The following is a 138,094-nucleotide window of genomic DNA, read 5'->3' on the forward strand; positions in this document are numbered from 1 at the left end:
CGATGACCCTGGAGGTCCTTCCAACTCTACCATTCTAGGATTCTATGATTCTACGGACGATTCCAGCCAGACGCTGCCGGTCGTGAACGTTAGGCACCTGACGGTGGCCGCTGCGCTGTCCGCTGTGGGTGGTAAGGCCTTCTATGATGTATTACTGGAACACATGTGACACTGCAGTTCGAGTAAGGTTAAATGCCCGCAACAAATTTTGAAATGGCATGTCCCAATGGCACCCACTATCATTCCCCGTTACAACTCCCATAATTCACGCCGCCTCTCCAAGAGCCCGCTGGCCGGTGTTCAGCCTCACTCACAAGATAAGACCTCCCAACTTATACAGGTGTGGGCGATCCCAAGTATCACCTGAGGTAACCCCATTTCATCATCAATTTATATACTACTATCCCATGACTTTTGGCACATCAGTGTATAGTCTCTACATTGTAGCAACATGTGACAAGTAAGTTCCACCCAAGGAGGGAAATGGTGCATCATGGGAGATAACTAAGGTAAAAAAAACAAGAGCGTTATATGTTCCCCATCATCAGGTGTCTCCTCTAGGGGGCATTGTGTGATGTTGTGTGATAAGTGGAGGGCTCCTTTAAATACCCACCAGGTTCTCCTGGATTATGGGGGGCAGCAGGGCTGAGGGAGGGGTGATTCCAGATGTGTAATCCCAATCCTTAAACTTGCCGATGACAGACACTTAATTTCTAAGCTCACAGCTGAAATACTGGAGATTAACCAGAGGATGAAAGCGTAACACAAAGAAGCCGCATCAATCCCTGCAGCAGATTGTGCCCGATCCTGCCCCCCGCAGCCCTGGCAGAGCACCCCCCCCACATCTGATATAAGCCCTAATAAAAACTCCCATCCATGGCTGCACATTTAGTATCATATACTTCAGGAAGGGGGAGAGGGGAGACTATGTGAGAAAGGGAGAAGGTGAGAGGAAGATCAGACAAAGGGGAGGAAAGGAAGAGATGGGAGAAAGAATGAGGGGGAGGGGTGGAGAAATAGAGAATGAAGAGAGGGGGATTGAGGGATAATTAAAGAGAGGGGATATGGAGGGAAAGAGAAATCACAGAAACGGGAAAGAAGGAAGAAGAAAATGGAGTGAGAGAAAAAGAGTGAAGAGTCCAAGAGAGAAGAGACTGAGCTAGACTGTAACCTGGAGAGATGACACACAGAAGAGAGAGAGAGACAGAGAAGAGGGAGAAAAGAGACATATAAAAGAGATACAGAAGAGAGGAATAAGAGAGACAGAAGGGAGAGATACATAGAGGGGAAGAGACAGAGAAAGAGAGATACATAAGAAGGGAAGAGACAGAGAAAGAGGGAGATACATAAGAAGGGAAGAGACAGAGAAAGAGGGAGATACATAGAAGGGAAGAGACAGAGAAAGAGGGAGATACATAGAAGGGAAGAGACAGAGAAAGAGAGAGATACATAGAGGGGAAGAGACAGAGAAAGAGAGAGATACATAGAAGGGAAGAGACAGAGAAAGAGAGAGATACATAAGAAGGGATGAAAAGAAACAGAAGAGAGGAACAAGAGAGACACACAAGAGACGAGAGACATAAAAGAGAGAGACTGAGGAGAGAGATACATAGAAGAAAGAGACAGAGAAAGAGAGAGATACATAGAAGGGAAGAGACAGAGAAAGAGAGAGATACATAGAAGGGAAGAGACAGAAAGAGAGAGATACATAGAAGGGAAGAGACAGAGAAAGAGAGAGATACATAAGAAAGGATGAAAAGAAACAGAAGAGAGGAACAAGAGAGACACACAAGAGAAGAGAGACATAAAAGAGAGAGACTGAGGAGAGAGATACATAGAAGAAAGAGACGTGGAAGAGAAGAGATAGAAGAGAGAAAAACATGGAAGAGAAGAAAGACAGCGGAAAGAGAGATACATAGAAGAGAGACAGAAAAGATAAAGACATAGAAAAGAGATACATAGAAAAGAGAGAGATACACAGATAAGAGACATAGAAGATAAATGTTGAACAGCAGAAGAGAAAGACAAGACATCGAAGAGAGAACCACAGAAGTGAATAAAGAGACACAGACATATGGAAGAAAGAGGCATAGAAAAGAGAGATACAAAGAAGAGAGAGTCATTATTATTACTAGTATTAAAGGGGTTTTCTGAGACCAACATATTGATGACTTCTCCTCGCTGAGGTCATCAATATCTAATCAGTGGGGGTTCACCACTGAGGACCCCTGCCAATCAGTTGTTTGAAGTGGCCGCTGTCACTTCACGACATACCAGGCACAGCGCCATATATTTCATAGCGGCTGTGTGTGGTATTGCAGCTGAGTTCCATTCACTTCAACGGGACTGAGCTGTTCTTAGGCCATATGACTGATGAACGTAACGTTACAGCACTGAGGGGAGGCCACAATGCAAACCTGAGTGCCCCTGGCCTCTTCAATCAGTTGATCAGTGAGGTCCCAAGAGCCGGACCCCACCGACATGATTCTGATGACCATACATACATACTGAATTAACTTAAGGAGACTGTCAAGCAATGCTCCCTGGGAAATATATGTAAATACAGTGATGGGGGGAGGTCAAAAGAACCTAAAGATAAGAGATATGGGAAGAAAGGGAATGACTGTAGGATCTGGAGGTGAGTGAGGAATAGGGGGTATGGGGTAACCTATAGAGGTATAGGAAGGGATGGAATAAATGAGATTTCGGGAGGTCTGTAGGACATAGAGATGAATGGAGGGAGGCTGAGAGCTTGAGATAAACAGAGAAGGAGCGGGGGGGCTGGGGTCTTTTTGGATTTTATGCTTCTCTCTGGTTTCATAACCCAGCTCCTGGCGGAGAGTGAAATGGGGTCACACTGTGAGTGGGTAAAACTCGCAGCTTCCAGCAGCCGTCTGCTGGGTTTATATTTAGTCTGGAAGAGTCTCCTCTCCGATTCTGCTTTCTAAAGCCAGAGCCACATGGAGCTGCTGAAATATTTATTGGGCAGAACTTCTGAAATTCTTCATCCACCGGGGCTAGAAAAGTTTCCTCTGTGCCACGAGCCACAGGCGTCCTCTCTAGCTACAGGTGTGTAGCAGAAGAGATAAGTAATGACAGCCACAGAGCCCAGGAGCTGAAACAGGAGACAGCGCTTACCTGGAGGAGGCTGGAGAGCGCCGCACACATATAATGAGCTCAGAGGGGAGCAAGAGAAGGGAAGACAGCAAATCTGATCAATTGCTGAGCTGGAGCGAGAAAAATGGTTAAATAGGGGTTAATATAATAGAAGGGGTTAGTACTGAAGAGCTGCACTTGGAGTTTCAAAGCTGAAATCTCCCAGTAACCCCTGCTTGTTCAGGGTCTGCACAGAACTGGTGATTTGCATTCAGAGCAATGTTATCATTACACCGGACCTGGTACTAGCTGCGCTTGGTATTACTAGCCTCCTGCGCAGATCCGGCATGAAGTCCTTTGCTATTTCATCTTGGAAGCCAGACAGACCCTATTGTAGTCAACAGTGCCATCCAATTTGGTGCCATCCGGGTGCAGCATATGCCTGAACTGGCACTTCTGTTTTTTCTGCTGTTCGGCCCCGAGGATGCAGTCGAACAGTAAAAAACAGTTGTAATTGTTATGGGGGAACCCGTCTACAAGCTTGCTGACTGTTACCAGTAGAATAGTAGGTGTATATAGAAAAGTGTGAGTCCCATAGCAAGATCAAAATGGGCTGCTCATTGTGGCGCTGGGTTTTGCCCCCATGGTAGGCGCGTCTTTGCCCTTTCATACCCCTTTCATGACTTTTGGGACTATTAGCCGACCCCCTTCAGGGAGAGGGGTACTGCACAGGTTCTTCTCACCCAAGTCTAGAGGATAGAAGACCCATCGGGGCTAGATCTCCTTTGTACAACAGCCGATTTGGAGTGGCTTTATGGTACATAGGTCCCTTGAGTGCAGCTCTGGAGTATAATAAAGGCTGCAATGAAGAATATATTTGACTACTTGTTATGTAGCGTGCTCTAAATAATAAAATGGGGTATAGAGGTGGACGTCCCCTTTAAAGTTGGACATTGGAGGCTCTGAAGCTACACATAGGGCAGTGTGTGGGGTATGAGGTCCGTCCTCGGGTTTGTGCAGGCAGTGAAGAGGTTATCTTTGTGTGAATGGCACGGTTAGCGCTGTGGGAGTCAATGAGGCTGCGGGCAGAAAGCACTCGAGTAGATCCAGATCAATGACAACTGATCGATAGCATCAATCCGGCCGACGGGGATCCCTCCATGTTCACATGTTCCCGCACGTTATGCAGCGTTACCATTTGCCTCTTTTCTGCTTTTTCTTCGCCTCCATCTGTTTTTCTCGGCATTGAGGATTTATCTCGGTGCCCATGTCTCTGCATCGTGCGCTCCCCTCCTCCCTCCTCCTCTGGAATCCCCATATTCCCCAAGGCTCTCGCTTTCCCCGGATAAAGATCCCTTCAGCTGCGATTCACAGCGCACAATTAATTCACAACAGCAACCAACATCCCCTGAACCAGCTGAGGTCACATGTAGCAGAACAGCAGCGGGGAGAGAGGGGATGCACATATTGGGGTCTGAGCACTGGGGTGATGGACCTGGGGGGCTTTGGGAGATCATTGTAAAGGTTCCGACATACAAAGGATGCTTAAGCCTTCATGCACCAGTATGTGACCGCACCATGATGCTGCGGCAGAGGGGGACGAGGGGCTTCAGAATGGCTTCTGTTTAACTCTCCATTGAAGTAAATGCAGTGATAGAACACAAATATCTCCTCTCTTGTATCATCCCACTATTTATGCAGCATGTGAATGGGGACGGGTAACACTGTACATCGGTGTTGAGCTTTACCCCAGAGATGGACTGATCACTCAGCAATGCCAATGGAGATTTGCTAAGGGACCCATGACTATTAATACCCAGGGGCCCTCAGCTGGACAATTCCTTAGCAGAACTCTTGATAAGGGCTCTGTTACAAAGGCCGATTAATCGGGATGCGGGAATCTTATCGATTATCCTTCAGTGTGAATTCATGCGCCTACTGAATGATGAACGAGAATTCGTTCAGTGCCTGCATGCAAACAACTGAATGATGGATCAGCCTTGTGAACAGGCAGTCTTTCATTTATAGATGACTGCCTGTTTACTGTGAATGGAGGCAGGAGGGCTGGAGCGATCTCAATTTACTAAGCGATGATTGATCTTGTGTAAAAGCATAGGGACTAGAGATGAGCGAGTGTACTCGCTAAGGCAAACTACTCGAGCGAGTAGTGGGTTATGCGAGTACCTGCCCGCTCGTCTCAAAAGATTCGGGTGCCAGCGGGGGAGAGCGAGGAGTTGCGGGAGTGAGCAGGGAAGAGAGAGTGAGAGAGAGAGATCTCCTCCCCGTTCCTCCCCGCTCTCCCCCGCCGCCCCCCGCCGGCACCCAAATCTTTTGAGACGAGCGGCCAGGTACTCGCATAAGGCACTATTCGCTCTAGTAGTTTGCCTTAGCGAGTACGCTCGCTCATCTCTAATAGGGACGGTCATTGCTGGGACGACCTGTTGGGCGCTCTACAGATCGCCCCGTGTAAAAGGGCCCTAATCGAGAAAATAAGCAAACACTCCATTTAAGGACCTCTATAAGTGAAGGATACACAATGTCTGGTGTCAGGAAGGAGCAGAATAATAGGGTCAGGTAGATGCATGATTATCAAGCATGGACTACAAAACAATACGTAGGAGCCAAATATCAATCAATCTTCATGGACCATCTAAAAGATTGTACAGGACACCGAAAGGTCAAGAAACCAGTGAAGGGGACTCAAAAAGACTGGGGCAATAGAACTGTAAGACCAGAGGAGGTTGATCCAAAGCCTTTTTTAAGGACAACTTTGAAAATTGTTGGAGGTTGGTGAAGGTAGACATCAATATGATTGAGAATGTGACTCTATAGGTCAACTAGAAGAGTAGAGGAGAGTCAATGAGGGGCAAAGTGCCCCATGCCTGTAGATTCTTCCTATGGTGGTGTGAGTGGTTGGTTACTATACAGTCTTGGTTTCATACATAACCTCCCATTTTGCAATCCCATAAGTAGTCTAGATTTTCACATCTTCACTTGAATACACCTTTGGTGTGACTTCCCAACTTCTGATAGGTGGTCAGAACATAGCGGCTGGCTTGTCACATTTCGGCCATGAAAAGCCAAGAAGGGAATACCCCTTTAAGGATAAGGGTACTTTTACACAGGACGACAAGTGAAGTGCTTAAGCAACTGACAGCCGTCCCAATGACTATCACTCCAGTGAATGAAAAATTTCGCTCACTGAATGAAAAAAAGAGCAGGCCAGACATTTCTTTCACCCACATCCATTCAGAGTCAACAGGCAGATGTTCATAGATGAATGACTGCCTGTTTACACGGGATGACAGCCGCTTGATTTTTAGGTGAACTGAAAACCAAGCAACAGCGACTAGTGGGCGATTCTAAATCCCGTGCCACCGGGTCCTATATTTACACGGGTCAACATTTACCCATAATTGATCTTTTGAGCGATTACTTGGGCAACTGTCAACCCGTGTAAGAGTACATGTCTTCTTCCCCATGAGTAAACAAGAAGTCATTGTGTTTATGCAAGGCAAACCATCCCCCCTCCCCTGTAGGTTGTTCAGTCTTTCAAAGACTGAACAAATGCCATTTAAATGAAGCGAAAAGCAAATGAACTAACAACCATTTTTATGTAGGCTGAAACTCAGCGATAAACGATAAATGAATAGTGCATGATAACTTCGCATTTACACGTAACGATTATTGCGCCAATGTTCACTTGAACGGATTTTGATCGATAATCATTGCGCGTAAATGGGCCTTTAGATGGATCCTGAAACTAAAGTTCAGCTTCCAGCCATAATACCAGTTAATCGTTGTCGATGGAGAACTGACCAGTGGTTGGCTGCGGACACCTTCACCGATGCTCAGAACCCATTGTCTTAAGTGCGAAAGTATTCTGTGTTCCACTTGTTATTCGAGGGGTTAATACAGCTTATGCCCCTTCAAGACGAGACGATTCTCCTTTGAATGAGTGACGTCACCGCTGACTTGTTTGCGCTCCTGCAGCCTGTGTAGACAGGCAGATCATTGTTGAGAACCGCTCACTTCTCGTTGACTTCTCGTTCCGTATTTCACATTCCCATGTACAACGCTGAGCCCGGAGTGTTTAGACTTAACGAGAATCAACGAGCCAACGAGGATCTTTAGTCCTGTTGAAACTGAACGACGAACGAAGATGGAATAAGCCCCGAAGCTCCTGAAAGCAGTGTGTCCTCTTTGTGGAGCTTTGAATGTTTCCCATATTTATCCTTGTATCCACATTCTTTCACTCTTATCAGTGTATAAGTAAATGTCCCATTATGTAGGTATTCGTCCGCACTAATGGTCGTTTTAGACGGGACAGGCTATTGGGCAAACTATTCCTGACAGCTCATCCCAGTAATGCAAGCTCCCTGGAATGAGGTGGAGCGGACCAGGAAGCGTTCTCACCCCCACCACCTCCATTTACAGAAAGTGAACAACTGCTGTTTACACTGAACAATTCTCATTTAGTCATTCGGTCCTTGCATGCATTTACATGGGACAATTATCGCTCAAATTCCCACAGGAATCTGAACGATGGTGAACATTAATCGTCCCGTGTAAAAGGCCCATAAGACTTTGTCATTATTTGTTACTTCTGGGGAGTTGTGCACCGTGATTACACATTGTACCTTTGTTTGTTCTATTCTGTGCTGCTAATAACACTAACACTGGGCTGGTCCTTTCAGAAAGAGCACAGTGGTGACTTCACACAATTGATGGCTCTTGTTTTTTCTTCGCTGATAATCGTCAATTAATTTGGACACATGAAAGAACTCAGATCCTGGTAGATTCTAAATTTAAAGGACTCCAACATAAGTATTAGGTCTGGTGGATGTATAATTGAAGCTGCTGGGCCCAAGTGCAAAATCTGTAGCAAGCCTACTTCGCTCCCGATTATAATGCTTCACTTATAGTACTGGTCTTATACAGGGAAGATAGACCTTATGGGCCCCTAAAACTCCAAGGTCTGGTTGCAACCACACCCTCTGCCCTCACTGTAGTTGCTGGTTGGCAGCATTGATAAGCAGCACCGCTGTTCTTTAGTAGGTTGTTAGAGGCGCCTGCACAGAGTTATCGTGTCCCTGCTCTTCTGTAAACCACCAGATCACAACCAGGGGGCTTTAAGAGAAGAACGTTCATTCCTTCAGCTTGGAATGTGATTCACTATAGAGAAGGCACTGTGATAATAGCAAACAATTCAGAGCAGATGCTCCTATGGACCACTATGGTGGGCAGGGCAACAACCTACGTCCTTCCTAGGTACATGGACAGGCATCATGCAGTCAATATCTGTATGGCAATGGGCCTGTTGCTGGAACGTGGTGCGAATATTAAGATTTGGGTTGATAGCTTTCAACGGGTTACAATATGAGTGCCAGGGTCATCTGATGGGCACACATACCATGGAGGCAGAACATGCGACTACTATGACTGACCTCCTCCCAACTGTAATCGGCACCAACTCCTTCAAGATCCGGCACATGGCTCTCTTCTCTGCCCTGATTGCAATGTTAGCAAACAAGGGAGTGAGGAATCGCCAAAAATGGTCATGGAAAGTGGATGGGGGATTCATTTGGATCTTTCCTATGGACCCTCTCTCTTCTATGTATTACCAGTCCTAATCCACAAGCCCAATAGTTATATCCATGACGGCTGCCACATGACATCGATGATTATAATCTCTGCAATCCAGGAGAACAAGGGTTAAGGCCGAGATGTAGATCTCTTAGGCTCTCTGAGGATAACAGAGGATTATTTCCAGGCGGAGAGATTAATGATCCGATATTCTGTATATGGGGGGGGGGGGGGACATGTTCTCTCGCCATTGAGCAAGAAGGAAGAGAAGCTGAACATGAAAACTTATATCTCAGAATTCTCTTCAGAGAGTTTAAAGGTCTTGTCCCAAGACGTAGATGTATCTCCTACACACAGAATAGGGGATAAGTGCCAGATTGTTGGGGTCTGTCCTCTGGGACTGCCAGATATCCTATGAATGAGGGTCCCATGTCTCCATATGACCAGAGCGGCATTGGAGCCGGAGATGGATGAGTACAAGCACTGGTCTATCTCTGTCAGTCCCGTAGAGATGAAGTGAGTTGAAGCAGACATACTCAGTCATCACTCATACGAAGGGGTGCACAGGACCCCTATTCTCAGGACCTGCGGTGGTCCCAGTGGTGGACCCCAACCGATCAGACACATCCTATGTCCTGTGGATAGGGGATACGTTTAAATCTTGGGATAATCCCTTTAATGTAACAAGCAGATCTCGGTCTTGTGTCACCCATTTACATTTTGTAGAATTTCACAATTTCATGAAGATACATTGTGGTTGATTTTCTTAGGGCCTCCATTAAAGGGAACGTCTGCACTAAAGGACCTTGTAAATGGCCAGATCATCAGTCAGGAGTCTTCACTATATGCTCATTGTTGATGAGGGCTTGTTTGCATCGGTGTAGTAGCCTAGAGTTAGGGACTGCACATTGCTTGTTTGTCTTCCCCTTGTATGTGTTTATGGGTGTAGGTCTGGTGTTTGTGTTACCAAACTCAAGTGTGTCCGTGCTTTTGTCTCACTATTTTGTTTGGGTTTACGTGCGTTTAAGGTGGGCATGGCAGAAGAAGGGTGGAGTCAGTAGATGGAGAGAGAGTAAGTTGGAGAGATGTAGTCGGCATAGAAAGATGTGTGGAGTTGGTTTAGGCTCCGACGAGGCCATCCAGGCTAAGCTCAATTCCTGCCCCACTTGATCATGGAAGGCGACTCCTTGGGGGAATGTATATAGAAAGTGAGAGAGAGAGAAGCAGCATAGTAAAGAGCTGCCACCACAAAGAGAGGGGTATCGGAGGTCGGGGGGTGAAGGACGGTGTCGGATGCAAGTCAGTATGTGAGACGTGTGTTAGCAGAACAGAGACTTTCTAAACATGAGTGAAACTTGCCTGCATCCGATCCATCTTCCCTTCGTAAATAACCATCCGGAGCAACTTCACTAAGATAACGGAGACGGGCGGGTGTATCGTATTTAAGTGGGAGAGAGTAGAAACAAGTAGAAGTGTTTCTGGATTGAATTAAGAGAACTGTTAAAGTACATGTGTCTTAAGATTTGCAAAGTATGAACAGTTTATGGAAGTTGGTTGCGAGAATTGAGTAAACTGTGTACCTTCGGTTTACTTTATCCAATCTGGTCTGGACTCTGGACTTTTATTTCACTGCTCTCAGAACATTTCAGTAAAAGGTACTGGCGTCACATGAACATTCAAATTACTGCATTCCTAGTTGCTGAAAGAACTTATACCACTGCGCATACCTGAGCCAGGCAGTGTCATGACCCTCCGGGTAGGGACAGTAGTTGTTACCATGCAGGGCGGCACGGGGTCCCCCGGTCGGCGCGCGTCGCTACGGTGTCGGCTCCGGCGGCCTGGAGCTCTGTGTCGGGGTTCTCCCAGCGGCTTGGGGCGGCCGGTGGGCGGCGGCGTGGGCGTGTCTGCCCGTAGGGTGCCGCCCGCACTCCTCCGCTCTTCTTATACAGCAGTGGGTGGAGTTGCCTCCTCCCACTCTCCGCCCCTGGGTGGAGTCTTGTGGTTAAAAGACTGGCAGTGAATTGAGCTCACTGCCAGTTATTGGTTCTACTTGCATCTAGTCAGTCTGTCTGCAGTTACCCTCAGCCAGTCCCTAGTTGGCTGTCAGCTCCTTCTAGTTACCTATTGCCCAGTCCTTGTCTTGTTGGTTCTGTTAGCCTCTAGTGTAGTCTGTCTCAGTCAGCACTAGTTGGTATTCAGTTTCCTTTCAGGTTGCCTGTGAGCTCCATCTCCAGCCTTACTCTGCTTTGTAGTTCTGTTGGTCTGTTCCACCTGCCTCTTCTGTCGGCACTCTGTCCCCCTTTAGGTAAGTTCCATCTAGGTCCCTAGCCAGAGCAGGGACCGCCGCCTAGTTGTCCGCCTGGGGTTAGCCAGGGCCGAGGCAAGTAGGCAGGGACAGTGGGGTGCGGGAAGTTCAGGGCACCCCACCTGGCGCTTGGGGGGCAGAGTGCCGTAACAGTAGTGCCTTCTTGACAACCTACTTCTTCCCTGCTGTCTCCACACAAAGAGTCTGTTCATGTAAAAGGGACCCAAACATCAATTTGTTTTGCTAATCGGATTCAGTCAGTCCGCCATCCTGTGCTACTTAGTTTCAATATAGATATGTTTATAGCGGTCGGAGCCCCATTTTTCCTGATTCAGAGGTCCAAAACCCCCTGCATAGCCATAGAGGTACATGATGAAATTCTGTCTGCCTGCAGCACCACTAGGGGGAGCTCACTGTATACAGATATATACAGCCACCACTAGGGGAATTACTGTATACTGTCTATACAATGGGGGAAATTTAAGGAAGTTGTACCAGAATCACAAGTAATCCCTTATTCGCAGGATAGCCTCCTGATCTAATCCTGAGAATGGGACCCCCCGTCTTCCTTACTGCAGGGTTACTGGGGTTATTCAAACACTAAGAAGGGAGAGGGGCCGCACCGAAGGCAGCGGCGGACCGCTTATCGATGGTGCTAATTTACATATGGCGCGGATAGCATAAAGGCAAATATCTGTACGGTGGAGTCACGCAAAACAGGAATAAAGGTCTCTATGGATTCCACGTAACATCGCACATTGTACCGGACATTCCGTTTGTGGAACAAAAGATAAAGGAATTCCTTTGGTGTAAAATAAGTGGCAAATTTGCAAAAATTTGTAACTTTTGGGCATTTTAACGCTGTACTCAACAGTTTTCTAAAAGTGGCTGAGGTTTAACAAAAAAAGGAGGCAAGGGATCGTCGCGTTTACTATAATTTATGTCAAAAGCTGGATTTTAGTTTTGGAGCACGAACCGCCCAGACATGCGCCAAATGTCTTAAGGCCGGGCTCACACGGCTGTAAGCAGAAACCCTGCGTACGCCCACGTATAGCGGTGAAATTGTACTGCCTCACGCAGGCGGTCATGCGCAGTACACCTGTTTTTGTTGTTGTTTATATTTTCCACACCGTCGCTTAGCGATGAGGCGGATACTCGCAGCCCGTACACAATGTAATTACATATCGGCTGCGGGTATACATGTGACCATACAGAACAATGGGCCCTATATCTGCGGTAAAATATAACATGCCGCATTCTATTTTCCGCTCGCGGATTAAACAATTCCAGCACGCTAATGTGAGCGGAACTGCATAAAGCAATGTAGCTGATTGCCTGTGAGCTACCATGTATCACACGTGTGGACAGACCCAGCGGAATCCGCTATTCAAATCCGGTCAGGTGAGACCGCCCTATACAGGGTAATTCACAAAGAATGGCGCAAAAGTAAAGCTCATTTCTTCACACACAAATTGACAAAAAAGAGTCGGAATGACATGAAAAGAGAGAAGATTCTAATGTATCTGAAGGCGAGTGCCCTGAGGGAGAGGGGGCGTCTTACCTCGGGGCCGGCGGCAGTCGCTCAGAGTCGGCCACTTGCTCCCCACCAAGGCGGCCGTCGGACGCCAATCCCACGAGTCCTGACATAACGTGGGTCACAGGCCTGTAATAACGCTGCCATGGGACGCAGGCCGTAGCTGCCAGAGCATGGAAGATATTAAACCAGTCAGTCAATGTCTGAATAACAGAACCAGAGTCTCTGGAGCGCCGCTGAGTGAGGAGACGGTCTGTAGAACGAGGAACGCTGCTCAACTTAATCACAGTGATTTCCGCGGTGCGGGGGTCGGTTACATTACCAGTATACACAATATTATCTTCACCCGCTTAGTAGGTGGTGTTTACCCCAGTTTAGCGTATAGGTCTTCAGGCGCTCGGTCTGACCGCGAGACAATTGGATTAAATACCATGTTTCCCTGAAAATAAGACCTATCCTGAATTTTGGTGTGCTTGAAATATAAGTCCTACCCTAAAAATAAGCCCTAGCTACACTACATGAGAAAAAAGCAATACATTACCTAGTAGGCGCCATCCGGCTCTGCGGAGAATTGGCGGCTTGCTTGCAGTCCTTAGCAGGCAACAGAATATCGCTTCCTGGCAACGGAGTTTGTAAACCCTTCAGTAAGCGATGGCTCTGATTGGTTCTCGAGCACCGTGGCTCAGCCAATCAGAGCCATCGCTTCCTGGAGGTGAGGTTTACGAACTCCGTTATCAGGAAGCAGTGCACCGTCCGCGGCTGCAAGCAAGCTGCCGATACAACGCTCCCATTCATTTCAATGGAAGCCTTGCACACGTGCGCTCAAACACGATTTTCGAGCGCTGTCTGTCTTATTTTTTGCGTCTAGCGCACCTCAGCAATGATGGGGTGTGCGAAAGCCATTGTCGGAGGCAGGAACACCAACTCCGAAAGCAAAAGTAAAATCGTGTTCAAGTATCGGCCACAACTCCTCCGCGCCCCCCGCCGCGGCCGCGACCGAGCACATCGCTGCATTCGTTCTGTGGACTTTACAATAAGGCTATAGGCAGCGGCTCACGATGACCTACATGTCAGATGTGGTGACCGTCACTGTCCCCCAGATGGACGGCAGCGGGACGTATAGCTGAGCGCTATCACCTCCCGGCTGCAGGAACAATGCATCAGGACTCGTCGCCATTAGGATTTACACAGGCCAATTTCTTGTGTGAGTTTTGCGCAATATACTAAAATAGAACCCATTATTGTCACTAGGTGCATTTACAGGTGCGAGTTTTCTCTTGCAGTGACGCAAGATAGCAAAATGGTATTTTTCGGCATTTCTGCAGAGAATTTGCTCATTATTTAATATGGGCGAGTTATAAATGACATCGCGCTCACATGTACCGGCAAGGATCAGGCGAGGGCGATGCAATGTTTACATTATCCTATTGAAACTTGCGTTTTTCATAAAAAAGTAGAAGCATTGTTTGAATTACAAGCATCCTAGGCGGAAACACCCAACTTTCTGCCACCTTCCCTCTGGAAGATGGTGCAGTTGTGGAATTCCACACCAAATTCTACAGGTCTAACTGCGGAACTGCAGGCGGGCTGTAAGCCATTTTCAATTCTGCATCAAAATCCACAGCCTACGTATTTTGGCACGGAACTTTCCATGGCTTGCGGAGTGTCGTGCGGCCCATTCCATGTGAAAAGTCCCTAAAGGTCCCTAATTTCTTGTGTGTGCCAAAAAATAGGACCTACTTTATTGTGTGTGCATTTGCGTACCAAGAGTCCCTGTAGAGGTCTATAGGAGGTGCACAAGCACACGCACAGAAACGCAGCGTGCTGCGCAATTCTATGAAAAAAGAACACATCTGGAACTCATTAGCCATTTAATTCATGGTGTGTTTGTCTGCGGGCGCAAATGAACATGCGCAACAAATACCTTAAAATGCGCCAATATGAAAAGCCTCATTCATAGCGCAAATACGTTGCACTGAGTCATGTGCAAAAACGCATCTGCCCATGTGAAGGTGACCTAAGGGCTTCGACTGACAAGTGTATAACATAATACTCTTACTCCTGCACCCTTTTTTGGGCATCTGCATATTTGTGCACGCAACACTCATACACACAGGCAGAGGAATCACCCCCCCTGATTTAAAGGGCTAATTTGCTTAACAAGGTGCCTGTGATAGCGGGCATGCGCAGTGTTTAGCGCATACCCACGCAGGCAGATGTGCGGGTTACTGTACCTCCCATAGACCTCTATGGAGGTCCTTGGCCCGCAAAACGCAGAAAGATAAATCAGCTCCTATTTTTTTGTGCCCACGAAAACAAGAGACGAAAAAATAAAGTGAAATCAATGGGTTCCATTCTATGTTTTTCACGCCCATCCGTTTAGGCCCTTAATATGTAAACTGCCAGTCAGCAAACAAGCAAACGCTCGTTCATCAGCTGATCTGCTTGTCTATATGAGCATAACCATTCTTACTGCTTGTTTATATGAGCATAGCCATTCTTACTGCTTGTCTATATGAGCATAACAATTCCTACTGCTTGTCTATGTGAGCATAACCATTCTTACTGCTTGCCTATGTGAGCATAACCATTCTTACTGCTTGTCTATGTGAGCATAACCATTCTTACTGCTTGTCTATGTGAGCATAACCATTCTTACTGCTTGTCTATGTGAGCATAACCATTCTTACTGCTTGTCTATGTGAGCATAACCATTCTTACTGCTTGTCTATGTGAGCATAACCATTCTTACTGCTTGTCTATATGAGCATAACCATTCTTACTGCTTGTCTATGTGAGCATAACCATTCTTACTGCTTGTCTATGTGAGCATAACCATTCTTACTGCTTGTCTATATGAGCATAACCATTCTTACTGCTTGCCTATATGAGCATAACCATTGTCACTGCTTGTCTATGTGAGCATAACCATTGTTACTGCTTGTCTATGTGAGCATAACCATTTTTGCTGATCAGGTATCTGTCCCCCGTGTGAACAGGAAGATGTGCCAGTGACCAGGAGCCAATCCATAGAGGCAATCATATTAATCATCGATCATCACCATAAAGCTGATCCTGTACCGCGCCTGAATGGCAGTGAGCGAGCACCGATCAACACTTTAGGTGGCGCTTGTTCCAGAGAGACGATTTTTGGGTTAAAACAGTAGGAACATTGATAAGAACAATTTGGCAATGGATAGTGGCCAATAGGAACAGTAGCCATTGATGTATTACACCCCCTGTTCACAATGAGGTTACTCTCCAGTAATCCAGACTTTTTGATAATCTGGCACCTATGAGGTCTCCCTGTCGCCAGATTAAAGGAATGTGACTATATTATACAATCTGGTAATCCAGGGGTATACCATATAATCACAGATAGTATATATATACATGTCATACTGCATTACAACATAAATCCATGCCAGGAGGCCTCCTCTAAGCTGCGGCTAATATGTAATATCACCAGTAATTCTGCTTTTTGAAGGATGAGTAGAGGAAATTGTATCCAGATAAAAGGCGGAATAAGAGATTTACGGAAGGACGGGTTTCAGTCTCTGAACAATAAAAGGATGTGACAGTCTGACATGAGCGCCCGCCGACTGTAAATATTTTATACCAGAATGTAATAGCTGGATTGTTACATGGAAGTGAGTGAAGCAAACAGCGAGGGGGGGGGGGGTTCAAAATAAGGAAATCACAAGGAGGAGAAAGAAAACCAAAGCAATTGTAAGCACATAGTTAAACATCTATATTTAACTAGTTATGTACACCTCTGAGTCCTGTTATATATACATATGTATTCTACATACGCAGTGAGGTCTCTCACTGTGTGCATTACAATACTGATCCTGCATTATACTCCAGAGCTGCACTCACTATTCTGCTTGTGGAGTCACTGTGTACATACATTACTTATCCTGTACTGATCCCGAGTTACATCCTGTATTATACTCCAGAGCTGCACTCACTATTCTGCTGGTGGAGTCACTGTGTACATACATTACTTATCCTGTACTGACCCTGAGTTACATCCTGTATTATACTCCAGAGCTGCACTCACTATTCTGCTGGTGGAGTCACTGTGTACATGCATTACTTATCCTGTACTGATCCTGAGTTACATCCTGTATTATACTCCAGAGCTGCACTCACTATTCTGCTGGTGGAGTCACTGTGTACATACATTACTTATCCTGTACTGATCCCGAGTTACATCCTGTATTATACTCCAGAGCTGCACTCACTATTCTGCTGGTGGAGTCACTGTGTACATACATTACTTATCCTGTACTGATCCTGAGTTATATCCTGTATTATACTGCAGAGCTGCACTCACTATTCTGCTGGTGGAGTCACTGTGTACATACATTACTTATCCTGTACTGATCCTGAGTTACATCCTGTATTATACTCCAGAGCTGCACTCACTATTCTGCTGTTAGCTATTCTGCTCACTAGCTCTCTCTAGTGGTGGCTACAGGCACACAGACGTTTATCATGTGACTCTATGTCTATGCAGGGGGTTTGAAGTTCTGTAACAAAAGAACAGCTCTCAGACTTCCTGTCCTTTTAGATGTGGTAAGAGTTATCTCAGGCTTTCCTCTCCCCACCTTCAGCCTCCTACACATGGCCTCAGAGCCCCTTTAACCCATTAGATAGAATGAGGTCAGTGTTTAGGTCACACCAGGGATTCATATATGCGCTGCACTCTGTTTAGATTTATAGACTGTTGGGGAGGGGGGGCGCTACAAATTAAAAACAATGACTCTATAATTCTATAACCCTTTACTTCACCTACAACAATAATTAGTGATCCACTTAATGACCTCATAAAGAACTCTTTAAATGAGTAATTAAGTCCTCCTCATTACATTCTGAGGTCTTATTACACCCCAGCTCCAGAGTCTGAGGCTCCTCAAAGCTTTCCTATCTGGTGCTATCCATTCCTGCAGATGAAAATGAAACTCTATTCCATAGGCACACCAGATCCTACACAGCTCTTCAGTGTGAGGACGCACAGGCAGCAGCCCCCAACTTCTTGGACCCTTGTGAGCATAACTTGAAAGGAAATTTGGGATTGTGCTTCACCAAGACATATCCATTCTACTTTAGTTCCCAGATCTGTAATGCTCTTACTGTAGAAAATCCTTTCTATTTCTTAAGATGACATTTCTGGGACAGGTTATCACTGACCATACTTGTTTCTGGCAGTGGGGTACCCTTTTCAGGGTGGGTGTTCAGCTTAGTTGAGGGTCCAGTTGAGGCAGGTCAGGAAGAACTTTACAGCACTACTCTTTTCCATTTACCACTCTGGGTTTTTGTCTCCTATGTCTGGCCTTATTCTTCCTCATTGCTCAGACTGTCGCAGTTTCTATCTTCCTAACCTTTGCCATCTTTTGCACCAACAGGCTGGAGCAGGCATGACACTGGGTTTGTCCTTGTAAACACCAAGTATAATCTGCTTTTACTGTGAAAACCCCCTTCTAAAGTCGAATTTTTTGCCCCTACGAGGGCAACCTTGGTGAGTCGTGTGAACCTCAGTCAGAGCTCGTTCACATCATTTACGGCATCTCCATCCCCGAAACCTGTTTAAAAACAGGAGAAAATAGTGCAGCATACGGTGCTACTTTGTCCTGTAAAAAGCTGAAAACCGGACCAAATGCTTTATAGTTGATGGGGTCCATTTGGCACCATTCGGTTCCATCATAAAACGGATTCGTTCGGCCAGGCCCTGCCCTTTTTCTGCCCCCCAAATGGAGCAAGTAAACGGAACCCGCACACTGCAAGAGTTAATTGCTCCAAGTTAGTTTATATGGGACGGCTGTCAGATACTCAGCCGTCCCAATGATTATCAGTCCTGTGCTTACACACCAGACTGATGATCGCTCAATGAGTGGAGGTGGAGCGGCTGGAGATCTCTTCTGTCCGCCTCCATTCAGAGTAAACGGGCAGTCGTTCATACATGAACAGCTGACGACTTTAAACGGGCCGACAGTCACATGGATTTTAGGTGAGCTTAAAACCAAGCGATTCCAACGAGTAAGTCGTTCTCGCTCACTTGTCTTGTCTGATCCTGTGTTTACACAGAACAGTTGCCCATAATTGCTCTTTTGAGTGATTACTCGGGCAACTATAGGCCCATGTGAAAGTACCTTAACTGTGAAGAATTCCTTTCTGTAGCCTCATGCACTTAGCCTTTCCCGAGATAATAGAATGGGTTCTGCTCTCGTCATTGGCACTAAATGGCTGCAACTTTTGCTCTTACTGTAAAGAATCCTTTTCATTGCTAGATATTAAGCTTCTGAAATCACTCTTCCAAGCTATAAAGGTAATCTGGAGCTTTCTGTAGGTCCCTAGTCTATACAAGTTGTCCTATATCTATACATATGGGCCATTGGATATTTGTAAGAGGTTTACATATCCCCCATAAGGGGCCATTTTCTGCTCATAAGTAAGATTTTACCCCTAATTCTATTAATGGACTCTGCAGACCTTTCAGTGCCTGGGCTAGTTGCTGTGACAGTGTAATCTAATTTTTCTGCTGCTCTTACTGTAGAGAATCTCTTCCATTGCCCATTATATTAATTTTTTCAAAACTCAAGATAAAATTGAGCATTTTCTAGTGAGGGGATGGGGGGGGGGCTTTTTTATGGTAGCCTATTCTAAAATGTACTTGCTCTTACTACTGCAAGGGGAGTGTAGTTCTTTCCATTGTGTTATCATTGTTTCGGATTATGTCCTGATGAGTAAGGGTGTTGTGTCTTGCCGTAATTTTAAAAGGGGGCGGAAGTGAGAATTGGTGCTCTGAGTCGGGAAAACTCAGACCGGAAAGTGGAAGAGTGCTGGTAAGAGGACGGGTGTTGGTTGGAGTCTCTCCTGTTGTACTGTGCGGTTGCTGTATTTTTAGCCCTAGTTGTGGAAGAGAAACCTTGGAGCCTGCCACTGTCTCGCTCTCCCCTCCACCCGACCACAGCAGATGCACTGCAGGATTATAAACCCCGGTTACCGAGTAAGGACTTAGTGGAGCCCAATACTCAGGTATATACATTGAAGAGCCTTTTGAGAAACCTGTTGCACGGGGAAAGAGGGCTTAAAGAACACTAGTGAGGTGTAATCTCTCTGACTACTGACCCATTGAGCTGTCTACAGTTGATTAACGTTCATTGTTAAAAAGCAGAGCTGTCCGCTCCAGGATTGTATGTGAGCTACCCACGGAGGCTTCAGGCTGTTGCCAAGAGCCATGCCTATTTCCAGACTGGCCCTCTCTCAAACTGGTCTGGCTGGAACCGGTACACGAGTCTCTACTGGCACCCCTGCCTGAATATGTGGACGGGGCACCATGGTGACGCTGAAGGAAGTAGGTCTGGCCCTCCCGATCCTGGAGCCAGAACGACCCTCTACCTAGGTTGTATCATCGGGACCTTTAGAGCAAAAGGACGATCCAAAGCCCAACCCCTGTGCCCTCCCACACTATAAAGAATATTTCACATTTTTATGTCCGACTGGCAGCACTTTATCACCACACTGACTAAATCTAGATCTGATAACCTCTCCCCATGATTAAATCCACGACTATGACCTCAGAAATCCGGCTGATTTAATAACATTTCACGGGTCGAGCTTGCCCTTGAAGGGAATCTGTCGCCATGTTTTGCACCCCTCACTGAGAGCACCATAAAGTAGTGCCTGTCACACTGATTGTGGTGATATGTCTGCTGAGTAGATCTGTGCAGGAGTTTTGGAGAAACTTGCATTATCTTAGTAGCAGCCAGACACAGAACTAGTCCGCCATATTCATGAGCTGCAGCCACACACACCCAGCCCTCCAGCCAATGATTGGCAGCTCTCTCTATGCACAGTAATAGGCAGACAGCAGTCAGTAAGTGCCCGTAGCTCGTGAATATCCAGGACTACCTTAAGTAGTCCTCTATGCATGTGCTGCTATTGATAACATCCTAAAAGGAGCTACAAGGACGAACAAAACATAAATCTTCAAGCAAAGAATTGCCACCCCTATACTTAATCCTAATCGACTTGTACTCTCCAAGGGTGGGGATATGAATTGTGTGCTCCCTCTCCCTTAGGAAGTATATGGGCACCTGAGCAATCATATGGGTGACTACAGTAAGGATTCTGGGTAGAGGACTCACGGATATAGCAAAACGGCGTAGTCCTGATCCGACCCAGACTAAACCAAGTGAGGGTATTCGTTAATTCAGCACCATTGTACAGAGTACAAGTCAATTAGTATTAAGGATAGGGGTGGCGATTCTTTGCTTGAAGCTTTATGTTTTGTTTGTCCTTGTGGCCTTCTCATTTTAGGATGATGGAAATAACTGTTATGTTTTCGGAGTCAGTGCGGTGAAGGCATACTTCGAATTGATACTTGATTCCTCTGCTACGGTGAAATACTGCTACTGATAAAATGCAAGTTTCTCCAAAACCCCTGCACAGATCCACACAGCAGACATATCGCCACAATCAGTGTGACTGTCACAACCTTGTGCTGCCCTCCGAGGGGTGCAAAAAGATTTTAACTGCTCCTACTATAAAGAACTCGTGCCGCTGCTCAGGATGACATTTCTGTACTTGCAATGTCCACAGTTGACCACGTGTCTGTTGATAGGACCGCAGCTGGAATAGCGCCTTGTGACTTCTATAACTCAATTATGCTTAAAGTAATGCTCTTACTGCAAAGAACCCTTTCCTTTACTGCAGATGATATTTCTGTCATTGCAACCTCATTGGATGATGTAAAGTATGATTCTTTTTACTAGTGTTGGCCATGTTTGAAGGGTTGTATGTACCATAGAGACAGCTGATGTAGCTGCTGGGGGGATCCTGCAGAGAGGGTGATCTGCTCAGGAGGGATCTTGACAGGGGCAGCAATGTGATCCAAAAAAGCAGAAAACATATGTGACCTGATCTGCCTCCTGTTAGGGATGTCTGGCAGCTCCTGGAAGGGGCCTGATCTTTATCTAGAACTGAGCCCCTACGTATCCGGCGGCTCATCTCCATTACAAAACTGTCCTCCCCATAAATTGGCGCCCAAAAACTGGGCTGCACGTTCACGATAAAGCCTTAGCGATAATATCAGCCGCATTATTACCCGTGGATGATTACTCTACGCCGCTCACATACGGAGATTTGTCTTCCTCATTAAATGAACGGCGCATTGCATGTGATTAACGATCTGCGTGCACGAGGCTCTGCGACAACAAATACTCAAATATTGACGTGAAATCCTGCAATTAGGAAATTAATGAGAGGGAAATTCCCATCGAGACAAAGCTAGGGGCATCTCTGGTGGCATCTTTGAAGGCATCTCGGGTGGCATCCCTGAGGGCACCTCTAAGCAGCTCCAGACCTTTGCCAGTAATGTCCAGGCTGATGGATGCGTCTGACTGAACCGGTTGAGGCTGGGATGATGAGCATAGCATCAAGTGGCTGAGGCAGCGGTGGCAGCAGCGTCTCCTGTGATTGTTTTCCTTCACCTCTGTCTACACTCTTTTCTTTTTTGCTCTCTATTCATTTGCTCTCTGTCTCTTTGTCTCCTCCTCTCCCTGCTCGCCCTCCCTCTTTCTCCTGCTGTGAAACACAGCAGTAAGGGAGAAAGCGACAGCAGCAGAGGCGATCCAGCCCTTCTCCTCCACCACATCTCCTCACATCTCTCCTCAGACCTGCTGCTCTCTCTCTGCCCCCTGTTGTCCTCGGACCACCCGAGGCCAGAGGTAAGTTCGACGACTGGCAGCCAAAGGGGTTAATAAACCAGGGTCATGGGCGATATTCCTCAGGTCGCACTAATGTGGCGCGTCGCTGGCGAGGATGGGGTTGGAGTTGCATGGTTGTGCAAGGGCTGCTGGCATGGAAGGGGTAAATGGTGTAACGCTCTTCCTAAGTGTTTTTGCAGCTTTCTTTCAAGTTCAGGGGGTAATGTTCTGCAGAACAGGTAGGTGCGGCGGTGCAGTGACTGGAACGTGCAGACTGAAGTTCATGGTTAGGTGCTTTGCAGACTATCAGGTTCATGTGCGGGTTACAGCAGACCGTCCCACCAGTGATGACCAATGTCTTCTATATCTAAGAGACCCCAAAATGTACTCATAGCCCCCAACCATTCTATATGGACCAACCACACTTCTCTGCCAGACCCCCTGAACCTGCACATGAACCACCTACAACAACTGAATGTGTTCCTCCACTTCACCTCCATGATGGTCTGCAATAGCCTTCACAACCGGACGGTCCAACTATCTGCTCCGGTCCACGTCTTCTACTATCCCCTGCACTCCACGCACCTGACCCTCTGCTGTCTCCTGCACTCTATCTACCTGGCTCTCTACTATCTCCTACACTCTACCCATCTAATCCACCTCTGTCTCCAGCACTCTACCTACGTACCTAATCCACTGCTATCTCCGGCACTCTACCTACTTATTCCATGGCTACGTCCTGCACTCTACCTACCTAATCCACGACTATCTCCAGCACTCTACCTACCTAATCCATCGCTATCTCCAGCACTCTACCTAACTAATCCACCGCTATTTCCTGCACTCTACCTACCTAATCCACCGCTATCTCCAACACTCTACCTAATACACCGCTATGTCCTGCACTCTACCTACCTAATCCACCGCTATTTCCTGCACTCTACCTACCTAATCCACCGCTATTTCCTGCACTCTGCCTACCTAATCGACTGCTATCTCCTGCACTCTACCTACCTATTCCACCGCTATCTCCAACACTCTACCTAATATACTGCTATGTCCTGCACTCTACCTACCTATTCCACCGCTATCTCCTGCACTCTACCTACCTGTCACTCTACCTACTTAATCCACCGCTATCTTCTGCATTCTACCTACCTAATCCACCGCTATCTCCGGCACTCTACCTACCTATTCCACCGCTATCTCCTGCACTCTACCTACCTCTCTCTTTACCTACTCAATCAACCGCTATCTCCAACACTCTAGCTAATACACCGCTATGTCCTGCACTCTACCTACCTAATCCACCACTATTTCCTGCACTCTACCTACCTAATCCACCGCTATTTCCTGCACTCTGCCTACCTAATCGACTGCTATCTCCTGCACTCTACCTACCTATTCCACCGCTATCTCCAACACTTTACCTAATACACTGCTATGTCCTGCACTCTACCTACCTATTCCACCGCTATCTCCTGCACTCTACCTACCTGTCTCTCTACCTACTTAATCCACCGCTATCTTCTGCATTCTACCTACCTAATCCACCGCTATCTCCTGCACTCTACCTACCTCTCTCTTTACCTACTCAATCAACCGCTATCTCCAACACTCTAGCTAATACACCGCTATGTCCTGCACTCTACCTACCTAATCCACCACTATCTCCTGCACTCTACCTACCTAATCCACTGCTATTTCTGTCACTCTACTTAACTAATCCACTGCTATCTCTGGCACTCTACCTACCTAATCCACCGCTATCTTCTGCACTCTACCTACCTGTCTCTCTACCAACTTAATCCACTGTTATCTCCTGCACTCCACTTACCTAATCCACTGCTATCTCTGGCACTCTACCTACCTAATCCACGGCTATCTCCTGCACTCTACCTACCTGTCTCTCTACCTACTTAATCCACTGTTATCTCCTGCATTCTACCTACCTAATCCACTGCTATCTCCTGCACTGTACCTGATATCTTCTGCTATCTCCAGGCCTTTACCTGACTGATCCTTCACTTATCTCCTGCACTCTACCTACATGACCCTCTACTATCTCCTGCAGTGAACCTACCTGGCCCTCTTCTATCTTCTGCTTTCTACCTGTCTGACCCTCCACTATCTCCAGCACTCTGCCTATCTGACTCTCTATAATCTCCTGCACTCTACCTACCTGACTGTCATCTCCTGCACTCTACCTACCTGACTGTCATCTACTGCACTTGACCTGACTGTCATCCATCTGCACACTATCTACCTGACTGTCATCTCCTGCACTCTACCTACCTGACTGTTATCTTCTAAACTCTACCTACATGACTGTTATCTCCTGCACTCTACCTACCTGTCTGTCTGTTCTCCCCTTCACTCTACCTACCTGACTGTTATCTCCTGCATTCTACCTACCTGACTGTTATCTCCTGCATTCTACCTACCTGACTGTTATCTCCTGCACTTTACCTACCTGACTGTTATCTGCTGCACTCTACCTACCTGACTGTTCTCCCCTGCACTCTACCTACATGACTGTTATCTCCTGTACTCTACCTACCTGTTATCTCCTGTACTCTACCTACCTGGCTGTTATCTCCTGCACTCTACCTACCTGTTATCTCCTGCATTCTACCTACCTGACTGTTATCTCCTGCACTTTACCTACCTGACTGTTATCTGCTGCACTCTACCTACCTGACTGTTCTCCCCTGCACTCTACCTACCTGACTGCTATCTCCTGCACTCTACCAACCTGACTGTTATTTCCTGCACTCTACCTACCTGACTGTTATCTGCTGAACTCTACCTACCTGACTGTTATCTCCTGCACTCTACCTACCTGACTGTTATTTCCTGCACTCTACCTACCTGACTGTTATCTGCTGCACTCTACCTACCTGACTGTTATCTCCTGCACTCTACCTACCTGACTGTCATCTACTGCACTTGACCTGACTGTCATCCATCTGCACACTATCTACCTGACTGTCATCTCCTGCACTCTACCTACCTGACTGTTATCTTCTAAACTCTACCTACATGACTGTTATCTCCTGCACTCTACCTACCTGTCTGTCTGTTCTCCCCTTCACTCTACCTACCTGACTGTTATCTCCTGCATTCTACCTACCTGACTGTTATCTCCTGCACTTTACCTACCTGACTGTTATCTGCTGCACTCTACCTACCTGACTGTTCTCCCCTGCACTCTACCTACCTGACTGTTATCTCCTGTACTCTACCTACCTGTTATCTCCTGTACTCTACCTACCTACCTGTTATCTCCTGCACTCTACCTACCTGTTATCTCCTGCATTCTACCTACCTGACTGTTATCTCCTGCACTTTACCTACCTGACTGTTATCTGCTGCACTCTACCTACCTGACTGTTCTCCCCTGCACTCTACCTACCTGACTGCTATCTCCTGCACTGTACCAACCTGACTGTTATTTCCTGCACTCTACCTACCTGACTGTTATCTGCTGAACTCTACCTACCTGACTGCTATGTCCTGCACTCTACCAACCTGACTGTTATTTTCTGCACTCTACCTACCTGACTGTTATCTGCTGAACTCTACCTACCTGACTGTTATCTCCTGCACTCTACCTACCTGACTGTTATTTCCTGCACTCTACCTACCTGACTGTTATCTGCTGCACTCTACCTACCTGACTGTTATCTCCTGCACTCTACCTACCTGACTGTTATCTCCTGCAATTTACCTACCTGACTGTTATCTCCTGCAATTTACCTACCTGACTGTTATCTCCTGCAATTTACCTACCTGACTGTTATCTCCTGCACTCATCCTACCTGACTGTTATCTTCTGCACTCTACCTACCTGACTGTTATCTCCTGCACTCTACCTACCTTACTGATATCTCCTGCACTCTACCTACCTGACTGTTATCTGCTGCACTCTACCTACCTGACTGTTATCTGCTGCACTCTACCTACCTGACTGTTATCTGCTGCACTCTACCTACCTGACTGCTATCTGCTGCACTCTACCTACCTGACTGTTATCTCCTGCACTCTACCTACCTGACTGTTATCTCCTGCACTCATCCTATCTGACTGTTATCTCCTGCACTCATCCTACCTGACTGTTATCTGCTGCACTCTACCTACCTGACTGTTATCTCCTGCACTCTACCTACCTGACTGTTATCTGCTGCACTCTACCTACCTGACTGTTATCTGCTGCACTCTACCTACATGACTGTTATCTGCTGCACTCTACCTACCTGACTTATCTGCTGCACTCTACCTACCTGACTGTTATCTCCTGCACTCTACCTACATGACTGTTATCTGCTGCACTCTACCTACCTGACTGTTATCTCCTGCACTCTACCTACCTGACTGTTATCTCCTGCACTCTACCTACCTGACTGTTATCTGCTGCACTCTACCTACATGACTGTTATCTGCTGCACTCTACCTACCTGACTGTTATCTGCTGCACTCTACCTACCTGACTGTTATCTGCTGCACTCTACCTACCTGACTTATCTCCTGCACTCATCCTACCTGACTCTCTCTTACCTCCTGCACTCACATAGTATTATACCAGCTATTACAATCACTCTTGCAGAACCTGCCAAATCTTATCTGCCGCTCTTCCTTCTGCTCTCCTCATGATCTTCTGTATCTTCCTACATCTCATCATTCAGTATCTCCTGGTATCCGCATCCCCCCCCCCCCCCCCCGCCCCCTCCATGTACATTCCTTCTTCTCCTGATACTTGTTAATCCTCTCTTTATTGCACTGATACCCAATAACAGCCCCCATGTATAAAGCCCCCAGCCCTGCAAGCTCCCGCTATATCCCGGCTTTACTTCCCTCATCTGCTGCCCGTATCCTCCAATATCCGCATCAGGCCACATTGCTCTATGCCTTGTATCTAACCTCACTGACTCTATGACTTGTATCTAACCTCACTGACTCTATGACTTGTATCTAACCTCACTGACTCTATGACTTGTATCTAACCTCCCTGACTCTATGACTTGTATCTAACCTCACTGACTCTATGACTTGTATCTAACCTCACTGACTTCTCTATGACGTATCTAACCTCACTGACTCTATGACTTGTATCTAACCTTACTGACTTCTCTGACTTGTATCTAACCTAACTGACTTCTCAGACTTGTATCTAACCTCACTGACTTCTCTATGACGTATCTAACCTTACTGACTTCTCTGACTTGTATCTAACCTCACCGACTTCTCTATGATGTATCTAACCTTACTGACTTCTCTGACTTGTATCTAACCTTACTGACTTCTCTGACTTGTATCTAACCTAACTGACTTCTCTGACTTGTATCTAACCTCACCGACTTCTCTATGATGTATCTAACCTTACTGACTTCTCTGACTTGTATCTAACCTTACTGACTTCTCTGACTTGTATCTAACCTCACTGACTTCTCTATGACGTATCTAACCTCACTGACTTCTCTATGACGTATCTAACCTCACTGACTCTATGACTTGTATCTAACCTTACTGACTTCTCTGACTTGTATCTAACCTAACTGACTTCTCAGACTTGTATCTAACCTCACTGACTTCTCTATGACGTATCTAACCTTACTGACTTCTCTGACTTGTATCTAACCTCACCGACTTCTCTATGATGTATCTAACCTTACTGACTTCTCTGACTTGTATCTAACCTTACTGACTTCTCTGACTTGTATCTAACCTAACTGACTTCTCTGACTTGTATCTAACCTCACCGACTTCTCTATGATGTATCTAACCTTACTGACTTCTCTGACTTGTATCTAACCTTACTGACTTCTCTGACTTGTATCTAACCTCACTGACTTCTCTATGACGTATCTAACCTCACTGACTTCTCTATGATGTATCTAACCTTACTGACTTCTCTGACTTGTATCTAACCTTACTGACTTCTCTGACTTGTATCTAACCTCACTGACTTCTCAATGACGTATCTAACCTCACTGACTTCTCTATGACGTATCTAACCTAACTGACTTCTCTATGACGTATCTAACCTTACTGACTTCTCTGACTTGTATCTAACCTCACCGACTTCTCTATGACGTATCTAACCTCACTGACTTCTCTATGACGTATCTAACCTAACTGACTTCTCTATGACGTATCTAACCTTACTGACTTCTCTGACTTGTATCTAACCTCACCGACTTCTCTATGACGTATCTAACCTCACTGACTTCTCTATGACGTATCTAACCTAACTGACTTCTCTATGACGTATCTAACCTAACTGACTTCTCTGACTTGTATCTAACCTTACTGACTTCTCTGACTTGTATCTAACCTCACCGACTTCTCTATGACGTATCTAACCTCACTGACTTCTCTATGACGTATCTAACCTCACTGACTTCTCTGACTTGTATCTCACCTCACCGACTTTTCTATGACTTGTATCTAACCTTACTGACTTCTCTATGACGTATCTAACCTTACTGACTTCTCTATGACGTATCTAACCTCACTGACTTCTCTATGACGTATCTAACCTCACTGACTTCTCTATGACGTATCTAACCTCACTGACTTCTCTATGACGTATCTATCCTCACTGACTTCTCTATGACGTATCTAACCTCACTGACTTCTCTATGACGTATCTAACCTCACTGACTTCTCTATGATGTATCTAACCTCACTGACTTCTCTATGACGTATCTAACCTCACTGACTTCTCTATGACGTATCTAACCTCACTGACTTCTCTGACTTGTATCTAACCTCACTGACTTCTCTGACTTGTATCTAACCTCACTGACTTCTCAATGACGTATCTAACCTAACTGACTTCTCTATGACGTATCTAACCTCACTGACTTCTCTGACTTGTATCTAACCTCACCGACTTCTCTATGACGTATCTAACCTCACTGACTTCTCTATGACATATCTAACCTAACTGACTTCTCTGACTTGTATCTCACCTCACCGACTTTTCTATGACTTGTATCTAACCTTACTGACTTCTCTATGACGTATCTAACCTTACTGACTTCTCTATGACGTATCTAACCTCACTGACTTCTCTGACTTGTATCTATCCTCACTGACTTCTCTATGACGTATCTAACCTCACTGACTTCTCTATGATGTATCTAACCTTACTGACTTCTCTGACTTGTATCTAACCTTACTGACTTCTCTGACTTGTATCTAACCTCACTGACTTCTCTATGACGTATCTAACCTTACTGACTTCTCTATGACGTATCTATCCTCACTGACTTCTCTATGATGTATCTAACCTCAATGACTTCTCTGACTTGTATCTCACCTCACTGACTTCTCTATGATGTATCTAACCTAACTGACTTCTCTGACTTGTATCTAACCTAACTGACTTCTCTGACTTGTATCTAACCTCACTGACTTCTCTATGACGTATCTAACCTCACTGACTTCTCTATGACGTATCTATCCTCACTGACTTCTCTATGACGTATCTAACCTCACCGACTTCTCTATGACGTATCTAACCTCACTGACTTCTCTATGACGTATCTAACCTCACTGTCTTCTCTACAACATGTAGCTAACATAACTGACTTCCCTATGACTTGTATCTAACCTCACTGGCCCCACTGTCAGGTATCTAAGCTGGTGCATGTATCTAAGCTGCTGTATCATTAGTCACCTGGTCTCCCCCTTCTTTCTTGCCCGCAGACAAGCTGATGACCGTCCGGCGAGGAGACAAGGTTCCCATCAGCATCCAGGAGCACATGGCCATCAATGTGTGTCCCGGACCCATCCGACCCATCCAGCAAATCTCCGACTACTTCCCCAGATACACCCCGTGGCCAGAGGGGGCCCCATCTCCTACAGGACACCCCAACAATCTGTCACCACTGAACATACCGCAACCGCCGGCGGAACAAGTGGACGACACTGATGACCTGGACAACTATGACTCCGATGATGGCAGTACGTACAATCTACTATTCTCTGTTATCTGCCATTTCATGCTGGGAAGAGCTAACAAATTTGTTACGTGTAAATGCAAAGAAAACCATTGCTGGATTACGAGCTTCTCGTTACGTGTAAACGCCGCCGCTCAGCGCCTCTCATAGGAGGTCACACGCTGAGCGAGAAACCCGCCATCCAGCGATAATCCTTTCACTGAAAACGCTCTGTACAAGCGCTAACGACCTTAGCGGTGACGTCACAGTCGCTCGTACAGTCGTTTACATGGCTGTCGGCGCGAGTAAAGGGGCCATAACTGCATGGCAAGTGAATACAAACTATTGTTCTCTGTTATCAAGCATTTCAGGCTGACTGTAGTGTTGTTCAATGAAGTGAGCAACAGGAAGTGTAAAAACCTCCCGGACCCCATAATCACTGCTTTATATCACATATCTCCAGTGATGAGACTTTTCTTTATGTGACTGATAGCTGCTACTCTTATAACGTTCCAGCACTGATATATCCTCCAGAGACATTTACATCATATATGTGATATCAGCCGCCCCTCTAATAACGCTCCAGTACTGGTATATCCTCCAGAGACATATACATCATATATGTGACTGATGTCAGCTGCTCCTCTTCTAACGCTCCAGTACTGATATAACCTACAGAGACATTTACACCATATATGTGATATCAGCCGCCCCGCTAATAGCATTCCAGTACTGGTATATCCTCCAGAGACATATACATCACATATGTGACTGATATCAGCTGCCCCTCTTATAACGCTCCAGTACTGGTATATCCTCCAGAGACATATGCATCATATATGTGACTGATGTCAGCTGCTCCTCTTATAATGTTCCAGTACTGATATATCCTCCAGACTTATACATCATATATGTGACTGATATCAGCTGCTTGTCTTATAACGTTCCAGCACTGATATATCCTCCAGAGACATTTACATCATATATGTGACTGATATCAGCTGCTCCTCTTAAAACACTCCAGTACTGATATAACCCCCAGACATTTACATCATATGTGACTGATATCAGCTGCTCCTAATATAACGCTCCAGTACTGATATAACCTCTAGAGACATTTACATCATATAAGACCAATATTAGTAGCTCCTCTTATAACGCTCTAGTACTGATATAACCTCCGGAGACATATACATCATATATGTGATATGTTGCTCCTCTTATAACGCTCCAGTACTGATATAACCTCCAGATACATTTACATCATATATGTGATATCAGCTGCTCCTCTTATAACACTCCAGTACTCAAATATCCTCCAGACATTTACACCATATGTGATTGATACCAGCCGCTCCTCATATAATATTCCAATGTCAGTATATTCTCCAGAGACATTTACATCATATGTGATGTAATATCAGCTGCTCCTCTTATCGAACTCCGCAGTACTGATATAACCTCCAGATATTTTTTCATCTTATACCAATATTAGCCGGTCTTATAACGCTTCATTACTGATATAACCTCCAGAGACATTTACAACTTATAACTGATATTAGCTGCTCCAATAACGCTCCAGTACTGATATATCCTCCAGACATTTACATCATATGTGACTGTTATCAGTCGCTCCTCTTATAACGCTCCAGTACTGATATATCTTCCAGACATTTACATCATATGTGACTAATATCAGTTGCTCCTCTTATCGAACGCTGTAGTACTGGTATAACCTCCAGAAATTTTTGCATCTTATACCAATATTAGCCGCTCTTATAACGCTCCAGTACTGATATAACCTCCAGAGACATTTACATCATATATGTGACTGATATCAGCTGCTCCTCTTATCACGCTCCAGTACTGATATATCCTCCAGACATTTACATCATATGTGACTGATATCAGCCACTAGAGATGAGCGAACGTACTCGTTTCGAGTAATTACTCGATCGAGCACCGCGATTTTCGAGTACTTCCGTACTCGGGTGAAAAGATTCGGGGGGTGTCGGGGGGCGGGGGAGGCGTGGCGGAGCGGGGGGTAGCAGCAGGGAACAGGGGGGAGCCCTCTCTCTCTCCCTCTCCCCCCCCCCCACTCCCCGCTGCAACCCCCCACTCACCCACGGCGCCCCCCGAATCTTTTCGCCCGAGTACGGAAATACTCGAAAATCGCGGCGCTCGGGCAAAAAAGGGGAGTGGCAGAGTAGGTTCGCTCATCTCTATCAGCCACCCCTCTTATAACGCTCCAGTACTGATATAACGTACAGAGACATTTGTATCACACATATGACTGATATCACGCTGTAAGGCGGTCTCACATGAATGGGTCGGATTTCGCATGCAGATTCCCACAGCGGAAAACCTGCGATCATTCGCAGAAAGTAATTGTGAATGATCGCAGAAGATGGCAGATGTGAGTGTTTTTCCGTGAAGATGTACAGCGTATCGCCCGCTTGAGCCTGCCCTAAAGCTCCACACTTTAGGTGTAGTGGCCCTTTAAGAAGAAGAGCACCTCTTGAAGCGAGTAGACTGTTGCCATTTCCTGTGCTGTCTCTTTTTTCTCGGTGTGATGCTGCTGTCTCTCCACCTCTTGTGTCTCTTTGGATAAGAGAGCTTGTGTATATACTTATGGTGCCGTGCTATCATCATGTGGCCTCCCCTCATTGGGGGGATCACATCGCAGAGGATGATGAAGTCTATAATCCCCATTACATCAGCTGTATGGCGGTCCATTGTGACCGCAGGATATTACATGTGACCCCTCCTACCCCGTATCTGCTGCTTATATGGGGATATGTGATGGGGAAGATGTAACTGCTCTCCAGCTATCAATATTCCTATTCTTACACTTATTGGAACTGCAGTTTGTACTCCAGAGCTGCTCTTCCTGCCTTAACTGCAGAAAGGAAGTTGTAACCAGACCCTTTAAAGGGCCAGTGTCCAATAAAGCTTCATCATTATAAAATGCGTTAAGACTGGTGTATAAAATGCTGGTTTAAGTTAATTTTCTCGTCATTTTTAAGATCTCTTCTTGCTGTCAATGAATGGAAAAATTCTTGTACATATCCAGAGGCTGAATCCACCATCCTGACCTGATAGTCTCAGAACTAAGGGTGCTTTTACATGGGACGATCTTTTGGGCAACAGATGGCAGACCGCTCCTTCCAGCGATAATCGTTTACACATGAAACCCAATGACGAATGAGAAGTAAAAGCCTTCGTCGCTCAGCCGGTGATTTACGTGGAGCGATATCGTCAGATTCTCGCTGGATCCTGTGAATCCGAACAATAATCGTTCCGTGTAAAAGCAGCTTGGTACAATTATATCATGTCTAGACAATCCACTGTGGGATAAACACATGAGCAGCACAAAGTCTCTCCTGTCCTGATAGTTTGTTACAGTGTATCGGTGCAGGTAACACGTATCATCTAGGCTGCATACAATTGGATACAGCCATGGAGATTTATTTCCTCCTGCTCCCCTGACTCTTCCGCCTCCTCTGCTTCCTCCAGGTCTCCGTTGTCACAGTCCTATGCATCTTTTTGGGAGGCAGGCACTCCTAAACTGAAGGTACAATGGCCACATGACAGCCCACATACACCCTGGGAACTACATTCACAAGAAAAAGTAAATGAACCCTTTTGAAGTCTCTTCATTTGTTTAATGTGGTCTGATTGTATCACAAGTCACAATTATACCCAAGCACAATGTAAATAATAACAGAGATGGTTGTGCCGCTCATGTGTTTTATTGTAATCATCTACAGTGCAGGAAGACAAAAGTAAGTGAACCCTTGAACTTAATTACCTGTAGATTCTCCTTTAGCAAAATCACCTCCACCGAACGTTTCCTGTAGCTGAAAATAAGACCTGCACAACATTGAAGATGAATTTTGGACCATTTCTCTCTGCAAATGTGTTTCAGTTCATCAGTATTTCTGGGATGCCTTGTGTGCACATCTCTCTTCAGATCATGTCACAGCATTTCCATAGGGTTAAGGTCAGGACTCTGACTTGCCCAATCCAAAACACAAATTTTATTCTTTTCCTGGCATTCTTTAGTTTATTATTTAGGTGCTTATATTGATTATCTAGTTATATCTCCCAGTGACTCTTCAGGTTGAGGTCATGGACGGCGGCCCTTACATCCTCCTGTAGGATGTTCTGATTCACCTTAGAATTAATTGTTCCCTCTATGATCACAAGACGTCCAGGCCCTGAGGAGCAAAGTAGCCCCAGACCATGATGTCCCTCCACCATAGCCGCCAACCATAATCCCTCCTCCACCATAACCTCCGACAATGATGCTCTCTTCACCAAAGCCCCAAACCATGATGCTTCTCTATCATAGGCCCCAACCATAATGCCCCCTCCACCATAACTCCGAACCATGATGCCCCCTTCACCATAACTCCAAACCATGATGCCCACTCTACCATAACTCCAACTTCATGTGTTGTCCCTCCATGATCACTATTCTTGGTGTTTCTCTATTAGTGGATACATGACCGGAGGTTTCTGTAGTCTGTATGGTCTTCTGTAGGTCTTTTGCTGGTCCCCTTCGGTTCTTCCTCATTTCTTTCAGTATTGTCTGTTGTGCTCTTGGAGTTATATAACAGGACACTTCAAGAAAGAGTAGTGAAGTCCTGAATGTTCTCCATCTGTAGATAATAACTGGGGATTGGTGTACACCCAGGTCTATAGCTTCTGTAGCCTCTTCCACTTTCATGTGTCTCTATAACATATCTTCTAAAAGTTGCTAACATCGAGGCACTAACTAGTCTTTCCTGAGAAGAGCAGGACTATCAGCAACCACGCTTTGTGTGCCTTTACTTAATGAAAAAGCACCTGTGAAACTCACACTGCAAACCCTCTGAATAGAAATACTGTTTGCCTATTAACTCTTGGGGAAGTAAATAACTCAGGGGTTTGAGACTATAGTGAAGAGGACATCATAGTTTAGAGCTATGGTGAAGGGGACATCATAGTTTGGAGGTATGGTGAAGGGGACATCATAGTTTGGAGGTATGGTGAAGGGGACATCATAGTTTGGAGGTATGGTGAATGGACATCATAGTTTGGAGGTATGGTGAAGGGGACATCATAGTTTGGAGGTATGGTGAAGTGGACATCATAGTTTGGAGCTATGGTGAAGGGGCATCATGGTTTGAAGGAATGGTGAAGTGGACATCATAGTTTGGAGGTATGGTGAAGTGGACATCATAGTTTGGAGCTATGGTGAAAGGGACATCATAATTTAGAGCTATGGTGAAGGGGACATCATGCTTTGGGGCTATGATGGATTGGACATCATAGTTTAGAGCTATGGTGGAGGGGGCATCACGGTTTGGGGCATTTTGCGATCATAAAGAGAACAATGAATTCTAAAGTATATCAGAACAACTTACAGGAGGATGTAGGGGTGGCCGTCCATGACCTCAAGCTGAAGAGATGTAACAAGACAATGAACCAAAGCACATAAGTAATCACCTAAAGGAAGGTATAAAAAGATTTGTGTTCTGCAATGACCAAGCCAGAGTCCTGACCTTAATTGAGATGCTGTGAGCTGAAGAGGGCTGTGTATGCAAGGCATCCCAGAAATACTGATGAACTGAAACACATTTGCATAAAGGAAGGGTCCAAAATTCACCCTCAGTGTTGTGTATATCTTATTTCCAGCTAATGGAGATGTTTGGTGGAGTTGATCACTGCTAAAGGGGTATATCCAGGTTAGCATTTTTTCATCCTGCACAGTGGGTGGTTACAAAAAAAGACATGATGTATGACTGTCTGTTATTAGTTACATTGTATTTGTCTATAATTGGGACTTAGATACAATCAGACCACATTTTATTAGTGATCAATGCACAAATTCAGAGAATTCCAAAGGGTTCACTTACTTTTTCTTGCAACTGTGTTAACGCAATATTTACATTCATCCCAATGGGAGGTGCGGCCTATTAGTTATTATTATGATGAAGTACCAGCAGCCTGAGGTCATGCTCTATGGGGAAATACTGGGAGGGAAGAGAACGTACCCCCCACTCTTGTAGTTCCAAGACGAAGTCTTCAGATGGGAGATGTGCACGCTGCTCTGCAGTAAATGAGCCGCAGCCGCTCATCCTGTTACATCTTGACTAATGCTGTTAAGGTCAAGTCGTACCTGAGACGACACCTGCCATCACCTGGCGGAGACACAATGCCTTCATCAAATCCTGACATGAGACATGGACTATTACTCCGAACACCCAGCAGAGCGCTCTGTGTCTGCAGAACACAACTCTCCAATCAGCGGGTGTCGGACGCTCATTTCATCACTGCATTTACTAATCACATCTTGTCTTCTACTCTAGTCAGATCCAAAGCTGCACTTACAAGCCTACTAATTTCCTGCTAGCTCTCAGGCAGCAGGACCTCATGTTACCAAGCTGGTTCATTGTTTATGGGAGAAAGCTCTGCCGAGGTGCATTGTGTGAGCTGCTATAGAGCTAAACAGCAACTCCCACAATGCAATGGCTCTTGCTGCAATTCATCATGGGGTCCTAGATTTACTATGCTGACAAGACCTACGTAGCATCCAGAATAATGGTGATCGCAGTTTTGGATGTGAATGGAGTAGAGCCCATAATATACACTCATTGTCAAAAAATCCATCCCCTAGAAGTTGTTGGATGGGTGAAACTTTCTCTGTGTGATTGTAACATTGATATAAGCGATTACACATCAGAGCAAAAGGAGCATTTATTGTGGAGAACCGACCCCTTGTAGGGAGGCTTTATTACCCTGTTGTACCGCCTCTAGCTTGGTTACAATATGTGATACGAGTGGGCATGGAGGCTCTAGTACCCTGTTGTACCGCCTCTAGCTTGGATACAAGATGTGATACGGGCGGGCATGGAGGCTCTAGTACCCTGCAGTACCGCCTCTAGCGTGGATATGAGATGTGATACGGCGGGGCATGGAGGCTCCAATACCCTGTTGTACCACCTCTAGCTTGGATACAACATGGGATACGAGCGGGCATTGAGGCTCTAGTACCCTGTTGTACTACCTCTAGCTTGGATACAAGATGTGATACAGGCAGGCATGGAGGCTCTAATACCCTGTTGTATAGCCTCTAGCTTGGATACAAGATGTGATACGGCCGGGCATAAAGGCTCTAGCACCCTATTGGACCACCTGTAGCTTGGATACAATATGTAATACAGGTGGGCATGGAGGCTCTAGAACCCTGTAGTACCGCCTCCAGCTTGGATACAAGATATGATACAGGCGGGCATAGAGGCTCTATTACCCTGTTGTACCACCTCTAGCTTGGATACAAGATGTGATACAGGCAGCATGGAGGCTCTAGTATCCTGTTGTACCACCTCTAAGTTGGATGAAAGATGTGATACGGGTGGGCATGGAGGCTCTAGTACCCTGTTGTACCGCCTCTAGCTTGGATACAAGATGTGATACGGGTGGGCATGGAGGCTCTAGTACCCAGTTTTTCTGCTTCTAGCTTGGATATGAGATGTGATACGAGGGGTATGGAGGCTCTTGTACCCTGTTGTACCACCTCTAGCTTGGATACAAGATGTGATACAGGCGGGCATGGAGGCTCTTGTACCCTGTTGTACCACCTCTAGCTTGGATACAAGATGTGATACAGGTGGGCATGGAGGCTCTAGTACCCTGTTGCACTGCCTCTAGCTTATACAAGATGTGATACGGCGGGCATGGAGGCTCTAGTACCCTGTTGTACCGCCTCTAGCTTGGATACAAGATGTGATACGGTGGGCATTGAGGCATACAGGTTGTGTCTGGTATCCTCCACATATCGCTCCACATTTGCTGTAACTGAACCTCTAGATCGTGCAATTTATAGGCTGTTGAAGTTAACGTCTCAGATGGTTCCATATATTGACAGTAAACCTGGCAACCGGGCAGGCCACGGAAGTGTGGTAATGTTGTGGTACAGCCCGGTGGGGACAATTCATCGATACGACCATCCAGCTTCTCACATCCCAATAATGCGCCCCCCTCTGGTAACGGGGTGACATCTTTTCTCTGCATCCTAGAGGCGTCTAGTGGCCAACAAGCTCTACAGAAGTGGAAGAAGAGGTCACTACACACAAGGAGCCTCCGAGAGCCTCTTATAGGCCAAGAAGGAACCACTTGTAGGACCTCCGGTGACAAGACCGTCCATCTAATCACCACAACTCAAACCATTACAGATCTGCCTGAGATGGAACTGCAGGACGGGTTATACGGCAGAGCGACAACTTCTACTGGGGCGGGGGTGTTTTTAACAATGAGTGTATAACAGCAGAATTTTGAATGCAGCTCTGGATGTGACTGAAGTAGAAGTCATGATATAATAGCAGAATTTAGCAATACAGCTTTGGATGTGAATGGAGTAGAACACATGATATACAAGGGGACGCTGATAAGTCCTCGGTTTTGACGAGAAAAAATTGAGATAGAACAATGACATTTCAGAGTTATTTTTCGTGACCTCCTCGGGTATCAGCGCCCTTCTGACTGCGGTGCTGAAACTTCTTCATCCCTTATAGTTAGAATTCCGTTTAGTTGGGCGGAAAACCAGGCGACAGCCTCTGCAATAGCATCAAAAATTAAGGAAAATTTGGCTCTTTTGAGGTTTCTTCAAATCAGTAAAAAGATCATAGCCTGAAGATGCCAGAACAAGTGAGAAAGGAGGATGATCCACAGGCTGAACTAGATGGACATTGTCTCCCTTCAGCCTAACACACCATGCTACTATGACCCAGCACCTTGAGGCCCAGGTCAGCCAGCTTGCTCCGGGTGATGGCCGCTGTGAGCAATAAGCCATTGTCGGGAAGGAACACAACTTTCTGCACCTTTCAAGCTTCAATGTCTCCTTCAATTTACCCAGAAGTGTTGTGTAATAGACAGCCATGATAGTAGACCACCAATAGTATCCCATCCTTATACCTTGGATGGCGACTTCTGCGCTCTGAACGTCTTTGGACGCGGGAACCCACGGTGTCTCCATTCTTTGACTACTGTTTTGTCTTAGGATCATACATAAAGGTCTACGTCTCATCCACCACCACCAGTTGGGACGCTGGCAGGCTTGCACTCAGACATACCTTGGATCTGCTGACAGACATGTTGGGACCCACTTGGCAGACACCCTCCTCATGTCATTGGGGGTAATAGGCTGAACTGGATGGACTTATGTCTTCTTTCGGCCTTACATACTATGTTTCTATGTCCGGATGATCGTGAATTATGGATCCAGCTCTTGAAATGTTCAGAGCCTCAGCTATTGTCTTAGGAGAAATTGTCTGGTCTTCCAGAATCGTGTCATGGAGGGCGTCTCTAGTGTCTGGAACGGTCACCACTGGGGTCTCTTGGAAACATCTTCATTGTTGGTGTCGAAGTGGCCGGTTGTAAATTTGGCAACCCAATTTTTAACTGTGCAGTATGAAGGCTTGTTGCCTAATGTTTGCATCATCCGTGTCACCGTGAATATCTTTAGCCGACATCCCTTTCACCTCTTATTCACATGACCGCAGCTATTGTAGCCGAACATCTGAAGCATCAGATTACAATGTATTCAGGCAGATGAGCAACTTTTAGGCTCTTAACAAATAGCACGAAAATAGCGACCAATTTTTTTTGGTGCTTGAAAGGACCGGTCTTGCCCTATCTTTGACAGAGATACACTGGAAGCTCCCATAGACGTCTATGGAAGCTAAAAAATAGGCAGGGGAGGGAGTTTAGCTGCGTCCAGGGCTGGGAAAAGATTACGGCTGCCTCTATTTAACCATTAGAGGTCATTCCAAGGATTTTTGCTAATTGAACTTTCATTAATATGAAAACAAAGATCTGAGTCCCCTTCTTTGTCCCAGTGGGCACAGAGGGCTTCACAACTGGGCTGCTTTGAAGAAACTTCAAACAATTTCAGCTTGGGTCCATGAACTTCACCCCATGCGCTCTACTAACTCATAAGTCCCCTACATACTCTACTCCCCCAATGCTTCCAAAAACCAATCCTCAGGTGAAACCTCCAACGTTTGGGGAATTTAGATAATTTTCTCATTTACCGCCTTCAGAGCTTATTCAGACGACCTTATATCGGCCGGGTTTTCACGCCCAGCTGATATACAGCGTCCTTCTCTGCAGGGGGAGGATGCTGGAAGGGCCCGGAGCAGTGCACAGAGCTCCCGCCCCCTCTCCACCCTCTCTCCGCCCCTTGCCACTATTTGCAATAGAAGGGGGCGGGATGGGGAAGAGCTAAGTCCCGGAACTTAGCTCCGCCCCCTCCTACTGCAAATAGTGCCAAGGGGCGGAGAGGGGGAGGGAGCTCAGTGCACTGCTCCCGGCTGTTCCAGCCTCCTCCCCCTGAAGAGAGGGACGCCGTATATCAGCCGGGCATGAAAACCCAACCGATATACGGACGTCTGAATGCGCCCTAACAGCGACAGAATCTTCTAGACACGATTGCCCTAATTAGTGACCCTATTACCCTATTTTTTTTCTGTTTTGTTCATCTTAAATCCCAAATATCATTACTGCAGGACGGTAATGACTTAAATAATACTAATCTAATTGCCACTTTATGTTAACAAGTAATTACACATATACCTACCGTTAGGGTCCTGCGCGTTCCGCCTCTTCCAGGTCCTTCAACCTGAACTAACATTAATGTATCTGTGATATACGGACCCTCTATAGCCAGTTAAGCTATATACATGGGCGGTTTTATATATATGACCGATGGTCCCTGTAAAATACAACCTGCGCATTGTCCTACTGTGGTCCACGTGAGGGACCAGTATTGGACATGCAGCGTCCCGCAGGTGGCGGAGGGCACATATGTGTTGTCCGATGCATCTTGGGCACAACTTGCACACGCCCGTGTAAATGGGCCCTTATGACATTCACCCAGAGCCCTTGTACTTGTCACTGTCAGCTGCGTGTTGTCTACAATGATGGGCCTGTGCTCCTGTCCTGTGATGAGGACAATAGTGCCCCCAGTGGTCAATTAATGAAAGCTAGGCTCAGTGCTTGCAGTTCGTGTCGGTGGGGACGGGGTTGTCCGCTCGCTGACACTTTATCTTCTTCTCTCTGCAGCTTCGCTGGGGACTCTGGAGTTTGAATTATTGTACGACCAAGAGAAATGTATCCTACAGTGCGACATCCTGAGAGCGAAGGTGAGCCGAGTGCCAGGAGGAGGGAGAGAGGGATGTAATGAGACTGTCCCTTCTAATGAGATGTCTGCTGACAACTGCAGCGTGTGATGCCTTGTATAATCCTGTTATAATTACCACGGAGGGACGGCGGATGTGAACATGTGTCTGCACAGCGCCGTCATCAATTATACAGCGGGAAGGATGGCGGCACTGCGCTGACAGACAGGCGCGACTCAGGATGTGCCATCATGCGGGATGTACTTCTCTGACAGAATCACAGATCACAGGCTTAGATACAGAAGCTAAACACATAGTATCACACATCAGAGGCTTAGATAGACAGTATCATATGTGACAGGATTAGATACACGGCTCAGCAGACAGTATCACACATGATAGGGTTAGATACACGGCTCAGCAGACAGTATCACACATGATGGGATTAGATACACGGCTCAGCAGACAATATCACACATGATGGGATTAGATACATGGCTCAGCAGACAGTATCACACATGATGGGATTAGATACATGGCTCAGCAGACAGTATCACACATGATGGGATTAGATACACGGCTCAGCAGACAGTATCACACATGATGGGATTAGATACACGGCTCAGCAGACAATATCACACATGATGGGATTAGATACATGGCTCAGCAGACAGTATCACACATGATGGGATTAGATACATGGCTCAGCAGACAGTATCACACATGATGGGATTAGATACACGGCTCAGCAGACAGTATCACACATGACAGGATTAGATACATGACTCAGCAGACAGTATCACACATGATAGGATTAGATACACAGCTCAGCAGACAGTATCACACAGGATAGGATTAGATACACGGCTCAGCAGACAGTATCACACATGATAGGATTAGATACACGGCTCAACAGACAGTATCACACATGATAGGATTAGATACACGGCTCAGCAGACAGTATCACACATGATAGGATTAGATACACGGCTCAGCAGACAGTATCACACATGATAGGATTAGGTACACGGTTCAGCAGACAGTATCACACATGATAGGATTAGATACACGGCTCAGCAGACAGTATCACACATGATGGGATTAGATACACGGCTCAGCAGACAGTATCAGACAGGATAGGATTAGATACACGGCTCAGCAGACAGTATCACACATGACGGGATTAGATACACAGCTCAGCAGACAGTATCACACACAATGGGATTAGATACACGGCTCAGCAGACAGTATCACACATGATAGGATTAGATACACGGCTCAGCAGACAGTATCACACAGGATAGGATTAGATACACGGCGCAACAGACAGTATCACACATAATAGGATTAGATACAGCAGCTCAGAAGACAGTATCACATATGTAGGATTAGATACACGGCTCAGCAGACAGTATCACACGATAGGATTAGATACAGCAGCTCAGAAGACAGTATCACATATGTAGGATTAGATACTGGGGCTGAGAAGACAATATCCCGCAAGAGAGGCTTAGATACAGCATCTCAGTTGACAATACCACACTTGATAGGATTAGAATTAATATCACACATGAGAATATTAGATATAGCAGGCAATATCACACCTGATAATATTAGATACAGCAGGCAATATCACACATGATGGAATTAGATACAGCAGGCAATATCACACATGATAATATCAGATACAGCAGGCAATATCACACATGATGGAATTAGATACAACAGGCAATATCACACCTGATAATATTAGATATAGCAGGCAATATCACACATGATGGAATTAGATACAACAGGCAATATCACACCTGATAATATTAGATATAGCAGGCAATATCACACCTGATAATATTAGATACAGCAGGCAATATCACACATGATGGAATTAGATACAACAGGCAATATCACACCTGATAATATTAGATATAGCAGGCAATATCACACATGATGGAATTAGATACAACAGGCAATATCACACCTGATAATATTAGATATAGCAGGCAATATCACACCTGATAATATTAGATACAGCAGGCAATATCACACATGATGGAATTAGATACAACAGGCAATATCACACCTGATAATATTAGATATAGCAGGCAATATCACACCTGATAATATCAGATACAGCAGGCAATATCACACATGATGGAATTAGATACAACAGGCAATATCACACCTGATAATATTAGATATAGCAGGCAATATCACACCTGATAATATTAGATACAGCAGGCAATATCACACATGACAGGCACTCACAACTTTACAGGGAAGTAAAGAGGGAAAGGCAAGATCTATCTAAACCCAACCCCAATCAGTCCCCACCTTCACCACGCCAAGTCTATCAGGGAAAGGTGATTTTAGGGGTGGGACTCAAAATTTTAGTAACGCGTTCCCTACCAGGGTGATTAAATTATGTATGTGAAATGCCTGCAATGTAGAACGCCGCAGACAATTACCCCTAAACTGATGGTCCAAATATTACACTACTCCAAATATATATCATAGCGTAATCATTAACAGTTCATTACATGAGTACAGCACCAGAACCAAGCTCAGTACAAAAATATAGCACCAGACCCAAGATCAGTACAGCGAAAAATTGTAAGTCAAGTTATTTAAGTTTGTACTTCCTAATACGACCTGCATGATGGGAGTTGTAACAAGAATGCTGCTACCCATCATTGCTCTACATACCGTGACTACAGGACTGATCAGAGGCAGAAAAAACAATGATACTGTGACTCACATGTGACGTCATCACTAATCAGTGCTGTGCTTTTCTTCTCCATCCAGTCCAGACCAACATGACAGCTTCTATTGGAAACAACTTGTCTCTTCAGAGATTACCACACACATGTCTTTGGTTCTTTGCCTTTAATACCTATAGTAAGATAAACATGTAATAGTGCCACCCATGGTTTCCCCTAAATACTGTATAGCAGTGCAGCTCACAGCGCCCCCGGTAATGAATAACCAGCCGCACTATCACCTGTAATGAGCAATGATCCGCACTGTGTCCCTGTAGTAATAAATAGCTATAAAGTCACCTTTAAGGAATACACTCATTGTCATTAACCCCCCCCCCCCCCCGCCCCAGTAGAAGTTGTCGCTCTGCCGTATAACCCGTCCTGCGGCTCCATCTCAGGCAGATCTGTAATGATGGGAGTTGTGGTGATTAGATGGACGGTCTTGTCCCCGGAGGTCCTACAAGTGGTTCCTTCTTGGCCTATAAGAGGCTCTCGGAGGCTCCTTGTGTGTAGTGACCTCTTCTTCCGCTTGTGTAGAGCTTGTTGGCCACTAGACGCCTCCACGGCAGTATCACACATGATAGGATTAGATACGGCAGTATTACGTATGCTAGGATTAGATACTGCAGGCAATATCACACATGATAGGATGAGATTCAGTAGGTGGTATAATACATGATAGGATTAGATACAAGAGACAGTATCACACATGACAGGATTAGATGCGGCAGGCAGTATTACACATGATCGGATTAGATACAGCAGTATCACACTTGCTAGGATTAGATACGGGAGGCAGTATAAGACATGCTAGGATTAGATTCGGCAGGCAGTATCACACATGATAGGTTCAGATACAGCAGTATTACACATCATAGGATTAGATACAACAGTATTACATCATAGGATTAGATACGGTAGGCAGTATCACACATGGAAGGATTAGATATGGCAGTATTACACATCATAGGATTAGATACGGCAGTATTACACATCATAGGATTAGATACGGCAGGCAGTATCACACATGAAAGGATTAGATATGGCAGGTAGTATCACACATGATAGGATTAGATACAGCAGGCAGTATCACATATGATAGGATTAGATATGGCAGTATCATACATGATAGGATTAGATACGGAAAGTAGTATCACACATGATAGGATTAGATACGGCAGGCAGTATCACACATGATAGGATTAGATACGGCAGGCTGTATCACACATGATAGGATTAGATACAGCAGACAGTATCACACATGATAGGATTGAATACAGCAGGCAGTATCACACATGATAGGATTAGATACGGCAGGCTGTATCACACATGATAGGATTAGATACAGCAGACAGTATCACACATGATAGGATTGAATACAGCAGGCAGTATCACACATGATAGGATTAGATATGGCAGTATCACACATGATAGGATTAGATACGGCAGGCTGTATCACACATGATAGGATTAGATACAGCAGACAGTATCACACATGATAGGATTGAATACAGCAGGCAGTATCACACATGATAGGATTAGATATGGCAGTATCACACATGATAGGATTGAATACAGCAGGCAGTATCACACATGATAGGATTAGATATGGCAGTATCACACATGATAGGATTAGATATGGCAGTATCACACATGATAGGATTAGATATGGCAGTATCACACATTGTCCCCTGTTATACGGGGCAGGTTACACTCAGCGTGATCATCTATACGTTCTTTGGGCGATGGTCGTCATCAGACTGTCTTGTGGGGGGCCGCAGTCAGAGGGGACGGGTACAGCTGAGGACAGACCCCCACAAACAGAGAGGCAATGTGTCTACTCTGTGTGTATTGTCACCGCTGCAGGTATTGATCGCCCGCTTTCCTCCGGGTAATGACCTGACAGGGTGATTTATCCCGGCCCGCAGAGACCGGAGCGCCCGATCAATAATAATCCAACCTATAAACTACTAAATTCAATTTATAAAGGTAAACGGAGGCAACGAAACGCGTGGGCCCCGCTGCGGGGTCTTATTATAGAGCATAGAATCTCCTGGAGGGCGGGGTCCTACTGGGCCCCCCAGACCCGCTGTGACCTCTGCACCCCTGTAGCTACGCCGCACACTGGGTTTTATCGCTCATGTTGGACCTCATGAGCCGCAGACGGAAGGTCAGTTCTCCGAGGCGTCCTGTCAGTGCTGTAGGGTCAGGGAGGTCAGGGCGCCGGGTCCAAAATCAAGGGGGACATACATATTGACCTTGGGTCTTCCCTCCTGCCACTGTGGGCACTGGGTCCAATTACTATGCCACCTAAATGCTGCCACATTTTTGGTGTAGGGGTAGATCGGGTGAGATGTTTGGATATAATGGGGTCCCTGTTCCATATACTGAGGACTTGGCTGAGTGTTTTACTTGCAGATCCTTCCATAAAGGGATCGATCACCAAGGTCCTAGAAGGCCTGATGGTGGCACAGCTGCACCCCAAAGTGGCCCCTCAAGCCTTGCGCCCCCCGCCCTAAGGAGTCATTGTCGAGGATCATGTGACTCCCATTGAGAAGGGTAATGGGCTCAACCTTCACTTGGCCAAGCTGTCCAACCTGTGGCCCTCCAGTTGCCCTGAGACTACTACTCCCAGCATGCCCAGTGTCAGCGACCGTACAACATTACTCTTTTCTCTGGGCGGCAGCAGTGGAGCAGGCGTTCGGGGGCAGCCGGCTGTATAATGCTTTCATCCCAAGATTAGCGATATCCTGTGCCAGCGGCTGCGAGGATGAGGGCTCATTCTTGGCAGGATCTGGAGCTGCGGATTTCATGGGTTGTGGTTACCTAGAATGAGGGTGGTGGGCACAGAGACACCTTCATGGGGAGGGCAGGAGCTCTGATTGTAAGACCCCCATAAATATCCCAGTGGTAGATAACCAGTGGCCCCTACAAACTCCCAGCGGGTCCTATCAGTCCGAGAACCTGTGGCCCTTGAGATGTTCTGACATGACATCTTGCTCCTTCGTCCCCTGGGAGTTGTAGTCCGATGACCACCAGAGAGGTATAAGATGAGTTATAGCAGCCATCATGTGGGGTAACAGGTGGAGTGATGGGAAGCAGGGGAGGGCGGTATAACATTACAGGAGGCGGTGTAGTGCAAGTACTCGGCTATCCCCGCAGTCCTGTCGAAATGAAGTATCAGCAATGGACATGCTCGACCACCGCTCCATTCATGAACGTCTGAAACCCCTGTCTTCTGGATTGGGGGTCCCAGAGCTCTCTGTCTAGAGGAAATAAAGTTTAACCATCATAGACCGGGATTCTTTTCTGTAAGAGCAGTGAGACTATGGATGGGCTGATGGTGGAGGGGCCCGGATGCCTGTCTTGAAAAAGATACATGGGGACCATGGAAAAGTAGCCGGCACGGCACTCTTACGGAAACTGTCAAAAAGAGAATGTCCTTGTTGCCCTAGCAACCAATCACAGCTCAGCTTTCATTTCTTATACTGCTGAGGTAAAATGTAAGCTGTGCTGTTATTGGTTGCTACATTCTCTTATAGACATCCTTGATAAGAGTGTGGCCCCTGTCTTATACTAGAAGTGCTGGGTACTAAACGTATGGAGAACGGTTGTTGATGCGGGATTTATTCTGATTCCCAGATTTGGAGTCAGGAAGGAATCTTTTCCCAGCATATGGGACAATCTGCAGTCACCTCATAGGGGGGTTTGCTTTTTCTGGATCAACACAGTCGGGTGACATGTTGGGCTGATGGGTTGTTGGCTGCTGTCAGCCTTATCAGCTATATCACTGATTATGTGATTTGTGGAAGGGGCTGACAGCTTGTCATATAAGTAACTCACTGAATATATAGATTGTTCATTGTCTTCATCATCATTACTACCCTCATCATCAATATGATCATCATCACCATCAATATTCTCACCATCATCATCATCACTACCCTCATCATCAATATTATCATCATCATCAATATTCTCACCATCATCATCATCACTACCCTCATCATCAATATTATCATCATCATCAATATTCTCACCATCATCATCATCACTACCCTCATCATCAATATTATCATCATCATCAATATTCTCACCATCATCATCATCACTACCCTCATCATCAATATTATCATCATCATCATCATCAATATTCTCACAATCATCATCATTACTACCCTCATCATCAATATTATCATCAATATTCTCACAATCATCATCACTACCCTAATCATCAATATGATGATCATCATCACCATCAATATTCTCACCATCATCATCATCACTACCCTCATCATCAATATTATCATCATCATCAATATTCTCACAATCATCATCATCACTACCCTCATCATCAATATTATCATCAATATTCTCACAATCATCATCATCACTACCCTCATCATCAATATGATGATCATCATCACCATCAATATTCTCACCATCATCATCATCACTACCCTCATCATCAATATTATCATCATCATCATCAATATTCTCACAATCATCATCATCACTACCCTCATCATCAATATTATCATCAATATTCTCACAATCATCATCATCACTACCCTCATCATCAATATGATGATCATCATCACCATCAATATTCTCACAATCATCATCACTACCCTCATCATCAATATTATCATCATCATCATCAACATTCTCACAATCATCATCATCACTACCCTCATCATCAATATTATCATCAATATTCTCACAATCATCATCATCACTACCCTCATCATCAATATGATGATCATCATCACCATCAATATTCTCACAATCATCATCATCACTACCCTCATCATCAATATTATCATCATCATCATCAATATTCTCACAATTATCATGATCGCTACCCTCCTCGTCAACGCCGTTATCATCACGCTCAGCTGCAGAAGCCCCCTCACCATCACTATTCACATCACCACCATCATCACCACTGCGTTCATTATAACTATCACTGTTATCATCACAACCATTGTCACTATTATCAGTCTCTGGTCGTGTCGTTGCTGTGTATTATTACCTCTAAGTAGTGAGAGAGATGGAGAGGACGGGTACAGCGCCCCCTGTGTCAGGGTGAGCGGATAGAGGGAACTAATAACATAATGGTGAGGGGCACACTTCGGACTTTGCTGAAGCCCCCTCCTTTATGTACAGCTCTGTTTTTGTTGGATGGTTTGTCGGCCTTAACCTTTTACTTGTCATTAACCATCGTGGAGTAATAATCATTGTTATCGCATGTGTAGCTGTGCCCGACATTGTGTCTATTGTGTTGTATACGGCTGCTGTGTAGTATACGGCTGTTGTGTTGTATGTGGCTGTTGTGTTGTATACGGCTGCTGTGTAGTATACGGCTGTTGTGCTGTATATGGCTGTTGTGTAGTATACGGCTGTTGTGTTGTATATGGCTGTTGTGTTGTATACGGCTGTTGTGTTGTATACGGCTGTTCTGTAGTATACAGCTGTTGTGTTATATACGACTGTTGTGCAGTATATGGCTGTTGTGTTGTACACGGCTGTTGTGTTGTACACGGCTGTTGTGTTGTATATGGCTGCAGTGTTGTTTACGGCTGTTGTATTGTATACGGCTGTTGTATTGTATATGCCTGTTGTGTTATATATGGCTGTTGTGTTGTATACGGCTGTTGTGTTGTATACGGCTACTGTGCTGTTTACGGCTGTTGCGTTGTTTACGGCTGTTGCGTTGTATACGGCTGTTGTGTTGTATAAGGCTGCTGTGTTGTATATGCCTGTTGTGTTATATACGACTGTTGTGGTGTATACGGCTGTTGGGTTGTATACGGCTGCTGTGTAGTATACGGCTGTTGTGTTGTATACGGCTGTTGTGTTGTATGTGGCTGTTGTGTTGTATACGGTTGTTGTGTTGTATACGCTGTTGTGTTATATATGGCTGTTGTGTAGTATGTGGCTGTTGCATTGTATACGGCTGTTGTGTTGTATACGGCTGTTGTGTTGTATATGGCTGTTGTATTGTATGCGGCTGTTGTGTTGTATATGGCTGTTGTGTTGTACACGGCTGTTGTGTTGTATATGCCTGTTGTGTTATATATGGCTGTTGTGTTGTATATGGCTGTTGTGCTGTATACGGCTACTGTGTTGTTTACGGCTGTTGTGTTGTATACGGCTGTTGTGTTGTATATGGCTGTTGTGTTGTACACGGCTGTTGTGTTATATAGGGCTGTTGTTTTGTATATGGCTGTTGTATTGTATACGGCTGTTGTGTTGTATATGCCTGTTGTGTTATATACGGTTGTTGTGTTGTATACGGCTGTTGTGTTGTATACGGCTGTTCTGTAGTATACAGCTGTTGTGTTATATACGACTGTTGTGCAGTATATGGCTGTTGTGTTGTACACGGCTGTTGTGTTGTACACGGCTGTTGTGTTGTATATGGCTGCAGTGTTGTTTACGGCTGTTGTATTGTATACGGCTGTTGTATTGTATATGCCTGTTGTGTTATATATGGCTGTTGTGTTGTATACGGCTGTTGTGTTGTATACGGCTACTGTGCTGTTTACGGCTGTTGCGTTGTTTACGGCTGTTGCGTTGTTTACGGCTGTTGCGTTGTATACGGCTGTTGTGTTGTATAAGGCTGCTGTGTTGTATATGCCTGTTGTGTTATATACGACTGTTGTGGTGTATACGGCTGTTGGGTTGTATACGGCTGCTGTGTAGTATACGGCTGTTGTGTTGTATACGGCTGTTGTGTTGTATGTGGCTGTTGTGTTGTATACGGTTGTTGTGTTGTATACGCTGTTGTGTTATATATGGCTGTTGTGTAGTATGTGGCTGTTGCATTGTATACGGCTGTTGTGTTGTATGCGGCTGTTGTGTTGTATATGGCTGTTGTGTTGTACACGGCTGTTGTGTTGTATATGCCTGTTGTGTTATATATGGCTGTTGTGTTGTATACGGCTGTTGTGCTGTATACGGCTACTGTGTTGTTTACGGCTGTTGTGTTGTATACGGCTGTTGTGTTGTATACGGCTGTTGTGTTGTACATGGCTGTTGTGTTATATAGGGCTGTTGTTTTGTATATGGCTGTTGTATTGTATATGGCTGTTGTGTTGTATATGCCTGTTGTTTTATATACGGTTGTTGTGTTGTATACGGCTGTTGTGTTATATATGACTGTTGTGTTGTATAAGGCTGTTGTGTTGTATATGCCTGTTGTGTTATATAAGGTTGTTGTGTTGTATATGCCTGTTGTGTTATATACGGTTGTTGTGTTGTATATGGTTGTTGTGTTATATAAGGCTGTTGTGTTGTATATGCCTGTTGTGTTATATAAGGTTGTTGTGTTATATATGCCTGTTGTGTTATATATGACTGTTGTGTTGTATAAGGTTGTTGTGTTGTATATGCCTGTTGTGTTATATAAGGCTGTTGTGTTGTATATGCCTGTTGTGTTATATAAGGCTGTTGTGTTGTATATGCCTGTTGTGTTATATAAGGTTGTTGTGTTATATATGCCTGTTGTGTTATATAAGGCTGTTGTGTTGCATACTGCTGTTGTGATATATATGACTGCTGTGTTGTATAAGGCTGTTGTGGTGTATACGGCTGTTGTGGTGTATACGGCTGTTGTGTTGTATATGGCTGTTGTGTTGTATATGGCTGTTGTGTTGTATATGGCTGTTGCGTAGTATACGGTTATTGTGTTGAATACGGTGGCTATGTTGTATACGGCTGTTGTGTAGCTTGTGGTGGCTGTATTGTATACAGCTGTTGTTTAATATGGCTGTTGAATGCAGCTGTTGTTGTGTAGTATACGACTGTTGTGTTGTATATGGCTGTTGTGTTATATACGGCTGTTGTGTTGTATACGGCTGTTGTGTTGTATACGGCTGTTGTGTTGTATTCAGTTGTCATGTTGTATACGGTTGTTGTGTTGTATACGGCTGTTGTGTTGTATACGGCTGTTGTGTTATATATGACTGTTGTGTTGTATATGGTTCTTGTGTAGAATTTAGCTGTTCTGTAGTATATGGCTCTTGTGTTGTATACGGCTGTTCTGTAGTATACAGCTGTTGTGTTATATATGACTGTTGTGTAGTATATGACTGTTGTGTTGTATATGACTGTTGTGTACTATGTAGCTGTTGTGTTGTATACGGCTCTTGTGTTATATATGACTGTTGTGTAGTATATGGCTGTTGTGTTGTATACGGCTGTTGTGTTGTATTCAGTTGTCATGTTGTATACGGTTGTTGTGTTGTATACGGCTGTTGTGTTGTATACGGCTGTTGTGTTATATATGACTGTTGTGTTGTATATGGTTCTTGTGTAGAATTTAGCTGTTCTGTAGTATATGGCTCTTGTGTTGTATACGGCTGTTCTGTAGTATACAGCTGTTGTGTTATATATGACTGTTGTGTAGTATATGACTGTTGTGTTGTATATGACTGTTGTGTACTATGTAGCTGTTGTGTTGTATACGGCTCTTGTGTTATATATGACTGTTGTGTAGTATATGGCTGTTGTGTTGTATACGGCTGTTGTGCTCTATAAGACTGTTGTGTTATATACGGCTGTTGTGCTGTATATGGCTGTTCTGTAGTATACGGCTGTTGTGCTCTATATGACTGTTGTGTTATATACGGCTGTTGTGCTGTATATGGCTGTTGTGTAGTATACGGCTCTTGTGTTGTATACGGCTCTTGTGTAGTATGTAGCTGCTGTGTTGTATACAGCTGTGGTCTTTGGGATATGCGGTGTCATCCTGTGGAGTTTGTCGTCTGCGGTGCCGTATCCCTGATGGTTGCGCTCCGCGGTCTCTCGGCGCTCCGTCCTGCAGCCGTCCCCGGGTATTTGGCTCATTAGGCGGCAGTGAGTCATACCTCGTTTGTTTTCAGAGTTTCACTTAATTTAGGAGAAACATTTTGTAAATGATGAAACCTGCAATCATCGGAGTGCGACCCTGGACAGCAATCCTCCCCGTTACTCATCTTACAGGCATACTCCAGTCACATCCAAAGCTGCATCCGCCAGTCAATTCAATGCTGCTTAAGATGTATATCCCATAATGCTCTGCGCTTTAGTATTTTCCAACATCTCCCGCAATGCATTACAGCAGAGCAGACACTGCCCAGAGAGCAGCAGGGAGATGGGTGTTGTATTCCGAGTGCAGCTTTGGATGTGACTGGAGCAGATTTGTCCAGTTCACTACATTCCAGTATCCTGTTTGGAGCGGGCACAGTGGGTGGGGAGCTATATACATGCACAGGTAATTTGGGGATATCACTGCCAGGGAATTACTAGGCCCACACAGGAGAGGATGTTAGGGGGGGTACACCCGGCCCTGGTGCCCGAGGGGGCTTTCTGATACATAAAAAGACCCTAGCGTTTTTTTAAGTGGCACATAAGTGGCGGTCCTGGTACAGATTTTGCATTGGGCCCAATTTACCCCTCTGAATCCATGTGATGGTGAGCAATGAGTGGCTGTGATGAAAGGACAGAGGCTGGCACTGAGCGGGTGACCCATCCTGCGGGCACAGTACAGGGTAGAGGGAGTCTGCTGCTTCTCTCATCCCTATAATCCCCACATCTTCAGACTGCTCCGAAAATATAAAGCGCATAAACCCTCAGCAGGTATTACCCATAAATCCCCCAGGCACATGAAATCCACTAAGCCGTTTAGTGACACAGATCCCGTGGCTTTGCGCCAGACTGCGCCATAAACCCCAGCGCCACCGGAGATCCGCTATGAGGTCCTGGCGCAGGAGACCCAGCAAAACCGGGATGATAAGTAAAGAATATACACTCTTTGTAAAAGACAAACCCCCCGCCCCAGTAGAAGTTGTCGCTCTGCCGTATAACCCGTCCTGCGGCTCCATCTCAGGCAGATCTGTAATGATTAGTGTTGTGGTGATTAGATGGACGGTCTTGTCACCGGAGGTCCTACAAGTGGTTCCTTCTTGGCCTATAAGAGGCTCTCGGAGGCTCCTTGTGTGTAGTGACCTCTTCTTCCGCTTGTGTAGAGCGTGTTGACCACTAGACGCCTCTACGACGCAGAGAAGAGATTTCAAGCTGGATGGTCGTATCAATGAATTGTCACCTAGTGGGCCGTTCTGACCACACTATTGGGGGATGGGGGGCACACAAGGTGACCGGGCTCAGGATGCCCCCTACAGACCACCAGTAGAGAGGAGCATCTGACCAGACTGTTAGGAGGTGTTGGGACCAGTGGATGTGTGAGGGCACACAAGGTGACCGGGCTCAGGACGCCCCCTACAGACCACCAGTAGAGAGGAGCATCTGACCAGACTGTTAGGAGGTGTTGGGACCAGTGGATGTGTGAGGGCACACAAGGTGACCGGGCTCAGGACGCCCCCTACAGACCACCAGTAGAGAGGAGCATCTGACCAGACTGTTAGGAGGTGTTGGAACCAGTGGATGTGTGAGGGCACACAAGGTGACCGGGCTCCGGGCGCCCCCTACAGACCACCAGTAGAGAGGAGCACCTGACCAGACTGTTAGGAGGTGTTGGGATCAGTGGATGTGCGAAAGCACACAAGGTGACTGGGCTCAGGACGCCCCCTACAGACCACCAGTAGAGAGTGTATTACATCTTGTATCCAAGCTAGAGGAGGTACAGCAGGGTACTAGAGCCTCCATGCCCGCCTGTATCATATCTTGTATCCAAGCTAGGGGCGGTACAACAGGGTACTAGAGCCTCCATGCCCGCCTGTATCACATCTTGTATCCAAGCTAGAGGCGGTACAACATAACGGTATTGTGAGATGCACAACGTCACACGAATATGAACTCCATCCTGTATAATGCAGAGACACTTCAGCGATGCTGCGAGGTAAAACATCGCGGCGTGTCCTATTCTTTCCCGTCCCCCGTCACGCCTCGCTCGTTGTTCTCAATGTCATACCCATTCCATGCGATGTGATGTTTCCCACTGAAATCATTGGGCAACTCTTACCGATCCCCCGACGCACGCGACCCTGCAGTCATACAAGGCATAGAACACGCTGAGAGGCACGATATTGGGCCGAGTCTTTCAGCCCGTGGGCTGCCGCCCTAAATGACCTGTTTGCTCTATATTGCAATCACTTACTTGTATCAAGCTTACAATCACTCACAGAAAGTTTCATCCCTCCGACAACTTCTTCTCGCTACTCGAACTTTTGTGTCAATGAGTGTAACACTATACAGGAGGTAAAAGTGCAACCAACACTGTACAAAGACTAACCATGAGTACTCTACTCCATACACACCCAAAGCTGCAGCCCCAACTCTTCTCACTTCTGTGTAGAATCCACGTGTTCTGTGCTGCTGAGATCCCATAATGCATTGCGTATAAAATTCTCCCTCACCACATCTCCCACAATGCACTACAGCAGAGCGCCCCTTATACAGGTACTGACAATATAGAGGGCAGCAGTGAGATAAGAGGGCCTGCTGCTGGGACGATCACAGGAAAGCAGCGGATTTGTCAGTGCAGCTTTGGATGTGACTGGAGTATAAACATAAGACCAGCATGAGATAAGTGAAAGAAAAGCCTCGCCTCCTGCCTGACCTTCTCTCTTCTCCTTCTTAGGGGCTCAAACCAATGGACTTCAATGGCCTCGCGGACCCTTATGTGAAGATCCACCTCCTGCCAGGTGCCTGCAAGGTGCAGCGTTCATTATACTTGCTTCACTCCTCCATAATTTATAGCTTGTGACTACAGGATGTAGAAAAGGACATGCCCTGTAGGTTGGCACTGCCAGGGTGATGTACAGGGCACTGCCAGGGTGATGCAGTTGGCGCTGTTAGGGAGATGTAGTTGGCACTGTCAGGGTGATGTGCTGGGCACTGCCAGGGTGATGCAGTTGACGCTGTTAGGATGATGTAGTTGGCGCTGTTAGGGTGATGTAGTTGGCGCTGATAGGGTGATGTAGTTGGCACTGTAAGGGTGATGTAGCTGGCACTGCCAGGGTGATGTAGCTGGTGGTGTCAGGGTGATGTAGTTGGCACAGCAAGGTGATGTAGTTGGCACTGCCATGGTGATCAGGATGGTTAGTAGTCTGTTTGATATGTCCTCTCTTGGCTGTGTGCCTGCTCGCCGTGGCATGCATGCCCATTCTGTGCCCTCCATCCTGTATGTGTGCTGTGCCTTATTCCTTTGTTCCACACTGAGCCGGTCATTGTGCCTTCAATACTAATCACTCAGCAGGCGCTGCTGGCCTGGTAATGCCGCGCTCCGTCCCCTGCTGGCACAGCTAGTCTGGGACGCGATTAATGAGTCTCTCTGGGCTCTGCTATCTAATAACCGCCATCCCAGCAGTCTGATTCTGAGCGCCACTAGTCAGGCCTGGATCGATGCTAATCGTATATCAGATCATCTGATTAGTAATGTCTGGATGTAAACTTTGGGAAGCAGTAAATTGTAGAGGAACCATCGGATGTGAAAGTAATAACTGGAAGAAGTGACCCGGAATCAGGCGGATGGAGAATACATGTGGCGCATTATTATTAGACGGACGGGGATGGAGATGGGCGGCTTCATTCTGGACAGGCCTCTGTCTGACAGTTTTGTTACTGGGGGCACACTGCATGAAAACCAGTCCAGAGGGACCATGAATGCTTCTGTTCACTGGGTGTTCCTGGAATGAGCCCCTTTCTCCCAGCTTTTCAGTATACACTGACGTGCCAAAAATCATGGGATAGCGGTATGTAGAGTGATGATGAAGTGGCATTACCTCAGGTGATACTTGGAAACGCCCACACCTGTATAAGTTGTGAGGTCTTATCTTCTGAGTGAAGTTAATAGCGGCCAGCAGGCTCATGGTGAGGCAATCTGAATTACTAAAGGGAGGTGCCAGACGGATGGGGCATGCCATTCCTGACGTTGAGTGGGCATTTAACCTTCCTCGATCCACGGTGTCACATGTGTAACAGGAATACGTCATAGAAGATATTGCCATCCTCAGTGGACAGCGCAGTGGCCGCCAATGAGTGCTTAATGATCGCCATCAGTGGCAAAAATCACATCCACAATCAATGAAGTCATGGACCCCGGTTCTCAATAAGGCACTGTGCAGGCTGGTGGTGGCTCCAAACTGGTGTCCACCGAGTCCTCATAGCGTGGGGTGGGTCCACTGGTCCTCCAAAACCATGTCTCTGACTTTCTGCAGTATGTCCCATTGCTTGGTAACCATTTGCAGCCCCTCATGGACTTCATGTACCCCACAACGATGGGATATCCCAGCAGTAAATTGCATCATGCCATCGAGCCCAAGTTGTCTAGAATTGGTTGGAGGAGCATTCTAGAGAGTTTCTACAGATGGTGCCGACATGAGCCCAATGGAGCATTTATGGGAGGTGGTGGAGAGATCCATTCACACCCCAGATCCTGCCCTTACAAATACTCCGGGGCTGTGGGGGACTATCTAGATGGCATGACCCGATATATTTCCAGATGCCCTCCATTCACTTGGGGAATTGATACCACGGCCAGTTGCTGCACTTTGCCAGGCTAGAAGGGGTCCTGCACGATATTAGTTCCTGTCCCATGATTTTTGGCATGGCAGTGTATAATGTAATCCTTTAGGAATTTCACACCCCTGACCTCCATCTAATGTCCTTGAGATTCATGAAGACTGATGGACATTCTTTTCCCAGGCGAACAAGCTGAAGACGCGCATAGTGAGGAACACGCTGAATCCCACATGGAACGAGAATCTCACCTACTGTGGCATCACCTCTGAGGACATGGCCAAGAAGATCCTGAGGTGAGCGGCACAATGGCAGACAGGTCATTACCCCATCAGTCAGCGTCATACCATTACGTGTTACCTTAGTACAGAACATACAGCACAGCATTGGCGTAGTTGGCTGGGTCATGTGATAGAACTGGCTGATACCATTGGTAGGAAATTACAGAAAGTATAAAGTGTGTTGCAATAGAAGTTTAACATTTACATGCAAAGGCAATCTTTCCAATGATTGAAAGATTGACAGTTTTAGAGATCATTTTGGATAAAGTATTAATGGACACTAATGTCCATTAACACTTTATCATCTTCATTTGCGTGTAGAAGGGCCTCCGGGAGCTGTTTGCAGAGCACAGCAGGTGGTCTGAGCTCTGCACACAGCTCCTCTGTTCTTGCATGGGCTGTTGGCAGAATACAATGTAATCTCTGACTCCCGTGCAGAACACAGCGTGCGGTCTGTGTTAGCTGTCCCAACGATGGATTTTAAGCTCACCTTAAAATCATCGTTCACCTGAAAAGTGAACGATGATAGCTTTTACACGCAATGATGGTCGCTCATTGGCGGTCATTTGACTGAATTGCGAGCAATAATCGTTGCGTGTAAATGGGCCTTAACAGAATTTAAAGCCCTGCTTCCACCCACAACTCTTTCTGGGGAAGATTACTGATGACTAATAGGGCTGCTCTTAAAAGAGTTAACCCAAAATCTAAAGTTATCCCTTATCCACAGGGTAGGTGCAGACCCTGACCGAACTCAAAAACGGGGGTCCCACTTACTCCCTTCCCCTCACTGGATAAGTATAACTTTATTGAGATTCCCCCAATCCTGTGAACTGGGGTCATGTGCCCCCTCCTCCTCACTGCAAGCTTACTGCACCCCGGGGGTTGCGCATGCACCATGCCACTCCATTCACTTTCGATGGGACTACCGGAGATAGACAAGTATTTCCATCAGCCCCACTGAAATGAATGGAGTGGCAGAGCTCCATCAGTGGGAGAAGCTACCCCACAGTAACCAGAATAGGGGGACGCAGGACCCCCATTCTCAGGATCAGTGAGGGTTTCAGCTGTGAAGCCCCCACCGATCATAAAGTTATTCCCCATTCTGTGGATTGGTGATAACTTTAGATTTAACCCCTTTAAGACCAAAAGACATGTTATCACCCCTCTTATCTAGAGTGAAGAAAAGACTAAGTAATAGGGTGGGCATTTTTCATACTGAGCAGGGCTTTATAAACTGGGCATTACCAGGACCCTCATTAACTAGCAGGGTCTTAAGAACAGAGACCCCAGGAGTAACCTAAAGTCACACAGTGTAATTTTGCGGTATGTGGTGGTATTATATGGGGATGACATTACTGTATTATGTGGGCACTATATGTTGGTACTACAAGGGCTGTAAATGGCAGCATTGACTTGGGTTTATATGTGGCAGTATTATTTTGGCACTATATTGCAGGGATCTGGGGGTTAATACAGCAGTATTATCTTGGCATCATATAGCAGTAATATGGCTATAGCGGACAAATTGCTATATGAGGGGTGGTGGTAGCACAGGTCCAAAATACTGACAAACAACCACTCACATGCCCACCACATAGTTGGGGGAGTGGCTGCTTAGTATGATACTTGCATATAGATAAGGCATAGAAAGGGTGCTACTCCCACTGATACTTGTAGTGCGCCATGCAGGGTTACAGCCTATTAATGACGCCCCATATGATAAAGCCCGGCAGGCTGCCCTGCACCTCACTCCGGACCGACTGATAAATATGACACGTTGGGTAATATTTTGGCCAAAATGCGCCGGCTCACAACCCAAGTCACGGGTCCTCAATATCCCCATATAGCAATTTGTCTGCCTGCATTTTGTTGGGAAGTGAGGTCTACACCTGCCCTTGTGTATCCGTAAGTAAGGCCGATGGCGGTGATTGGTGAATTTGAATTTTTGATTGCATATGGCAGTATTATGTTGGCACTATATGGTGATATTACGGATGCTGTAATTACAAGAACAACTGGATAAATATGCTGAGCTTGGCCCTACTTGGCTTCTGTCCGAGGACCTTATCTCCATAAGATTGGCCCTGAGTGGATATGGGGGGGGGAAGATTTCCATCTTTCTTACCAGATACCGTTCTGTCTCCTCAGGATCTCTGTCTGTGATGAAGACAAACTGAGTCATAACGAGTTTATTGGAGAAACACGAGTCCCACTGCGCCGGCTGAAGCCTGGAGAAAGAAAACACTTCAACCTCTGTCTGGAACGGCAAATCCCTGTAAGAAACCGCAGACAGATATGACATATAGGAGAGACACATGCATACAATAAACTGCATGGTAGAGCAGATACAAGGGGTTAGTACGTCTGTCCTATAGGGCACAGAACATAAAGGATATACAGTAGGTGATGGGGGGCACAAACTTATCATGGTATGTGCGTTCATATCTGCAAGCCTTAGATACAGTCCCACCTCCTTCGGTATCATGGCAGACCCTCCATTCAGAACACAACCTTGTAGGAGTTGTAATTGCAGCCATGTCCAATGTCACCAACTAAGTTATTTCTTAACCATTTGATATATGCAGACAGCTCTCCTTCAGGGTTCTCGGCGGTTGCAGCATGGATCTCATTGTAGCTACTAGTGGCCACACTTCAGTGTTCTCTGCTCTAGTTCAATCCGTTCTGAGTAATCATAGCTGACAGAATAATAGGAAATGTAATTCTGCGTCTCGTAGATTTCCCGCTGCACAGACAGGAGAAATTATCTGCAGCTCCGGCCCCAAATATTCAATATCATCTTCCCCAGAATCAAATGCATTAGAATGGTGAGCCTTATTGTATAAGGTGAAGAGGAAGAGAGCAAGGGAAGAGGGAGATGGAGGAGGGGGAGCGCTGGTAGAAGGAAGCGGGAGGACAACTCCCATCATTGTGAACACATTGTACAGATTCCAGCTGGAAGGGATCATCACCACTGACGGAGGATCATAACGCATGTATCCAAGGAGGGAGAAGTAGGGATCGGCACCACCAGGAGGGGCAGATCCAATGATGTGACGAGGAAAGAATCCTGGATTACAACTATCATGAGAGATGAATATAAAATGAGAGAGAGCCAATACTAGGACTATGGAGCGATCCTTTAGAACATTAGATCTGCACCAACATAAGGAACAGATCCTAGATCTCTGTTTCCCAAATTCCAGACCTCACAACCCCCCAACATGTCGTGCTTTCAGGATATCCTGTAGAGAGAATATCTGTGGCGATTTCCAAGGCACCGAAAATAATGACATCACTCGTGCAATAATAAGGAAATCCTGAAAACATGACCTGTTGGGGGGCTGTGAAGACCAGAGATTGAGAAACACTGTCCTAGATGAAGGAAGAAGGGAGAGAGATACAGCACTGGGGCTGTAGAAACATCCTGCAGAGGGCTGGATCAGTTCTGACATGAGGAATGGATCCGAAAAGAGAGATTGCATATAATGGACAGCTCCCATTGGAGAATATGTGATCAGCACCCGCAGTGTGGATAGCTCCCATTGGAGAATATGTGATCAGCACCAGCGGGGTGGATAGCTCCCAGTGGAGAATATGTGATCAGCACCAGCGGGGTGGATAGCTCCCAGTGGAGAATATGACAGCCACCATTGAAGGATATGGGATCAGCATGATTACTGACAGCTCCTATTGGAGGATATAGAGTCAGCACCAGTAGTGTGGACAACTCCTATTGGAGGATATGGAATCAGCACAAGCAAAGAAGGCATTTCCTACTGGAGGATAAGGGATCAGCAGCAGTAGTGGGACAGCTCCTATTTGAGGATATGGGGTTAGCACCATTAGTGTGAACAGCTCCTATTGGAGAATATGGGATCAGCACCAGTAGTGTGGACAGCTCCTATTGGAGAATATGGGATCAGCACCAGTAGTGTGGACAGCTCCTATTGGAGAATATAAGGTCAGCAGCAGTATTGTGGACAGCTCCTATTGTAGAATATGGGATCAGAACCCGTAGTGTGGATAGCTCTTATTGGAGAATATGAGGTAAGCAGCAGTAGCGTGGACAGCTCCTATTAGAGGATATGGGATCAGCACGAGTTCTGTGGATATCTCCTATTGGAGAATATGTGATCAGCACCAGCGGGGTGGATAGCTCCCAGTGGAGAATATGACAGCCACCATTGAAGGATATGGGATCAGCATGATTACTGACAGCTCCTATTCGAGTATGTGGGATCAGCACCATTAGTGTGAAGAGCTCCTATTGGAGAATATGGGATCAGCACCAGTAGTTTGGACAGCTCCTATTGGAGGATATGGGATCAGCACCAGTAGTGTGGACAGCTCCTATTGAAGAATATAAAGTCAGCAGCAGTACTGTGGACAGCTCCTATTGTAGAATATGGGATCAGCACCAGTAGTGTGGATAGCTCCTATTGGAGAATATGAGGTAAGCAGCAGTAGTGTGGACAGCTCCTATTAGAGGATATGGGATCAGCACCAGTTCTGTGGATATCTCCTATTGGAGGATATGGGATCAGCACCAGCTCTGTGGATAGCTCCTATAGTACAGAACTTCAACGATAAGATTAGGATCAGTTTATATAGTAAAACACTGAGTGCTTCTAAGGAGGACAAGAAGCTTCTATAGGAGAAAAGTTCACTGAATGATAGAAAAAAGTAATATAATATTAGTAAGATGGACAATCCCTTCACAGAAGAGAAATTAAAAATTGTGCTACATTATATTATATCCTTTTGCTGTCATGTAAAACATTCTTGTCTTCATCTCTTCACTCTGTAGTTGGCCTCCCCATCATCAATGTCAGCAGCTCTCCGGGGAATTTCTTGTTATCTGAAAGAGGTGAGACCCGTGATCAGTGGCTAATGTTCCATAATCTATATGCTGCTCATACAGATCCTCTTGGAGAAGTTTTTTCCATATAGAATAGATTGCACCCCCTCCTGTTCTGAGTGATGCACCAATGTAATACATAGCAGCCCCCTCTGTCCTCGGTGACGCTCCTGGTGGGAACATTCCCAGTGTTATAGATTGCATCTCCCCCTGTATTCCTTTCTCCACAGTCTCCAATCTTCCTACCTGTTTTATCTTTTCATTCTAACCTCCTCCACCCCCACCTCGTCGCCCAGTTTCCTCCACATCCCTCTCTTTCTTCTGCTTTCTATACACTTTTTTCTTTCAGCACCTGCGGGGGTTGGGAATAAATTCAGTGCGTAGAACAGAGAGATACACAATGACAGCTTCTGCGGTTGTCCCTGAACTTGCATACCGTACTCTATAGTCTCATTGTGCTCTAAGCTAACTCATATTGCAGTATTGAGAATATTGTACCTAGGAGAGAATTAAAGGGGTTGTCTAGGATTAGAAAAACATGGCTGTTTTCTTCCAAAAACAGTGCTACACCTATCCATCGTCTGTGTTTGATATTGCAGCTCAGCTCCAGTGATGTGAATGCGGCCAAGCTGCAATACCGCACACAACCTGTGGATAGCTGTGGCACTATTTTTTTGAAGAAAGCAGCCATGTGTTTCTATATTTCCACCAGTTCTCATGTATTACTCCTGTACATTAGGATTTTCAAAAGGTATTTCCTTTATATGGCAAATTAATATGTGCCCCGTTTTTCGTGTTCTTAGCTGGAGCGGTGTCAGGAATGGGAACTGGAGGAACGAGGGAGGATCCTTCTGTCTCTAACATACAGCACAGAACGCGGGGGGCTTGTTGTGGGCATCGCCCGTTGCGCTCATCTTGCTGCCATGGATGTCAATGGATATTCAGACCCCTATGTCAAAACGTAAGTAGGCACATGCTTCTTCCTTCTATGCATGACCCCTGTCACCAATGGAAAAGTCCTGAAAACTATAATATACAGAGGTTTCCTACAATGTATCTGGATGACATTATTAAGCAAATTGTCTTGTATTGAAAGACTTACATTCATAGGCACCTCTCAGTATGTGAAAGAACATTCTTGGATATCAAGAATGAATATCTTGACTACGAAGTCAAGATATTTTTTGAAAACAATAAGACCCATTCCTTGAGTCGTAATGTATGAGGACAAGTCATGCGGTAAGACAGTGCTAGGTCTACAGATGCTCAAGCTCTTAAAAGTCTCAGTTTATAGAATCCAGCCTTTGATGATGACTCAGAGTTGATCATTCTGTTGTCTAATCTTAGATGTTGACAGATGTGTTATCTTACTGCCTCCTTGGCTTGATAATCTGCTCTTCCTTTGATATCCATCACTCTGTCTTTACTGTTCATAGAATCCAGTCTTAGATGATGACGTGGAGTTGATTGTTCTGTTGTCTAATCTAATATGTTGAAGGATCTTTTCTTCCAGTTGTTCATCATTCTTGGATCTTCACTTCATTCTTGGTTCCTCTAGTTCAGACTTCCCTCCTTCTGATCATGGTCCTAGTAGATCTCCAATGTATCATTCATATGTTGGTTGATTTCTTTGGCAACTTTTGTTTTTGATTCTGGTTCCTACCATAATTTAGTTAATCTCTGCACTGGATTGTGAATCCAGCTTTTCATTTAGTCTCCCCTCAAGTCTAGTCCTTGACTTATGTTTTAGATGCATTTCTGCTCTTGGCCTTGTCTTCTCCACTGTGTGGGTTATCTTATTCATGTCTGTTCTTATTGGCTTCATGATCCGCTCTTCCTCTGGTATCCATCACTCTGTCTTTACCTTCATAGAATCCAGTCTTAGATGATGATGACGTGGAGTTGATTGTTCTGTTGTATAGTCTAATATGTCAAAGGATCTTTTCTTCCAGTTGTTCCTCATTCTTGGATCTTCACTTCATTCTTGGATCTTGGTTCCTCTAGTTCAGACTTCCCTCCTTCTGATCATGGTCCTAGTAGATTTCCAATGTATCAATCATACGTTGGCTGATTTCTTGGACAACGTTTGTTCTTGATTCTGGTTTCTACTACAATTTAGTTAATCTTCGCACTGGATTGTGAATCCAGCTATAACTTTAGTCTCACCTCAAATCTAGTCCTTGACCTATGTTCTAGATGTATTCTGCTCCTGGCCTTGTCTCCTCCACTGTTTGGGGTATCGTACTCATTTCTGTTCTTCTTGGCTTGGTGATCTGCTCTTCCTCCTAACAGTCTATCTTTACTGTTCATAGAATCCAGTCTTCGATTATGACTCAAAGTCGATGGTCCTGTTATCTAGTCTTATACTGTATGCTACCAAATCTTTTCTTCCAGTTGTCCTTCATTCTTGGGTCTTCATTTTGTTTTTGGTTTCTGCTTCCTCTAGTTCAGACTTCCCTCCTTTTGGTCATGGTCCTAGTAGATCTGCATTGTTTTCTTCATATGTCAGCTAATTTCTTGGACAACCTTTATTCTTAATTCTGGCTCCGACGACAGTTTGGTTCTTCTGGTCACCTTAATTTGCAACTCTAACTCTCTGCCTTGGATCATGACTCCAGCCTTTCCTTTCTTCTCATCTGAAGTCTTCTCCTTGACTTAAGTTCTAGGCCGCCTTGTCTCCTCCACTGCCTTGAGATGATCTACTCTTTCTCTGGTATCTATTACTCTGTCTATACTGCTCATAGAATCCAGTCTTACATAATGACTTGGAGTTGATGGTTCTGCTGTCTAGTTTTAGATATTGAGAGATTTTTTTCTTCTAGTTGCTCTTCATTCTTGAATTTTCACATTGTTCTTGGTTCTTGCCTCCTCCAGTCCGGATTTCCCTCCTTTTCATCATGGTCTTAGTAGATCTCCAATGTATCATTCAAACGTTGGCTAATTTCTTGGACAACTTTTGTTCTCGATTCGGGTTCCTACTACAATTGAGTTAATCTCCACACTGGATTGTGAATCCAGCCATTACTTTAGTCTCACCTCAAGTCTAGTCCTTGACTTATGTTCTAGATGTATTTCTGCTCCTGGCCTTGTCTCCTCCACTGTTTGGGTTATCTTTATTCATTAAGGAATCTCTAATGTTTCCTTCACACACTGGCTAATTTCTTGAACAATCTTTTACCATGACTCTGGTTCTTACCACAGTTTGGGCCTCCTGCTCGCCTTTATTTCGAATTCTATGTCTTGGATCATGTCTTCAGCATGTCTTTTGAGCTTGTTTTCAGTCTTCTCCTTGACTTAGTTCTAGAGGTATTTCTGCTCTTGCCTTGTTTTCTCCACATTTGCGCCTCCTTGTCTTGGGGGTCTACTTTGCCTCCAGTATCTGTTACTCTGTCTTTACTCTATGACTCTGCTGTGAGTCTCATTCTGCGCTTTTATACTAATTTTAGGATTTTGTACTTGTGAACCAACGATGACTAAGGGCCTCAGAGAAAAATCTGATAATTTCCTACTTGAGTCTTTGTGGTTGTAACTGATGCTAACAGCTAACTGACCATGACCAAGCTTTCCAGCAATGCTCATAGGCATATAAACCAACAATGTTATACAGCTGCATCCTCCCTTAAACTATTCTATTGCTGCTCTGTGAAAGTGTCAGTCTTTACCGAAGCCCTGGTATTTTAGTCATGAGCAGGGAAGCTTGAATACTGGATATAGATGTTAAGATAATTGGTGCTGCTTGTAATAGGGATGAGGCTTCCTATAGAGAGTGATCATCCGGTTGGTTGGAGCTGGTGGATCTCATGAGCTGCTGATACGAATTGAATGAGGCTGCATAGAGGGTGAGTAATGGTGGAGTTCTGTATTTTAGTGGCGTTATCTTGTATCCCTCAGCCGCTCGTGTATTTGGCAGCTCCCTGGTGGAACGCTGCTCACACGCTATCCGGCTACGATCCCATCTGAGCCTCCAGCGCCGTTTCTGCATGAAAGGCTAATCGTATGCAGGGCAGAGGTGTGAACTGGGCTTGTGCATTTGTGGTAATGTCACTATGCAGCACCTATATTAAGCACCATTATTTCAGGCAAATTACCGGATGGCAGTTCTGAGATGGCTGCTTGGGTTCACTTATTTTAGTACTCCCACATTAGAATCTTGTTAATCACATGCACACAGGGTGCTGAATACACGGAGGATGTGCTAATTTATTCACATTCATGCCTTAACCTTTTATGTAGTAAGAGGGGAAAAGGAAACGGAAAAAATAAGAGATAGAGAGATATATAGATATGATAAAGAAATAGATAAATAGATAGATATGAGAGAGAGATAGATATGAGAGAGATAATTAGGTAGATAGATATGAGAGAGGTATAGATAGATATGAGATAGATATCATAGCTAGGTAGGTAGATGGATATGATATAGGTAGGTAGATAGATATGAAAGAGATAGATAAATATGAGAGAGAGATGACAGAGATAGATATGAGATAGATAGATATGAGATAGATAGATAGATAGCTATGATATAGATAGATTGATGATAGATAGATATGAGAGGTAGGTATGTAGATAGATAGATAGATAGATAGATAGATAGATAGATAGATAGATAGATAGATAGATAGATAGATAGATAGATATGAGAGGTAGGTATATAGATAGATAGATAGATAGATAGATAGATAGATAGATAGATAGATAGATAGATAGATAGATAGATAGATAGATAGATAGATATGAGATAGGGATAGATAGATAGATAGATATGAGATAGGGATAGATAGATAGATAGATATGAGAGAACTATGAGATAGATAGATATGAGAGAACTATGAGATAGATAGATATGAGAGATATGATAGAGAGATAGGTAGATAAATATGAGAGGTAGATAGATAGATAGATATGAGAGAGACAGATGATATAGATAGATAGATGGATGTAATAGAGAGGTAGGTAGATAGATGGATATGACATAGATAGATATGAAATAGCTATACGAATATGAGAGAGACAGAGAGAGAAAGATAGTTAGGTAGATAGATATAAGATAGATAGATAAATATGAGAGATAGATAAACACATAGATATGAGATAGATAGATAGATATGAGAGAGAGAGATAGATAGATATGAGATAGATATGAGATAGATAGATGGATATGAGATAGATAGATAGGTAGATAGATATGGGATAGGTAGATATGATATAGATATGAAATAGCTAGATAGATAAGATAGATAGATAAGATAGATAGATAGATATGAGAGAACAATGAGATAGATAGATAGATAGATATGAGAGAACAATGAGATAGATAGATAGATATGAGAGAACTATGAGATAGATAGATAGATATGAGAGAACTATGAGATAGATAGATAGATATGAGAGAGAGATAGTTAGGTAGATGGATATGAGATAGATATGATAGAGAGATAGGTAGATAGATAAATATGAGAGAGAGATGAGATAGATAGATGTAATAGAGAGGTAGGTAGGTAGATGGATATGACATAGATAGATATGAAATAGCTATATAGATATGAGAGAGACAGAGAGAGAAAGATAGTTAGGTAGATAGATATAAGATAGATAGATAAATATGAGAGATAGATAGATAGATAGATAGATAGATAGATAGATATGAGATAGATAGATATTAGATAGATAGATAGATAGATACGAGAGAGAGAGAAAAATAGTTAGGTAGGTAGATAGATAGATGTAGATGGGTAGATAGATATGAGATAATTTAACTTATCTATGGAGAACCCAAGGAGGAGCTTACAAACTCCCAAGTAGAAGTGGTCCTGGTCAGATCTGAATCTTCAGCATGTTCATGGATCCGTTCGCATGTGCATCTGTGTTCAAAGTCTCCTCCAACATCAAGTTCAAAGACCCCAATATAATCTGCTGAAAAAAATAAGAGATAGATAGAGGGGGGGGGGGAGAGAGGGAGAAATTAGATAGATAGGTATATAGATATGAGAGATAGATAGATATAAGAGATGGAAAGATAGATTGATAGATATAAGATAGATAGATATGAGATAGATAGATATGAGATAGATAGATTTGAGATAGATAGATATGAGATAGATAGATATGAGATAGATAGATATGAGATAGATTGATAGATATGAGATAGATAGATAGTTAGATAGATAGATTGATAGATATGAGATAGATAGATAGATAGATAGATAGATAGATAGATAGATAGATAGATATGAGGTAGGTAGATAGATGGATAGATAGATAGATAGATAGATAGATAGATAGATATGAGATAGGTAGTTAGAGATATGGGATAGGTAGATAGCTATGAGATGAATAGATAGATATGAGATGAATAGATAGATAGATATGAGATAGATAGATAGTTAGATAGATAGATTGATAGATATGAGATAGATAGATAGATAGATAGATAGATAGATATGAGGTAGGTAGATAGATGGATAGATAGATAGATAGATAGATAGATAGATAGATAGATAGATAGATAGATAGATAGATAGATAGATAGATATGAGATAGGTAGTTAGAGATATGGGATAGGTAGATAGCTATGAGATGAATAGATAGATATGAGATGAATAGATAGATAGATATGAGATAGGTAGATAGAGATATGGGATAGGTAGATGGATAGATAGATATGAGATGAATAGATAGATATGAGATGAATAGATAGATAGATAGATAGATAGATAGATAGAAGATGGATAGATAGATAGATATGAGATGAATAGATAGATAGATAGATAGATATGAGATAGGTAGATAGAGATATGGGATAGGTAGATAGATAGATATGAGATTGGTAGATAGATAGATATGAGATAGATAGATGGATAGATAGATATGAGATAGGTAGATATATATTAGTTAGATATGAGACAGGTAGGTAGATAGATATGAGATAAAAAGATAGATAGATATGAACGATATAGATATAAAAGAGATAAATTTGAAAGAGATAGGTAGCTAGATATGAGAGAGATAGATGGATATATAAATAGATATGAGAAAGATAGGTAGGTAGGATGATATGAGAGAGGCGTAGATATTAAAGATATATATATATATATATATATATGAGAAATCGATAGATATGAGATAGGTAGCTAAGTAGATAGATAAATTTGAGAGAGAGGCAAAGATATGAAAGAGATAGGTAGATATGAGAGAGAGAGATAGATAGATAGATAGATAGATAGATAGATAGATAGATAGATAGATAGATAGATATGAGAGAGAGAGAGATAGACAGATAGGTAGATATTAGATAGATAAATAGATAGATATGAGATAGATAGATAGATAGATAGATAGATAGATAGATAGATAGATAGATAGATAGATAGAGATATAAGACAGATAGATATGAGAGAGTTAGACATGAGATAGATATGAGGTAGACTGATAGATAGATATGAAATAGATAGATAGATAGGAGATAGATAGGAGATAGATAGATAGATAGATATGAGAGAGAGAGAGATAGATAGACAGATAGGTAGATATTAGATAGATAAATAGATAGATATGAGATAGATAGATAGATAGATAGATAGATAGATAGATAGATAGATAGATAGATAGAGATATAAGACAGATAGATATGAGAGAGTTAGACATGAGATAGATATGAGGTAGACTGATAGATAGATATGAAATAGATAGATAGATAGGAGATAGATAGGAGATAGATAGATAGATAGATATGAGAGAGAGAGAGATAGATAGACAGATAGGTAGATATTAGATAGATAAATAGATAGATATGAGATAGATAGATAGACCCCAATACAATGTGCTGGAAAAAAATGAGAGAGAGAGAGAGGTATGACATAGATAGGTAGATATGAGAGAGATATGAGATATATAGGTGGATCGATATGAGAGATAGATAGATAGATATGAAATAGATAGATAGATAGATAGATATGAGAGAGAGATAGATGAGATAGATAGATAGATATGAGATAGATAGATAGATAGATAGATAGATAGATAAATAGATAGATATGAGAGAGAGATAGATGAGATAGATAGATAGATATGAGATAGATAGATAGAGATGAGATAGCTAGAAAGATATGAGAGATAAGGCCCATTTACACGAGCAGATAATCACTCAAAGATCACTCAAATAACAGTTTGAGCGACAGCTTTAAGCGATTATTTTGCATAAAAAATAATTGGTATTTAAGTATCTACTCAGTTACTTAAATACCAATTATGTATGCAAATAAAGCATTCACTGAACGCCCCAGGCTATTATCTGTGCTCAGATCCTTTGTTCTCCACGGGAAACAATGCTATCAGCACTCCCCTGTGGAGAACGACTGATAAAGGTGAGGGACGATTTTTAGGTGAGCTTGATTTTAACGTGTAGCAAAAAGTGCCCGAAAAGCAGGTGAGCTGCAGCATTTACACACACCAATTATTGCTAAAACGATCGCTGATTAGCGAATTTTTAGCGATAATCGTCCAGTGTTAATGGGCCTATAGGTAGATAGATAGATAGATAGATAGATAGATAGATAGATAGATAGATAGATAGATATGAGATGGGTAGGTAGTTAGATAAATATGAGAGAGATATGAGATTGATAGATACATAGATATGAGATTGATAGATAGATATGAAATAGATAGCTAGGTAGATAGATAGATAGGAGATAGATAGATAGGAGATAGATAGATAGGAGATAGATACACAGATAAGAGAGATAGGTAGATAGGTATGAGATAGATAGACAGGTAGGTAGATAGATATGAGAGAGATAATCTAGATAGATAGATATGAGATACATAGATCGGTAGGTAAATAAATATGAGATGAGTAGATATGAAAGAGATATGAGATAGACAGATAGATATGAGAGGGATAGATAATAGATATGATAGATAGATATGAGAGAGATAATAGATATGAGAGATAGATATGAAAAAGATAGATAAATATGTATGAAAGAGATAGATAAATAGATAGATATGAGAGGTATATAGGTAAATAGATAAATGTGAGAGAGGGACAGATAGATATGAAATAGATAGATAGATAGATCTGAAAGAGGTAGATAGATAAATATGAGAGATAGATCTGAAAGAGATAGTTAGGTATGAAAGAGATAGATATATAGATATGAGGTATATAGATATGAAAGAGATAGATATGAGAGAGATGGATGATAGATAGATATGAGAGAGAGCGAGATAGATATGAGATAGATAGGTAGATAGATAGATTTGAGATGATGGAAGGATATGAGATAGATAGATATGAGAGCGAGATAGATATGAGAGAGGAATATCCTAGGGAATATCGGTGTGAGGAGGGGACACTGACACTATAGACTTGTGTGTAAATTGTTACATTTTGGAGCTTTCACAAAAAAAAGGATAAGAAAAAAGCCCTGATGTGTAATGTGACTGTCCATCTGTACTACCAGCACCCCAATAGTACTACTCTGAGCCCAGCATACTGCATGGGTCTTTCTGTTAGGCTCATGGTGGAATAACTGTGGTCCCCAACTCTTGTTTCCCAGCATTCCCTACCAACCAGAACGCAAGGAGCTTCTGGGAGTTGTAGTTTTTTGTGAGAAGAAACACATCTAATGCGATCTTAGAGCAATGTGATCTGCTGAAAGTGTTCATCTCTAGCTGACCTAATACCATGACTGTTCAGACCCTCCAATCCCATCAGGCCAAGGTTGGGTCGTAATTTAACTTATCTATGGAGATTGGGAAGGAGCTTACAAACTCCCAAGTAGAAGTGGCCCTGTTCAGATCTGAATCTTCAGCATGTTCATGGATCCAGTCACAGGTGCATCTGTGTTCAAAGTCTCCTCCAACGTCAAGTTCAAAGACCCCAATATAATCTGCTTCTGTATTGTTCTCTCGAAGGTCTCCTTGTCCAGACAGTTCAGCTTCTTGCAAAGATCTTTTGCTGGTTCTTTCTTTTTCCAAGGTCCAGTTTGCCCCATATTTCTTGGGTGTTGGATCTTTCAAGATCCTTCTGTGTCTTCTGCGTCAGTTCTAAAGCTTTAGTCTTCATCCTTGATCAAGGTCTCACATTTTTATTTTGATCTTCAGTTTCTTTGGAGTCATCGTCTAGAAGGTTGTTAATGTTTCTTCTTCTTCAATTCCCCATGAACTCATCGCCAGTGAGACTCCCATCCTTAATAATCCAACACCACCTCTCATGAGGTTGGAACATCCTATAGATGGTTCATTAAGCTAGAAGCCAGATATCAAGGACCAAGACAGCTGAAGGAGATACAGTGAGGCAAAGAGATGTAACAATCCAGCTTACTCCATCTTGGGGAAACTCCTCAAGCTTCACACAAATGGTGTGAATTGGAGAGAGCGCTGGTGTCCTGGTCCTTAATGTGGGGATGTCTGTACAATGTTGTCTCCACCTCAGGTTGCTTTGCAGTAAAGATTCTTACAGGAGAAACCAAGATGATTAAAAAGTAACCTACAGAAGAGAACGGGCCCAGAGAGGAAGAAGATCTGAGGAACTTACAATATATCCAGTCTGGACAATGTTCTATGAGCTAAATGTCCTGGACTCCAGACTGATACATTGTAACAAGCTACCAGGGCAGATGAGAGATTTGTGTTGTCGATTTGTGTTCACCTCACAGATAAATGTCTAGACTGGATACATTGTAACAAACCCTCAGCTGTGAAATGTATCCGGTCTGGATGTAAACAAAGACTGTTTCCATCCGTTGACAGTAAGCAGAGACCTTGAAAATGGTGCCGAATTGAATCACAAAGTCTATTAGAAAGTTGCAGAACAAACTAGGGCGCTTGCTACAGTATATTTTTGGGGGCGCACATTGTGGGGTGTCACTGCAGCTGACCGGTTGGGGGGTGTCTGTTATTAGGTCGGTTGAACATTTTCCACTATTGGTTTACAATTACTGGTTGTGATACTTGAGGAAACATCTCAGAGTGATGATGAGAAGTGAAATATCAGTGAGCGGCCTTGTCACCCTAGTAGGCCTGGAGACTGGTGGCGATGACCTACAGAAGAGCACACCTAATTATCACTTACTCCAAGCCCCCTGGAGAGACCCTCCTAACTCGCAGGTCTCAGCCGCAGCAGAGATGACTTGGATGAGGGCTGCATCAATGACTGGGTACCCCTCTCCCTCATCACGCCCGGTGCCCGGCAGTAATTAGCGCTCCTCATCGCTGCCATATAAGGCTCATGCTCTATCTCCATCTACGAGAACGTTGTGACTCATCTCATCCACTCATGAATTTAATTGTAGACTTCAGATTTCCCCGCCACCTGTGAGTAATCCCACCAGCAGAGAATGGCTGGAAAGCCATCGTAGCGTGCGGCTCGCTCTCCCCCTGGACCCCTCTCTATATCTCAGCCATCTCTTTAGTGCCGTAATTTTAGCTGCAAGCGAAAACTGCAGATATGAAACTAATGGGAAATCAAAGTGTGGGCGCATATAGGAACAGTGATCTGTATCTAATCCTATTGATACTGTCTACGGAGCTCTGCATCTAAGCCTATCATGTGTAATATTGTCTGCTGAGCCGTGTATCTAAGCCTATCATGTGTAATATTGTCTGCTGAGCCGTGTATCTAAGCCTATCATGCATAATACTGTCTACTAAGCTGTGTATCTAATCCGATCATGTGTGATACTATCTGCTCAGCATATAGCTCTTAGCTACATGAGGGACTTTATGGTCGACTCAATGACTGCAAGATGGCCAGGTCCTGTGGCTGCAAGCCCAAATCATCACCCCTCCACCACCGTGCTGGACAGTTGGCATGAGGTGTTAGTGCGGATATACAGTGGTTGGTTTGTGCTAGGCATTATGGCCAAACATCTCCACTTGGGTCTCGCCTGCCCAAAGGACGTTCCAGAAGTCTTGTGGTTTGTTCAGATGCAACTTTACAAATTTTATGCCGTGTTCCCTTTAGAAAGGCTTTCTCCTGGCAACCCTTCCAAATAACTTGCAGAATGGACTATTATTAAAACTAAACCTCTATTATAAGCTTAAAATACTCAATTCTATAAAAATAAGGAGAGCGACAAGGGGCAAGATCAAACTATCCCTATTCTCACCCTACCAAAAACAACCCTCTCTAGCAGTCTTGGGAAACCCGCCCTGACAAAGGCGATCCCGACAGGAACCTCCTGTATTTGTGCCGTTTTACCCTATATTCAGGGAATACAGTAAATATATCTTATTACCAATGCAATATCTGAATGTACTGTATATCAATCTGATTTCTGGAAGGATGCTTCAAAGTATTAATTACACATCAAAATCACCCGAAACCTGGCACTTATGTACTATAGTAATCCACTGAGATACTTCATGTGACTCTAAGTTATCTACAATTATTCATGTCATATGCATATCACGCGTGTCTGGTGGCCCACTCTATAAATTAGCCACCCAATCATACTTCTATAGAATTCTATCAAGGATATGGCAGTTAGACCATCAAATGTCCTATACATAAACAGCCAGTCATATATCCAATCAGCAATATATGCATATACAACACATACCTGGCTGTGCTTCACCATAACACATCTCCTAGGATGCAGATGTCCACCATCTCATCAGGTTTACCCCACTATAGCAGCCCCTCTCAGCCAGTACGCCCCAGCTCTTCTTTAAAAAAGTCCCTTTAAGTCAGATCATGCTATACATATATATACGGTATAATTGCTTCATATACAACCAATCTATCTCCTCCGACGCGTTTCCATGGGTCGTTCACTAAAGCCTCAGTTCCTCGTGGAGATATATTCTATAGTATCATCATGTATTCAAGAGATAACATTGATATTTCACCACTGGTGCTTATAGACAACTATGGAAAGTTTCATAAGTGTAAGGACTGCATGATAGCTACGTGCCCCGATATACACACACCCATCAGGTAAGGATTCGGCTCCATCGGAGTCATGGTGTGCATGCGTCCATTAGATGTAGGCTTGATTCCGGTTCAGCGTAGATCAAATGCTCGCCAGCATGTTGCATATCATGTGCGCTTGCACCTACTACCGTAGTAAAGTGTTCTCCCATGACATCATAACATGCAGACCCACTGTCACGATCACATGACCCGCCTACAATCAGACTTAGCACTACTGGCAGTGCTCTAATGTGTGCCCTCATCCAAGATGGCCATGCCATGCCCATTACACGACCCACAGGGGACCATATTAGTGCTATCAGTCATGCTCCGTAAGAAGGTTTTCTGCAAACCTTCCATACAAGCCATACTTGTTCAGGCTTCTTCTAAGTATACTGCCATGGACCTGAACTTTTAGCATGTTGAGGCCTTTAGAGTAAGAGTTGTAGCTGTTGGGTTTTTTGCAGTCTCTCTGACCTCGGGATGTATTTGCTGGTAAGCGCACTCCTGGGAAGATTGTCAGCTGTCTTGAATGATGGACTCCAAAGTGCTTGAAATTGCCTTTCAACCCTTCCAGGATTGATGGACAGCAACAATTGATTCTCTAAGATCATTGCTGATGTCTTGCCTGAATGCTCCAGACCAGCAAACTTCCCAAACTTCTGCCTTTATAGAGATAGTCCCACTTGCTGATGATCAATTAAACAAGAGCATTTGATTATCTACACATGGCTGCTATTAACCCTCTTAATTTCTATGGAAACAGTAAGGGTGTACTTAATTTTTTTCCCACATTGCTTCTGCATTTTGGCCGAGTCTTGTTGTTCATCTGAGGTTGTCTTTATCTAATTTTAAGTCCTTCTAAGGACCAGATTTTTTTTTTGTATTATGTCCTGATACCTAAAAGCATAGAATTCAAAGAGGGCGTACTTAGTTTTTCTCATGATTGTAATACCACCATATAGTGTCCAGAAAATACTGTTATATCAAAACTATTGAATACCATTGCCAAGCTAATGCTGCCTTAGCCTTAGACAGCCCACATAATACCACCATATAGTGCCAAAATAATACTGCCATAGCTAGACATTACGGTTCTATGGTTCTTGTCCTAAGTCTCCCCTAGTAATTTGCGGCCCTTGGCAGTTTCCCAGTTTGTCTTCCCCTAAAACCAGCTGTGTAAATCCTCCAGTATGTCCTAAAGCTTCGGTCTGGTCATTTGTGTTAGCAGACTATTTCGAGGATCTGTTGTTTCCTCGCTGCCCGGGGTCTTCTCAGAAGCCTTCTCTCCTCTGTATTAGGCCCCAGTACTCGGCAGAGACCGCTCTACATACATGAGCACCGTGCAGCCTTGCGCAGGTGAGACCTCTGTCCCTCGGGAAGAAGTGGCCTATTTCTAGCCGTGGGAAGGGAGGTGCAAGTAATTCGGGTCTCCTGAGGGTAGACAGATGTGCGATAGATGGGCAGGAAGAGAAGACTGGGGATGGGGTGATGGTCTTAGTTCCGGGGGCTCCGACATGTCCTGATGGATGGTGATGGTGTGGAGATACAAAGAACACACAGATCACATACCAACCTCCAACCATAGACGGAATAAGAAGTTCCTTTAAATAGGATGTCACTGGAAATCTCATCCTTAAAGGAATTGTCCACTCTGGACATCCCAGGCCGCCTCAAGCTCTTCATTGTCTTCTTTTGCAGTTACCTGAAGCCGGATGTGGAGAAAAAGTCCAAGCACAAGACGGCGGTTAAGAAGAAGACACTGAACCCAGAATTCAATGAGGTAAATGGGGAACGATTGAGCAATCGCTGTGTGGGGCATATACGAAGGAGAGCTTCTTGGCAAGGTGGAGGAAGCCATTTTGTGGTGGTGTCAACTTCTAAAATGGCAGTCACCGCAATGACATATATTGTAATCAGTGTCATTCTATCAATATTCAGGAGTTCTTCTACAAAATTGGCCTCAACGAGCTGCAGAAGAGGAGCCTAGAGGTAACCGTGTGGGATTACGACCTTGGAAAGTCCAACGATTTCATAGGTGAGACTAAACATGGCCGTCTCTACTTTACATACACTAATTGGGTAGCCACAAGCTACAGATATCACTACTCTGCCATGCCAAGGGGGCTTCTGCATTGGTCACCTCCGACTGGCCAAGACGGCTGGGAGGCGGAGCATATCATCTACATATATTGGCGCCTTATTTAGTACTTCCACATTGAGTTGACTCTATAGAGAACCTGCTGCACCATTAAGCCCTAAAGCCTTCATCCTACTCTTCTTCTCTCTTGCAGGGGGTGTTACGCTCAGCGTGAACGCTAAAGGGGAGTGTCTTAAACATTGGATGGAGTGTCTTTCTTCCACCAATCAGAGGGCAGAGCACTGGCACACGCTGACCAACGAGCTTCCAGGATCCACCTTTACCGATTAAAGCAGAGAGTGGAGAGATCTTGGGGAGCTAAAACGGGTCACCCACTTGCACAATCACACTACTAAACGCGTTTCATTGTCTGAGGTGGTCTAATTCAAAATGGACGCCAGGAAGAGGGTTGACTATGTTTATCTACGCGATGGCAAAAGACATTACCTATTCTTTTGCTGTTGTTGACGGGAGACGTCAACGGGCGCGGGAGGTCCTCAACCGCCAGGAACAATCGCTGAATGATGTAAATATCGATATCGCATCAACACAGATCCATTACAAAATGGCTGCTTTACGATAACCTCATTGTATGGGAATTCGCGATCAAAACGGTCCTAAGTCGATCCCGCGTCCGATTCGGTTCAAACTCACCGTAAGCGTCTTGAGTGGAGGAGGGACCCCTCGCCATTGCACTTTATGGTGTATAATGGAGCACAATACCCCTCTTATCAGCCTAGGAGACACTTAGTCCACTAGCTGGGCAGCAGGGGGCAGTAGTTTATATCAAGGGGTAAATAATATTGATTGCCCCAAGTCTTCATGGAGATCTGGAATCTTAGACGTAGATCCATCACGGTAGAGGCCTCCATTTTGTGAGTTGAAGAGTTATAGACCTGATGATGTCACTGGGGAATGAGGCCTAAAATGGCAGAACTAAAATGGTGAATGTCACAAAATGGCAGACATGACCACATGCCTCTCACAAAATGGAGGAATCTATAATGTGCGGCTCTCTCAAAATGGTGGGTTTCTCAGATTATCACAAAATGGCTGAATCCACCGGATAAAAATCGCAACGTTTAATAATGCCATCAATCCGTACTTTCCGCGGACGTTAGGGCGCCCCTCCCCCACTCTTGCCTGGTGAGCTTTTGTTCCTCCTCATCTTCGCAGCGGATTAGACCTCGCCTCGTCTCTCATTATCTGTGACTTACGTCTGCTAATTGGATTTAATTAGGCCTCGCTGTTGTCAGGTCACATGACGGCTGAGCGCTGCTAATCTGTAAGTGATCCGCCGGCTTCTGACAGGATAATACCATTATATGGGAAGCGCGCCGGAACGGGAGGACGGTGGAAGCCTGAAGCATGACGACTGAATTAACGAAACGTGGCGCTGTTGCCCGTAGCAACCAAACGGAGCAGGTCTAATGATTAAAGATGCCATGCGGTTGGTTGCTACAGGCAACACAGACCTAGTTTGTTACTGGCGTGCTCTAAATGGAACCACCACATCGACAAGCGCTACGATCCACCGACCGCACTTGTATGTTCATCACATGACACTATTAACCCTTTGAGCCTTTATGATCAAAACTGCGATGACGCAGACAAAAAAATCTACGATTTGGTGACAAATATGACATATGTGGGAGGTAGCGTTTGCGTGTCGCGCTGGATTACGCAGTGTGCTCGCTAGCATCACGCTCGTGGCCATAATTTACCTTATTCGTCTCCCATGTTGTGCCCCAATGGACCGGGGTTCTCGCTACCCCTTCCAGTAAACGTTCAGTAATCCGGCACCTTGGCGGCCATGTTCCAGTGGATCATAATTATAGATAGGCCACAATTCTGTCATTGTAAAGCCGCATGACTGCGCCAATTAGGCGCAAGACAAAACCTAACTATGCAGGAGTAGACGCAGCCATATGAACAGGATCGCACAGGCGCACACATGGCAGTAAACGCCTCCATGGTTTTCGAACCACCCATGAGGTGAGTATGGCCGAGACATTCGCTTCTCTCTAGTTTCCATATAAAGAATCTTAAATGGTGAGGAGCAGCAGCGCGCTGTGCTGACCAGTCAGGTACGGGGGCTAGCCATGGCGAACAAGTCGCTTATACGTGATTGTCCGCTTTGTGATAACAGATACGGTATTATAATTATTCTGCATCCCAGACAAGATGGCACCCAGGACAGAGCGGGTCCTGTATAGCCGAACCAATGTAGATGCAAAATGTAGGAGCTAGAAGTCATCACAGAGGCGCTATAAGTAATGGAGGCGCTATAAGTAATGGAGGCGCTATAAGCAATGGAGGCGCTAGAAGCAATGGAGGCGCTAGAAGCAATGGAGGCGCTAGAAGCAATGGAGGATCTATAAGTAATAGAGGAGCTAGAAGCAATGGAGGAGCTAGAAATTACTATGGATGAGTTATAAGTAATGGAGGAGCTAGACGTCATCGTGGAGGAGCTAGAAGTTAGAAAGGGGTTAGAAATCGCCATGGATGAGCTATAAGTAATAGAGGAGCTAGAAGTTACTATGGAGGAGCTAGAAGTAATGGAGGAGCTAGAAGTCATCATAGAGGAGCTGTAAGTAATGGAGGAGCTAGAAATCACCATGGAGGAGCTATAATTAATGGATGAGCTAGAAGTCACCATGGAGGAGCTATATTTAATGGATGAGCTAGAAGTCACCATGGAGGAGCTAAAAGTAATGGAGGAGCTGGAAGTATTCATGGAGGAGCTAAAAGTAATGGAGGAGCTAGAAGTCACCATGGAGGAGCTAAAAGTAATGGAGGAGCTAGAAGTCACTATGGAGGAGCTAGAAGTAGGGGAGGAGCTGGAAGTATTCATGGAGAAGCTATAAGCAATGGAGGAGCAATAAGTAATGTTGGAGCTATAAGTAGTGGAGGAGCTAGAAGTCGCCATGGAGGAGCAGGAAGTAATGGAGGAGCTAGAAGTCATCATAGAGGAGCTAAAAGTCATCATAAAGGAGCTATAAGTAACGGAGGAGCTAGAGGTAATGGAGGAGCAGCACCTTCATAGCAACCAATCAGATTACATCACTTTTTTTCAGTAATGAAAGAATGGAGCTGATTGGCCTGTCAGGACGAGATCGCAAGGCAGTGCGTCTGACGCTGCCAAGTGTCTGTACGCCGCGCACGACTATGCACACACCGTCACTCTGGGCTATGCACACATCTCGCACCTCCACTATTTGCACGTTTTTGATTTCTCCGATGTTTTGTGACTTCTCGTTTTGTACGTTGCGGGGGGGACGTGTGTGGTCTGTTTTGTATAACGGGGTGGGGGGAAGGGTCAGTGCTCGATCTTCGCACGCCGGCACTGCGTTTATGCAAAATTGTGTCTTTTGTAACTTTATTACTCTTTTGTCTCACGGTTTTTAACAATTGTTGTTGGCAAAGTGGGAGGAGTCAGAATGTGCGGACGGGACAGGGTTGTGTTCGGCATTCGGTGTTCACCACGTGATGAAAGCAGAAAATCTTCAAGGGCGGAGGCCGTCACACGTGCGGCCATTCGGCTACCACAGCGGACAGCGCTGCGCCACCGTGTTCTGTATACGGCCACGCATAACGGTGATCACATGACAGGAGCCGCTGAGACATCACGAGTGGCCTCATCTGTTGACAACATGGGGTTTCAGTGCCCCCTGCCCTCACACTGCAGCCGGTTACGGAGCGCGCTTCCTCTGAATGTATCGATGGCGGTTTTCATTATCACCATCAGTGATGTACCAGGAGCGGAAGGGGTTCTGTACTAAAATGAGGACTTCTTCTAATACCCCATTTATCTGCCCCCTATAGAGTCGTGCTTGCTCTGGGGTTGCCTTGGAAGTATCCAACAGGCCTTTGTGCATGGGCTTCCTGTCATGTGACCTCCACAACCAAGAGATTACATGACAGGAAGTCCATGTAGGGTTAGACTGTTGATGCTACCATGGCAACCCCAGAGCAAGCATGACATCTACCAAACAAGCTCAATATAAGAAATCTTGCTATTTTCTGTTCCGTGGTAATACAGTGGACCTAATCCCTTAAGGTAGCTCATCGTGGCCTCAGAAGTCTGGTGAGGCCCTAACCTAAGGCCGGATTCACATGACCGTATTTACGTGCGTATTATGGGTATTTTCCTGCACATTTCGGTCATGCAAAGAAAAAAAAAAATGCAGCGCCCTGTATCTTCCTGCGCATTTGTGCACGAAAAGTCCCCACAGAAGTCAATGGGAATGCAGAAATGTGCGCAGAAACCGCTTGGCGATAATCCCAAGAGACACCCCTGATGAAGCAGGTGGAAAGATTTAAAGGGGCAGCGCGGGGCTGGGACTAGTTCTGGGTATGGAGTATACACGGGAAGGCCTCTGAATCTCGTCACGTTGGTGCGAGGACGGCCATCCCCGAAATGCGTCTGGTCACAAGTGGACATAGTGGTTGATGTGAGGGGGGAGAGGAGATTTCTGACTACAGCCCGGTTACATGGCGCAGGGACGCAGGAAACTGATTGTGCTTTGTGTCGTGTGTGTCAGGTTTGGATTGGGGTGCGCTGGAGGCGGAGCATCCCGTATTTGCATGTCACAGCCTCCTCCTGATAACTGCACTCAATAAAAGAAAAAAAAAAGCATCGCCTCACATCTGCGTCTTGTTTACTTGGTACTAGTGTTTGCTACAATGTATCAGTGCGGGTAAAATGTATCCATCAAGTTTTAGCTCACAGGATTATGTAGACCGGATACATTGTAACAAACCCTCAGCTCTCAGATGTATAAAGTCTGTAGATTTCAGCCACTGGATTTAAACAGGAATGTCAGCAGAGAAGTAATTCCTCATCTGGTGACACGAAGCATTGTGCTGATCCTTGTCCACCCTCTAGTGGTCAGAGTGAGTAGTGCACTAGTCCATTGTATGGCAGCACAGAGGGAGATCCGCACGCTGGCTGTCATCCTTCACTCCTCACCAAGCCACAGGCACTAATGAGGAACCCAAAATGTCAGGCCCCCGCCGTGAGCCTTCTAGTGGCACCGCTGCCTGGGAGCAGGCTGGGGATATTTTGGGATAGCTGTATATGCAGCCCGCATGCTGATGTAGCAGTGAATAGTACACTGACGGCCCCTCTATTACAGCCCCCATCTAGGAGCGGGTTTGGCCTTCAGAACGGCAGCATTTCATGGTGGTGTAGATTGCACCAGGTCACACGGGTCAAACTGAAGGCCCAACACCTCATTTTAAGTAGCCCGCTGGCCATGCACCAACCTAACAGGCACTATAATCACCCAGCCTGCAGCTCCAGCGCAGTCTGTGATCGCTGACCCCTCCCCACGGCATCTGTGTGTGCCGTCCTGTACGCCGCGGGCAGAGGTCAGCGGGCACAGACTCTGCGCTGCTGCAGACTGGGTGAGTACAATGCCTGTAGGGATGCTGCCTGGCACTATTACTATTGGGATCACTATGAGGGGCTCTATTACTACTAGGATCACTATGAGGGGCTCTATTACTACTAGGATCACTATGAGGGGCCCTATTACTACTAGGGCCACTATTATTACTGGGGTCACTATTACTACTGGGGCCTTTATGGGTGACACTACATTTACTGGGATGACTATTACTTCTGGGTTCTCTATGCAGGGCACTATTACTATACCGTCTTACAATTATAAACGGCCCTTTGAAGGCAACCCTACGGCTGATGTGGCCCTCGGTGATAATGAGTTTGACACCCCTGATCTAGTTAATGAAATGGCTCTGCAGGACTATCGGATCCTGAGGACAGGAAGCTTCTTATACCGCGTTACCCCGAAAATAAGACCTAGCTAGACTATATTTAAATGAATACATTATCTAGTAGCTGCTCTCCGCCAATAAATGCAGCGCTTGCTGAACCAACACGACGGCTGTGATTGGCTGATCGCGTTAGTTCAGCGATACAGCACTGATTGGTTCAGCGAGCGCTGCTCTTAGCCAATCAGAGCCAACACTTCCTGAAGGCGGGATTTATGAATCCCTCGACCAGCAAGTGATGTTCTGTCGGTGGCCGAGGAGTGCAGGATGCGTGGCGGAGCTCTGGAACCTCGGAGACCAGCAGGAAGAACCCGGAATGCGGCTGCTAAGTAAAATAAAACCATTCTTCGAAAAGAAGACCCAGCGCCTCTTTGGGGGCAAAAATGAATATAAGACAGGGTCTTATTTTGGGGAAAACACTGTAGTTGCCGTAAATTAGATGAAGGTTCTGAGCAGCCTGACAGGAAGGGTCATCGATTCATGCTGCCCGCACCAAATTCTGACCTCCCATCAGCAACAGAAATCTGGATCCCTCTGACCAGGAGATGTTTCCCACAGGCGAGCGCGATATCGGGCCAGAAAAACCCAGACCGAAATCATGCTCGGCAACCAGCGCTTTACCTGCAGAGGCGGGGCAATTTTCAGGCAAAGCCGCATGGCATTTATGAAATTCTGATCCTCTTGCGCAACTTTCACACTTCACGATTTTAACCCTTTCCAATCCCATTTGTATCCTGGTTTTCCTAGGGGTCTTGCTCTTTTTCTGCCGTTATACAACAGCACTATCTGCTGGCTAAAGCCAGTACTGCATGAGGTGACACGTTGGATAGGCTCCAACAGCAGAGAGGCTGGCAATATACAGTAAGAGAACCCCGACGGACGTCTTCCAACATCGGAGCTGTACAGCCTTAAATCATAATGACGTCAGACAGTGGATTGGAAAGGGTTAATGGGAAACCTCGCATCGCACTGGCAGCGCACGCCATGCGACGCATTAAAGGTCCCTTGAAATCAATAGATAAGGTGTTTCGAGGAACGCCCAAAGATAGGACGCGTCTCAAATATTTCCTGCACTGCACACTGGGAAAACATCGCTCATGTACAGGACGCCCCAAGAACGGGGTTCATAGTCACAGATCATCTGGGCGTTTCGCAACGCACAAATTTCGCGACTGTGTGAAACCGGCATCAGTGATACAATTTTTGCACTTTTGCCCCCTGCAGTCTCCCCTTTCTGTTTCTCTCAGACACACCGGTGTACGGGGTGGCAGACACGTTAGTCTGTGCATCAACATTGTATTCGGCTGACCGTGCAGCCTGTTGGCCAGAACGACTCCTGACATCCTCCTCTGACCCCTTCTGCTGCAGTCGCTTCCATCCACAGGATCCTCTTACAATGGATAGATTTCCTTGATCATGCTCCTCTCCACACCGTGAAACGAGAACATCCCCACGGTTGGTAGTGACAGCCCGGCCTCCCCGCTAGTCCAGCACCGAGGACCGGACCTCGTTGGAAGCAGCGCAGATCGCAGGAGCTTCCGGACGGCTTCAATCGGCCAAGAGAGTCGGGTGAGATTTGTGCATTGCGATCCACACCAATATGAACCCCGTTCTGACCGGGGATACAAATGAGCGAGGTTTTCCTGTATGGCAGTTATGCGATGCAGGAAACAAATCGCGGCGTGTTCTATCTTCTGCGCGCTCGCATCACTGACCCTACTGAAAGCAATGGGAGCAACTCCGCACTCCTCTGCCGTCACAGCCGCAGCGGGGGATTCTCTTCATCCCCGCAGTGACATGAGGCTATTTTCACATGAAACTGCCTCATATCCACAGGGCTTTCACATGGATGGCGAGGGCAATATCAGGGCATGAGTCACAGCCCGATATCGCCCTCACCCGTGTGAAGTTAGCCTCAGGCAGCTCTTAAGCTGTTTTTTCTTTCCAGTAACAGCGCCCCTCGAGTCCATGGTTGTGTCTGGTATTGCAGCTCAGGCACATTGAGTACCATACCCAGCCCATAGGCCAGTGCTGCCGTTCCTGGAGAAGAAGCAGGTCTTCTTTCTAATCTTGGAGGACCCCCTTCTTGACTCCGGCTCCCTTGAGGGTTGATGGTAGTCAGAATTTGGCACAAGCAGCATGAATCGATGACCCTTCCCGTCAGGCTGGTGCAGTAATGGCGTAGGGAAGGATTTCTTGACGTACTCACGTCCCTCTGACAGCTGTGGATGGACACTACGATGATTGCTGCGGTTCTGAGGAGTGAGGAGGCCCAACACGCTACTGGATGGGGGTCTAATAACGTGGCCACCAAATCCTGAGCCCAAGAACACACAAGACATCTCCGGCTTGTACAAGATTTAATCTCAGTGCAGAGTATCATAAAGCCACCAGGTGGCGCCACAATACTTCACGGCGTGAAGTGAGAAAATTCATTACGAATAACCGGATGCCGCGGAACAGTGATGGCTCCGCCGCGCTGCCATAACCGTATAACCCGGACTACAAGGCCTAAGCCCAGCAGCACCCCCAGGTACTACATCATGGTGGGCGGGGCTCCGTAACGGGACTGAGCACGCTCCGCAGCACTGCATTGTGAGAGATGTAGGGTTACTGTACACAAGCAGATATTTCCCACAATGCAATGCAGCACGGCCCTCCCACCCGTCCTGCGTTACAAGAGACGTAGCGTACGCAATACCGTAACCAACTCTATGGTCCGAAATATTAACCCTACATCTCCCACAACGCAGCGCAGCCCAGTCACTGGATATTCGGCTTGGCTCCTGGTCAAGAAGTTTTCTAGACGCTCATCAAGAAAATGTCAGAAATGCCGACGAGGCCGGAACGGCGGTCGGTTGTGCGAGAGGAGGAAGCGAGTCCCGTCTAGAGTCCGGCTGCCGAAGACTTTAGTGCAGCGTCTGTCCAACCGTCCACTGGACCCCCAAAACGCGTTAGGTGCGGGTCCGGGCCTTACTCGGGAATGTCTATGACCAAGTCGTCCTCCTCGTCTCCATCCATGGGCCCCTCCTCGCCGCTGCCCTCTCCTCCGTCGCTGAACATCTGCTGCGGCACGGTGCTGAGGATGGGGGGCGGCGGGGCGTGCTTGCTGGAGGACGACAGCGGGGGCAGGCCGGAGGATCGGGGGCTGAAGACCCCAGAAGGGGAGCTGAGGGAGATCTAGAGAGAAGAGATGGTTAGTGGGGGGCCGTGGCGGGGGCCACGCTCACACACAGCTCGTCGCACAGGTACCTTAGGTTTCCTAGGCTTAACCCCGCGGTTCTTTCTGTCTTTCTTGACTCGCTCGGGTTTGGGGGACGTGGAGTTGGGGATAGGAGCCAGATATTCCGAGGGGAACGGGGTGTAAGGGGGTGAGCTCATCTGATGGAACGGGGGAGGGGTGGAGAAAACACAAATCATGAAATGGGATGCGGGAGAGAAGATCAGGGGGAGGGGGAGAAGTCATGTGACAACCAGATCTACAGCAGCCGCCCCACCCGCTAGCGTGAAACTACAACTCCCAGCATGTCCGGCCGGCCGTGCCTGATGGGGATTGGAGTTTCACCAACAGTTACAGATGATGTCATCTTCTCTCGTAAAGCGTACAAAGGGGACGCTGCAAAGTCATGAGCGAGAGAAGCCGATCGGCCGAGATTCCCATACATCACCCCCCCAGATAGAGCAGTGGGTCACATGACTGCGGAGCTGCGGGGGAGGGTAATCATACTCACTGCGCTCAGGTAGGGGCCCCCCGATGTGTGCAGCGAGAGGGCGGATGAGGATGATGGGGGAGGGGAGGCCGGACCGGCAGATGGACTCCTCTTCCTGCAAGAGAAAATCGGAGGGATGAACGGAGGTAAAGCGACATCACTGACTTAGCGATTCCGTTTCTTGCTACTTTCAAGACCTCTGCTTGCTGGGAGCCTGAATATTTCTGTTTACATCAGCAACTCCTAACGTAATACTTCTCACAGCTGAAGGTTTGTTACAATGTATCAGTCTGCAGTCCGGGGTGTTCAGGATTGTCTAGGCCGTGCTGGGAGTTGTAGTTCTGCAGCACCTAGAGAGCCACCGGTTGTAGACTGGTGGTCCACACTGACAGAACACCCCCTCAGCTGTGAGAAGTATTGGATTGGGGGGGCTTCAACTTCTGGATACAAAGAAGAAAACTTGTATTCACTGACAGCAAGCAGAGATACTGGTAAAAGTCCCGATAACTGCTGGGCCTGGCACAGACGGCCCTCTCGACTCACCTCTTGGCAGTGGGGGTGCAGGCGTCGCGCCCGCCCTCTGTGTCGCTGTTCTCAGAAGACGCTGTTATATCAGAATCTGCGAGGAAGAACACTCAGTTACTCCTCCTGGAAACATTCAGATGAAAGGGATTTAGCCCCCTCCCCCTCAGCAGAGCCCGCCTCTCCAGATGTTTCCGCCACAGTCCCTCAGAGCCTCCCCTCTGCAGCTCATCGCACCCGATTCTCACGCACCTGAGGAGTCGTCATCGACGTTCTCGTACTGAAGGATCCTGTCCAATAGGAAGCTGGCAAAGAGAAGAGAGGGGGAGGGGTGAGGCCACGTGTAACCAGAGCCACCCCATAATGCTTTGCTGCTACGCCCCGTTACCTCTTATCTCTGGAGACCTTCAGCAGCTTCCTCTGGGCCCTCCTCAACTCCTCCTGGAAACATTCCTGCTCCTGGAGATACAAGAAGCCGCTAGCCATTATACTGCAGTCACATCCAGATCTGCTGCAGAACCTCACAGCCAGCCTGTGATTATATGCACCATCTAGTGTTTACACCTGGTACTACACCACACATCTGCAGACTGCAGTGTATTATGGGACCCTGCAGAATGGGGACTACAGCTCTGGATGTGACTGGAGTAGAAGGTGTAGGGCATTCATAAAGTTACTGAACGCGGGACGATACAAGTCCTTCGGGCACGGCCTCCGGAGGTCCTCCATCACCGCCCCGCACCCGGGTACGGCCTCCGGAGGTCCTCCATCACCGCCCCGCACCCGGGCACGGCCTCCGGAGGTCCTCCATCACCGCCCTGCACCCGGGCATGGCCTCCGGAGGTCCTTCATCACCGCCCCGCACCGGGGCACGGCCTCCGGAGGTCCTCCATCACCGCCCCGCACCCGGGCACGGCCTCCGGAGGTCCTCCATCACCGCCCCGCACCCGGGCACGGCCTCCGGAGGTCCTCCATCACCGCCCCGCACCCGGGCACGGCCTCCGGAGGTCCTCCATCACCGCCCCACACCCGGGCACGGCCTCCGGAGGTCCTCCATCACCGCCCCACACCCGGGCATGGCCTCCGGAGGTCCTCCATCACCGCCCCACACCCGGGCATGGCCTCCGGAGGTCTTCCATCACCGCCCCACCTGCAGCACTCACATAGATGAGGAACTTGAGCTTGCGCTTGAGGTTCTTGTACTTCCTCTTATAATCCACCTCCCCGTCAGCCTGGCCGTTCATCCTCACTGCAAGACATACAGGGAAACCGTCAGCAAGACCAGGGATTTAAAGGGCCAGTCACCTCTTTAAGTGTTATGGGGATTTGCCTGCTTTGGTTCCACTTTTCTGGTGCAGGACCGGCTCTAATCGCCCAGTCAAGTCAATGGGAGTGTTAAAAACGGATTGCGCAGACGATACGAGCGCGGCCTGTAGTCAACGCATCTAATCATGGTTGTAAAATCACGTGTAAAAAATAAATAACAAGTAAATTGCAGGAAAAGTTGTTTTATGGAGCACCATCGCCGCGTGCCCACCACCAGCGGGCACGGTCACACCACCAGCGGGCGCGGTCACACCACCAGCGGGCGCGGTCACACCACCAGCGGGCGCGGTCACACCACCAGCGGGCGCGGTCACACCACCAGCGGGCGCGGTCACACCAGCGTATCGGCAGTCCAGACATTTTACTGACCGAATCGCATTAGATCATTAAAGAAAAAGAAAAAACAGCCATCCGGACGCTCCAAATTAATAAAACCCCACCGGACGCTCTATAGGAGCGTGAATATACCGCGACCCGGCCAGGAGACGCTGGAAACGCAGGGATTTCTCTAGTTCTTTATTGCGAATGTGCAAGCACCCGCAGCGAAAACAGTCAATGTTTCACAGACCGAAGCTGCGTCCGTCTGTGAACGAGGCCCTCCAGCTGTCCGGCCCTCGCAGTGCCCCTGCGGACATGACCACCCTGCCAGCCGTGTTTCTGGCGTAACCCTGAGCGCCGACTCGTCTAAGTACAATCATTACGGTGGGACGATGGAGGTTCTATCCATTCCCGCAGCGGACAGCCCCAGCGCTCCTGAGCGACAGCTCTGCAGCTATAACGCAGTCGGAGGGGAAAGAGTGCCGATCAGTAGCTGCACTCCAGGTGCCAAAAACTGCAACTCCCAGCATGCCACAGCACGGGGAGGAGCAGAGGCCTAAGCAGCCAATCACAGTGCAGCTTTCATTTCTCAGCAGCCCTTTGGAGAATGAAAGCTGCAATCTGATTGGTTGCTATGGGTAACCGCTGCTAGTAGAGCGGGCACGGTTAAATTGACAAGCCCCAGTTTGCGCTACCGCCCGAGGCAGATACTACCGCGGTTCATGAGGCAGCTGGGACTTGTAGTACCTCTCATATCCAGTCACTATATCGCTTTCTTACCTCTGCGCTGCCCGTTGCACAAGCCCCGCCCACACCCCGGTGGTGATGTGACGTCACTTCCGGTGACCGACACCATGATTCAATGGTGTGTGCTGTGAAACTCCGAAAACATGGCGGCAGCGTTAACGACAGAGGGGCGGGGCTGCACGTCCTCCAATCAGAATCTCCAGCTCTGAGCCCTCCTGCCGTCCACCAATCAGGAGTCAAGAGAAGGGGGCAGACCAATGAGAGGCCGGTGGGCGGAGCTTCTTTCCCGGAGGTGCTGGTTTAAACATGGCGGGAGATGAGGGTCGGGAGATGCGTATCTTCACCCGAGGGCTCTTCGAGCGGAGCCCGGACCTCAGGTGAGGACAAAGAGCGGGACACCGAGGGTGACGTCATCAGCGGGGGCGGCGGGCGTCCTGGTGACGTCACTGCACTGCTGAGCGCCGTTCCTTCTGTGCGATGGCGGGAGGTGTATGACGTGTTGTGACGTCACCCTACATACTGCGGTGGTATCAGGAGTCTGACGTCACGTTTGTAATGGTTCAGTCTGTAATTCCATGAATGTATGTGAAATGGAGATTGTGGTGTCTGTGCTGGGGCCGAGGCGCAGATCAGTGGGACAGCAGCGCTGACCTGTGGGGGGCGCTACAGATATCTTTCACCCAGGAGTCATAAAAGGGGAACCAACGGTGCCGAAGAACTTCAAAGGACTAAGCTGGCCAAAATGGGGGCAAAAAAGTGATTGCGCCATTTTTGGGGGCTTTAGTTTTAACGGCCTGGTCCGTGTGCTCACCGTTGCCGAAATCTGATCTTTCTGCGGGGGAAGTGCTGAAGTTCATCGTGGGGTACATACATGTTTAGAGGGGTGGTACCCCAATTACAGGTATCCCCCATCCACCTGTAGGAGGTAACAGGCCGATCGGGGGGGGGGGTCACTGCGGAGACCCCACTGATCTCAAACATACGCCATTGTATCCCCCATCTTCCCCTCTGTGCCCCCCGCAGTGAGGAGGGGGCTCGCTCTGTTCACTTCGATGGGACTGCCGAAACAGTGGAGTGGCGCCCGCCGGGTATTCCAAACGCAGCACGCTCTGCCTCTCCCCGTCTTATACGGAGGGCCGTGCCTGCGAGAGGACCGCGCCTAATACCGATCCCCATGGGGAATTAGAGAAAGTCACACTGTGCATGTTCGTGACGCCATAATCCCGGGCATGTGCAGTGCCCACTACAACCCGTATGGCATCTCTGCCAGCAGAGCGAATGGGCTGCGAGACTGGCAGTGTTGTACTCCCACGGCCGTGAACCAGCCCTTACTTCTGGGAGGGGAGCGCCACAGCTATCCACCGCCAGTGATTGGCTACAGGGGTCACATGGTACTTCTGTCAGTGATGTCATCACCAGCACTCTGAGGTGAAGCCCAGCGGGATCGGTGCCACCATGACTGACTGTCAGAATGTGGTGTGATGTTGTAGAGTGTGGGCGGTCACATGATGCAAACTGAAGTACCCAATGGGGGCTAAAACTACAAAAAAATTACTAATTTTAAATTTAAAAAAAAATCTTCCTTTTTTATGTTAAAGAAGGGGGGGGGCATATTTGGTATCGCTGTGTCCGTTAAAGAGGTTAAAAAACGGTTTCTCCCTTCTGCTCTGGGTCTTCGGCTGTGTGTGACAGCTGAGGACCCGACTTGCTCCTGCGCTTTAATCCCGCGCCGTACTTCTGCTATCAACCGGGAGTAAAGCCCAGGACCGAGCGCCTTAGATTTCCCGTGCTTGGTCATAGAGACAGGGCTGTTATTAGCCTTAGGGTGGGTTCTCACAGGGCGGATTCCCGCCGGAAATGTCGCGGTTTGGCCACAGCAAAAACCGCGAGATTTCCGCCGGGAGTAGCGCAGTGGAAAAACCCGTGGTGGCTTTGAAGCGGCCCGGCCGCTCGCTCTTCCGTTGGGGCCGGTGCTCCCATAGAGGAGAGTGCGGCCGCAGCAGAAAGAAAAAAGTATGGACATGCTGCGGCGCCCCCTCCCCCCTTACAGTTCAGCCTATTAACCACAATGTTGTTCCAGAGGAAGGCAAAAAAAACACCCCAGTGAGGGAGGAGCCAACTATCCCCATTTAAGGGAACATTACCTTCCGGACTCCAATCTGGCAATCCGTGATATAACATGTAATATTATTACCTCCAGGCCCCTCTTGTAGTGAGTTCTCCATCACCACGTCCTCAGGCAGAGAGTTCCACAGTCTCACTGCTCTTACTGTAAAGAACCCCCTTCCATGTTGGTGATGAAACCTGCTTTCCACTAGACGTAGAGGGCGCCCCCTTGTCACAGTCCTGGGTATAAATAGATGATGGGAGAGATCTCTGCATTGTCCCCTGGTATAGCTATACATAGTTATTAGAGCGCCCCCTTGTTACAGTCCTGGGTATAATAGATGATGGGAGAGATCTCTGTACTGATGCCTGATATATGTATACATAGTTATTAGAGCGCCCCCTTGTTACAGTCCTGGGTATAATAGATGATGGGAGAGATCTCTGTATTGTCCCCTGATATATGTATACATAGTTATTAAGGCACCCCCTTGTTATAGTCCTGGGTATAAATAGATGATGGGAGAGATCTCTGTGTTGACCCCTGATATATTTATACATAGTTATTAGAGCGCCCCCTTGTTATAGTCCTGGGTATAAATAGATGATGGGAGAGATCTCTGTGTTGACCCCTGATATATTTATACATAGTTATTAGAGCGCCCCCTTGTTACAGTCCTGGGTATAAATAGATGACGGGAGAGATCTCTGTAATGTCCCCTGATATATGTATACATAGTTATTAGAGCGCCCCCTTGTTACAGTCCTGGGTATAAATAGATGATGGGAGAGATCTCTGCATTGTCCCCTGGTATAGCTATACATAGTTATTAGAGCGCCCCCTTGTCACAGTCCTGGGTATAAATAGATGATGGGAGAGATCTCTGCATTGTCCCCTGGTATAGCTATACATAGTTATTAGAGCGCCCCCTTGTTACAGTCCTGGGTATAATAGATGACGGGAGAGATCTCTGTAATGTCCCCTGATATATGTATACATAGTTATTAGAGCGCCCCCTTGTTACAGTGCTGGGTATAAATAGATGATGGGAGAGATCTCTGTATTGACCCCTGGTATAGCTATACATAGTTATTAGAGCGCCCCCTTGTTACAGTCCTGGGTATAATAGATGATGGGAGAGATCTCTGTACTGACCCCTGATATATTATACATAGTTATTAGAGCGCCCCCTTGTTACAGTCCTGGGTATAATAGATGATGGGAGAGATGTCTGTGCTGACCCCTGATATATCTATACATAGTTATTAGAGCGCCCCCTTGTTACAGTCCTGGGTATAATGATGGGAGAGATCTCTGTATTGTCCCCTGGTATAGCTATATATACCGTGTTTCCCCGAAAATAAGGCACCCCCTAAAATTTGCAGAAGTCCCAAATATAAGGCACCCCCGATAGTAAGGCATAGTAAAGTGTGCAGGCAAGTCAAGAGGCCTGTCCCCTGCTGCCATCCCCGTTGTCTCCTACCTCCAGATGTATAGGTAGATCTGCAGACAGTCTGCTGTTATCCTGTCCCTGCTGTGCTGTACGAGTGTGCTGTTGTGAGCTCCCCTTGCTGGCTGGAAAAGTCCATACTGTACGTTCTGTTCCTGCTGTACATGTCTGCTGTGATGAGCTCCCCCTGGTGGCCGGAAGCTGCAATACCACCCCTGCTTACAAGTGGTACAGGAACTTCTGTCTGCAGACAGGTACGTTACTTTACAGCCCCTATTTTATGGCTCTGTGTGTGAGTCAGGCAACCTGTGTGATTCTTCAGGCTGGGTTCTCACAGAGCGTATTTCCAGCGGAAATCTCGCAGTTTGGCCACAGCGATAAACAGTGAGATTACCGCCAGGAAAGCGCTGCTTCAAAACCCATGGCACTCAGCCGCTTGTTTTGAAGCGACCTGGCTACACGCTTTTCCGTTTCTGTGGCCGGTGAATCCGCACCACAACACCGGCTTCTCCCAGCTTTGCCGTGACAGATTCGCTGTCCCATGTGGACGAGATTTCTGAGAAATTTCGTCCACAAAGCTGGCCAATTGAGGGATTAGCGGCCACAGACACATGTGAGAAGACGAGTCCTAAAGTAAAGCCCTGCAGTGGCAGGCTTTCTGTCCATAGGTGACTGCAGCACTACCGTGTTCACCCAAAAATAAGCCCTACCCTGATTTTTAAGCAATGGAGGGAGATAGAGGGGTGGCTTGAAATATAAGCCCTCCCCTGAAAATAAGCCCTAGCTCCACTACATTAAAAAAACAGCAATACTCAGTACTAGTCAGTGGCGTCTGTTACCCCGGTGTGGTGGCAGGCTGCAGTCCTCAGCTTTGACAGTTCATTCTCTTCCTGGTATCGGGGCTTTGAATACCCCGCCTGCAGCAAGCAAGTGCTGTGATTGGATCACGAGTGCCGTGGCTCAGCCAATCAGAGCCGGCACTTGATTATTCACAGCTATTTAGTGAATGACATCACTGAATGGCTGTAATTGGTTACTCAAGCGCCGACTCTGATTGCCCTCCGCATATGACCAACCGCCATGCAAACTATGTATAGCCAAGGTGTTAGAAGAAGAACCTTAGCTGATCAGGGAGGAAGTCCACTCAGCCCTGCCATCATACAGCCAGCTGCGGCGTCCGTGTCAAACCGCTCGAGGAGGCCGGGTAGCTCTGGCAATGACTCCAGAAGAAGTCTCTGATGTGGAGGAACAGCCAGTCCTTACGAGAAATGTCTACGGTATTTAACCAGGAGGACCTCTCCGAACTTACAAAGTGGGTCAGGGCTACCCTCAGAATGGAAGAACGCAGACCACCTCGCACCATTCAGGATGAGGTTTTGGGGGGCTGGGGGAAGACGTAGGCACACGTTTCCAGTCCATATAAGAATCCAAAAGTTGATAAAAAAGGAATGAGTAAACCCCATACGGATCCTTCACTACTAAAGGGATTAAAAGGGGCTCCCAATTTTCGGAAGAAGCATGCGCAGATTGGGAGAAAATGCCCAAGGTGGATGTTCCTGTAGCCAAATGAACAACCCTCCCGTTCGAAGACGCTACGCAGCTGAGGGACCCTATGGACAGGAAGGCAGAGGGTCTCTTGGAAAAAAGCTGGGAGACCGCAGCCGGACTACTGAAACCCGGCATAGTAGCCAGAACCGTGTGTGTGGCTGGAGCGGTTAGAGCTCCACATATCCAATAAGACCCCGAGGGAACCAATTCTGAACTCCCTCCCGGTATTGAAGATGGCTACAAACTTCTTGGCCGACGCATTGGCTGAAATGGTCAAACTATCAGTGTGCGCTGCAGCGTTATCTAACTCCACTAGAGGGCGCTGCGGCTCAAATCCTGGTCAGGCGATTTTAGATTCCAAAAAATGAATATGTTCGCTCCCCTTTCACAGGCAATTTTTATATGGCCCAGACTTGGACGAACTCCTGGAGAAAGCAGCAGATAGGAAAAAAGGGTCTCCAGAAACCACAGAGGAGAAAGCCCCCCCCCCCCCTAACACAACATTCAGGGTCGGTGGAGCTACCCCAAAGGGGGCAAAGGTAGGGGATTCCTCTTGAACCCTCATCAGGGGGATATCCCCTAAACCAAAATCATGACGCCACGCCGGTTAGGGCGAGATTACAGGCCTTCGCAGACAGATGAGCCTCATTCTGCAAAAGCTCCTGGATTCCCCAAATCCTACACCAGGGTACCAAATAGAATGTGTATCTCGACCTCCAACAAAAGTTCTTGACCACAGGAGACTTGGGTCACCGATTACATCTTCTCCAACAGGGGGGGTCTGGGACCTGCTGGAGCAGTAACCCTGGTCCCTCAAATAGAACAATCAGCGGGCCATTACTCCAGACTATTTGATTAAAAAAAATTAAAAAGTGTGGAAAATCCCGTAGGATCATAAATCTAAAATCTGTAAATGCTTATATCAAGTATCGAAGGTTCAAGATGGAGTCGGCGAACAGCGGTGAGGCTAATATAAAGAAGGGGCCTTCAAAATTCCCATCCTTGCATGGCATTTCCCAAAAAATCTTTTGCTGGGCAAAGGAGTGGGTCCTATCGATATCGGCAGCCCACCTACAGGGAACTCCAACCCGTTAGGACCAAGCACTGTAAACTTATGGCACCTGGTCATGGGCTTAAAGTTTAGCCTTATGTAAAATTATGGCGGCGCTTTAAGCCTCCTGCAATCAATCAGAGCAGGACAGGTTGTCAGCTGTTAGTAACAGCTGATAACCCAGAGGAGAAGGCGGGAGGGGCTCAATGAGCACTGTGTATTAGAAAGTGAGGAGAGGGGGGGGGGGGGTCATGTGACCCATGGGGTTCCCTGCTACAGCAGTGCTGGAGGGTCATACTAGACCCTGGCCAGCTCTGTCACTGACTGTCACTACAGGGGATGTTTTCCCTATAACTGAGGCTCCTATGGACGCCCCAGCTACAGTGGGAAAGTATCAAATACTTTGTAATATACATCGTGCATTAAATAGGAGCCATACAGAAGTTATTCACTTACCCCCTCCGGTGTTGGCTTCCCCATCTCCATGGCGACGACCGAATCCTTCTCCCGGCTCGATTAGACACGCTTGCACAGTCTGTCTCTTCTGTCCCGTTGAAGGGGCCGCTCCAGCGTGCTCACGCCACACAGCTGGTCTGCGCATGCCAGGAGAAGGATTCGGTCGGCGCCAGGGAGATGGGGACGCCAGCACAGGTGGGGGACGCCCTGTAGGTAAGTATATAACTTCTGTATGGCTCATATTTAATGCATGTTGTATATTACGAAGTGCATTGATATGGCCATACAGAAGTACTTAACTTTACTTTATTTTGCGGGACAACCCCTTTAAGGGGTTAAACCAAAAAGTTGACTATCTCATCTGGAAACGCATAGGGGGGGGGGGGGGGGGGGGGCAATGGTCCCTTTCACAGGAGGCCTTCCAACTCCTAACAGACAAATGGGGAATCCCACAGCTGGACCTATTCACATCAAAGGGAAACCACAAGGTGGAGTTCTCCCTCAGCCCGGGGGATCACCCAGTGGCAGTGGACGCGTTGGCTCAGGATTGGAGCGAAGGGTTGGCCTACAGATACTTCTTTTTGCCAGCGGGCGCATGCACAGAAGTCGTGGGAGGTCTGTGAGGGAAGATTTACTGGGGGGGGGGGGGATCAGTTTCGTGACAGGAGATGAAATTTTAACCCTTTGCAATCCAATTTTGCATTTGGGATTTCCTGGAGGGCTTTCCTTCTGCCATTTTGCAATGGCACCATCTGCTGGCTAGAGCCAGTACTGCAGTATGTGACATGCTGGAGAGGCCCCCGACAACAGAGTGGCCAGTAATATACAGTTAAGGCCTCATGTCCATGGGGAAAATCAGGCCCACCGTGGATTCTTCATGTAGAATCCGCAGCGGGTCCCTCCTGCCCCGCGGACATGAGGCCAAAAAATAAGAATAAACTCACCTCTCCGGACGATGCGTGATCTTCTTTCTTTGGCCCGGCGGATGTGCCCGGTGGATGCGCGCGGCATCCGCCGGGCCAAAGAAAGAAGATCCGGGTGCAAAGAAGGGAAGATCCGCATCCAGAGCAGGTGAGTTTATTCTGATTTTAGGTCTCCCGCGGATCCGGACGGCTTCCATAGACTTCAATAGAAGCCTGCGGGAGCCGTCCCCGCGGGAGACCCGCACGAAAATGGAGCATGTCCGGATTTTTTTCCTGCACGCTGATCCGCGCCTGACGGAAAAAATGACACCCGCAGGTATTTAACTACCTGCGGGTGTCCAATGCAGCCCTATAGGGCGCGGATCCGTGTGCGGGAGAAACGCTGTGGATTTTAACCCCGTGGACATGAGGCCTAAGAATACCCTGCCGGACGTCTTCTGACATCGGTGCAGTACAGGCTTCAATCAGAATGTTGGAAGATGTCACAGTGGATTGGAAAGGGTTAACTTTTGAAACTCCTTTTTTAAAAAAAAACAAAAACCTTTTTATGTGATCGCTGTTAGGAGTTAAATAATAATGGCGCTCACTGGAGCACGGACCGCCCCTGGTCACACTCCGCACCTGCAGCTTTATTCTACAGGGCCAGCGTGTCTTCACAGCCCTGTACAACAAAGCTCAGACATCCGGGATGTGAGAACATGTATGGGTGGTCACTAAGGGGTTAATCAGACGTGCTACTATTATGTAGGTTCATTTTTTCTTAACTTTACTTTTTTTTCCTAATTTCCATGTCTTCCGGCCGCTCCCACGCATGCGCTTATTAGCACAGCGCTCCCATTGATTTCAATGGGCCCTCACAGACCTGCGCTCGAATGCGGTGTTTTCTAACATTGCCGTTTCTAAGCGCGGTATGTGAGGGGCCTTACACAGCTTGGGGGCATGATCCTGTGCTCCCCGGTACGCCGCATACTGAAGCACCTGCTGCATTCAGTGTCCGCATCCTAAGTGGGCTCATCCCACACGGCTGTATAGAAGATGGGAGGAGCTTCCTACCTGCTGACCGCGGCATCTAAGGGGTGGACAGCCCGGATCAGAGATACCTCTAACAACAGCCAGGTGGCGCTCCTGCCTAATATGGAGCCTTACATACCGCGCCGTATCTGTGTTACGTGTATCTCGTCTGTCACAAAGGGGTTAATACACGTGTTTATATGGAATGTGTGTTCATTCATCTGCGCCGTTCATTCGTCCGACGCTCTATAGGTATCTATTCATGGCGCCATCTGCTGGCTAGAGTATGTAGCGCCGTTCATTCGCCCGACGCTCTATAGGTATCTATTCATGCTCATTCACGTCGGTGTATGCAGTTTTAGTTCGTGAAATACGCAGTGTTTTCACGGACCCAAACTGTTCGCATTTTCTACAAATCAGGGCGGGCAAAAAAAAACGCAAGAAGGCCTCTTTGATTTCTTCGTCCTCCATTGGTAAATGCGCACTGGGTAGACGTGTATCATCCGGATTTATGCCATCCCATTGACTCCCATTCGCACGCCAAATCGCTTGTGCAAACTGCGGACAATGGGACCCATTGATTTCAGCGGATTCCCTCACATTTTGCATCTTTGTGCCCACAATTCCGTCCGGCGGAAAAATACACATTCCCTATTTTTGTGCCCATTCCGCACACCAGAGCCTCAATATAAGACTATGCGGGTGCGCAAAAGCACACACTGTCCGCGCGAAATCAGTCGGAATTGCATGTTTTTGCGGCGTTAATTGGTAACACCGGGGACTATTTGAGCTGCTTTTTGTATGATGTCATTGTATCCTGTATGATGTCATCATGCCCTGGGATACATGCAGCCTGCATTGTATGATGTCATGCCGTGTCACATGACCTGTCATTCTCTCTCTCCCCAGCGTCCTGTCTCAGTCCGTGGTGCGCTCCAAGTTCCTGGCTCACACCGGCCGCTCAGCGCTTTCCCCACAGGAGCGGCAGATCCTGAAGAAGATAGTGGAGGAAGAGCTGCTGAGGATGCAGGTGAGGCCCGGCCGCCATGACACCAGGACATCCAGAGCTGCAGACTTGTGACCTGCATACCCACAATGCTCTGCTCTCCGGTACTAAGTGGTTGCAGCCCTGGATGTGACTGGAGAAGACATAATTAGTACAGGAGAATGGAACGATAACCCTGTAGGTCACTGAAGAACAGGGCTTCTGCTTCAACTCCTCAGGGTTGCCACCCCCCCCCATCTTTGCAAAGGCAAGCCCCCTACTCTGTCAAACCATAGATTGCATGGTTACTATTGACCGCAGCATCTAAGGGGTTATCGGTCCTGTTACAATCTAGCTGGCGCCCACACTGGCTGCGATGACCTATCGTAATGTCAGTTTTCAGGATCTACATAGTAGGTTGGAAGGGGTTAAGAATGCCCCTGTGCCCGGTAACCACCCTGACTGGTGGTGTCCTACTGTTCTCCCTGGGGCTTGTTAATGGACAGCGCAGTTAACCCTTTCTCGTATGACCTCCTATAGGAGGAAGAAGCCAGTGACGACGAGCCCCTCATTAGGAAGGTGCAGAAGAGGGCGCGCCGGGACAGCGACGAGGACAAAGTGCCCCCGGGAAAGAGGCAGAAGCCAACTGATGGTGAGTAACAAGTCAGAGGGCTTAAGTACCGCAGACGCCATCACAACCACCATGTGGAGTAACCATAGAGGTGATCATGTGACAGCGGCCGCATCTTCCGGAGTATTAAAGTAAATGTATAGGCAGCATATTCTGCATCTTTGCTTGCTGTAAGTGAATGGCAACATTCAGAGGCTGAAACACTATTCTGACCTAATACATCTCACAGCTGAGGGTTTGTTACAATGTATCAGTCTAGATAATCCTCCGGGAGGTGCACAAATCTCTAATAGTTTGTTACAATGTATCGCTCTGGTATAATGAGTGATGACTATAGCAGTCTCCTGATTGGATGGCCGTGTGCAAGAGGTGGTCCCTTCGTGCCTGTCTGCACGGAGCGCTCCCCGGCCTCTCCATCATCCAGTCTCGCCATCACTGCTACATTGTAACGAACGATCAGCGAAGCTGATGTTCACCTCACTGAGGAGTCTACACTGACACACTGTGACATAGTCTCTACTGTGATAAGTACTAGGCTTCTGTTCCATTAGTGTAACTAGCAGCAGGGATGTGAGGGGTTAATGCTCGGCTCCTTCCTCCGTCTGGTGATCTGTTATTACGTCACGTGTGTGTATAATAACCGTTCATTAGCGCTGGGAGCAGGATGACTGGTAATGATACGGTGAGCGCCGGTGCCCCGCACCCAATAACCCGCTGCAGCGACTGCCCTGACTCTGTCCTAGTAGCAGATACCAGTATGTGCCGCCATTACAGCGCCCGTGGGTGGCATCCAGCTTCCCACAGCTGCCTGTGTCAGTCTTCACTGTCATTCTGTACATGGGGTAGGTGTAGATCACTCCTGCTGTAAGAGCCAAACTAATGGTAACCCTGTGTCTGTCTCTTCCAGATAACGAGTCTGAAGAGGATTCTGGGATTGAGCAGAGAGACATCAAGAGAGTGTCCGGGAGTTCCCCAGAGGCTCCAGTGTCTAAGAAGGTTCCTGAGACAGCGGCTGTCAAAGTAGACGGACATAAGAGGAGAATAAAGACAACGCCTAAAAGAGGCAAAGAAACGATCAACGAGCGCTCCGAGGAGGCGGATGATGGCAAAGTGACTGCCTGGAAGCAGAAGAAGGGCTCCGACTCCAGCAGTGAGATAAAGGAGTCTTCAAGACCTCAGGATGACGACTCGGACAGCGAGGTGGAAATGGTCAAGCCCAAACAGAAGGAGGCTACCAAAAAAGAGAGTGCATGTGCCGGCGAGGACAGAAGCAAGAAGGCCAAAGCTGTGAAGAAACCTCTAGAAAATGAGACAGACAGTGACAGAGAACAACGGGGGAGCAAGAAAAAGGGAGGAAAAGAGAAAACGGCACCAAGAACAGAGGGCAAGCCTCAAGTCAAGGTAAAGAGAGCGCAAGGAAAAGGCCACAAAGAGGAAGAGAGTGCAGGGAAGAAAACATCTAAGAAGAAAACTACTAAGGAAGACAGTGAAGAGAGTGCAGCATCCAGTGAAGAGGAAGAGCGATCAGGAAAGAGACTGTCAAAGAAAAAGAGCCCTAAGAATGACAGTGATAGTGAAGAGGAGAGTGCACGACAGACCAAGACACCGAGGGAAGACAGCGATAGTGAAGAAGAGAGTGCGACCTCCAAGACAGACAGTGAGAGTGACGGAGAAGAATGGGGGCGCAAGAAAGTGGCAGGAAAAGGGAAACCGGTGGCAAGAACAGAGAGCAAGCTTCAAGTCACGGTAAAGAGAGCGCAAGGAAAAGGCCACAAGAAGGAAGAGAGTGCAGGGAAGAGAGCATCCAAGAAGACTACTATTAAGAAAGAGAGTGCACGACAGACCAAGACACTAAGGGAAGACAGTGATAGTGAAGAAGAGAGTGCGGCCTCCAAAAAAGACAGTGAGAGTGACGAAGAAGAACAGGGGCGCAAGAAAAGGGCAGGAAAAGGGAAAATGGTGGCAAGAACAGAGGGCAAGCCTCAAGTCAGGGTAAAGAGAGTGCAAGGAAAAGGCCACAAGGAGGAAGAGAGTGCAGGGAAGAGGGCATCCAAGAAGACTACTAAGAAAGACAGTGAAGAGAGTGCAGCATCTAGTAAAGACAGCGATAGTGAAGAGGAAGAGCATTCAGGAAAGACCAAGACACCGAGGGAAGACAGCGATAGTGAAGAAGAGAGTGCAGCCTCCAAGAAAGACAGCGAGAGTGACGAAGAGGAGAGTGCAAAAAAGAGGGCTCCAAAGAATAACAATGATAGTGCAGGAGAAAAGAGACCTCCCACTAAAAAGATGGATGATGAGAGCGACCAGAGTACAGATAGTGACGAAGAAAAGTCCAAACCAGTGGCCAACAAGAGTAAAGAGACAGGCGGCAAAGGAGGCATGAAGAAAACTGCCCCAAAAGAGAGCGACAGCGATAAGGAAAGAACCAAGAAGAAAACGGAAGGGAAAGACGGAGGGGACAGCGATTCCTCCGAGAAATCAGAACTCGAGACCAAAGGGAACAGCAACAAGAAACAGGTAAAATCGGGCTGGGGTAGGTGGGGGCGGTGAGGAAAGTGAGGAGTCAATATACAAGACGTCTTCCTCCTCCCTCCACAGAGTGCCTCTAAGGAGGAGCACCCTTCCATCGTCCGCCTCAAGAAGTACATCCTGACCTGCGGCGCCCGCAAGAACTACAAGAAGCTGTTTCAGGACTGCCGCTCCGTTAAGTCCATGGTGGAGGTGCTGAAGAAGGAGTTGGAGGACCTGGGGGTGAAAGGTAAGAAGTGGGGGCTGGAGGGGGGGAGCAGCCTGTGTGGTGGGGGCTGGGGGGGGGAGCAGCCTGTGTGGTGGGGGCTGGGGGGGGGAGCAGCCTGTGTGGTGGGGGCTGGGGGGGGAGCAGCCTGTGTGGTGGGGGCTGGGGGGGGGCAGCCTGTGTGGTGGGGGCTGGGGGGGGGGGGGGAGCAGCCATCGTGATGACGAAGGAGTCTGATCTCTCCCTGCAGGGAAGCCGTCGCTGGAGAAATGCCGAGTGGTGCGACTGAAGCGGGAGGAGGCGGCCGAGCTGGCAGAGCTAGACACCAGCAACATCATAGCGACAGCTGGTGAGTATATAATCTATTGCTTCCTGTTATCAGCCTTTTCGGTCACTGACTATAATATTCTGTGTAACTTGTATGCTAATGTGATGGGCGCCATTTTTCTTCTTCTCTGCAGGTCGACCTCGACGGCGTACCACCTGGAACCCCTATCAGACATCCCCAAAACATGAAAGCTCCCCCTACCATAAAACTGTGGGAACTGACTCTGAAGGAGAAGAAGGTCCCCCCCGCAAAAAGAGGCCAATGGACTGGTCTAGCTTAAGGGGCATCATCAGTGATGGGGACAGTGACTGAAGGGTTAATCCCCTGGATCTCATGTGTACAGGACTTGACAATACCTCCAGTCATGCTTCATGTGCCAAGGAAACCGTCTCTGGACTCTTACCCCTTTGTCCCATACAGAGGTGAATTGGAGCTTCCCAACATGCTGGGATTTGTAGTTTGGCCACAGCTTGGACCTTGTTGATCCAGGCTATTAATTCACTAGCAGTTGGCGCTGCCAGTGGGGCACTGGGTACTCTGTAGCTCATGGCACCACCTCCCAAGTGATTTCATCAATAGATATTAGGTGCTTCCATAATAAAAGCCACTGGTCACTCTAAAAGTAAAGGAACCTCCAAATGTAACCACTGCCCAAGTGACTGCAGAACTACAACCCCCAGCATTCCCTGACTGCAGAGCTCTAGCTTTGGAGAGACACTCTTCTGTCCCCTACATGCACCAATTCACTTAGTATCTTCCCCCCCCCCCCCCTACATGGTCTATTCCAGTTTGCCTTGGTCTGTTTCACATGTTACGTCTTTGTCCTTTTTTGCTGTTTACATTTGTTTTTTTATCAGTTTTAAATGTCTTTTTTGTAAATAAATAATTTCTTTTCCACATCGGAATTTTGTTACAGTGTCCCTGACTCAGAATAATGTGTACGAGGGACAACACTACATTGTTGTGATTTTTTTTCCCTCTGCAGGCTTCATCTGTAGTTTTCAGTTCTCTCTGAGCTGGTGGGTGTAGACTGCTGCTATGATGTCTCCATACACTGCACACATAGGAGAGCAGGATCTCTTCTCTATCTCTGAGCTGGTGGGTGTAGACTGCTGCTGTGTCTCCCATACACTGCACACACAAAGAGATCCTGCTCTCCTATGTGTGCAGTGTATGGCAGACATAGCAGCAGTCTACACCCACCAGCTCAGAGATAGAGAAGAGATCCTGCTCTCCTATGTGTGCAGTGTATGGAGACATCATAGCAGCAGTCTACACCCACCAGCTCAAGGAGACAGAGAAGAGATCCAGCTCTCCTATGTGTGCAGTGTATGGAGACATCATAGCAGCAGTCTACAGCCACCAGCATAGAGAGAGAGAGAGAGAAGAGATCCTGCTCTCCTATGTGTACAGTGTATGGAGACATCATAGCAGCAGTCTATACCCACCAGCTCAGAGATAGAAGAGATCCTGCTCTCCTATGTGTACAGTGTATGGGAGACATCATAGCAGCAGTCTACACCCACCAGCATAGAGAGATAGAGAAGAGATCCTGCTCTCCTATGTGTGCAGTGTATAGAGACATCATAGCAGCAGTCTACACCCACCAGCTCAGAGATAGAGAAGAGATCCTGCTCTCCTATGTGTGCAGTGTATAGAGACATCATAGCAGCAGTCTACACCCACCAGCTCAGCAAGACAGAGAAGAGATCCAGCTCTCCTATGTGTGCAGTGTATGGAGACATCATAGCAGCAGTCTACAGCCACCAGCATAGAGAGAGAAGAGATCCAGCTCTCCTATGTGTACAGTGTATGGAGACATCATAGCAGCAGTCTACACCCACCAGCTCAGAGATAGAGAGGAGATCCTGCTCTCCTGTGTGTGCAGTATATGGAGACATCATAGCAGCAGTCTATACCCACCAGCTCAGAGATGGAGAAGACATCCTGCTCTCCTATGTGTGCAGTGTATGGAGACATCATAGCAGCAGTCTACACCCACCAGCTCAGAGATAGAGAAGAGATCCTGCTCTCATGTGTGCAGTGTATGGAGACATCATAGCAGCAGTCTACACCCACCAGCTCAGAAATAGAGAAGAGATCCTGCTCTCCTATGTGTGCAGTGTATGGAGACATCATAGCAGCAGTCTACACCCACCAGCTCAGAGAGATAGAGAAGAGATCCTGCTCTCCTATGTGTGCAGTGTATGGAGACATCATAGCAGTAGTCTATACCCACCAGTTTAGAGATGGAGAAGAGATCCTGCTCTCCTATGTGTGCAGTGTATGGAGACATCATAGCAGCAGTCTACACCCACCAGCTCAGAGATGGAGAAGAGATCCTGCTCTCCTATGTGTACAGTGTATGGAGACATCATAGCAGCAGTCTACACCCACCAGCTCAGAGATGGAGAAGAGATCCTGCTCTCCTATGTGTGCAGTGTATGGAGACATCATAGCAGCAGTCTACACCCACCAGCTCAAGGAGACAGAGAAGAGATCCTGCTCTTGTGGTGATGTCTCCCATTCACTGCACACACAGAAGAGATCCTCCTCTCCTATCTCTGAGCTGGTGGGTGTAGACTGCTGCTATGTCGTCTCCCATACACTGCACACATAGAGAACAGATCCTGCTCTTCCATCTCTGAGCTGGTGGCTGCAGATTGTTGCTATGTTGTCAGGATCTGCTGTGCCACACGCCTTTTTTTTTTTTTAAACCAATTTCATAGGTGACACCTGAGGACTCGTGGTTTTCTGACCCTTTTCAACCCACCTTGCAACCTGGGCTTCACTTTGGCATCCCCAGGTTATACTGCAGGTAGTCCTGGTTATGTGGAGCTGATGCGTGTGTGAACAGAGGCGTTATCAGAAAGTACCAGCCAGAGGTCAGGGTGCACGCAGCAGATTCGGGAGGTAGAACAGGTCAGGAGTTGGGGCAGAGAGTGCTCAATACCACAAGCTGAGGTCAGGAGTGGAGAAGGCAGCAATGTGGGGCAGAGTCCGGCAGCAGGTAGTCTCAGGCATTCTGCGCACAGTAAGCGGTGAATCGAACCTATTGATTTTAATGGGTTCGTCAAGCATAGCCCATTAACTGCCCATTGAATTCAATGGGAGCGTGCGTGCGGGGCTTTATCTTTTTGCACAGGTCCTGCGTACAAAAAATACAACTTCCATTGCGCAAATGTGTGTGTAAATACGCTTCGGACCGTGTGAAGCTGGCCTCGCACAATTGACCTGCAACTTAAGCCGGGCTGCGAAGATCAAGGGCTTAGAGGGGTTGTAGCAAAATTGCAAGTTACCCTGCGTATAGGCGTTACGTGCTGATCGGTGGGGGGCTCACCGGTAAGACCCCTGCTGCTGTAGAGCTGTACTCCCATGTTTCACCATCACTGCAGGGGGTCACATGCCCCCGCAGTGCCATCAGGCTGGCTAAGTATAGTCAGTGCTGTAGTCATGCCAATGGGGCTGGCGGCAATACCCGAGCGGGTGAGGCTTAACCAGCTCTCCATTCAGCCACCTTCTCGCTGCAGGGAACCCTGGTCTGAGATCAGCAGGGGCCTGTGACCCCCTCCCCATGGATAAGGGGTAACCTGTAATGTTCGTACACCCCCTTTAGCACTGCTCTATTAGGGCTCTTTCACACAGCAGTCAGCATTTTTACATTCGCCTGCCAGCGACGTGAAAACGCAGGACCAGGCCCACAAAGCTAATATTTGTGCGCCCATTCAGACAGCCCTGACCCAGCACATATAGGGCGAGCCTGGCTAGTCATTGGGTGGGGAGAGACAGTTTAGCTCTGCTAAACAGTCTCCCCCTCGGCAAGGGGGCAGGAGCTAGTGTGCGAAGCTTCTGCCCCTTGTCAGCAACTACCTCCACCCCCTCCCAGTGCAAGGTGAGGGAATTCAAGTGTCACAATGCTAAACTACCTCCCTTCTCCGGCAGCTGTCATAGGCTCCCATAGGAGTCTATGGGAGCCGCCTCCGTATTTAGGTCAGGAAAGAAAGTTACTGTCTTTCCTGCCTGGCGCTTTTACGCCGCAGGAATACACCCGTCTGATCTGATGCATGGGCATTCAGTGCATTGGATGGTAGCGTATATCGGCCGACCGTGAAAAGAGCAGCTGATATACGCTCATGCGAATAAAGCCTTTGTGTCAGGAAACCATATAGGAAGGTGTATACTGGTCCTTTCAGACTGCAAGTGTGTGTATATATGCCCTTCAGGGAGCCGGATGGGGAGAATGTCTGCAGTGGAGGAAACAAACCGCTGCAAATCAGGGCAGTAGCGGTACAGGGACTCACCTTTAGGTGGGTGGAGGTGGCTGCTATACACTGCACCCATAGGAGGTAATCCTAGTCCCCTACAGTACACACATATGGGGGTAGGATCTCTGCCTCATATGCTGCACCCAGCAGCGCCCCCTAGATCTTCCAGCCAGGGCCCTGCTCACTTAGCTCTCCTTTCTCATCATCATGGAGGACATTATACAGCAGTGTTGAGTCTACTTATCTCCCCTCTCCATAGAGGTCTATGAACAGCAGGTACAGACCTGCCTCCACTTCATCCATCTGTGTCTGAGGCAGCCTTCCATTAATAGGCAGGGGCCTGCACCCTAGTGGGCGGTTTCAGTTCAAAACCATCATTTTAGGTAAATCCACGATTCGCTTGTTCTCACACGAAGCGTTCAGACTGCGGCGACCAGTTTAAATAGTTTTTATTTAGAAATATACATATTACCACATTTGAAAAATAAGGATCCTATACAGATATGTGCTGCCCTATCATTAGTGCCATCTACAGGATAAAGATAAGCGGGTAACCGCCCACCAGCGACGGCGCAGTCCTTCGTACAATCACACAGAAAAATAAAATCAACTATATCTTGTAGCATTTCGCATGACTGGACCGGAAGCCGCCACCTTCTGGAGACAACGGAACGCTTTGTAACTTCCTAACATTGTGCTTCAATCCCTTTTCAAGATCTCTGCTTGCTGTCAGCGCATGAAAACAAACAGTACCACCTTATAAGGGGTCTTTTAGGCAGCGCCCACTATCAGTGCCAGGATACAGCAAGGTTGGAGCGAAAGCCACAGCTCCGTTCCCTGTGTAGTGGCCGGTGCTTGTAACTGCAGGCTGGGGTCTCATTGAAATCAAGGGAACCCCAGCCTGTAATTACACGCGTCGGGGCTGTGGCTTCCACTCCGACCCCGGTGTATCCTGGCACTGCCTAGAAGGTCCCTTTAACACTTTTTAGAGCGGAGGGTTTGTTACAGTTGTATCCAGTCTAGACAATCGCTGTAGGCTAAATCTGGGGGACTCCAGCCTGATACATTGTAACAAACTACCAGGACAGGAGAGAGATTTGTGCTGCAGAGGTGGTTAACCTTACAGAGGATTGCATAGCCAAATACACTGTAACAAACCCTCAGCTGTGAGAAGTGGATGTTCAGAGATCTGGATCCTGGTGAGGAATTAGCACACAAAGAATAGAAAGTTGCAAAACTTTCCATCATACGATTTACTTACAGAAGTGTGGACTGGCCCTTTAAGAGGGGGGGTTCTAAGTGTCCAGTGTGTCTTGGGGCTGGATACTTTGTAGCCCTTTGTGTCCTTGCAGGGCGGAGCGTTCTATCTGAAGCCCCACACGGGGATCATGTTACGGGTCTCCCTCTCGTAGATATCTGGGATGAGTCCTAGCGGGGACGGCACCAGCCGCACCGTGTTCTTGCCAAAGAGCTTTTTTTCGTACTGTATCAGCTGCTGCCAGAAGCCCGCGTTGGGTCGTACCACCGGTCTCCTGGTTTTGACCCACTGGTGGGCATCCAGTAAGGACAGCCGGTGGTACTTCATCAGGTACGCGATGCAGAGCGTGGCTGAGCGGCTGACCCCCGCCACGCAGTGGACCAATGTCCTGCCGTTCCTTTTCCCGTTTTGGTGGATACGGTCTGCCACAGAATCAAAGTAAAGGGCGAGGGGCGCGTGGGGCAAATCTGGCACGGGCACCTTGATGTAGTCTACATCCGGCCAGTTCGAGTTGGGGATCTCCAGGGTGGCGTTGACGATGCAGGTGACATTGCGAGCGTAGACCAGCTGCCGGCTGCCCGCCGCGTTGCCGCTGGAGAGGTAGAGGCATGGGCTGATCTGAGCTATGCTGCCCAGGCTGGACAGTCCGGTGCTGGAGGCTCCGCCCACCGCCGTGGGTTTGGTGGAGAGCGCCGGGGGCGGTGGAGGAGAGCGTCGTAGTAGTCGGTGACTGCGAAAATTCATAGTCAACAACTGCAGGGGCATATAGAGCGGATGCCAGTAGGGTGGGGGGCACAGGAGGGTCGGCGCTGATTCGGTCGCTTCTCGCAATCACTTTTCGCCACCTGCGACAAGAAAAAACGCAAATTGGAAAACGGAACCATAAAGCGGCCGTATCATGTGACCATAATCCGGCCTCCATGGTATTCAAGATCTCTGCTTGCTGGAGGCAGTCTCGTCTACTGACAGCAAGCGCTCGGGCGCTGGTTTCAGCCTCGGAATGTAGATGAGAAGGTTCCTATTCGCTGACAGCAAGCAGAGATCTTGAAAGTGTTGAGAAAGTAAAACAAAGTCTATCAGGAAGTTGCAGAACTCATTGAATGAGGATGTAGAGGGGAGGAGGCGATGGAGCGGGTGTCAGGAGTAAATGGGGGGGCTGCCATGACGGTACTGCAGTCCCGGTGACCCTGAGGAGCGCTGCGTGTGCCGTGCGGGGGGTCAAGGTGGCACAAAGGTATGAAGGACCCATGTGAGTCATGCAGTGAGTCAGAGCAGTGTGGGGGAGGGATGAGTGGGTGACACCGCTTATGGATGACTCATCGGCACTATCCTCAATGTCACATGGCTGCTACTACATGTGTAGCAGGACGACCAACCCCCGTCCATGCCAACACTGACCCATGTGTCTAGGGGGCACAGTGAGGGTACCGACCTGTATGTAAAGACCACACTATGCTGTGTTTGAGTGGCATAGGGTGGTGCTGTTGGTACGGGGTTGTGTAAAAGGGTGGCAGTGATAGTGAGACTGGGTATAGGTGCTACAGGGTGGCAGTGAGAGAATGGGACTCTGTATAGATGGCACAGGCCAGAGATGATAGTACAAGACTGTGTCTAGTTGGCAGTGATGTTATGGAGCTGTGTGTAGGTGGCACAGACCAGCAGTGATAGTACAAGACTATTTAAAGTAGGCAGTGATGCTATGAGGCTCTGTATGTGTGGCACAGGCTGGCAGTGATGAAATGGAGCTGTGTATATAGGAGGCACAGGCTGGCAATGATGCTTTGGGGCCATGTGTATGAGTAGTTGTAATGGAGCTGTGTGTATGGGTGGCATAGGCTGGCAGTGACGGTATATATAGCCGTATATAGGTGGCTGTGATGTATGGGGCTGTGTGTATGGGTGGCATAGGCTGGCAGTGACGGTATATATAGCCATATATAGGTGGCTGTGATGTATGGGGCTGTGTGTATAGGTAGCACAGAGTGGCAGTGATAATATAGGGCTGTATAAAGATGGCACAGGCTGCCAGTGATGTATGGCGCTGTGTATAGGAGGCACAGGCTAGCAAGGATGTATAGGGCTCAGTGTACAGCTGGCAGTGACGGTATAGAGCTATATATAGGTGACAGGGATGTATATAGGGGACCCAGGCTGGCAGTGATGGATGGTGCTGTATATAGATGGCACGGCTGCCAGTGATGCTATAGAGCTATATATAGCTGGCAGGGATGTACATAGGTGGCATGGGCTGGCAGTGGTGGTATACAGCTATACATAAGAGGCAGAGAGATATGGAGCTATATATAGCTGGCAGTGATGTATAGCGCTGTGAACAGGTGGCACAGGCTGGTAGCGGTGGTATAGAGCTATATATAGCTGGCAGGGATGTACGACACTGGGTATGGATGGCACAGGCTGGCAGGGGTGGTATTGAGCTTTACATAGGTGGCAGGGATATATGAGCTATATATAGCTGTCAGTAATGTATATATGGGGCACAGGCTGGCAGTGATGGTATGGAGCTATATATAGCTGGCAGTAATGTATATAGAGGGCACAGGCTGGCAGTAATGTATATAGGGGGCACGGGCTGGCAGTGGTGGTATAGCGCTATATATAGCTGGCAGTAATGTATATAGGGGGCACAGGCTGGCAGCGGTGGTATAGCGCTATATATAGCTGGCAGTAATGTATATAGGGGGCACAGGCTGGCAGTGGGGGTATATAGAGCTATATATAGCTGGCAGTAATGTATATAGGGGGCACAGGCTGGCAGTGGTGGTATAGCGCTATATATAGAGGGCACAGGCTGGCAGTGATGGTATAGAGCTATATATATAGCTGGCAGTCATGTATATAGGGGGCACAGGCTGGCAGTGGTGGTATGGAGCTATATATATAGCTTGCAGTAATGTATATAGAGGGCACAGGCTGGCAGTGGTGGTATGGAGCTATATATATAGCTGGCAGTAATGTATATAGAGGGCACGGGCTAGCAGTGATGGTATAGAGCTATATATATAGCTGGCAGTCATGTATATAGGGGGCACAGGCTGGCAGTGGGGGTATAGAGCTATATATAGCTGGCAGTAATGTATATAGAGGGCACGGGCTGGCAGTGGTGGTATGGAGCTATATATACAGCTGGCAGTAATGTATATAGAGGGCACAGGCTGGCAGTGGTGGTATAGAGCTATATATATAGCTGGCAGTAATGTATATGGGGGCACAGGCTGGCAGTGGGGGTATAGAGCTATATATATAGCTGGCAGTAATGTATATAGGGGGCACAGGCTGGCAGTGGTGGTATAGCGCTATATATAGCTGGCAGTAATGTATATAGAGGGCACGGGCTGGCAGTGGTGGTAGGGAGCTATATATATAGCTGGCAGTAATGTATATAGAGGGCACAGGCTGGCAGTGGTGGTATAGAGCTATATATATAGCTGGCAGTAATGTATATAGGGGGCACAGGCTGGCAGTGGTGGTATAGCGCTATATATAGCTGGCAGTAATGTATATAGAGGGCACGGGCTGGCAGTGGTGGTATGGAGCTATATATATAGCTGGCAGTAATGTATATAGGGGGCACAGGCTGGCAGTGGGGGTATAGCGCTATATATAGCTGGCAGTAATGTATATAGAGGGCACAGGCTGGCAGTGGTGGTATAGAGCTATATATAGATGGCAGTAGTGTATATAGAGGGCACAGGCTGGCAGTGGTGGTATAGAGCTATATATATAGCTGGCAGTAATATATATAGAGGGCACAGGCTGGCAGTGGTGGTATAGAGCTATATATATAGCTGGCAGTCATGTATATAGGGGGCACAGGCTGGCAGCGGTGGTATGAGCTATATATATAGCTGGCAGTCATGTATATAGGGGGCACGGGCTGGCAGTGGTGGTATAGAGCTATATATAGATGGCAGTAGTGTATATAGGGGGCACGGGCTGGCAGTGGTGGTATAGAGCTATATATATAGCTGGCAGTCATGTATATAGGGGGCACAGGCTGGCAGCGGTGGTATGAGCTATATATAGCTGGCAGTAATGTATATAGAGGGCACAGGCTGGCAGTGGTGGTATAGAGCTATATATATAGCTGGCAGTAATGTATATAGAGGGCACGGGCTGGCAGTGGTGGTATAGAGCTATATATAGCTGGCAGTAATGTATATAGACGGCACAGGCTGGCAGTGGTGGTATAGAGCTTTATATAGATGGCAGTAGTGTATATAGAGGGCACGGGCTGGCAGTGGTGGTATAGAGCTATATATAGATGGCAGTAATGTATATAGAGGGCACGGGCTGGCAGTGGTGGTATAGAGCTATATATAGCTGGCAGTAATGTATATAGAGGGCACAGGCTGGCAGCGGTGGTATGAGCTATATATAGATGGCAGTAATGTATATAGAGGGCACAGGCTGGCAGTGGTGGTATAGCGCTATATATAGATGGCAGTAATGTATATAGAGGGCACAGGCTGGCAGTGGTGGTATAGAGCTATATATAGATGGCAGTAATGTATATAGAGGGCACAGGCTGGCAGTGGTGGTATAGAGCTATATATAGATGGCAGTAATGTATATAGAGGGCACAGGCTGGCAGTGGTGGTATAGCGCTATATATAGATGGCAGTAATGTATATAGGGGGCACAGGCTGGCAGTGGGGGTATAGAGCTATATATAGATGGCAGTAATGTATATAGAGGGCACAGGCTGGCAGTGGTGGTATAGCGCTATATATAGATGGCAGTAATGTATATAGAGGGCACAGGCTGGCAGTGGTGGTATAGAGCTATATATATAGCTGGCAGTAATGTATATAGGGGGCACAGGCTGGCAGTGGGGGTATAGAGCTATATATAGATGGCAGTAATGTATATAGGGGGCACAGGCTGGCAGTGGTGGTATAGCGCTATATATAGATGGCAGTAATGTATATAGAGGGCACAGGCTGGCAGTGGGGGTATAGAGCTATATATAGATGGCAGTAATGTATATAGAGGGCACAGGCTGGCAGTGGTGGTATAGAGCTATATATATAGCTGGCAGTAATGTATATAGAGGGCACAGGCTGGCAGTGGTGGTATAGAGCTATATATAGATGGCAGTAGTGTATATAGGGGGCACGGGCTGGCAGTGGTGGTATAGAGCTATATATATAGCTGGCAGTAATGTATATAGAGGGCACAGGCTGGCAGTGGTGGTATAGAGCTATATATATAGCTGGCAGTCATGTATATAGGGGGCACAGGCTGGCAGCGGTGGTATGAGCTATATATAGCTGGCAGTAATGTATATAGAGGGCACAGGCTGGCAGTGGTGGTATAGAGCTATATATATAGCTGGCAGTAATGTATATAGAGGGCACGGGCTGGCAGTGGTGGTATAGAGCTATATATAGCTGGCAGTAATGTATATAGACGGCACAGGCTGGCAGTGGTGGTATAGAGCTTTATATAGCTGGCAGTAATGTATATAGGGGGCACAGGCTGGCAGCGGTGGTATGAGCTATATATAGCTGGCAGTAATGTATATAGAGGGCACAGGCTGGCAGTGGTGGTATAGAGCTATATATATAGCTGGCAGTAATGTATATAGACGGCACAGGCTGGCAGTGGTGGTATAGAGCTTTATATAGATGGCAGTAGTGTATATAGAGGGCACGGGCTGGCAGTGGTGGTATAGAGCTATATATAGCTGGCAGTAATGTATATAGAGGGCACAGGCTGGCAGCGGTGGTATGAGCTATATATAGATGGCAGTAATGTATATAGAGGGCACAGGCTGGCAGTGGTGGTATAGCGCTATATATAGATGGCAGTAATGTATATAGAGGGCACAGGCTGGCAGTGGTGGTATAGAGCTATATATAGATGGCAGTAATGTATATAGAGGGCACAGGCTGGCAGTGGTGGTATAGAGCTATATATAGATGGCAGTAATGTATATAGAGGGCACAGGCTGGCAGTGGTGGTATAGCGCTATATATAGATGGCAGTAATGTATATAGGGGGCACAGGCTGGCAGTGGGGGTATAGAGCTATATATAGATGGCAGTAATGTATATAGAGGGCACAGGCTGGCAGTGGTGGTATAGCGCTATATATAGATGGCAGTAATGTATATAGAGGGCACAGGCTGGCAGTGGTGGTATAGAGCTATATATATAGCTGGCAGTAATGTATATAGGGGGCACAGGCTGGCAGTGGGGGTATAGAGCTATATATAGATGGCAGTAATGTATATAGGGGGCACAGGCTGGCAGTGGTGGTATAGCGCTATATATAGATGGCAGTAATGTATATAGAGGGCACAGGCTGGCAGTGGGGGTATAGAGCTATATATAGATGGCAGTAATGTATATAGAGGGCACAGGCTGGCAGTGGTGGTATAGAGCTATATATATAGCTGGCAGTAATGTATATAGGGGGCACAGGCTGGCAGTGGTGGTATAGCGCTATATATAGATGGCAGTAATGTATATAGAGGGCACAGGCTGGCAGTGGGGGTATAGAGCTATATATAGATGGCAGTAATGTATATAGGGGGCACAGGCTGGCAGTGGTGGTATAGCGCTATATATAGATGGCAGTAATGTATATAGAGGGCACAGGCTGGCAGTGGGGGGTATAGAGCTATATATAGATGGCAGTAGTGTATATAGAGGGCACGGGCTGGTAGTGGGGGTATATAGAGCTATATATATAGCTGGCAGTAATGTATATAGGGGGCACGGGCTGGCAGTGGTGGTATGGCGCTGAGTATGGGTGGCACGGGCAGTGATGGTACGGCGCCCCGCTTACCGGCCCCGCTGGCTCCCATCCCGTCCGGCTGCTGCAGTGGGCGCCGCTCGGCTCCTCCGGCTTTATGCTGCTGCAGGGTGTGCGGGGGGCGGTGCGGGCAGAGACAGGAGCCCCCTCACTGCAGCCGCTTCCGTTAACCCCTCACCTGCCGCCGCCCCTCCCACCCGTAGCTGCAGACCCCCGCAGACCCCCCTCACCTGCCGGCCGGCTCTTCCGGTGGTTGTGATGTCAGCGGCTGTCAGGTGGGGGCAGCTGGAGAAATGACGTCATCACAGACAAGGTAGTCGGCCAATCCGGCGTCGCCTCTCGGCGGATGTCATCGGCTTATGTGTTTCCATGGCGACGGCTCCGACAGCCGGCCTGAAAATGGGAAGTGTGGCGAGGACTGCCAGGAGGAGCAGCCGAGGGCAGATGGTCACGTGGTGGGCTTATGCGTCACGTCTCGTCCGACACCTATTCTACACTTTTGGCCTTTTTACGGCGGTTTCTGGAAAGGAGGCGGGGCTAGTCGAAGGAGCGTGGCCCCTCACCTTTAGGGCCCATTCTTGCAGGCCTTATTTTTGACCGATACAAAAAAGGCGCAATAAAGTGAATTTGTGTATTCAGGCGTGCGGTTTATTTGCCCCATTTTTAAACAATCGCCACATGTCCGATATCGTCATATTAACATACAGACACGCATGTAACACGCAGGGAAATCAGCCCGTTCTTCACGGCCCAGAATTGCACACGTCCGTGTGACTAACCCTTACCATAATGCGCAGCGGGCGTACGGCGCAGTCGGGCGCACAGATGTGACAGGCTGAGGGCTCCATCACGGGCGGAAACGCATTTCCGTTATGTAATTACGCCGGCGTATTTAGCGCAGTCCTGCGGGTTTATGTGCGCACAAATACGGTACGCCGAAGGGCTCGCGTATTGGCTGTGCCAATCCGCAGGTTTACCTCATACTTGCACCGCCCATTCTCTGCAACGGCCTCTTACCGTGCGCAATACTCGCCAGGTCAGGACGCGCGGCGCCTGACAATACCGTCACGTGAACCGCGGAAATCCCTGGTTTCCATTCAGCGCATATCACGAGCACAAGGCTACATTACACGGACGAACGGAGCGGCTCCCCCCGAAATCGCGTCGTACCCGCGAAAGTGAGGCGTTTTTTAGGCAAAAACTGAAACTTCTGTGAACTTCCTCACACGCGATAACGGACGGACGGCCGCCTACTCATGACGGCGGGATTCCCCGCATCGCGCTCGTGTGTGTTCGCGTGTCGGCCGTGTCTTTAAGCTCCCACCGAGGATAACGGGCGCTGTGTCCCGCGGGGCCTGAAAAAAATAGGCATACAGCGATTTTTTTACCTCGTAGCGTCGCTGTGAAGGAACACGCCGCTCGCAGGTATGACGCCACTCAAAAGAATGCCGTTAATATCGCGCGAGTTTCACGGTCGTGCGTCTGTAGGGCTCCTTCACACGGCAGTATTTGCGCATGTATCTGCGCATTGTACTTTCTGCGCTACCGCGGACCGTTTAGATCGCTGCGGGACGCACCCAGGCTTTAGGCTTCAATTAGTCTCGGGTGTGTTGATTTCCCTGAAAAATTGCGCAGTTCGTCGCGCAGTCACACGTGTATCTAGTGCGAATTTACGCCCACCCTGATTGACTCCTATGGTGTGCGCCAAAATTTGCAAGCACACAAATGCAAAAGCGAGAAAACGTGTCTACCCTCTGTGCGTCGCAATCCACAAAAATATGGCGCAAGCCCCCCATCCCCGTGGTAACACGGATACTAATGTGCGTTCACTGCGTTATTTTTTACGCCCCCATAGACTTTAATGGTGATATTGGTCCGTGAATACAAACCTAAAAGGGACATGCTGCCATTTTTTTAAGCGCAACATCGGTCTGACTGCGCCAATTTAGTCCATCGTGTCCGCGTGCCGACAGAAAATGTGCCCGTGTGAATGGGCTTGTATGAACAGGCTTGCAGCTTGTAATATACCTGCCACTCTTAGGGCGGGCCCGCAGAAGCAACAGCACAATGGCGCACGCTGCGATTTTTCCTCCACTTGCGGAATACGCAATTCGTATCCGAGAATGTGAGCAAAAAAGCGAATTGACATGCTTTGCAACGGCGGCGTTTTGCAGCAGTTCCTCCGCACGGATTCCGATACCGTGAAGCTGGCCTTAGGGTGGCTTCACAAGAGCGGCGGCGCATTTGCACTCGTGAGCGTAGTATTTCTGCGGAATGTAAGACATGTTCATTCGCGCTCAATAAACAAAAAGCGCATCGACTAAAACAGGTAATTCGTCTAATTAGTTCCAGATGTATCTTTTTCCAGCGCAATTCCGCAGTGTTTCCCGCCTCTCCCCGCGTATTGCGCGCCCTCCACTGTCTTCTTCAGGGACCTTTGGTGCGCAAATACGCTGAAAAATAGAACGTGTTCCATGTTTTATCACATGACTGACACGTACGTAAAATACAGGAATGTGGACGAACTCCCTGGAATCAATGGGTTCTATTCTATGCGTGTAGCGCGCGAATACGCCCCTGTGAAGCCGGCCGTGTGGCAGCGCAGACCTCACTGAGGCCGCTTCGCACGGGCGTATTTCACTCGTGCAAAAAAAAATGGAGCGTATTAAATTTTTCGGTGTGTTTGCGCATCAAAGGTCCCGTAGAAGTCAGTGGGGGGCGCAATACGCTAGGAGACGCGCAAAACACTGCGGAATTGCGCAGGAAAAAGAGCGCATCTGGAATTCATTAGACTAATTAGCCGTTTCATGGGGGGCGTCTTTGTTTGTCGCACACAAATAAATATGTCTTATGGGTGCAAAAAATGCGCACAAATACACATACGCTCGTGTGAAGCCGCCTCAGAACTGTTTAGGAAAGGGCGGTTTAAGTGAATATCCCCCCAAGTACCCCAAAGAGTTACCCCAGAGACCACCGCTATACTTGCCACACTAGGGGGCAGCATGGGACGTCACACCTGCTCTCTACGGACAGGATCCATTAGTCAAGTCGACTCTCTACGGACGGGATCCATTAGTCATGTCTATTCTCTACAGATGGGATCCATTAGTCACATCTGCTCTCTACGGACAGGATCCATTAGTCACGCCTGCCCTCTACTGACAGGATCCGTTAGTCAAGTCAACTCTCTATGGACGGGATCCATTAGACACGTCTGCTTTCTACAGACGGGATCCATTAGTCATGTCTGTTCTCTACAGATGGGATCCATTAGTCACATCTGCTCTCTACTGACGGGATCCATCAGTCACGTCTGCTCTCTACGGATGGGATCCATTAGTTTCGCCTGCTCTCTACGGATGGGATCCATTAGTCATTTCTGCTCTACACAGATGGGATCTATTAGTCACGCCTGCTCTCTACGGACAGGGTCCATTAGACACGTCTGCTTTCTACGGACGGGATCCATTAGTCACGTCTGCTCTCTATGGACGGGATCCATTAGACACGTCTGCTCTCTATGGACGGGATCCATTAGACACGTCTGCTCTCTACGGACTGGATTCATTAGTCACTTCTGCTCTCTACGAACGGGATCCATTAGTCATGTCTACTCTCTACGGATGGGATTCATTGGTCACCTCTGCTCTCTAATGATGGGATCCATTAGTCACCTCTGCTCTCTCCGGACGGGATCCATTAGACACCTCTGCGCAGTAGAGGCGCTCGGCCACACCTGTGTATTATAGATCTGTATTAAAGGGGTTTTCTGGGAACTTACTATTGATGAGCTGGCCTCAGGATAGGTCATCAGTAATCGATCAGCGGGGGTCCGCGGCTCGGGGTCCCTGCCAATCAGCTGATTGTCCAGCCCACTGTCTGTGCCGCTGAGCCGGAGAGGTAATAGATGGCAAGGATCCTATAGATGTCAATGAGCAGGATGCCTTCTATTACACCTCCGGCACCGACCCCAATGCACAGACAGCGGGCCTGAGGATCAGCTGATTGGCGGCGGTCCGGAGACCCTCACTGATCACCTACCCTCAGGACGCCCATCATTAGTAAATGCCCAGAAAACCCCTTTAATTCTGTTATTTCCTGGTTAGACAGTTGTATTCATATTTCAGAGTCTTACAGAAATCCCCCTCCGCCTTGTCCACTGCCAACATGAAACTACAACTCCCAGCATGCCCTGACCTCTCTGCCTTGTCTGTGGGTTGGTTGCTGATTGCCTCGTTACTGGGACCTTCTGATTGGCTGCTGCTAATTAAATGAACAGATAAGTGGACCCTGTGCGCCTCCTCCCCGAGTGGCCGGCGAGGACCAGGTGGGGGAACTAGAAGTGCCAGCATGGCGGCCTAGAGGTCTTCTGTGTCTTGTAGTCCCCCAGGTGGTGAGAGCTGATTTATGATTCCAGTGACTATCGCCATGCGTAAGCGGCATGAACCGGTGATGGAGCTGGATTTAAGCCCGTCCTCCCTGCATCTCCTGAAGAGGGCGCAGCTGCAGAAGTACTGCAAAAAACTTGGCCTCCGAGGGGCTGGAAAGGTGAGGCGGACGCGGCAGATCCTGCTAGGCGGTGAGCGCAAGTCAGCGGCGGTCCGCAGTGCGGTTTGTAAAGCGTTGCATGTGGGATTGGTCGGGCCTGGAGGTCACTGGTTTTGGGGACGAGGTTCGGTGTACGCCATAAATGTGGGAGTTAAGTGACGCCTCAGTCCTATCACCGCAGATGATGGCGACTGTAGATGAGTGCTAACGTGTCCAAAGTCGTGTAACTGTCGCCATCGAATGACTCTATGCATCTGAATGTGTCCGATGTGCGGCCGCCGCTGGCTACAACGACGGCTCCAATGGCGGCGTAGCCTACTGTGCAGAATCCGCAATGCAAGGAGGTAGAGAGCCAGGTACTGTGTGAGATTCACAATCGTGCGGCCTTCGTGTCGCACAGCGGTCTGCACCCAGCGCAGCTTAACCCTTTCCTCTTTTACAGAATACAGAGCTCCTCCAAAGGCTGCAAGACCACTTCAAGCAGGCAGGGAGCCGCGAGCAGGTGAGCATCCGCTGTACCCCCTCTTCCTCGTGCGCCCCCCATCTTGTCCTGCCCTGGCAGTGTGTGAATGTGCTGTTTCTTGCAACAGATCTCTCCGCGGAGTCCCCTGCTGGACATACCGGATGTGACCCATGAACAGCCAGGTGAGACCCTCTGACTTCTTTTACCAGGGTGGGTGCCTTTCCGGCAGTGTATGAATTAAAGTAGTAATGGGTGCCCAGCGTGATAGCAGTGTGATGTCAGACATTACTGGGGTACTGCAGGGGGATGTTAGTGATGCTGCGTGCGGGAGTGGGTCACAGGATGGCTATAATATCCCCAGTGTGGGTCACGTGACGGTGTGATACGGCTAGAATATCCCCAGTGTGGGTCACGTGGCGGTGTGATACGGCTAGAATATCCCCAGTGTGGGTCACGTGGCGGTGTGATACGGCTAGAATATCCCCAGTGTGGGTCACGTGGCGGTGTGATACGGCTAGAATATCCCCAGTGTGGGTCACGTGGCGGTGTGATACGGCTAGAATATCCCCAGTGTGGGTCACGTGGCGGTGTGATACGGCTAGAATATCCCCAGTGTGGGTCACGTGGCGGTGTGATACGGCTAGAATATCCCCAGTGTGGGTCACGTGGCGGTGTGATACGGCTAGAATATCCCCAGTGTGGGTCACGTGGCGGTGTGATACGGCTAGAATATCCCCAGTGTGGGTCACGTGGCGGTGTGATACGGCTAGAATATCCCCAGTGTGGGTCACGTGGCGGTGTGATACGGCTAGAATATCCCCAGTGTGGGTCACGTGGCGGTGTGATACGGCTAGAATATCCCCAGTGTGGGTCACGTGGCGGTGTGATACGGCTAGAATATCCCCAGTGTGGGTCACGTGGCGGTGTGATACGGCTAGAATATCCCCAGTGTGGGTCACGTGGCGGTGTGATACGGCTAGAATATCCCCAGTGTGGGTCACGTGGCGGTGTGATACGGCTAGAATATCCCCAGTGTGGGTCACGTGGCGGTGTGATACGGCTAGAATATCCCCAGTGTGGGTCACGTGGCGGTGTGATACGGCTAGAATATCCCCAGCGTGGGTCACGTGGCGGTGTGATACGGCTAGAATATCCCCAGCGTGGGTCACGTGGCGGTGTGATACGGCTAGAATATCCCCAGCGTGGGTCACGTGGCGGTGTGATACGGCTAGAATATCCCCAGCGTGGGTCACGTGGCGGTGTGATACGGCTAGAATATCCCCAGCGTGGGTCACGTGGCGGTGTGATACGGCTAGAATATCCCCAGCGTGGGTCACGTGGCGGTGTGATACGGCTAGAATATCCCCAGCGTGGGTCACGTGGCGGTGTGATACGGCTAGAATATCCCCAGCGTGGGTCACGTGGCGGTGTGATACGGCTAGAATATCCCCAGCGTGGGTCACGTGGCGGTGTGATACGGCTAGAATATCCCCAGCGTGGGTCACGTGGCGGTGTGATACGGCTAGAATATCCCCAGCGTGGGTCACGTGGCGGTGTGATACGGCTAGAATATCCCCAGCGTGGGTCACGTGGCGGTGTGATACGGCTAGAATATCCCCAGCGTGGGTCACGTGGCGGTGTGATACGGCTAGAATATCCCCAGCGTGGGTCACGTGGCGGTGTGATACGGCTAGAATATCCCCAGCGTGGGTCACGTGGCGGTGTGATACGGCTAGAATATCCCCAGCGTGGGTCACGTGGCGGTGTGATACGGCTAGAATATCCCCAGCGTGGGTCACGTGGCGGTGTGATACGGCTAGAATATCCCCAGCGTGGGTCACGTGGCGGTGTGATACGGCTAGAATATCCCCAGCGTGGGTCACGTGGCGGTGTGATACGGCTAGAATATCCCCAGCGTGGGTCACGTGGCGGTGTGATACGGCTAGAATATCCCCAGCGTGGGTCACGTGGCGGTGTGATACGGCTAGAATATCCCCAGCGTGGGTCACGTGGCGGTGTGATACGGCTAGAATATCCCCAGCGTGGGTCACGTGGCGGTGTGATACGGCTAGAATATCCCCAGCGTGGGTCACGTGGCGGTGTGATACGGCTAGAATATCCCCAGCCTGGGTCACGTGGCGGTGTAATACTGCATCTAGAATACCCCCAGTCTGGGTCACGTGGCGGTGTAATACTGCATCTAGAATATCCCCAGTCTGGGTCACGTGGCGGTGTAATACTGCATCTAGAATATCCCCAGTCTGGGTCACGTGACGGTGTAATACTGCATCTAGAATATCCCCAGTCTGGGTCACGTGACGGTGTAATACTGCATCTAGAATATCCCCAGTCTGGGTCACGTGACGGTGTAATACTGCATCTAGAATATCCCCAGTCTGGGTCACGTGACGGTGTAATACTGCATCTAGAATATCCCCAGTCTGGGTCACGTGACGGTGTAATACTGCATCTAGAATATCCCCAGTCTGTTCCATGATCTCTGTATACAGAAGTAGAACATGTTCCATATGTGTTTCATCATATCTACAGATACTGGGTGATCTAATAGACAGGACTGATAACCTTGCCCCACCCCCTTCCCCATAGCTGCCCCGGCCGGTGGATAAACTCCAGTGCAAAGTTCTGACTCTCACTTAGGCCTTATTGACACGATCATATATACGCAGCTTTTGTAGCCGTGTCATAAAGTCGCGACCGTCTGAAGCGTTGGACTCCAAAGTATTCATTCCCATGAACCATTATTGGGCGCCTAAAAAAATCACGCTGGGAGAAATGGCGGATCGGCAACTTAAAACGGGTACCAATTGTATACGCTGCAGCTAAAGATGGGTCTTGCCCTATCCAAGATACGCTGGAGGCTCCATAAACTTCTATGGGAGCTGAAAAAAAGGTAAGGGAGGGAGTTGAACTGAGTTAAGAGAGCGGCCCCTAGTAAAGCATTAGCAGTCATTCCCAGGATCTCTGCCGACCGAGGGATTTCCGCGCTGCCAATACACCGCAGCCGCCCGGTGAATGGCCAAGAAAACGCTAATTAAGATCATGGCTAGTCTTCATTCTTGCAGTTCTTCAGTGTGTAGGGCTGAGCGTAAAAAACGCATACGGTCGTGTGAAAGAGGCCTACTAGTACGGCGTCACGTGGCGCTCAGTGTATGCCTAGAGGCGTAACGCGAAGCTTCTGGGCCCCAATGCAAAATCTGTAATAGGACCCCCAACTATAATGCCTCATTCATAGTACTGGTCTTCTCATATGGGGAAGTCAAACCACTTCATACATGGTGGATGTCAGCTGTCTTTTGAAGCTGACGTCAGCCCACAAGATGCAATCAACGGGAACTCCGCTTACAACTGTTAACCATTTAAGTGCCCCTGTCAATCCTGATGGCGGCACTTAAATGTCCCGTACTGTCCCCCCACCAATGATGAGATTGCAAAGTGCTGACTGGGTTTCATGGCACCCTGGGGCCTTCTGAAGATGCAAGGAGCTGCCGTGAATGTTGCGCTATTAAGTCGTGCCTGTAACACATCTTAATAGGAGACCTGTCAAATTACAGTATAATGCAAATACTATAGTATTCCATTATCCTGTATATGTTATCAAACTGTCAAGTTCAAAAATAAGTATAATGAAGGTTTTTTTAATCACAAAAAATAAGAATTAAAAGTTTAACCCTTTCCAATCCACTGTCTGATGTCTGAAGACATTATGATTTAAGGCTTTACAGCTCCGATCTTGGAAGACGTCCGTCGGGGTTCTCTTACTGTATATTGCCAGCCTCTCTGCTGTTGGAGCCTATTCAACGTGTCACCTCATGCAGTACTGGCTTTAGCCAGCAGATAGCGACGTTGTATAACGGCAGAAAAAGAGTAACCCCCCTAGGAAAACCCGGATACAAATTGGATTGGAAAGGGTTAAAAAAAAACTACCTTTTCCCGGTTGTTGCATCAAAAAAAAGTAAAAACTCGTACAATGAACACCGAAAAAATACACAATGCCAGAATTTATTTTGGTCTCACAACCCCTCCACTTCCACCTCCACGTAAAAATTGAATGAAAAACAATTAAGTGTCATGTGCCTCAAAGTGGTACCAATACAAACTACAGGTCACCTCACGCAGCGCCATGTGAGAGTAAAAAAAAAGTTAAGGGGCTTAAAGTGGGGAGGAAAAATTTTTTTAAAAGGGGTTCAGCTTGAAGGGGTTAAAGCAGCAGAGTGGTGGGGGGTGAGTACTCCGCATGGCCTCTGCTTTGCCTGCCTGCCATCCCTCCGACGGGATGTCACTACAGGTTTCCAGCTAATTGCAGGTAATTACATGAGAGCGGTGACGATGCAGTCAGACCAGCTGACTCCTCGGGGGTGGGAACACTTCTGCCATGGAGGCGGGACATTTACTTGGGATAGATCACCGGATGCAGAGTGACAGCCCCTGCTGGAGCCGTGGTGGCGGCCATATTGGTTGTCACCAGGCAGAGAAGAGTCTAATAAAGTTTGGAGTTTCCCCTCTTGTCTTGCAGTGGCCAGGGGCTGGTGTGTGATCCATGGACAGGAGCTGACTACTGCTCGCTGGTTTCAGCTGTCTCTGCGATGCGGTCATGCCTGCGTTTCCACCCACGGCTTGTTCGTCCCCCTGCACCTGGTCCCCTCCTCTAAACCCACACCCCCGGGGCTTACAGACAACCTGGTCTGTGGAGAATGCATGGAAAGGTGAGGAGACGCCTCAAGATATCAGTCAAGTTCTGATTATCCAACGTCAAGACGGCTAGGGTCCCAGATTACTGGAAATAACCTTGGCACCTCCTGTCCTTGGCAGCGGGTGCCTGGGTGGTGACGTGTGTATTATAAACACAGCTGAGGATTTGTTACATTGTATCAGTCTAGACAATCCTGTAGCACAGATCGCTCTCTGGTCCTGATGGTTTGTTACAATGTATCAGTCTGGAGTTCAGGAAGGTCCTCCTCAGAAGTGTGCAATCTTATGACTCCTCCTCACACGTTACGAGCGAAGCGCGTGGGGTTTCTGCACTTTCCATTGACAGGGCTGAATCTGCGTGCAGATCCATGGCAAAAACTGCGGCAGAAAGCTGCAAATTCTGTAGCAGTCTAGAGGCAGAATTTTGCACATTTCCACATTTCCGCCATGTGAACGTACCCTTAGGCCGGCGTAACACGGATGTATGTGCAGGACCGCACGCCTGTGAATGAGGCTTTAATGCGGGCTTATCAGAGTATTTTACTGTAACCTTTCTGCCCACAAGGTATGTGTTTAAGCGCTCGGGACACAAACTTGCATTGAAATAGCTAATTTGTCTAATTGGTCTCGGCATGCACTTAAGGACCATTTACACGCAACGATTATTGCTAAAAAATTCGTTCAAATGGCCACAGATGAGTAATAATCGTTACATGTAAAAGTTGCCATCGTGAACTTTTCATCTGAACGAAGATTTTAAGGTGAGCTTACAATCTATCTTTAAGCTGCAGGGAGATAGTCTCTCAACAGACCGCATGCTGTGTTCTTCATGGGAGGTGGCGATTACATTGTATTCTTTCAGCAGCCCCACTGAGAACAATGCAGCTGTGGGTGTGTGACTAATCACAAGCTGAGCTCTGCAAACAGCTCCTGGAGGCCCCATTTACATGCAAATGAAGACAATGATGTTAATGACTATTAATGGCTGTGAACACTTTATGCACAAAGATCGCTAAAACTCTCAAACTTTCAATTGTTTGAAAGAATATATTTGCATGTAAAAGGGCCTTCATGGGACAACTATCGTTCAACCCCCCCGCGGAAGCACGGGTATTTGAACAACTCTGAACAACAGTAGTCCTGTGTAAATGGGCCTTAAAAAGGCAAAAAGATAGAACATGCTCTTTTGGTTTTGTGCGGCTAAAATGCGCACGCAGAATATGCGCATGTGAATTAACCCATTGAAGTCAGTGGGTTCTATTCACTGCTTATTGTACATGCAAATACATCAACAGGGGGGTCTGCAGGAGTCCCAGCAAATGATCATAAACCAATTATCTACTTTACGTAGCAAAAGCGGTGTGTTATATACCCGCTGCACAGGATGGTGCTGGGATAACCGCTGAGATCCACTTAAGGGAAAGCAAGGAATCCCTTGTCATATATCCTGCCACTGTTCGCCTCCCATCGGGTCTATCTAGTCCCCACTCATCCCTGACAGTCAATGCTCGCTCATCTTTTGCCCTTTGGAGTCTTAGGCTGGGTTCACACAGGGCGGATTTGCCGCGGTGTTGCCGCGCGGAATTTCGCCGCGGCAAATCCGCCCGCGGCCGCTAATCTCAGGCTTAGCCAGCCATGTGGATGAGATTTCTCAGAAATCTCGTCCACACGGGACGGCTAATCCGCTGCGGTAAATCCGGCTGAAACCGCGGCTGCGGGTTTCAAAAGATGCAGCATGTCTATTTACTTTTTTGTTTACTTTCGTCGCGGCCGCGCTCTCCTCTATGGAGCGCCGTCCGCAACGGAAAAGCGAGCGGCCGGACCGCTTCAAAGCAGACGTGGCTTTTTCCGCGGTGGTTCTCCCGGCGGAAATCTCGCGGTTTTTGCAGTGGCCAAACCGCGAGATTTCCGACGGGAATGCGCCCCGTGTGAACCCAGCCTTATTACTAATTTAATACTGGACTGCTTCGTTGGCATATAAAGCCAATGTTTCCTCTGCTGCCATATACAATGCCTCTTATCTCAGAGGTGGAACGAATGGCTACAGCCGGTTCTATAGCTATGGCAAAGAGCAAGGGTGACGATGGACACCCCTGCCTAGTGCTCCGATATAGTTTGAGTGGTCTAGAAAGCTCTCCATTTACCCGTATCTGAGCAGTGGGGGATGTAAAGAGCCACTGCACCCAGGACAAAAGATTGGCCCAAAACCCATACTCTTCAAGACGTGCCATGGGCACCTCCATTCCACACTGTCAAAAGCCTTGGCGGCTTGTGACGAAAATATGGCCGTGGATCCAACATCACCAGGCTTAACTTATGTATTAAGAAATAATCACCGAATAGAAGTGGCCTTAGATGGCATAAATCCGGGTTGGTCTGGATGTAATGAAGATGTGAGCGCACCGACCGGCCTGTCCACTAACACTTTTCCTAAGTTTTATGTCCATTGTTATGGAAGTTGGCGGATAGGAAGCTGCAGGCTCTGGGTTTCTACCAAGGTTTATAACCACCATTATAATGGCTTCCCACATAGAGGGGTACAATGTACCAGACTAGGTAGAGTATTCACACACTTTCAAAAGCTGGGGCACAAGACCACCTCTGTAGTGTTTGCACACCTCGGACGGTAGACCATCCATCCTGAGGGACCTGTCCACCATGGTCCCTGGGGCCTCTTCTAGTTCTCCCAGTGTCAATGGCTCATCTAAGTGTTCCACTTCTTTGGAGGAGAGGGCAGAAATGGTTAACTCTGCCAAGAATTCCTCAATATGCCCATCTGTTGGGTTTACTTTAGAAGTTTGTATCCTTTCATGGAAGCTTTGGAAAAGTTGCAACATACCAAGGGTGTTGGCACTAAATAAATCCCAGAGACATGAGGACCCCTATGGACTTGCGCTATTAAAAACCACAAATGTCCTGCTTTTTTGCCTTCTCAAAATACGTCTATTGCAAGTTGTCTCTTGCACACCGTTTTTTATGCAGCTCAGTATGATTAGCTACTTCTTGTGCAGCCTGGAACAGACTATGGGTGTCTCAATTAGGGTTACATGTAAGTGGCCTCGGCATCACCAAGAGCTCGCAACACTTTAGAGTCAAGTTGACGGGAATCGGACTAATGGGCTGCATGAAAACTCCCCAGAGGTATAACTTCATGGTGGCCCAGACTGGGAGTGGGGATGGGGGTGGCACTTTTTCCCATAATCGGAAGGAATATACAAGGGGCAGTGACCATTATCTGTACACTCTACATAGTAAGCATATATTGTCCACAGAAAGCTCCACTTGCAAATATTAAAATGGTCTAAGACACCCGCACCTCTGGAGTATAGAAGTGGCAATCATACTCCAACATCTGCAATAAGTGTTCTGTCTGCAGGGAGATGGGTCTCCTATAGGCAGATACTGGGGAGCTGATACTGCTGCAGATATAGCATGTCGTTTGTGGCGTTTGCCGTCCCCCCTACATTTCATCTTATTATAGGTAGACCTGGCCATGGTGGAAATAAAAGCATATTAGGGCTACCGGGATTGGCATAAAGAGGACCGTTCAACGCAATGAGCAAGGTAAAGTACTCTTGCAGAACGCTGACAAAGGGGCTGTCCTCACCTTCCATGTGGCAACCTGCACAGAACCAAGGAGAAAAGCCCAGCAAAGAGCTTCTACTGCCTCTAATCAGAAGTGCCCCTCCTATGGCGAAGTCCCGGAGAGGATGTATGTCAGCAGAGAGTACATCTTTCAGCTAGATAGAATAGAATGTAAATATTCTGTCCCGTGACTAACCTAGACCTGTCCCACTCCTAGTCCTTCCAGCCAAGCTGTCTCATGATGATTAAGCCACATTAAAGCAGTCTTTTGGCTCTCAAAAAAAAAAGTTACCCCCAAAGCAGCTATTCTCAACTTTGCGGGTACATCAGAGAGTAATGTAGTGGCCAGAAGTCTGTTGCTGGCCCCTCCATAAGTGTCATGCATGTCTGTCTTTTGTAGGTGCATTGTGTAAGTGTCTTGTCATTCTGTAGTGTATTGCACAGCTGCAGCAAATGAAGAGTTAAGTGTCTGCAAGAGACTGGGAGATGCTTGCAATGTATCAGTTGTCTTGTCATGTAGTAGGAGTGAAAATATAAATGAGTGCCTGGGGTGTGTCGAGACCTTTTTGCTTTCTCAATTCTGGGAGTTCCATTGAGAGTGCCGGCCACATGAAGGTACCTCCAACTCCCATGTGGTGAAGAATGGAGGTGAGGAAGAACAGTTCCTGATCTGTTTGCCAGTGATAGTGGAGGAGTGAGCCCCAAAGAGAGAGAGAGCGTGTTGGTGGTGAGTTGAGGCCAAATCCTCATGCAGAAGACATGGTTGTCCTGTGCCTCAAGATCACCACATAAAGGGACTTTAATCCTATTGTTCCTACATGGCTGTCTTGTGCCTCGGGATCACCGTGTAGAGGAACTTTGATCCTGCTGTTCCTACACAGCTGTCCTGTGCCTAGGGATCACCCTGTAGAGGTACTATAATATTGTTTGCCTGCATGTCCGTTCTGTGTAAACTGTGCCTTTCACCTATTGATTAAGCAAAGTAATGTTTTCTCAGGCCTTGACCGTTCGCAGGGACCTGAGGTACATTACTCCTGTCTGCAGCTCAATTATTTACTGCCAAGGGTCTTTCTGGTGGGTAACAGAATGGTGGCGTCACCTGTGACAACCCCTATACCTGTTTGCAAAGTTATTAGGCATCCCTCTCCGAGGGGTGTCCAGAACAGACCCAGCGTTGCCCTGGCCGAGGCTGTGTCCCCCTCCAGAAAGGAGCATGCCACCATGATCAGTGTCCATCTTGCCCTCCCAGCTCCTCAACGTATGCCCTGCGTCTGGGGTCACCCTACGAGACGCTACTGTAAGATACCTGCAAATCTCAAAGCCTTTTCTTGACATCCATAAACTTTGCTCTCCATCTCAGAAGCTTTAGATCCACTAAGATCTGCACGCTCTCAAGGTTTACGCAAAATGATATCCCTATCTTGGTAATGTAGTAACTTGATGACAGCCGGGCGAGATAGATGACTCTGGTTGGTATGTGGTGCGCACTCTATGGCACATAATTGGGTAAGAATCTCTTTTCTGACTTTAGCCAGGAGCCATTTTTTGAAGAAAGCAGTACGATCTGCGCCCTCGGGCTCTTCTGGAACCCCCACTGTCCTAATATTGCATCGGCACAGCCACTTCTCCACCGTTTTTTGCCTGTAAGGAGGAAGTTACACAAACTCCTTGCAAACTAGTGTTCTGCACAACTTGGTCCTCTAACGAGCCCCCCCCCCCCTCCTCCCTTCCTCTGTTCCACCTCACTAGTACGCTCCATTACTTTTTCCAAGTCATGCCATATGATAATGTCCTCTCGCATTCCTCCGAACTGCATTGCATGAGTGGACAGTGAGGTTTTGCAATGAGACTGTAGCAGTAGTCAGATATGGGAGCTAGGACAGATCCTGCAGTGTGTGGAAACCTGTGGCGCCATCACGTTCTCACTAAAAGAGCTTGGGTTTGTCTTGGCTGCTGCCGGCAGTGTCTGCGGACACATTACACGCTGTTCCTGCTGTGGAGTATATGCAAAGCACTGCAGGCGCTCTAGCACTGTGCACTGCCTGCATCAGCTTGTCTATTGGCTGGGCCATGGTGTCTTCTTGGGCCATGGTGTCCTCATGGACCAAGGGTCTGCTGGCAGTGCAGCCAATTTTGTCCTAGCGACGGGATATAGCTGCACCAAACTGTCTCAGAGTGGTAGCTAGTGTCCAGGAGCTCCCGGGACCGAGTTGGAGCGCCAGGTAGGCTGAAGGCTTGTGGGATCAGGATAAGTGTTGGGAATCAACAGTTGAGCTCTCTAGGTGGCTTGTTGGCTTAGACTCAGCCAGCATGGCTCCCAATTGCCTCTCCTCCACAGTGACTCTCCTACAACTTGGAGATACAACGGCTGAACCATAAGTGCTGACCTCCGAGCTCCTGCCTCTTACTTCACAATCACGGGATTTGTTGGGCAGGCGGCCGCTCCGGTTCTTACACACAGGACCGTCCGCATGTAGTTAAGTTGTTGCTGACCGCGGCCAGCCCCGTATATAATGAAGTGCAGCAGCCAGCCCAATGGGAATCTTCCCAGTGCAGTAAATGGCCAACCCACCACAGTGGGCCACTCATAGCCATCCTGTGCCATCGGCTGGACTGAACACGTGTAACAAACCCTCAGCTGTGAGAAATGTTAGGCTTTTAAAGCGACCGTCTAGTTCTGGGACACAATTGTCCTGAGGGTGGAGGCGAGATTACTTGTCTATCTTCTTGGCGGTCTCTCCGCTCCATTGGTTTTAGGTGCCATTTCTGAACAACTGAGATGGCCACCACCAACTTTAGACCTAATCGCACACAGTGCATTGATAGGACTGCAAATACGCTATTTGCCTGCCCTGTGATTGGCCAGTGCAGCTCACTTGATCAGCGCTGGCCGCTCGCATAGCAGTGCAGAGTATGGGGGTAGCCAGCTTGGCTGCCAGGAAAAAGTGCCCAGAACTGGCAGAATGGAGGAAGAGCCAAGATGATCTACAGATAAGATGTCTCCTCTGAGCCAGGGACAGAATGCTGTCCCAAAACTGGAGGAGCACTTTACCCTCTGCATGATGATATTGTCATTCACTTACAGCAAGCAGAGATTGTGAAAATGGTGAAAGATTGTTTCTTAGAACTTTCCATTATGTGCTCCTCGTCTGCTCACATTGCTTTCATGTCCTCTTTATGGTTACAGAAACCAAGAGAAGGACGTCCGTCTTCAGCAGAAGTCAGCGGTGCAAGGTACAAGTACCGTCACCACCGCTCAGTGGAAGGATGAAGGTACCCAGAAAGCCTTACAATGTGTACAACCCTGTTCATGAATAAAATGCCAGCATAAAGTTAAGACTGACACAGAGGGAGCAGGATGATGTTGATGTCACAGTATATGATTCATTTTGCAGCATCTTGGGGTGCAGTTACTAATGGGGGACCTTACATTGCCCATCAGGGCTGGCACTCGGGATCAGCTACCTCTGTAGGAACCAAGAAATGGCGGAATAGACTTGGTCAGTTTTGGGGTTGCAAATGGTGAATAACGTTAACTTCTATTTTCTAGATAAATCTTGCGCCAACACAGACCTGCAGAAGACGAGAGCCGTGAGGTGAGTGTGGGTCGTGTGGGCCCATCACCTGGGTCTGTCCCATGGCTCTCCCCCCTGCCGTGTGGGCCCATCACCTGGGTCTGTCCCATGGCTCTCCCCCCTGCCGTGTGGGCCCATCACCTGGGTCTGTCCCATGGCTCTCCCCCCTGCCGTGTGGGCCCATCACCTGGGTCTGTCCCATGGGTCTCCCATCCCCCCCTGTCTTGTGGGCCCATCACCTGGGTCTGCCCCACAGCCCCCCCCCCCGCCTTGTGGGCCCATCACCTGGGGCTGCCCCATGGCTCCCCCTTCCCCCCCCTGCCTTGTGGGCCCATCACCTGGGTCTGCCCCATGTCTCTACCCCCTGTCGTGTGGGTCCATCACCTGAGTGTCTTCTCTCTGCAGGGCATCCTGCACCCAGAGTTCAGGACGGTTCCAGCCCAAAGAGGATCCAGAGTACGCCCGACGGGTGAGGATGGGGGTCATCTACTACTATGTGTAATGGGAATGTTTTACGTTCCAAGAGTTAAATGATTTTGTGATAAACCGTCCCAAATCCACAACAATTAAGGTGCTTTTAGACGCAGTGAATCGTTCAAACAGGAGAAGGTGATCGATGACACTGCAACAAATGTTTTCAAAATATTCGTAACAGCAAGTAATTAATAAGTTTCTGTAACATTAAAACCTGCTGATTCCACCGGTAACATGAATACTAGCCGCACGGCTCATGTTCACGTTTTTTAACCCCTTAGTGACAGCTTTTTTTTTTTTTTTTGTCGTTTTAGAAAATCGTAGCCCTTTTTTTTTACCTGTCAGTCACTGTATGAGGGCCCGTTTTTTGCAGGACGAGTTGCACTTTTCAATGGTACTTTGAGACAGAATAACCAAAAAAGGCACATTTCCGGTGTTAATTTTTTTTGGCCGCCGTTCACCGTGCGGGGTGAATAATGTGTTACTTTGATGGATCAGACTTTTACAGACGCTCTTTCACTTGGGGCGCTTTCACATGGGCATACTGATGTGTGCAAAATCTGCGTACGCAGAGACTAGAGCCCATTGTTTTCAATAGGGCCACTCTCCTCTTTACTTCTGCGCGCATTTCTTGCACATTAAAAAAAAAAACACAGCATGCTCTATAAAGGCTTCATAGGAGTCTATTGCGCTCCTGAGACTTGCGCAGTTGTGGGGAGAAGAGCTCCGGGGACTAACTAGGCTAAATGGCCTTTTAACGAATGCGCGGCTGTTTCCCACTCCGATGTGAACGGTCTGTCTGCACGAAAGGTTCCGTAAAATGCAGATACACACACAATAGCGCTGTGATTTTGCACCACCCCGTGTGTTTGGCGCATACGCTCAAAGTACGCTGCTCTTATACAGCGAATGGGAAAGACTGATGATTTCTTGTTTGACGGAGCCAACGATGTATCTGCTGTATAAACAGCCGCATGAAGAAGCGAATGATGACGTCACTCGCTCATTCAATCATCTAAAAGGGCCCTTGCATGATATCATTGGCTTGTTATCCTGCTACCAGTGAGCTCCCCCTAGTGGTGGTAGCAGAATTTTGTGTAACTGTCTATGCAGAGGATTTGGCGCTACGTATCAGAGAAATGGGGCTTAAGCCCACTGACACATCCCCATATTTCGGCCACTGTGCTCTGTGCTGTATCGCTGCAGTTTCTCGCGCTACAAAGTTGTGGGACTTTGTAGTGCTCTTCAGGCTGGATTCAGACGAACATATATCGGCTCAGTTTTCACGCCGCGCCGATATACGTCGTCCTCATCTGCGGGGGGGGGGGATGGAAGAGCCAGGAGCAGGAACTGAGCTCCCACCCCCTCTCTGCATCCTCTCCGCCCCTCTGCACTATTTGAAATAGGGAGAGGCGGGACAGGGTGGGGCTAATTCTTGGAACTTAGCCCCACCCCCACCCCACCTCCTTTCATTGCAAATAGTGCAGAGGGTGGAGAGGAGGCAGTGAGGGGAGGGAGCTCAGTTCCTGCTCCTGGCTCTTCCATTCCCCCCCCCCCCCCTGCAGATGAAGACGACGTATATCGGCTCGGTGTGAAAACCGAGCCGATATACGTTCGTGGGAATGCAGCCTTAGCCTGGATTTTTGGGGGCACTTGGAATATAAACCCCACCCTGAAAATAAGCCATGGCTAAATTAAAAAAAAAACAATGCCTTACATAACAGGCGCTGTCCGCTCCGCCGCACTTCTCCTCCAGCAGTTTTGCAGCACTTCTCTGTAGTCTTCAGCCAGTGCTTCCTGGTTCCATTCAATGTGATGGCTCTGATTGATTCATAGAACGCTGCAGGGATTGGCTCTTGGGCGCTGCAGGGATTGGCTCTTGGGCGCTGCAGGGATTGGCTCTTGGGCGCTGCAGGGATTGGCTCTTGGGCGCTGCAGGGATTGGCTTAGTCACAGCGCTCAAGCACCAATCAGAGCCAGCCCTTTCTGGAGGCGGCGTTTTTGAACCCCCTGACCAGGAAGCGCTGGCTGAAGACTACAAACAAGTGCCGGAGCTTCAGGAGGAGACGTGCGACGGAGCGGACAGCGCTTGTTAGGTAATTTGTTTAATTATTTTTGTGGGGGGTTTTTGTTTTTTTAATGTAGCCAGGGCTTTAAAAAAATAGCATCGTACAAAAATATGGTGAACATAACCGCGACCATCTGTGTGATGTCAGCACTTGTCTCTTGCAGGTGGATGAGCTCCTGGATCAGATGGCGTCCGGTCAGGTGGACTCCCAGAAAGTCCTGCAGTCCGTCCGCCCAGCCGTCATCCACTCTCCGCTGGGGAAGCAGGAACGCAGTCCGATACCCATCAACTTCTGAGCGACGGATCTCGGGCCGACTGATTCATTATTTTTTTTATTACAAATTAATACAAGTGGCTGGTTTTGTGGCGACTCTCCGCTGTCGCACCGCGTTGTTGTTTTAATGTATTTCTACATAAAGTGGCAAATAAATGACTTGTTGAATTGTCTTTAATTAGCAGCTCTGCGCTATAACAGGGGGTGCCAGCAGCTGTGGCATTAATGCCACATCCTGGCTGCTAGCAATGTATAGATGGGTCACTTAAAGGGGGCTTTCTGGGAAAAAACTATTGATGACCGATCCTTAGGATGGGTCAGCAATAGTTGATCGGCTGGCGTCTTCTGCTCAGGATCGCCAACAATCAGCTGACTGAGCTGTACCTAGTATTGGCACACAATCTCAGTCAGGTGAATATTACAGAGCTGCTCTCAGGTCATGTGACTGATAGACGTGATGTCATACACCTGAGAAGAGGCTCACCTGAGCACCATGGCCTCTTTAATCAGCTGATCGGCAGTGATCCTGAGCGATTGACCCTAACTTATCCTGAGCACAGGCCAGCAGTAGTTTAGTTTTGCAAAAACCCACATTCACACATAGCGGAAAAGTTGTGGCTCCACATCAAAAACGTGTCAAGTGTCACAACTGATACTTTACAAAGTGACGCTTACTGCCTTCACTAGGAACCAATACTGAGCGCACTCCTGCATCACCTGACCAAAATCATGTGATTCTATTCAGGTGATGCGGAGGTTCACTCAGTAGCAGTTCCTAGTGCAGGCAGTGGGTGGCGCTTTAAGTATATTTTGTACTTGCGGATCCGCCCCAGCATCCACATCAGTGCTGCGGTTCTCAGTGAGGAAGTGCTGCACTTTTGTGCAATTCTGCAACATTTCTGCTATGTGTGAACGCATCCTTAAAAACCCCAGCAATGCAGCCGAGCCATGACCAGCAGTCCTGAAGAGGATTGGAGCGGGGTAAAGGGGTCCATGATATGTTAGCGCACCCCTGACTAATCTATAGAATACAACCAGCCTGGAGGCGATTGTCGTTCTATAGGTGAGCCGGCCCCTGTTAACGCTTTCTTGGGCTGCTGTTAACAAGCTGTAGTAGTGCTGACTGCCTGGCGCAACCCAGCAATTGTTGGGAAAATGTGAGCACTAGTGGCTGCCGCTAGTAATAGCGCCCTTAAGGTGTCCTCACAGGTGCTAGCGGCAGCTGCTTGTGCTATCATATGGTGCTAATGCTTACGTAATAGTGCTAATTGGGCTGACCCTGTAGCCCCGCAATTGGCAGGAAGACATAAGCACTAGTGATCGTGTAATAGTGCTGTTCTGCCCGACAGAGGGGGCTATTACTGCAGCAGCGGCCCGCCACACTGGCAGATGTGTCCCAGGTACCCCCATTAGCCATATTGGTATATATTACTCCCCAGAATAGGACATGCTTCTTTCAAGTACGTAATACACAGATGTGATTGACCAAATAGATGATGGGCTTTTAGCGCTGTGTACTACACCGTGAGGGTGCGTTCACACGAGCGCATAAACGGCGCGTTTTTGCGCCCAATCGTATAAACGTGACCATCTGAGGCGTTGGTTTCCAATGTATTTGTTCGCACGGGCGATTTTATGGCGCGTAAAAACGGCAACCCGAAAAAAAAGACAGAACATACGCGACCAAAATACGCGCCAACGCATATTCGATGGCCGAAAAGATAGTTTGCAAAGTAGGAACAAACGATAATACGCTTTCTAGCTCTGGTCGTGATCGCCGAAAAACGTTCTTTCCGACGATTAAACGCTGCGAACGTGCGAACGTAAGTACGCCTATGCTCGTGTGACCGCGCCCTGAGAGTGAGCCAGTCCATGGTTGCGGTCTGTGGGAAGGGGAAACACTCTCAATCCACGCTGAAGGCAAGTACTTAACAGCATTCTGTACTGATCTTCTCCCCCCCCCCCGGCGGGACAGGTCAAGAATCCTAGGACACCCTGGGGCCACTCAAACACCCATTTTTTTTTTACCGCAATTCCCATGGCATTTGGACTGCTGCGATAAAACTATTTTCGAGTGCTGTCTGCTCTATTTTGCTGCTTTTAGCGCACCTCATCCCTATCACAATGATGGAGTGCGCTAAAACCCGCAGTCAGAGGCAGGAACCTGCGTCCGAGAACAGCATAAAATCGTGTCAGAACGTTGCAGTAGAAACCGCGGTGTTTTTGCCGACGGCATGTGTGAGGGGCTTGTACTGCGGCGCTGGAGGAGTTGCCTTCACATATGCCATGAATGCTGGCACAGGTTGCCACAGCCATCCTGCATGATGTGCTGCCGCGCCATGGGGATGAGAGCTCACAAATCTCCTTCACCTGGCGTGGAAAGTTTCTGCACCGAGATCAGCGGCGCCCTTGGAAACCGCTGCAGATCCTGAATCTCCATCACTTGTCTGTATGCAATAGATTCCTACCCTACAAGGACTAAATCCTCCTAAGAGTCACTGCAGCTGTGTAGTCGCAGAATGCCTGCAGTGGTTACACCAAATATGAAGGTGGCCTTGAAAGCGAAGCGCAGAGATGGTCACATGACACATTTCTATCACGCTTCCCAACTGTCAAACACTGTAAAAGGGAGAGCTCTTTGTAGTGCCGTAGAGTGCGATGGCGACTAGTCTGATGCGGGGCCGT

The 138,094-nt window shown here is 47.4% G+C and overlaps 5 protein-coding genes across 7 annotated transcripts; 3 read left to right on the forward strand and 2 right to left on the reverse strand.

The window, feature by feature from the left end:
* Positions 1-22,155: 22,155 nt before the first annotated feature.
* On the forward strand, positions 22,156-81,051 carry DOC2A (double C2 domain alpha). The gene is made up of 11 exons (XM_066576891.1): positions 22,156-22,255; positions 29,948-30,205; positions 41,290-41,369; positions 55,686-55,760; positions 57,752-57,861; positions 59,995-60,121; positions 62,654-62,713; positions 63,508-63,665; positions 77,328-77,409; positions 77,568-77,664; positions 77,921-81,051. The coding sequence occupies exons 2-11, from the start codon at positions 29,956-29,958 to the stop codon at positions 78,055-78,057; spliced, it is 1,176 nt and encodes a 391-aa protein (XP_066432988.1). The 5' UTR covers positions 22,156-22,255; positions 29,948-29,955; the 3' UTR covers positions 78,058-81,051.
* Positions 81,052-85,905: 4,854 nt separating this feature from the next.
* Positions 85,906-90,362, reverse strand: INO80E (INO80 complex subunit E). Of its 2 annotated transcripts, XM_066576894.1 has the most exons (8): positions 90,219-90,361; positions 88,958-89,043; positions 88,183-88,253; positions 88,047-88,099; positions 87,816-87,891; positions 87,294-87,387; positions 86,815-86,943; positions 85,906-86,742 (listed from the first exon to the last, which is right to left on the reverse strand). In XM_066576894.1, the coding sequence occupies exons 1-8, from the start codon at positions 90,292-90,294 to the stop codon at positions 86,536-86,538; spliced, it is 792 nt and encodes a 263-aa protein (XP_066432991.1). In that variant the 5' UTR covers positions 90,295-90,361; the 3' UTR covers positions 85,906-86,535. The 2 variants fall into 2 exon arrangements, with proteins under 2 accessions (XP_066432991.1, XP_066432992.1); XM_066576895.1 differs by lacking the exon at positions 86,815-86,943 and having other exon boundaries at positions 90,219-90,362.
* A 67-nt stretch (positions 90,363-90,429) lies between these two features.
* HIRIP3 (HIRA interacting protein 3) lies at positions 90,430-104,314 on the forward strand. The gene is made up of 7 exons (XM_066576893.1): positions 90,430-90,562; positions 99,641-99,761; positions 100,257-100,368; positions 101,255-102,864; positions 102,946-103,105; positions 103,332-103,430; positions 103,543-104,314. Exons 1-7 carry the CDS (start codon positions 90,492-90,494, stop codon positions 103,719-103,721), a joined length of 2,352 nt encoding a protein of 783 aa, XP_066432990.1. The 5' UTR covers positions 90,430-90,491; the 3' UTR covers positions 103,722-104,314.
* Positions 104,315-108,106: 3,792 nt separating this feature from the next.
* Positions 108,107-116,144, reverse strand: DUSP14 (dual specificity phosphatase 14). 2 transcript variants are annotated; one of them, XM_066576896.1, is made up of 2 exons: positions 115,943-116,144; positions 108,107-109,777 (listed from the first exon to the last, which is right to left on the reverse strand). In XM_066576896.1, exon 2 carries the CDS (start codon positions 109,695-109,697, stop codon positions 109,038-109,040), a length of 660 nt encoding a protein of 219 aa, XP_066432993.1. In that variant the 5' UTR covers positions 109,698-109,777; positions 115,943-116,144; the 3' UTR covers positions 108,107-109,037. The 2 variants fall into 2 exon arrangements, with proteins under 2 accessions (XP_066432993.1, XP_066432994.1); XM_066576897.1 differs by lacking the exon at positions 115,943-116,144 and adding an exon at positions 115,746-115,897.
* Positions 116,145-120,158: 4,014 nt separating this feature from the next.
* Positions 120,159-135,550, forward strand: LOC136577140 (uncharacterized). Its single transcript, XM_066576898.1, has 8 exons — positions 120,159-120,260; positions 120,703-120,762; positions 120,851-120,905; positions 125,258-125,447; positions 132,206-132,291; positions 132,569-132,614; positions 132,999-133,062; positions 135,300-135,550. Exons 1-8 carry the CDS (start codon positions 120,165-120,167, stop codon positions 135,429-135,431), a joined length of 729 nt encoding a protein of 242 aa, XP_066432995.1. The 5' UTR covers positions 120,159-120,164; the 3' UTR covers positions 135,432-135,550.
* The last annotated feature ends 2,544 nt before the right edge of the window (positions 135,551-138,094 follow it).

Source organism: Eleutherodactylus coqui, chromosome 8 (assembly GCF_035609145.1).
Source record: "Eleutherodactylus coqui strain aEleCoq1 chromosome 8, aEleCoq1.hap1, whole genome shotgun sequence".
Taxonomy (NCBI): domain Eukaryota; kingdom Metazoa; phylum Chordata; class Amphibia; order Anura; family Eleutherodactylidae; genus Eleutherodactylus; species Eleutherodactylus coqui.

Coding starts and splice junctions, on each gene's coding strand:
- DOC2A (XM_066576891.1), top strand. CDS start 29,956: ATGACCGTCCGGCGAGGAGACAAGGTTCCCATCAGCATCCAGGAGCAC. Junction 30,206..41,289: donor CTATGACTCCGATGATGGCA/GTACGTACAATC, acceptor TTCTCTCTGCAG/CTTCGCTGGGGACTCTGGAG. Junction 77,410..77,567: donor TGAACCCAGAATTCAATGAG/GTAAATGGGGAA, acceptor ATCAATATTCAG/GAGTTCTTCTACAAAATTGG.
- INO80E (XM_066576894.1), bottom strand. CDS start 90,294: ATGGTGTCGGTCACCGGAAGTGACGTCACATCACCACCGGGGTGTGGG. Junction 88,254..88,957: donor AGCTCAAGTTCCTCATCTAT/GTGAGTGCTGCA, acceptor TTGTATCTCCAG/GAGCAGGAATGTTTCCAGGA. Junction 86,743..86,814: donor TTAAGCCTAGGAAACCTAAG/GTACCTGTGCGA, acceptor TCTTCTCTCTAG/ATCTCCCTCAGCTCCCCTTC.
- HIRIP3 (XM_066576893.1), top strand. CDS start 90,492: ATGGCGGGAGATGAGGGTCGGGAGATGCGTATCTTCACCCGAGGGCTC. Junction 99,762..100,256: donor AAGAGCTGCTGAGGATGCAG/GTGAGGCCCGGC, acceptor GACCTCCTATAG/GAGGAAGAAGCCAGTGACGA. Junction 102,865..102,945: donor GGAACAGCAACAAGAAACAG/GTAAAATCGGGC, acceptor CTCCCTCCACAG/AGTGCCTCTAAGGAGGAGCA.
- DUSP14 (XM_066576896.1), bottom strand. CDS start 109,697: ATGCCCCTGCAGTTGTTGACTATGAATTTTCGCAGTCACCGACTACTA.
- LOC136577140 (XM_066576898.1), top strand. CDS start 120,165: ATGGAGCTGGATTTAAGCCCGTCCTCCCTGCATCTCCTGAAGAGGGCG. Junction 125,448..132,205: donor TGTGGAGAATGCATGGAAAG/GTGAGGAGACGC, acceptor TTATGGTTACAG/AAACCAAGAGAAGGACGTCC. Junction 133,063..135,299: donor ATCCAGAGTACGCCCGACGG/GTGAGGATGGGG, acceptor TGTCTCTTGCAG/GTGGATGAGCTCCTGGATCA.